The sequence below is a fragment of the Lissotriton helveticus genome, chromosome 8, assembly GCF_964261635.1.
Source record: "Lissotriton helveticus chromosome 8, aLisHel1.1, whole genome shotgun sequence".
NCBI classification, from domain to species: Eukaryota; Metazoa; Chordata; class Amphibia; order Caudata; family Salamandridae; genus Lissotriton; species Lissotriton helveticus.
Window position 1 is genome coordinate 167050026 of NC_136069.1, and position 144179 is coordinate 167194204.

At 45.8% G+C, this 144179-nt stretch overlaps 1 protein-coding gene and 1 long non-coding RNA gene across 2 annotated transcripts; one reads left to right on the forward strand and one right to left on the reverse strand.

The window, feature by feature from the left end:
* Positions 1 to 15206: 15206 nt before the first annotated feature.
* Positions 15207 to 100954, reverse strand: LOC144772472 (beta-1,3-galactosyltransferase 5-like). The gene is made up of 2 exons (XM_078656821.1): positions 100652 to 100954; positions 15207 to 20816 (listed from the first exon to the last, which is right to left on the reverse strand). The coding sequence occupies exon 2, from the start codon at positions 20814 to 20816 to the stop codon at positions 19860 to 19862; it is 957 nt and encodes a 318-aa protein (XP_078512947.1). The 5' UTR covers positions 100652 to 100954; the 3' UTR covers positions 15207 to 19859.
* Positions 32129 to 38577, forward strand: LOC144771528 (uncharacterized). Its single transcript, XR_013599328.1, has 4 exons — positions 32129 to 32302; positions 37294 to 37393; positions 37494 to 37590; positions 38174 to 38577. It is a non-coding gene; the product is annotated as an uncharacterized LOC144771528 (long non-coding RNA).
* Positions 100955 to 144179: the final 43225 nt, after the last annotated feature.

The window sequence follows — 144179 nt, forward strand, 5'->3', positions numbered from 1 at the left end:
TAGCGAGAGCTGCAAATGCTATTTTGCGTGTCAGTGGCTTGCAAAAAAGCATTTGTACAAGTGCCTGTCCCACACCACTTTTGCCAGGTGCGAGATCCGGACCCTTCGTTGCAATGGTATGCTAAGTAAGGACACCGTCTGAGATAGCCTTGCTCACCCCCTTAGTAGCTTGGCATGAGCAGCCAGGCTTATCTCCAAGGCACGAGTGTACAGTATGTGCAACCACAACCACAGCAGCAACCCAATGATGTCACCCAATCCTGGCTCTCCTTCCGGCGGTCTCAGTGGACACTGAGACCCACACTCAGCACTGTGGAGACTAACTTCGATTTCGGTGCACACCCTACCCAGGCACTCCTTACCAGCGCCTCTGGTTGCACCTCGACACATACTCAGCGCGTCCGAGACTCTCCTCTTCTCTGGTACACACGATGACCAAGCACTCTTCACCAACGCCTCGGCTTGCACCTCACCAAGTACCCTGCGCGTCCAAGTCTCACCTCTTCTCCTGGTGCACATGACGACCAGGCGCTCATCACCAATGCCTTGGCTTGCACCACGACACGTACTCTGTCCGTCCGAGTCTCCTCTCCTCTCCCGGTGCACACAACAATCAAGCGCTCTTCACCACCCTGCGCATCCGAAAACTCAGATTACTCCTGTGTGCCCACGATCACAAGGCACAACTTCCGAGGGTATGAAGCTACAAAAGCACGCGCACACCGCATTGCTTGGGACTTCTCTGGAAACTTTTATGTTCCTGTGTTTCCAAACAGGGAGCCAGCTCACCTCAGGCCCTTGGGGTTCAGGACACAGCACAGTCCTGTTCAAGAAGGAGGGGACACTACCTACTGCAATGTCCCTTCAGTCTCTTCCTTAGTAAAAGCTACAAACTGCAGGCCAGCCCCAGATCACGAAGCAAGGGTCAGTCCTATCCAGCAGTCTCTTCAGCAACTTCTTCCTTGGCAGAGGTTCTTCTGGACCACGAAAGAGGTCAAAGACTTTGCAGACTCAACCTGTCCATTGCACCATTCAAAACTACACCAAATTCTAGGGGTTTCAGTTCTATTAGTTATACCCTTCATGTCTTTGAAGTTCTTTGTGCTCAGGGGTCCCTGACCCCTGCCTAAATCAGTTCTGAGTGTCTCACTCCCAGTGTCACCTTTTTCCCTTTGATACTGGGGTCTGGATCTTTAATCACTCAGCAGGAGTTGGGTCAATTGGTCTATAGCACCAGCCCAGGCCTTTTCACCTCCCGGACTTCTCCTCCCCCTACTCTCCAGATGCAGGGCAGCCTGGTGCCATCTCAACCTCTCCCTGGGTCACGACGTCTCACAGCTCCTCTCACCTCCTAGATCCAGACAGTCAACTCACATTCAGCAGAGACACACAGAACTGCTTAAAGCACAAAATCCTGCAGTAGAAAGGCCAGTGCACCACATGGGATTGTAGATGGCATTGATCAATCAAAGAGCCCAGTGGGGCTGGGTGCCGTCCTCTTACAGCAAAATGCTGGCTTACGCCAGCCGGGCACTGATGGTGGTGGAAACCCGGTATGCCCAAATCAAAAGGGAGGCCCTCGCAATCAGGTGGGCATGTCAGCATTTTCATATCTATCTGTGTGGACACAAGTTTCACATGATCACTAATCACAAACTCCTAGTGCCATTGTTCAGTGGATCTGCAAGGAATGGACCACCACAAATTGAAAGACGGGCGGTACACCTGCAGCAATACAACTTTGACATTGCTTATTGGTCAGGAGTAAACAATCCAGACGATTATCTCTCACAACACCCTTTGACCGAGGATCCAAAGCTGCAGAAAGAAACTGATGAATGGATTGAAGATTTCATACAGCTCATCACTGAGAGTGCCTGTCCCCATGCACTGTCTATAGCAGAGCTGATGGAAACGACTCAAGAAGACAACTGCATTAGAAGGGGGAGAAAGGCTCTAAAGGCTTATCGGTGGAAGGATTTCTTGAAGGGGGTAAGCGAGGTCATTGATGAGAAGCACAAAGTCCGAACGAGTATTTGGAGATGCTGCGACGAACTAAGCAAGAGCTCGGAAGGACTCCATTCTTAGGGGGCATCACATTGCATTGCCAGAGTCTGTTGAGACGTACTGAACTGACTCATTAAGGACATCAGGGTCTAGCTAAGACCAAGGCACCACTATGCTCAAAAGTATGGTTTCCGGGCATGGATAGGACAGTGGAAGAAACCGTGCAGGGATGCCACTCCTGCGCAATCACGGGAGCCGAGTCAGCAGTAACCCCAATCATCACTGAGGAGCCTTGTGACAAGCCCTGGTCAAAGGTAAATATTGATTTTGCGAGCTTTCCAGATGGACGGTTAACACTGGTGATGATTGACAGCACCACCGAATTCCCAGCAGTGGAACTCATCCGATCCACTGCCTTTAAATATGTCAGGCCTTGGCGAAAGTACAGGGAGGAGGGTGGGGGGGCAGGAAGAGTAACCTGGCAACTGTTCATCTTGACGATATACTGGTATATTGATGTTGCTGACCACCACAGTGTTATCTTTTGGTATGATATTTGCTCATAGATCATTGTGACTTTGTACTATGAGCATTGTTCAGTAAATAAAAAAAGTATACAAAAAGGATAATAAATGTGTCAGGCCTGCTCTAGAAAAGATCTTTGCTATGTTGGGATTGCCGGATGAGGTGAAAACTGATATTGGGCCACCGTTTCAAGGACTTGAATTCAAGGAATATGTACATCATCTCAACATCTGACACAAAAAAAGTCACTCCCCCGTGACCCCAGACAAAGGGGGAAGTGGAAAGATTTAGGAGGACATTGAACAACGCATTGAGAATAGGTGTGGATCGAGGAGTGGATTTGGATGTGTGCCTGCAACACTTTCTGGGAGAGTATAGACAAACGCCCCATTCCACTACAGGATATGCTCCAAGTGAATTCATTATGAAGACACCGGTAAGGGACTTGGTGCCGGCAAGTTCAGAGTGGGTACCTGAGATTCTCAACAAGGAAGCAGTGCAGAGCAAGAGAAAGGCAAACAATTAGTGGGCGAACAAAAAAAGAAATTCCAAGGAGTAATATATGACTTGGAGACAAAGTAGTGATCAAAGACCAACATCCTGGTTGGAAATGCAGGACTCCTTTCGAAAGAGAAATATGGGAGGTAGTCGGACTTAAAGAAACCATGGTCACGGCCCGGAGAGGTGGACTGGTGGTATCGCGAAATGCTACATGGTTCAAGAAAGCAATGAGTGTGATGGAGTTATGTGGAATCTTGTGGCCGGATAAAACAATAGTGAATCAGAGCATGGAGAACAGAGAGTTCGAGATCAGCGGCGAAGAAGACAACAACTGTGAGTGGAGTCATGAGCCGGCGGCTGGTCAGGATGCGATGACGATTCTTGAGAAACTTTCATCCAAGAAGGAGGTTCCCGTACCTCAGTGTGGTCATTCCCACGGTCTGAGACAAAATCCAAGACTGAAACAAAGGCTGAGAGATGTTGTCTGCTGAGGGAGAAGCACTGAAAAAGAACATCCTACTTGCAGAGATATGCAAAACTGTGTGTTTCATTTCATGATGTTTTATTTTATATTTCTGTTTGATATTTTTAGTTTATTGTCGTAAAGGTTACGAGGGATGTAGTGAGCCAGCAGGCCACTACGATACTTTGTATTGACACCCACCCAAGGGGCCAGGCTCGGTCCCGAGGGGATAAATAAAGGCGCATGGATCGCTCGGGAGCCAGGCATGTAACTGCACTTGTGTGTGCTCCGCAGGCTGCTACAGCGATACAAGGTGAGGGACTTTGCCGGAGGTTCCTCACCTCTACAGTGGGGTCAGGAATGATTAATGTGGCGTGTTACCTGCATGGACAGGTACAAGGAGACTGCAGTGCTCTGCCGGGGAGGGAGAGAAGAGCTCACCGGAGGGGACCAGTAGGATGGGGGAGGGAAGAGGAGAGCAGGAGAGAAGATGCCATCAAATTTAAAACTCAAAGGTGGGAATTTGCTAATGGCTGCACAAGCGCTTGCATGTCACTTCTCAGTATCAAGCAGGGACCGTAGACGTTTACATTGGTTTGCTTTGCGCCACACACAACACCTTAGTAAATAGCCCACAAAGATTTGAGAGGGAGAAAATGCATCTATCACTGGCAAAATCACATCTCCGAGGTACAGTAAAGAAATGGAAGTGCTACAACTCAGGTGCCATCAAGCAGGAGCGAAAGCACAACATACAGAGCGAGGCCGACAAAGAAATATATAGGGAGAGACAGTATTACAGCTACAACTCCCAGGTAATGTAGAGTGAGAGAATCTTCATGCCTCCCAAGTAGGATAAGAAAGAGACAAAAAGAGAGAAATTATAGGATGTGCTGTCTCTGGGAGTGAGTGCCAGGATGCTTACTGCTCATCAAACACTTGCACACTGCCCTGCTTAAGCAGTAGCCCCACCCTGCCTTTGGTTTGATCTGACCACCTGAAACTTAAGTGCTTGTCACTGGATTGAGTGAATGTTTCCAAATATGAACTTACGACACATTCATGAAGCCCCGCTCCACTCATGGCATGAAGAGACAAGTCACTTGTCATGTGCCGCTAATATATAGCGAATAGGGTTATAGAAAGAGAGACAGTATAGTCTATCACTCCATATACAAGGGAGGTTTTGTACAGAGCAGATTCAGAACTAAAATACATCGCTGTGCTCTCAGATGTGACAACCTAGTGTAATGAGACACAGTGAATTAATTATTTTGACGAGGACGATACAATTAGGTCAAGCAGGGAATCAACAGATTTGAACCCAGATTTCTTGGTTAAACATTCTGGAAGTTTTGTTTTGCTCCATTCCAGCAATAGCTACATTTCAGGACCTAAATTACACACTGTGTTAAATAAATACATTGATTACATAATAAATCAATGACACAAAACATCTGTAGCAAATGGGTTCCCCCCCACTTAAGGTCACCAGACTATTACACAATTGACTGCCTGTTTTTTGGACTTTTACTGTGAGCGAGTCTCACTACCTGAATCTCACTTACAATACATTCAGTGTGCTAATAACCAGTGTCCACTGGGTTCAAGCTAGCCTGGCTGAAGAAGGATGACATACCGTGAAGCCGGTCCCAGGATCAATCAATCAATCAATCAGTGACACTTATAAAGTGCGCTACATACCCGTAGGGTCTCAAGGCGCTGGGGGGGGGGGGGGGGGGGTGCCGCTACTGCTCGAACAGCCAGGTCTTCAGCTTCTTCCTGAAGGAGAGGTGGTCTTGGGTCAGGCGCAGGTCGGTCGGGAGGGAGTTCCAGGTCTTGGCGGCCAGGTAGGAGAAGGACCTTCCTCCTGTAGTCGTTCTTCGGATGCGGGGGACGGCGGCGAGGGCGTGGTTGGCTGATCGGAGGTGGCGTTTGGGAGCGTAGAAGTTGACTCGGCTGTTGAGGTAGCTCGGGCCTTGGTCGTGTAGGGCTTTGTGTGCGTGGGTGAGGAGGCGGAAGGTGATTCTTTTGTTGACGGGGAGCCAGTGAAGGTCTCTCAGATGTCCGGAGATGTGGCTGGTTCGTGGGATGTCGAGGATGAGTCTGGCTGAGGCGTTCTGGATCCGCTGGAGTCTCTTCTGGAGCTTGGCGGTGGTACCGGCGTAGAGGGCGTTGCCGTAGTCCAGTCGGCTGGTGACGAGGGCCTGGGTGACGGTCTTCCTGGTCTCGGTGGGGATCCACCAGAAGATCTTCCGTAGCATGCGTAGGATGTTGAAGCACGCCGAGGAGACGTTGTTGACTTGCCTGGTCATGGAGAGGGAGGAGTCCAGGATGACGCCCAGGTTGCGTGCATGGTCTGTCGGTTTGGGTGCGGTGCCCAGGGCGGGAGGCCACCAGGAGTCGTCCCAGGCGGAGGGTGAGGAGCCCAGGATGAGGACCTCCGTCTTGTCCGAGTTCAGTTTCAGGCGGCTGGTCGTCATCCACTCGGCTACCTCTTTCATCCCTTCGTGCAGGTTGGCTCTGGCGGCGGCGGGGTCGTTGGTCAGGGAGAGGATCAGCTGGGTGTCGTCGGCGTAGGAGATTATGCTGAGGTTGTGTTTGCGTACGATGGCCGCGAGGGGGCTCATGTAGACGTTGAAGAGGGTGGGGCTCAGAGAGGATCCTTGGGGGACGCCGCAGATGACTTCGGTGGCCTCTGACTTGTACGGTGATATGTTTCCGGTCCAGGGAGGACCTGGCCTGGCAGTTCGGTCTGGACTGTTCCCATGGGGCATAGGGTCAAGACTGATTTGCATATGGCTGGGTCCAAACTGGGGTGGCATAGTGGGCAAAAGAACAATGGATTTAACCCAGATCTTTTGACTGGGAGATAGTGTTTGCATTGTCAGCATTCCATCCATCATATGTTTGCTGTAACACTTTTCGCCCTAAGTGGGATGGGTATGCCCAGACGTGGGTCCCTTGCTCACTGTGCCACTGGATTTAAGCTAGCCTGGCTGAAGAAGGGTGACATACCCTGAAACCGGTCCCAGGATGCTTGTTTCCGGTCCAGGGAGGACCTGGCCTGGCAGTTCGGTCTGGACTGTTCCCATGGGGCATAGGGTCAAGACTGATTTGCATATGGCTGGGTCCAAACTGGGGTGGCATAGTGGGCAAAAGAACAATGGATTTAACCCAGATCTTTTGACTGGGGGATAGTGTTTGAATTATCAGCATTCCGTCCATCATTTGTTTGCTGTAACACTTTTCGCCCTAAGTGGGATGGGTATGCCCGCTCACTTTGCCACTGGATTCAAGCTAGCCTGGCTGAAGAAGGGTGACATACCCTGAAACCAATTCCAGGATGCTTGTTTCCGGTCCGGGGAGGACCTGGCCTGGCAGTTCGGTCTGGACTGTTCCTATGGGGCATAGGGTCAAGACTGATTTGCATATGGCTGGGTCCAAACTGGGGTGGCATAGTGGGCAAAAGAACAATGGATTTAACCCAGATCTTTTGACTGGGAGATAGTGTTTGCATTGTCAGCATTCCATCCATCATATGTTTGCTGTAACACTTTTCGCCCTAAGTGGGATGGGTATGCCCAGACGTGGGTCCCTTGCTCACTGTGCCACTGGATTTAAGCTGCCTGGCTGAAGAAGGGTGACATACCCTGAAACCGGTCCCAGGATGCTTGTTTCCGGTCCAGGGAGGACCTGGCCTGGCAGTTCTGTCTGGACTGTTCCCATGGGGCATAGGGTCAAGACTGATTTGCATATGGCTGGGTCCAAACTGGGGTGGCATAGTGGGCAAAAGAACAATGGATTTAACCCAGATCTTTTGACTGGGGGATAGTGTTTGCATTATCAGCATTCCGTCCATCATTTGTTTGCTGTAACACTTTTCGCCCTAAGTGGGATGGGTATGCCCGCTCACTTTGCCACTGGATTCAAGCTAGCCTGGCTGAAGAAGGGTGACATACCCTGAAACCAATTCCAGGATGCTTGTTTCCGGTCCGGGGAGGACCTGGCCTGGCAGTTCGGTCTGGACTCTTCCTATGGGGCACAGGGTCAAGACTGATTTGCATATGGCTGGGTCCAAACTGGGGTGGCGTAGTGGGCAAAAGGACAATAGATTTAACCCAAATCTTTTGACTGGGGGAGAATGTTTACATTGTCAGCATTCCGTCCATCATTTGTTTGCAGTAACACTTTTCGCCCTAAGTGGGATGGGTATGCCCAGACGTGGGATCCTTGCTCACTGTGCCACTGGATTCAACCTAACCTGGCTGAAGAAGGGTGACATACCCTGAAACCGGTCCCAGGATGCTTGTTTCCTGTCCAGGGAGGACCTGGCCTAGCAGTTCGGGCTGGACTCTTCCCATGGGGCACAGGGTCAAGACTGATTTGCATATGGCTGGGTCCAAACTGGGGTGGCGTAGTGGGCAAAAGAACGGTAGATTAAACCCAGATCTTTAGACTGGGGGAGAATGTTTGCATTGTCAACATTCCATCATTTGTTTGTTGTAACACTTTTCGCTCAAACTGGGATGGGTATGCCCAGACGTGGGTCCCTTGCTCACTGTGCCACTGGATTCAAGCTAGCCTGGCTGAAGAAGGGTGAATACCCTGAAACCAGTCCCAGGATGCTCGTTTCCGGTCCAGGGAGGACCTGGCCTGGCAGTCCAGGCTGGACTGTTCTAATGGGGCACAGGGTCAAGACTGATATGCATATGGCTGGGTTTAAACTGGGGTGGCGTAGATGGGCAAAAGAACGATGGATTTATCCCAGATCTTTTGCCTGGGGGAGAATGTTTGCATTGTCAGCATTTCGTCCATCATTTGTTTGCTGTAACACTTTTTGCCCTAAGTGAGATGGGTGTGCTCAGACGTGGATCCCTTGCTCACTGTGCCACTGGATTCAACCTAACCTGGCTGAAGAAGGGTGACATACCCTGAAACCGGTCCCAGGATGCTTGTTTCCGGTCCAGGGAGGACCTGGCCTGGCAGTACGGTCTGAACTCTTCCCATGGGGCACAGGGTCAAGACTGATTTGCATATGCCTGGGTCCAAACTGGGGTGGCGTAGTGGGCAAAAGAACGATAGATTTAACCCAGATCTTTTGACTGGGGGAGAATGTTTGCATTGTCAACATTCCGTCCATCATTTGCTTGCTCTAACACTTTTCGCCCAAAGTGGGATGGGTATGCCCAGACGTGGGTCCCATGCTCACTGTGCCACTGGATTCAAGCTAGCCTGGCTGAAGAAGAGTGACATACCCTTAAACCGGTCCCAGGATGCTTGTTTCCGGTCCAGGGAGGACCTGGCCTGGCAGTTTGGGCTGGACTGTTCCCATGGGGCACAGGGTCAAGACTGACTTGCATATGGCTGGGTTTAAACTGGGGTGGCGTAGTGGGCAAAGGAACAATGGATTTATCCCAGATCTTTTGCCTGGGGGAGAATGTTTGCATTGTCAGCATTCCGTCCATCATTTGTTTGCTGTAACACTTTTCACCCTAAGTGGGATGGGTATGCCCAGACGTGGGTCCCTTGCTCACTGTGCCACTGGATTCAACCTAACCTGGCTGAAGAAGGGTGACATACCCTGAAACCGGTCCCAGGATGCTTGTTTCCGGTCCAGGGAGAACCTGGCCTGGCAGTGCGATCTGGACTGTTCCCATGGGGCACAGGGTCAAGACTGACTTGCATATGGCTGGGTTTAAACTGGGGTGGCGTAGTGGGCAAAGGAACAATGGATTTATCCCAGATCTTTTGCCTGGGGGAGAATGTTTGCATTGTCAGCATTCCGTCCATCATTTGTTTGCTGTAACACTTTTCACCCTAAGTGGGATGGGTATGCCGAGACGTGGGTCCCTAGATCGCTGTGCCACTGGATTCAAGCTAGCCTGGCTGAAGAAGGGTGACATACCCTGAAACCGTTCCCAGGATGCTTGTTTCCTGTCCAGGGAGGACCTGGCCTGGCAGTTCGGTTTGGACTGTTCCCATGGGTCACAGGGTCAAGATTGATTTGCATATGGCTGGGTCCACACTGGGGTGGCGTAGTGGGCAAAAGAACAATGGATTTAACCCAGATCTTTTGACCGGGGAGAATGTTTGCATTGTCAGCATTCTGTCCATCATTTGTTTGCTCTAACACCTTTTAAGATAAGGCTGCTGCTGCACAGCTAGGGTATAACTAGCAGGCTGGTTGAACCCGTGAGCACACATAGGTGCGCAAATGTGTAGACTGTATGTGTCAGACTACTGTCATGCCCAGCAAGGTATCTTCGCAAATGTAGCTTGGTGCAGAAGGCTCTCTTCAGGGATTGGTACTAACCTGGGGTAGGCCCTATGAGTGGCCATTCATAATGTAGGGCTGTAATGCTTACACTGTGTACACATTATAGGGAACATTTGCACTAAAGTACAGTTTTGGTCCACTTAGGCCTGCAAGGTCCAGCAAGGTATTTAAGGCCTTCTCACACAATAGGTCAATTAACAGTGCTTGACCCAGTTTCTGGGAAAGGAAGGGGTGGGGAGAAAATAAATCTGCATCTGTTAATTAGCTTGTCACGTTGCACCTGGAATGGGACAGCCCAGATCCTCTAGAACAAAGGATGAAGGCCAACCTTTGGAACCACCGCAGAAGGCGCTTACCTTTAATGTTTTGGTAGGAGGGATCAGGCAGCTGTCATCAATGGGCAAAGTTGAGGATCTCAAGGGAGCTCTTTCCACAGCCAATTTGAAGTTGTCATCTTGGTTTGTCCCAATATGCTATGTAGGAGGCCATAGGTGCCTGCCTCATTCAACTTTCCACCTACACTTAGACGGCGGTAGGCTGTCGGTGATTTCAGTTGCGGAAGAACTCTTACTGGGAGCCTACTTTGCACTTTACCTCTCTTACGTTTTTACTGTGTTTACTTTGCACTTTACTTTGCTCATGTTCGTTTCACCATTTTAAATAATTTTTATCCGATTTAAAAAAACGTTAAAACCTTTAAACAGTTGTTATTCCAGTCTTCTGCTGACCTTAAGATCCTTCCCCGCACTCCTAGCTTACTTCTCTTGTCCACCAATTGTGCGGAGGGAAGGGGGTTCTTTTTGTCACCTACCTCACTTCCTGTGACAATGCTTCTCTTTCGGTGGGGTCAGCGGTCCAGTGTTTTCCGGCTCAGCCTGTTTAGGAGCATACTGGGCCGGACGCGCAATGGACACACATAGCGGGCCCGCCGCTGGCAAGCCCGTCTGCGTCCATCCGTGCTTGGACTGAGTCTTACACCAGAAACCCTGGTTGTTTTGCAAGGGATGCTATTAATTACTTTGCCTACTCTAAAAATCGTGTTCTTGAGCTGCAGAGTCATGAAAAGTCCCAATGCCATACTGTACAATTGGAAGTTGACTCACTTGATCAGCTCTTTGCCTGCTCCACCTGTAATTTTCAGCTATCCCCGCTAAAATTAGCCATACCCTTGCCCACAAGTCCCCTCCCCCCCCCCGAACCCTCGCGAGAACTCCTTCTCTGGATATCTAATCAATTCTAGATCCTTGATCAAAAATAGACTTCTCTGACTTTGTCTCCTCCCAAAGACCAGACTGAGTTTTCATTACGGAGACCTGGGCTAAGAACTGTTGCAGCCCTGATTGGTAGATGCAATCCCACACAGATACGCCTTTTCATGATTTGATAGAATAGGCAAACTTATGGGTTCCTAGACCTGTTATATTGAGCCGTTAACAAACCCTACTGACTCCTATCAAGCAATATTTTTCTCACTAAAAATCCTCTTGACAGAAAGCCTTGCTGGAGTCCTAACTTATTTTCCTCCTTGGCCTAAATCTTCCTTCACCCAGGATTTTACAAATCGCTTAGAACCATACCTGGGTAAACAAAATTTGACGCTACTGGGAGATTTTAATTTTAATTAGGTAAATTCCTTATGTAAAGCTTGACAGACTTTTATAGAAACCCTGGTATGCTGTGTTCTATCACAATTGGTCAAATCTTCAACCATGAGGCAGGACATATACTGGACGGCATATTTTCTAATGATCCCGTCTTACGGTAAAGGAGCCTTTTCAACTTTCCTGGTCAGATAATTATTCCGTTCCTTTTCCCCTCGTGCTTCCACTATCACACAAAAATTTGAATAAGGGAAATAAAAAAGTACTTAAAAGTAACTAAAATCATATCAATAAGGAATATCTCCTCAGGGCCTTTAGCAACATTTACTGGACTAATCAAATTGATGCCAATTTGGTATTTACAGAGTATTCTAATTGGCTGGTGACAGCTATTGACTTTCTCGCCCCTCTTAAAGAACATTATGTAGGCAGAGAAAAGCCCCCTGGTTTTCAGAGAAGTTGAGGAAACTTAGACAAACATGTTGCCACCAAAAGAGGATCTGGCGGCGACAACTTGACCCGATCGAAAGAGATAATCACAAAAAGAAGCTAGCGGAATACAAAACAGCTATCAAAGAGGAAAAATCATTATTTTACTCGTGAAAGACAGAATCACTCAAATACCCTTGGGAACTATTTAATTTGATTAATTTTCTCTCTTCACCTCCTGTCTCACTATACAATGGCAGTTCGCAGGATTTCTGTGACAAGATGGCCAAATACTTCCACTCAAAAATCCTAGAAATCTATTCCTCCCTGGACAATCTTAAACCAGAGCTTTCTAACACAGCTCAAATAACTATCTCTGAATTGTATAACCCTCCTAAATTAGATGAGAGGGAAGCCACTATGTTTGCCTTTCTTCCCCTGTCCCATGAGCAAACGGATGATCTTTTAGGGGGAATTACATCCGGGTCCCCTTTGGAACCCTGCTCCCCCCCCCACCCCCGAAGATAATGAAATTAGGAAGGGAGATGATTGTCCCTCACCTAACATTCATGTTTAATCTGGCCATTTCATCGGGGCATTTTCAACTCAACTGGAAAACAGCGGTGGTTAAGCCTTTAGTAACGAAAATCAACCTGGACACTTCAGAACCTAAAAACTATTGGCCCATCTCGCTGCTACAGGTCCTTGCCAATATTCTGGAGATGCATTTAAATACCCAACTAAGTACCTACCTGGAGCAACATCATCTGCTTGATAGCTCCTCTCTGTTAATACTTTTGGACCTGTTTGCGGCCTTTGATACCATCTCGCCAACAAGGCTGATTATCCGTCTTCAAGAAATCGGGGTATCGGGCTCTTCTCTGGAGCTTTTGTCTTCATTCCTCACAGATAGGTCACAAAAAGTAAAGATGGACCAATTTTATTCTGATTCCACTCTCACTTTCTGTGGTGTTCCACAGGGTTCCTCATTGAGTCCAAATTTATTCAACATTTATGTCTCTCCGGCCAAGGTAATTAGATATTTTGGGCTGGAGGCTCTGTCCTATGCTGATGACACACAAATAATTGTGTCAATAACTAACAGCATTGAGGCATCCGCAGCACATTTTAAAAGCTGCATGCGGGCAGTGGTCGCCTGGATGGTAGAAAGCTACCTACGACTCCATGGGGACAAAACAGTGGTCCTGGTCTTTGGCAGTCAACAATCCATATGGTCTCACTCCTGGCAGCCCGAAATGCTCTGCCCATGCCTTTGCCCTGCTGTATCAGCAAAGAATGTTGGTGTTATAGTTGACAATTCCCTCTCTTTCGACCCCCAGATCAACAGAACTGCGTCTACCTCTTTCGGCGTTATCAGGATCCTGAGGAAGATTTTTCTGGGTCTTTCTCTCTCTTCACGAAAGCTGGCAGCTGTTCCCATGATTCTGTCCAGGTTGGACTATTATAACGATTTCTACCTGGACATGAACAAGGGATCCATCCATAGACTGCAACTTGCACAGAATGCAGTAGCAAGACTCGTGTCGGATCTTCCTAAATTCCACTCTGTCTCTGCAGCAATTCGCAAATTACATTGGCTTCCTCTAGAAAAGAGAATTCTGTGTAAGGCCCTATGTATTGTCCATAGGGCTGTTCATAATTATGGTCCTGAAGGAATCAAAAGACTTCCAACGGTATGTCCCAACCAAACAGCTGCGGTCTGCCAATAAAAACTGTCTGGTAGTCCCTAGGTCTAGGAGGGCTAGGTGGAGAGGGGGTGGGGGAGAGAGAGCCTTTGCCGTCGCAGCCTCTACACTCTGGAATACTCTCCCTCTAACGATCTCTTGTCAAGAGTCACATCTACCCTTTCGCAAGTCTTTAAAAACTTGGCTCTTTGCAGTTTAACATCTGAAAGCCTCTTCTCTTCCACTCATGATCGCCGGTTCTATATCTAGCGCCTTCACGCCTTTGGGCAAAGTTCAAGCTCTACAAGATGATCATTCATTCATTCACTAAAAACCCTTACATAAGGAAGGGACAGTTGGGAAGAGCATTTATCTGGGAGCAACAATGGTGAAACGATGTTCAGCTGGAAGGAGGAGTAACCTGATGCTGTGCAAAGACCGATTAAGGGCTTTGACTCAACCGGACCCCCAGCACTAGGATAAGTCTCTCCTGGGCCAATAGCCCTGGTCCCCTTATGGGAAATGGACATGCTGGGGGACCCTGGTTCCCCTAGGTCTTCTGTGGACTGGCCCTGGACACCAATGACACATTGATATCCTTCTAGAAGCTAGGAGTCTGGGACTTGGGGAGTGCAGCATTGAGGGTGCTCTACTGGCTGTATGAGGAGGGGCTGCACACAATGCCCCATCTGGTAGAACAAAAGCACCTGACAGACAACAGGTCTGGCGCAGGAAACAGGAAAATCCAGTTCCCAAGGAAAAGCACCCTGCAGAGACCAGAAGACCTCGAGAAAGCTAGGTCTGGACACCAAGAGAAAACAGGCCAAAGATGAGGACAATTAGCCTTATAGGGACAGAGATACACAGGTTCAAGTTTTACCCCGTTTATAGAAAACAAGCGCATGGCTCTCTGCTCAAGCTTCCAGGAAGTCTCACAGGGAAGTTCAAGCTCCAGGGTATCAACGCAAATCCACTGATTTGTTTTAAATGCGAAGGAGGCATGAGTGAGGTCCCCTCCATTGAGAGTTTTTTCTCCCCTGAGACCCAGGCAATTAGCAGTACCATAGGGACCCCATCCCCCATGACAAAGAAGGGAAGAGCGCAGGGCAGCACATTGCTCTTTCTTTTGCTCTCATAGAGGTAGGAGCCCTGGGAGCGATGCCTTTCCCACATCCCATGCCCATGTCTGGGCTAGCAGAAGTCCCACCCACTGAAGTAGGTGCGCCTGCCGGGAGTGGTACCGAGGAGCGGGCCAAGCAGCCTGGGAGTAAGTTCCTCGCATCACCCTTAAAAACAAAAAGGAAAACAATGCTTGCGGGCCCTGTGGGATCGACCATGGTACCCATAACAAAAGAGAAAACAGAGCACAAAAAAGTGCTTCGAAGGCCAACAGTACATTACACACTCGTTCATCAGTTATTCATGAAAATAGGCCCTGGAAGAGGCTAATTTGCACATAATGCAGCTTCTGTGGTGCATCAAATTGAGAAGTGGCACCAACGTCATTTATCAAAGCGTGTTGGGGGCTGCAGAAAGGCAGCAGCACAAGGGATTGATTCCCTGACCTCAGGAAAGGTTTACAATTATTTCAAACACTTACAGAACTGGAGCTTTTGTTCTTGGGTTCTGGGGTGCAGGGACCCCTTGTAGTTGGTTCTATAGTGCATTGTGCAGCCTGTAAAATGCAAAGAAAGACATCGACACTTGTTTTCCATTTAAAAATGCTTTATTGACAATACTGTTGATGAGCTCGCATAGTATACGCTTATAGAAAATGCTTTTAAGTAATGATATTGTTCCCATTAATTGCAACGGTGTTACACTGACAAACCATAACATGTAGTCATTGTTATTAATGTGGTTACACCCTGAAAAATCAAGTTGGCCTGCGTTATATATACTGACTCCCCACATATTGTGCTGTTGGATCTGGTATGGGTAGGGGTATTGTAATTATAGGGTTCAGGACCCACTAGGAGCAATGTGTGAAATGAGGGTGTCATCAGAGTACTTTCACCTACCCGAGTGTATATATTTGTAATTTAATGTGTAGTATTTAGATGTGTGTGTGTAATAAAAGTGATTTCTCATTTTTAAAAGAAAAGGCACTGACTGGACAATAATTTATAGAGTGCTGTTGTTGCTGCCAGCAAATTAGGATTATTAGCTCACACTGCCTCTCAAAAGTAGGCCTTGGGCTACTCTGCTTCGTACACCGAGAGTCAAGCGCTACAATGGGAGACTTGGTTCCCAGCAAAAATATAATTGCAGATTTATTACTAATGCAAGTTTAGCATTTAAAAAACTGCATTAGAGAGGGAAAGGGGTTATGTCTAGGATGCCAGCCTGGCTGGCTCTTTTTTGGTGAGCCAGTCCCCTTTGTCAAGTGCCAAGCCAGAACCTGACCTTCATCTTGAGTCTTGCTTGGGTGATGCCTTCTCATGCCACCTATGTCTATTTCACACCGACCCTGAGTTTCTACCTAAGGGTGACTAATGTCACCACTACATCTCTTCCCATATTACAGACCTATTTCTAGTTGTAGCTCCTTACAGCTTCTCCCTTTCCAGAGATGCTGTCTCCTACAATACACTGTGGCTCTGATTTCCTTGACTCCTTTATCCTGGCTCTCAAATGAAAAAATATAGTTTTAAGTTGATACGAAAAGGCAGAAAAATGGCAGGGTAGTTAGCAAAGATGAGTATAATTTGCACCTCCTAGTAGGTCTTCGGGGCAACCCGTAACACCAACTCCAGTGCAGACTAGGTACTCCCTTGTTACCATGAAAACATGGAGTATTGCTCTATTTTGTAAGCTAACTTTTAGGATAACTGTGATGCAGGTCATTAAAATGTTGCATTAGCAAAGTTAATCCGGATTTGACAAAGATTGACCCACATTCAAGGGAAATTATTTATTTGGAGTTGGTGTCATCCAAAGAACTAGGGACACTTCTGCCAACGTACAGTAGCAGCTTAATAACCTATTTGCTACCCCAATGCAATCATGCCACCTCTTTACCATTCCTCTGTGGTTTTCCTGCAAGAAGGGGGCATATTCAGTGTAGATGGGAGGCGAAAGCAGTGCAGACGTGAGTAGGATGTACAAGGTTCAACAATATATATATAAATCATTTACAAATAAAATGTTCAATATTCAAAGTAAAAATAGGTGAAATGTAACATTTCACACATAACCATTTCTAGAATAAATAAATTACCTTTTCAAAAAAATAGTAAAACAGTCCCATTTTAAGATTTAATGGCAATTATGTCGTGGATGGAAGTTGTTAGCAGCAGTAATTTAATGAATAATAAGGGAGATTGGATTGATTCATGTCCCCCAACATTTACTCTCCTCCCAATCTGCACCACGAAATACATAGACTATTTTATGAGACCCCTTTTACACTGCCCTTTCAGCACTGTGGCTTTTAGAAACATGTACATGGAAATTGGGATATAAAATGCACTATATGACCCCATTTTTTCAAAGCTGTCTTGAAGAACACCTCACCTTCCATCCCCAAAACACACCCGGAAAAAGGAAGGTACACTGGCTGTGCTTACTCACTGAAATGAGATTTTGAGAATTGACAATTCAAGCAATGGGCAGCACCAGTAAAGTAAGAGGGCAGTGCCAATGGGATAAGTGGCTGAATGCCTGCCAAGAAACCTTTTGGACACCTGCACTTATGACTTTTTTATAAACTAAACACTGGATAAGGTGTTGTCACCTCTGGAGTTATGCAGCTCTTAGAATGAGGGCCTTAGCCTTTTAAGTAAGATACATGGGGTTTATCATATCATGCTGAAATTAGCAACAAGACACTGCTTGAAGTTTTTCAAGAGGACAAGATCTTCTTTCATATAAGTTCTCATGGTTCTGAACCTCCAGTTTTTTTGTTGTAAGTTACCTCTCAAAGATATAACTAGGGCCCGGGAGGTTAGAGATTCGCCTGTAACTAATTAGAGCTTTCAGATGGATGGATGATATTACAACGCATGCTTTTACCACGCATGCCTTTACATCACAGTCTTTACAACGCATGCTGTTACAACGCATAGCGCTTAGGGGTGCTGGATAGTGAATAGTTTAATTTACTATTCCAACTCCAGTCCCCGTGGATAGTAGGGAAGGTGTTGGATAGTAAATTAAAACAATTCCCTATCCTAGAGCGCCCCCCAGTGTAATGCGCTGTAATGGTTTTCGTTGTAAAACCTGCGTTGTAAAAGCACTGCGTGGTAAAAGTTGCGTGGTAAAGGATGTTTCCCCTTTCAGATGAGCCATTGGTTTCTTCAGGACTGGAGTGACTGCAGCTGTCTTCAAGCATTCGGTTATTGACCTATTGGGAATTAATGATGGCTGCAATATCAGAGGAAAAAAGTTTGTGATTATTTCTTAGTATACAAAGCTTAGCAAGGCTCAACTAGAATGTTTGAGGCTTTGACTATGTCTGGCAGCTTCCTTACCTCTTCCGCTAGCAGTAACTTGGAGGAAGAAATATTTCAAAGAGATTGGGCAGCGGTGGAGACCTACTGGCTCGTTTATGTGGACTTTTTTGTAATTTGGTGAATGGTGAGAGGCAGACTTCGAATGCTTAAATTTTAGCGATATCTTGACCATTGCATTGGGACAGCATGTGGGAGTGGGGTTGTCTGACCTGGCAGAGGGAGCATAACATGCCACCGTTGCCATAGGAACGGGTCAGTCAGGGGGAGGGACAAGGGTTTTCCAGATTTTAAGATTTGGCCCAGTTTTCCTGTACCAGGGAATTTCAGGAGCTGGAACACAGGATCATTTGTAATCGGGTGTGCTCTGCCCCACAAGTAGTCAAAGCCTAGGAAAATTAGTCCCAGTAACGTACAGAGGTATGTGTAAGGTAGGTCAGAGCAAATAAGGTAAAGGAAAGAGGGGGATGGAGATTATGGTGTGGAGAGAAGTGAATGTTTTTGAGAGGTAGTCAAGTGATGTAAGGCAGAGGGAGCAAAGAAACTGCATTTCAGGTTATGGTGTGGAAAGCATTGTATGTGTTTTGAGAGTTAGTTAAGTATTGGAAGGCAGAAGGAGAAAAGTAACTGCATTTCAGATTATACCACAATGTACTTACAGGCTCTTTTAGCTCTACCGGAATGGTTCTTTGAAAGCATGCGGTAACTGGGAATAAATCACTCTATGCATTACCCTTAAATTAAAACTTTGCATTACTACAGGAGCACACTGTTAGTCATGAAGTACTCAGTTGTTATAGAACTTAGTCAAGGAAATAATTTACATGACCGTATGAAATTTCTCGTTATTTTGCCACAATTTGGAGCATTATTTTTGTGTAAGTCATAACTGTGAACTACTTGGGAACTTGTAAAATGTTGCTGAGTGTTAAACCCATTATTCGTAATTATTTTGATGCAGTATGCTTAGCATATCAGAACACAATGAATTTCTTGGATTTAAGTTTGATCTTAAAGGATTAATTGTGGTTGTCGCATTGCAGAATGCATCCACATAAATGCACACCTGGCACAAAGGATACATTTACAACAAAACAAAAAAATATCATCAGCATATAAACATCATTAACAAGATACCTAAGTGTTTATACTGGCTGTGGGATTTTCTTAGATTTAATGCAAAGGATAATTCAACTTCCAGCATCATCAATCATTCAGAATTGTTTAAAGTTAGTAAATGAAATGGACCATTTCTCAAGTTTATGCCTTCCTTGACTTCTTTTTTGTTTACTTTTAAAATGCACATTTGCAAATTACTGTCACACAATAGATGTTAAAATAAAACCCATGTTATGCATAACTTTAACCTGAATTACAATATTAGAATGTTGAGAGCTCCATTGAAGACAAAGTAGCTCTGGACTTGTAATAGCTAGTATAAGCCTTCTGCTTCAACATTCCAGTTTTTGTTTGTTTCTCCATTTTTAAATTAGAACATTCTACCTTTAGTGGGTGGAATCGTCTAATAGCCTTAGAGCCCTTCTGCCTCAGGCTATACCGGTCATTAAGACCCTCTCCCTCGTTATAGGCTCTTCCCTGCTGCTCTGTCCTATAACTCGGGTGCAGGGCCTTTAACAACCATTATAGTCCTCAACAGCAGGCATTAAGCCTAAATTACATTAATGAAGCTTACGATACCTTTAACATGGACCTCTCATGCATCCATTCATTTGTCTTGACCTAAAGAGAAGCTTAAATAGATTATTTCATGCACTGTAATGGGTATTGCAAGCTTTCCTTCAAGGATTTTAAATATAAGCATTAGAAATACAGTACTGTAAAGAAACTTGATTTACCACATATTTGAAATGTGTAATATAGTCTTATTTTTGGCTAACAGATGGTCCAATTTGAATGTCAGCACTTTTCTTCTGTGGTTCTGTTCAACGCATTCCAGTATATCAGCAACTCACTAGGTCGGATGTGGTGACAAGTTACAATTTTTCTAAATCTGCAAATCGAGAATTCAATCTTATCAGGGAAAAATGTCTCTTCACTGTGAAGAGGCTCAGGCTTTATGTTGAGCTGTTGAAGGCACATCCCTACAAAGACATCTTCCAGTTTAAAAAAAGGAACACTTTCCGAAATAGTCAAAACACTGTGGGCAACATCAGTAGAAAGAATGTACCCGGTGCCAGAGCAAAATGGTGGATATAGTTTGTCTGGATATTCCTCCTCGCTGATATACCACTTGCTAATCCTACTCCGTATTGGTAATTCATGAAGTTTCAGGTAACCAGTGAAAAATGTTGTAGTTCTGTTCTTTTTCACTAGCAATTCAGTCAGGTAAAAGACATTGACAAACATGTCTGTGTCAGTCTTCATCACAAACGTTGTTTGTGGGCAAAAGTGGTCCACCCACTCAAGACCCATCACAGTCTTTAATGTAAGATTGAAGTAGGTGTCAGTGAAATTCTTCTGGATGATATCTCTGTAGACCAAGCTTTCAGCAGCAATATCTGCCTCTGCTTTTCTTTCCCCTTCCGCCATTGTTCCAACAAGGAAAAATACTGCAATCCTTTTGTTTCCAATAGTCTGATCTTTTCCCCAAGTGCGACGGATTGCTGTTCGAGCTTTTACATCTTTGGGTCTTGCTGCCACAAGGATCACCAAGAATGGAGGCTTCTGTTGACACCTTGCATCTGGTAACAGCAGAAAAGTTCCATTATCAGCTCCAAAATTAAATATGAACATAGCTCTCCCATTGTTACAGGAAAAGCAAACTTTTACGAAGTTCAGTTGAACTGCAAACATTAAGAAGCCCAAACAGCAAAGCAGCAATATCACGATGAAGACCACCCTCCTTTTAGCCATCTGAAAACAACAAAAGAAAAAAGATAATAGAGACATATTATTTTTAACAAATTGAGGTTTTGAAGTAAGAGACAAAGAATTTTAGTCATGAAGACAATGCTATTCTAATGTTAATATTTGATTAAACACTGATATCAACATGAGCATCTTAGTGAACATTCACAGTATGCAAAGTAGAAAAATAAGGCAACAAGCACTGGCAATTCCAATAGGTCTGGCGTATGAATTAAAGTGCCTGTTGTGTCACTGATGGGTTTACCCGCTCAACAGGTCATCATACATGCACTGTATCACTCATCTTTTCACTCATGCATCCATTCAACATCTGCTGACTTATTCTTGCATACACCCTCTGACACAACCACAATAAAACACATACAAACCAAACAACATATGCAAGATAAGTAAAAGAATACAAGTGGAAAATGAAAATATGCTCCCATTTAAACACAGCAGGCATTTGCATAGAATAGCAGCAAGTGCCCGTCTTGCAGAGATATTTTAAATAGTATATTGTTGTTTTCAAGTTCTAGCTTGGCCACCGCATTTAGAACCAACATGCTGATCCTCTTGGAATGGTGACCCAATGCAACACTAGGGACAACAACATTCCATAAGGTGTCCTGGTGGGATGCCGAGCACTGCAGATGAAATTAGTGGCAATCAAGTGACCCATTAGCACTGCATGGAGAGTTATATTATACTCTTAAGAAACAGTCAAATAAACAGAAGAAAAGCAAAGAATAAAGGAGGACCTATAAAAGAAGAAAATTACAATCGAAAGGACTGGCCAACCAGCCCTGACACTGAACCGTAAGTGGCGGTAAGGGACGACGGTGGCAGTGTCTCCCGACCCCGCTTGACATCAGTAAGCACCCTCAGAGCGGAAGCTCGGCATGAGAATTGTTTTAACCTGTCACTTGTAACGCAACGCATTCACCTTGTGATTTTAAAATTGAAATACGAATTTTAAAAATTTACGCACTGTATGTTTGCCACAAAGTTTAAACTGAATTACTAATTTTAAACTAACCTCACATACCTACGATATTTCCCGGCGCTGCTAAGGGCCCCAATTGTATTGTTACGGTCTGAGCTCGGTATTCCAGCCTGCCCGCCCCGGTCCGACTCGGTAGCCAATACCGTAGAGCGGAGGGCGGGACAGGAAGAGCCAGACACTTTCTGCAAGTCGAGCGGTTAGCGCTCTAGATCATTTGACCACAGGGCTATTTAGGCAGCGAGGCGGTACGAGCACACTGCGGTAAGGGACGACGGTGGCAGTGTCTCCCGACCCCGCTTGACATCAGTAAGCACCCTCAGAGCGGAAGCTCGGCATGAGAATTGTTTTAACCTGTCACTTGTAACGCAACGCATTCACCTTGTGATTTTAAAATTGAAATACGAATTTTAAAAATGTACGCACTGTATGTTTGCCACAAAGTTTAAACTGAATTACTAATTTTAAACTAACCTCACATACCTACGATATTTCCCGGCGCTGCTAAGGGCCCCAATTGTATTGTTACGGTCTGAGCTCGGTATTCCAGCCTGCCCGCCCCGGTCCGACTCGGTAGCCAATACCTTAGAGCGGAGGGCGGGACAGGAAGAGCCAGACACTTTCTGCAAGTCGAGCGGTTAGCGCTCTAGATCATTTGACCACAGGGCTATTTAGCCCCCTCGTCGGTCAAACGCGCAGCGGTTGCGCGCAGCGGAGCGCCTCAGGACGCGCCTAAGACGAGCCAAAGACCAGCCCGTCTGCGCCCATCCGCGACTGGACGGGGCCAGGGGCAATGGCACCAAATCCGACCAATGCAGATTGCCGGTCCGTTTCTCGCATCTCATACTCCCCTCAGACTCTCTCGGCCCTACGCTGCACATTACCAGACTCATGCACCATGGGGTTTTACACCAGCTTGGAGGGGCCCTTCCCATGCCGGCACTGCAAATCCCAGTTCCATACGGCATTGGAGGACAAAATTAATGCATACCCTGCAGTTGAGTCACGATGTGTGATTATTAAGTCAAGCCACCTTGTTGAGAACAGCCCCACTATTGCTGAAAGGGTGGGTACTAATGCATCACCTAGGAATAAGAACCTCTTATGTAATATTCGGTCATTATCTAAACACTCCACCGAAGTATGGGATCTAATTTCATCAACAGAACCCGACCTATGTTTCCTGACGGAAACATGGCTGAAACCCCACTCGGTCCCGGCCATAACCCTAGGAATCCCAATAGGATACAAAATGGTCAGACTAGACCGCCCTATTAAAATAGGGGGCGGGATTGCAATAGTCCACAAACAAGAAATAAATATTTCCATCCTAGATGAACTATGCACCCCAGAACTGGAACTGCTAATCTTTAAAACTAGCACCTCACCCAAATGCAGTCAAAAAGGAGCAGTGGTCTATCACCCTCCGGGACCCTGTGCCAATTTTTCCACCACACTATTAGAAGCTCTAGCTCCCCACGTAAGTAAAGAAAGCAATTTTTTGCTCGTGGGAGATTTCAACATCCATAGCGAACTAAAAGAGTGTACCGAAGCACAAACCCTGCTGACAGATTTGTCTCTACTGGGCCTAAAACAAGCCAACAGTGGTCCTACACATCAGGCAGGACACACTCTGGGTCTAATCTTGTCCAATCTAGCAGAAATCAAATGTCTCCCTCCAACGCAAGTAAAATGGACAGATCATTTTATTATAGAATTTTATACCCCCTACCTTTGCACTCCCTCCTCAAGCGTTATAGCCTTGCCAAGCAAACGTAGACAATGGCATAAAATCACCCAAAATTCTTTTAAAAATAGATTTGTTGAACCTTCCCCTAGGCCCACAGAGGACATTGAGGAGGCCCTAACTAAATTTGAAGGTGCGCTGGTGACCGCTGTGAATGATATTGCCCCCCTTAAACTGTTCAAACCGCGTCCGGCACACAAACAAGAAGTCTGGTTTTCAGAACATTTAAGATCCCTAAAAAGAACGGCCAGGAAACTTGAGAAGAAATGGAGATCGTCCCACCAGAATGATGACAAAAGTCGCTTCTGGGAATCCCTCTCCATATACCACAAAGCCATTCGTAGGGCTCGCAAAACTCATATTGCATCCCAAATTGAAGCTGCGGGAAGTACTCCAAGGGTATTATACCAAATCTTACAATCTTTTGTCAAACCAGTGGCCTGCGAGAGCTCAGAGTGTGCATCTCAGCAACTGTGTGACGATATCTCACAGTTTTTTACTAAAAAAATAGATAACATCTATGAAAAAATCACTAGCGCAAACCTGTCCTTCGGTGGAAACAACTCTCCTCCACTAAGCAAGGAATATCCGATCTCCACCACACACCCCCTGGTCATATTTCCCGCTATCACTTTTGAGGAGGTAACATCTATCATATCCCAAATCAAGAGTGGTTGCCCAGATGACACCATCCCAGCAAGAATCATGCCTATGATTGCTTCCGAATTAGGGCCTGCGATTCAGACATTGGTGAATCTTTCCCTGAATACCGGTGTGGTCCCCAGAGGGTGGAAAAGGGCTCTGGTCAGACCAATTAGGAAAAATACAACAATCCCCTGGACAGATCTGTCCAATCTTAGGCCTATATCCCTGCTTCCATTCCTGGGAAAACTCCTTGAAAAACATGTGGATCACCATCTATCCATGTACATCGAACAAACAGGAGGACTGGATCATTCACAATCCGGCTTTAGGCCTAAACATAGTACGGAGTCGGCCCTGATATCAGTCATGGACGACCTGCACATGTATCAAGATAGGGGCCTTTCTGTCATCATGGTGCTGTTGGACCTGTCGGCGGCGTTTGATACGGTGTCACACAACATCTTGACTAGCCGAATGGAAAACATCGGTCTAAAAGACAAAGCCCTGACATGGCTAAGAAGCTTCCTATCCAACCGCACCCAAACTGTCACCATGGGTGCCTACCGCTCGGCGGAGGTGGAGATCTCCAAAGGGGTACCACAGGGCTCCTGTCTGAGCCCAACCCTTTTTAACGTCTATGTGGCACCCCTGGCTGGAATTATGCGAGCATATGGATTCGTCCCTGTATCCTACGCGGACGACACACAGCTCCTTTTCCCCTTTAAATCTATGACCACCAAGGTAAAGGATTCCTTCTCACAAGGCATGAGAGCTGTGGCACAGTGGATGTCATCTAACTGTTTGCAGTGTAACGTGAGCAAGACCGAAGTTATGCTGTTCGGGGAGGCTAAGATTCTCTGGACCCCAGATTGGTGGCCACATGATCTGGGTCCAGTCCCCGAACCCAAACAAATTGTAAAGAACTTAGGAATCCGATTAGATCAGGAACTCTCGTTAAAACAACACAGCAACTACGTCGTGGGATCATGCTTCCACGTAATCAGTATGCTACGGAAAATATTCCCTATTCTCCCAGATTCCGTCAGGAAAACGCTGGTGCAGGCTCTGGTTCTTAGCCGCATTGATTACTGTAACGGCCTGTTACTATCCGTAAATGAGGGAGTATTGGCAAAACTCCAAGTGGTGCAAAATACTGCTGCCCGCTTGGTCTTAAACGCCCCCCCCGGTCTGCATCTAAGCCTCTTTTAGACAGACTGCATTGGCTATCAGTCCGGCAGAGGACGAAGTTTAAGACCTGTTGTCTAATCCACAAAAGCTTAAACGGACTAGGTCCTGCATACCTGAAAAATAAATTTATAGCCTACACCCCTTCACGTTCCTTTAGGTCAAGCAACCAATCCCTATTAGTTGTGCCCCGCGCAAGGAAGGCAAGGCACGGAGGTAGAGCTCTTTCCGTGGCCGGCCCATCGCTATGGAATAAGCTCCCTCTAGATCTCAGACAGTGTTCAGAACACCTGATGTTCAGGAAGAAACTCAAAACCTTCCTATTCCAAAACTAGTTCCATCCGGTCCCCTCTCTAACTGTGTTTGCTATGTTTCTTGGGCGCAGAGATACTCCCTAGGGAGTTGATTCAAGCGCGGTATAAACTCGCACATAAATAAATAAATAAACCATACTCATTTTCAGATGGAAGTACATGTGATCAGAATATGCATCATTCACATGACAAGAGAGTCCATAATTAATGTGTACTGACCCATTACCCCAAGCAGCATAGTGGCCTCGATGGAAGTAAAGAATTCATGACACTCAAACAGTTCAATGGCACAGAAGACGGTTCAATGTGCATTTATATATGTGGGTGTTATGTAATGACTCTTTTTTAATTACAAAATCCTACCAGACTACTAAAATGAGATACAGACAGGAATTATTACAGCACATATGTTCTTCCCCTAGGTTGTGTCAGAGATGGTAACACCACAAGCCTTCCTTACAAAGATTATCTGTGACATTTAATGTAACAAAATACCAAACTGTAGGCTTTAATAAAGAGAAATAACAATCTACTGTTAAATGACTATTGACTTTAAAATATTTTTTTCACAATCAATATAATCGGGCCTACTGAGTTTATCATAACTTTTCATAGTAAACACATCAGCCCTATGGCATCAGAAATATTTTTTCCTAGTGTACCAATCAGGTCTCTCATTATCGATTGGCTTATCACCATAACTAATAAATGCCTCCTGTGCTGAGCTTAAGCTTTCCCATAAAGCAACCATCAGGCATATAACCACAAGATCATATAGTATAAATAATTACAGTTGGCAAAGCAAAATACTTGCTCTCCAAAGAGAGCCTAACAGGGATTATTGTAGTGCAAATCTTCTATAGTTAATGACGGAAGGGCAGGGGGTCTTTGCTGCTGCCAGGAAAAAACGAACATAGTAAAGTATCTTGTTATCTAAGACACCTTAACAACTTCACCTTGTCATGGGTGTGGCCCTGAAAGTTAAAGGTCTGGCAGCCATATTGCTGCTGATAGTTCAGGCAGCTGGATAAATAAAGTAATCCCAGCTGGGTGGAGGGGAAGCACTATTTTCTGTGAAAGCCCACAACCTCTGGCCAAACAAAACATATATCTCTTGCTATCATCATATGGTTGAGTCAAAGCTCCTCTCTGTAGTACTCTGGAATGCTCATTTTTAGGTTGACTTAATTACTTATGGCAACAGCTGTGATTTCAGGATAGACCTAAAAAGCATTAGAGTACTTTTCCAATGTAATCACAAGTTAAATTTAATACAAAAGATGTACATTTTAAAGTGATTCTAAATTTATATAGTTCACTTGAGAAAATGATACCTTAATTATGTTTGATCTTTACATAGTCACAGAAAAACATGTCATATTCAACAACGTAAATAAGTTATTTTAGTAAATAAATAATTTTACAAACGCAGAGAGGACTATGTCTGTTTACCTTTGGATGAAGAAATCAAGAATACAATTTAAACTAAAAATAAAGATAACATTTTTAGAAAGTTGGGGAAATAATTACTGAAATGACAGTTTCACAATAACATAACAGGAACTAGGGGATATTTTAAGCGGAAATTCATAGGCTTGCAATGATTTGGTGGTTTGCAGCTGACGATACAGCAAATTGTGGACCTGGGAATGGAATGCTTGAATTAAATCTCAGCCACTGGTAATTACTTAGGCGGCATCCCAGCCCGCGCTGTCACCGTGTTCAGTAACAAGCTTGTTACTGAACACGGTAACAACGCAGAGCGACGTGCTGACTGGGGGATACCGAAATATAAGATACCCTATTTAAGGATTTAAAAAAAGAAACATTTGAATCTGACTGAACAGTGCAGGTGCGTCGCAGAATTTGGAACCCCAATGTGGGTTGGAATTATCACCACATTTCAAGGATTACGCATTTGAAGAATTGGCCTTGAGGAAGTCACAGGAACAGATCTGTGGCTGTTTTGTGACTACTAGAAAGACAAGAACGAGGAAATAAAACAATGAATAACCGGATGAAATTGGTGATTATTTACCTGTATGACCATGATACTTTGAACTGTTTGCAACCATAATAGGGAAACCTTTGTATAAATCTGATGTGTGCTGGGGAGTGAAGCAATTTGTATATTGAGTGGAGACTCAACGTTTGTAGAGTTTAGTGGTTCTCTACACCTTTCAGCACCATCCCATATAGGTGCATAAACTAATCTACGTGCGCAATTTCCACCCAGAGGCGCCAGCAGCCTAGGATTAATACCACATTTCTAGTGTTTCTGCCAGACAGCAAACAGCACAGGGCAGTATTCCTCCTCAGCTTATCCAGCTCTTCTCCTTGGCAAAGATTCCTCTTGATTCCCAGAAATGATCTAAAGTTTTGGGGTCTGGGTCCCAATATTTATACTACAATATCCTTTGTTCTCTGGTGGCAGAGAAGCCCTGTGCTAGGTGAAAACCGTTTCTCTCCTCTCTGGTGCAGCTTACTAGCAGGAGGTGGAGACAGCATTGTCCTTGGCAGACGAAGCCCATTCAGGTGACAGGAAATCTGCCCACCCTACTCTAAATGCAGCCCAGGTCTATTCAGCCCAGCCCTGACTCATCAGGCTCTCTGGAGCCACTGCTCCTCTCCAGCCCCTGTCATCCAAAAGCCAAACATACAATACACAAACCTAGCAGAGCAACACTGGATGGCTAAGTAAGAAAAGAAACACTTTCTAAAAGTGGTATTTTCAAACTCAGAATGTAAAATTCACCTTCACTAAAAGATGCATTTTAATATTCTGAGTTCAGGCATATTAAACTTTATTTTCCTACCTTGCTCCCAGGGGTAGTTATGTTTATAAGATATTTAAAACAAACTCCACATTCAATCCTATGGGAGCAGGTAGCCTTGCAATAGTGAAAAACGAAATTGGCAGTAATTTACTATCAGGACATGCCACACACACCAGGGCATGTCTTACCTTTCACATGCACTGCCCCCTGCCCACAGGGGTACCTTAGTCCTACCTTAGGTTTGACTAACATGTAAGAAAAGGGAAGGTTAGCGTCTGGCAAGTGGGTGCACTTGCCAGGTCGACATGGCAGTACCCGACTGCACACAGGCTCTGCAATGGCAGGCCAGAGTTACATCTTACAGGCTGCTTTTGTGGGTGGCACAGTCAGTGCTGCAGCCCACTAGCAGCATTTGATTTACAGGCCCTGGGAACACACAGTGCACTGTACTAGGGACTGACTCGTAATTCAAATATGCCAATCAAGGAATCACCAATCCATAACAACAATTTACATAGGAAGAGCTTCCACTTTGGCACTGAACAGCAGTGGCAAAGTGCCCAAAGCATCTAGCCCAGCAAAACGGAGTCCAACACACCACAAAAACACAGGAGGAAAAGGCAAAAAATGCAAGGGAGACCCACGCCAATGGTGCCAGGTCTAACAAGGACCATTTCTTTTTTCATTTTTGCCCTTGCTATACAGCTCCAAGGAAGCGCTGGATAGTACCGGTGTGTAGGCTGTTGGGCACTATGCACTACTGGGAGGCTGGAAGTGTCTTGAGGTGGGACACTTCAGAGCATCTTACTTTTGCCATGTCAAGATACCTTCTCCGTGCCTGGAGGATAAATTCAGTCTAACATGGTGAGGCTGCCGGTTAATTACTCGAAATGCACAATGTTTCATTGCTTTTGGTCACTGTTGTCTGGGTTTAACATTCCACTGTTATTTGGTGCATTATTTATATGCTGCTTCCAGCTGTGTTAATCTTTTCTGTTTAACTTTGATGGTTATTAGCTTTTTATATTTATTTAGTGTTTACAATGTCGCTGCCATTTGCACCTACATTGACATTACAAACCTGGGGGCTTATTTACAAGCCTCTTGCCATATTAGTGCTCCACTTTTTAGGACGATCCAACGGCGCAGAATGCAGATTCATATCTACGAGGCCATACAGAGCCACTTTGCATGGAATTTTGTGGCCTCGTAGATATGGTATAAGGCAATGCAGCACAAGTCACTGCTTTGCCTTACACTGCATCAGAGGGCCGTTCCATGGGTGCTGCAGTAGGTTTTCCCACACGAGACCCATAGGTTTTGACGCATCCCAGACTTACAAGGATCAGTAAATCTGGGAATGCGTCAAAACTGTATGCCTTCCTAGGGGAGGCGAAACGAGGAAAAATATCTTTGTCTCCTCGCTTTTTCATCTTTTTATGTGTTCTGTATTGTGCAGCACATACAGAAGGAGGAAAAAGCCCACATGGATTGTTTTTGTGCAGGATGGTGTCCCTTCCCGCACAAACACAATCCTGCCAACTGCCTGTGTTGGCGCTAGGCACCAAATTGTGCGGCGGCGCTGGCTGAAAAGACAGGAATGCACAGTATCTTGTAAATATGGTGCATTCCTGCTCTTTCAAATTGATGTAGGGCAGCGACTTGCGGCACAGCCCTATTCCAATTCATTGTAAATGATGCCCCTGATATGATGTTCTGACTTAACAACTGTGAGTCATGCTGTATTGTTTTTACCAGAAGATACAGCAGTTTCTCATCAACTATTTTCTGCGAGAAGTGCTTCCTGGTTTCTTAAATTTTATGCAAATTTTAAAGTTTGAGTCATCAAGTGAAATGTGATGTGAATTCAATTACGACATTGTTTGTATTTTATTTCATATTCTGTCAAACTTTTATGGATTACGGCCAAAATAAAGTATTTATAAAGAGACCACACTGTATGGTAGCATCACTCTCAGAGCTACAAACAAACACAAGCATTGGCGTAGCCAATAGGTCTTGCCTTTGGGACCTTATAAGTATTTAATTATGCAGCACAATATCCTTGGTGCAACATCAACTGTTGCATGGCTAAACACTTATAATGTCCCAAAGGCGAGACCTATTGGCTATGCCAATACTTGTTAATTCTGTGATTGTGGCCACTTTTCTTTTGGTGCCGGGCCCACTTTCCAATCCAGTCTGACTCTGAGGACAGATTTCCATTAACTTCTTTACTGAACTTTTGTTTTAAAATTCGTTACTGTGAAAATAACATCTTGCCAGTGAAACTTGGACAAGCTTGTCATGGCCTACAGTGACAGTCATGCCATGCACGAAGTGGGTGCTTTTCTGGTCTAATGATTTTCTCCTCAGTGTGAAACCAGAGGCCCAAGTTATAATCCCGGTTCCCTCACTTGATTAACTGTGTTATCCTCTGAAGAGCACATAATCTTCCCAAGCGTTTCTTCCGACCCATGCTGAAATGAGTCAGGGGCGGCCTTAGGCATGTGCAAGCTGTGCACCTGCACAGGGCCGCCAAACCCCAGGGGCCGCCACGCCAATATATATCCTTAATATAATAATCCTTTGAGGATGGATACATATTTGCATGGCGGCCCCTGGCAGGGATTTGGCGGCCTCCGGCTCTGTTCCACCTTCCTGAGCTCCGGGGGGCTCCGCCCCGCCTGGACCTCCTCTTCCGGGGCCCTCTACCTACGCTCCCTGCCCAGGGCCGCCATGAGCCTAGAGCCGCCCCTGAATGAGTTTTTTAATGTGGCAAATACACTATGTAAACAGTTTAACTTATACTTATAAGGGCTGCCTAATAGATGTGTACTAATCTGTCTAGGAGCCTACTGTTTATGTGATGGAAGAAAACGAGTGTGCCCTCATAGTTAAGAGTTAGAAACCCATCTGTCATAATGTTGACGCCTATCGTGAGTAGAACATCCCCATAAATTACAGTAAATTCCCCTTTCCTCAAATCCTAGACTTGCACTCTGTCTTGTGAGAATAGTACGTAAAATTAGCTAGTACAAGTATAAGAAACTGCTGCAGAGGACGTTGTCCTTTTAGTGACTGTTTTGTATTAAAAAAAATACCTTCCCATGTCAATGTCTTTGCTTCACTGGGGCGCCTTACTGAAATCAAGTGCAGGCGGGTGCTTGGGGAGAACCCATCAGGGAGTGCTCAGTGGACAGGAATTTAGCTAATCTCGTCTAAATTATCGTGCATGGAGGGGAGGTTTTCCTTGGCTGCTCCTATTCTGGCCGTTTTCAGGAAACCCGCCATACCTTGCCCAGGCCACGCAGGAAATACGTTTTTGTTTTGTTTTCGGCGAGTGGAAGTTAGGGCGAGGGGTAGGGGAGCTGCAGGGCGTGTTTAAATTGGATAGGAGTAACCCCACTTTCCTGTAAACAGCTTGGTCAGACCAGGGCGCAGCATTCCATTCTCTAGCTTTAATTCAGCCTTACGGTTGAGCACCGGCTGCCCATGTTTACAAGTGTCGGGGAGTGTTGAGACAGGGAATGCTGTCTCCCATAACTTCTGCGAAATGGCTTCAACCTTCGGGCAGCTGGGAGCTGGACTTGCTGCCAGCCGCGTGAGTCGGTCGCTGCGTGTTGTTACGCGCTCTCTGTGGAGGTTTGAACATTCGCGTGTTGCTGATGGCTCAAAGGACAAGCAGGGCCCGACAGGTGGCTCGTCAGCGAGCTGGAGGTCAACAAACCAATCGCCCCCTGCCACGTGGCTTCTGGCAAAAATACCAACATTGAAGGCGGAAAGAACGGTCGGATTGGCTCAAAGCGGGCAGGCTGGTGGTAAGGATGAGTCAGGCAAGGTTATGTCGAGGAACCTCCTCCTTTGTGGCGGACACAGCTGGCGTTAGACCGGTGTGGCTTGCCCCTGCGAGAAGACCCCAACCCCTACAGTTTTCACTGCAGTTTTCATCAGGGACTATTAATTTGCTTTCCTGTATTTTTCACACACCCCCTATTTGTCTGAAAAATAGAATATTTGGGGGGTGACGGGTGATGCGTGTACCGCTAGAAGCAGAAAGGGAGTAGAGAGGTGTGGATACTCCTGGAGCTCACTTTCCGTTTGTAGACACCAGTGCTAATGCCAGAGGCACTTCAAAGATATATTTATATGCACTGTAATTGCTGTGAGACTTTGTACAAACTTTACCTCCCGGCTACTAGCCCCCTCGCTTTGCATGCCCTGAACTCCTGGTGTTAAGCCCCAGGATAGAAGCGAAAGGCATTTAGAGTAGTGTGGGTGAAAGCAGTGTGGCCCAGAGTCGTGGGTCCTTCCTCAGTAGGCGCATTAGGCCGGTGTGGCTTGCTCCTCTGGGAGGATCTACATGCCGTGATCGAATGGGTGGACTAATGTTATCACTAATGTTGGTGTTAACGCTAATACTGATGCTGATGCTGCTGTTAATTCGCATTTTGTGGAAGCTGATGTTATGGGTGTGCGGGGGACTACCGGAATCTCAGAAGGATCCTGTATGGTGCTCCGGGGCCATAAATAGCTATCCCTCCCATTTGACGTTTCCAGGTCCTTTTCTTCCAGTGTCAATAATGGCAATTATTCAGTAGAGCTCCTTCAAATAATTCCTATTTGACATCTCATCTTTCTGTGGCCCGATTTTCTAACGCAGTCAACCTCCAAATGAAGAGGCAAAAGTATAGGATTCTTAAGTATGCCTAGAAAGGTTATTATCTTCTATCCTAAAGCTGCTAGAAGAATTTGTTGGTGGCACTGACTGTTTTGGAAACAGTGACTAAAATACTAAAGGAGATGATAAGAAGTAACAAACATTTGCAATGCAATAGGTCTCGTATTTTTGAAACTTTGACATATTGGTATTGTAAATAACAATGCCTTTTATTATTGCTGTTTTTTTAAACAAAACTATGTGGCATTGTCATTTACAATGCCCATAGCTCAAAATCTCGCAATTGCGAGACATATTCCTTTCAAATGCTTGTTTAGGTTTCTAATTAACCAATTGGGGGCACTTTTATTTTGGTGCCCCCAGCCCGACCGTGATGACATACACTCGCTGATGCGCTTACCATATCAGGAAACAAGCATTGGCATATCCAATAGGTCTCGCTTTTGGGACCTTATAAGTATTTAGTTATGCAGCAGAATATCCTTGGTGGAACAACAACAACTCTTGCATGGCTAAACACTTATAAGGTCCCAAATGCGAGACTTATTAGCTATGTTAATGCTTGTTTGTCATCTTTGCGTGTCTAAACTTCGTCTTCAGGTTACAGGGATTCAAGCCCAAAAGTATATTTGCTTTGAAGCAAGTGAATCATATGTTCCAGTGAAATGAATAGAAACGGTTTCTATATCTGTTCCGAGTACACCTGTCTGCACACGTACTGTAATATTGAAAGGACACGCACCAGTTATGTTTTTATATTCAAATTTTGAATTACATTTTTAGATGGCGGTCTTTTTGTGTCATGCTTAAAGCATCCTTGTCAAGTACAGATGTACTGTCGATGCTAATGCTTGTTATTAAACAGTGCTATTTCAACGACCACCATCTTAGAAACATCCTTAGTTAGAAAGCTGGAGCGCGTGTGTGTACGGGAGGTGAGGGGTGTGGACGAAATATACTAACGTCGCCTCTGCAATTTAGGGGTTAACATTTATTCGCGATGTCTCTGAGAGAAGGGAAGAGCAATTCAACGTCATTAAACGAGAGATCAGCGAGTCATGAGCCAGGCACTTAAGTATAGAAATGAAATATATAGTTGTGGCAGAGTTAGACTATACCTCGGGCACTGAAGCAATTCTATGAGAGAGAGAGAGAAACAAGTGTGCATATTCGTGCATGATGTAACATGGGCACCACGCAGGCAGCCAATAGGCGTAGAAACTATTCGCCATGCCTCACACTGCGCCTACCAGTTTTAACTGGCATAGGTTCCGCTCTGGCACACCTCAGGACCATCACAGGCCTTTCTGTGATACTGGGAACCATAGATGTGGCTCCTGTCATGCCTGTGATGCGGCCTTGGTCACAGATTCTCTCTGCTATAATAGCATCAATGTGAAATTGAGACTTCTCACAAATTGCAGAAGTAGTAACATAGTCTATATACTCTTCTGCCCGTGTGGGTTGGCATATGTGGGTGAGACGGGACGCGAATTCCGCTTGAGATTCAGCGAACACAAGTCCGCTATTAGGACTAAAAAGGTCTCTGCGTCACTGGTACAACACTTTATGGACACGCAACATCTGGAAATAGAACTTAAGTTTTGTATAATAGAGAAAATCCAGAACAAAATGGGACAAACTGCTGAGACTACACGTAAAAAACATGAGACCTTTTGTATCTTCCATTTGGACTGTATCCGGAAAGGGTTAAACGATGATATAGCATGGTATGTCACCAAAACCTAATAAATGTATGGGGAACGTTTGGGATTCATAATCCATATACTATACAACATGAGGGGAATAGGATCAGTTTGTGCTCTCAATAATAAGATTGTAGAACTATGAAGACTCAACTTTCTGTTCCTTCATCTAACTTCTTGATTTGGTAGTATATTATCTTGGTGCATATATAGAAATAATATATCAATCAGGTATCAAAAGATATTTTTCAAATATCAGTAGATGACAATGTGGATCGGGTTTTTGGTCTTCCTACCCTTTGGTAAAGCGGCATAGTCTTTTGTCTATGTCTATTGCAGTATATGTTATGTTATGTTATGTTAAGTGTATTTTTGAGCTCACAGCTGCCCCAGCGAAGGGGCGTCCTGGCGCTATGTCTGAAAAGGAACATAACAAACAAGCGGAAGTCAAAAGGAAGCTAATAAGGCAGGGGGAAAAGATAGGTTTTCATGACTTTCCTAAAAGCAAAGAGATTTTCCAAAGAACGAATGTGGACAGGAAGTGCATTCCACAATTTGGCGGCCAACACCATGAAAGATCGACCGCCCACTCTGCATTTATGGAATCGGGGAACAAGTGCCAGACTTTGGCCAGCAGAGCGCAGGCTGCGCGAAGGAGTATAAGGAGTCAAGAGATGCTGGAAGATAGCGGGAGTGTCAGATTTCATAATTTTAAAAGCAAAGCATAAGGCCTTAAATTCGATGCGTCTGATGACTGGCAACCAGTGTAGTTTAACAATTGTGCTGCGGGCTGAGCAGACACGCGGGAGGCCTACCAGGGCTCTAGCTGCCGCATTCTGGACCCGTTGGAATCGCAGGACTTCCGCCTGGTTAGCGCCCAGAAGCAATGCGCTGGCGTAGTCGAGTCTGGATAGTACACTCGCTTGAACCACCATTTGGCGAGTGGAGGCATCGAAAAATTTGAGGATAGGCCTCAAACCACGTAAGATGCCGAAGCACATAGATGACACCTTCTTGGTGTGGCACGAGAAGGTAAGTTTGGAATCTAGCCAAACGCCAAGGTTCTTTAGTTCCGACACAGGTGTTGGGGGAGATCCCAGCTCTTTAGGCCACCAATTTGCACCCCACAGCTCAGGCTGTTTTCCCAAGACCATCACCTCGGTTTTGAGGGCGTTGAGCTGTAAACAGTTGGCCGTTAGCCAGCTGGCAACTGCCCTCAAACCATCCGCAAAGTTGGATGCCCGTTGGTCGGACTCTCCGTTAAGGACCACCGCCAACTGGGTATCATCGGCGTAAGATACCATTGTGAGACCCCAACTCTTAGCAACCTCCGCTAATGGTTGAACGTAAAGGTTGAAGAGAGTGGGGCTCAACGCCGATCCCTGCGGGACTCCTTGGGTAACTAATAGGGACTGGATAAGAAAGTGGTTTTGCGATAAAAGGAGTACGAGTAGGATATATTTAGATTTATTTAGAGTAAGTTAACTGTGACTGATCAAAATATATAGCCTGGGAAATTGTTATAACTACGCGTCTATTTTCTTGGAAAACAGGGTGCTGAGATACACATGCCCTAACAGTCTAATCCCCACTGAAACTTCAGTCCATACATCAAGATTTATTTATTTGTAGTGCTATCTATCTTGACGGCTGCCTTTGTCTTCCCTTCTTCAATAACTATGGTGCCCTTTAATTGCGCTCTTTTGTGAATAGACATGAGCCATTCAGAAATCCAACATGGCGCTTCCCGACTTTGGGAGTAGTGAAGTCCTCTTTCTATACTCTCACAGAACCGCCGCCACTATAACTACGTGATGCGGCTAAGCAGCTGTCCCTTGTTACATTGGACTATTTATAAACCTGAATAGAACACCTCTTCCCTATTTGCGGTGTTATCGGGCGGCCGGCACAGAGGAACCTGAAAATTTGACTTAGGTAAGAGGGTATTACGTGGGAGATGGGTTGTACCTGGCAAAACTTGTACTCAGCTAGATGAGTCGAGGGGGGAGTCCCTACTGTGTGACCCGATTTTGTTGAGGGTTGTATTTGTGGATACGAGCATTGGGAACTTGTAAGGCTGTAGCGGGAGGTGGCATAGATGGTTGGTTTCACAGAATGGTAGTAGCCGTCCGGTATGTAGGTATCTTAACCGTGCCTTTTGTTTAAAACATGGTATTTGAGACATGTATCCATAAAGTGTGTTTAGGCTCCAGAATACCTGGCATGCAAACTCGGTAGTAATCCTTGAACATATTTAATCTTTGAAAGAGGGTCACCCGATTTGACTACAGTGTCCATTCGTGGTAGAGAAGTCTTATTTTATTTAACTAATAGACAGATTAGCCTACTGAGGAACCAGTACCACTTAAATATAGCATAAGTCAGCATATACCCTTTTCTAAATATTTCTCTTGGTTTCTTTTAGGACAAAAATATAAGAGGCATCCGTATTCCACAAATACATGTACCGATGAACTTGAAGTATTACAAAAAAATTACTGAATAAGGTCATCCTATGTTTTTAGGTCAGTATTTAACATGACGTACCTTATATATATTTTTGTACACTTCCGGCTTTATAGGTCGGCCTAACTATAGTAAGGACTTTGTTTGGTTATTTCGCAGGACAATTATTTGTATGCCTGCCTGCAATTACACCCATGAGATGATCTTAATATTTGAGTATAATGAAAATTGTATGCGACAACAACTAAAACTATTGGTAAGAACCATATAGCTATCTCAGATAGAATCATCATGTGAGGATCTCATTAATACTTGCTTGTCTAATAGCTCCAGGTATACTGAGACACTTCTAACTGGTGATCCGGCTGGACTCCAGTTTTGGAATTTCATATGAATCCTTTAAAATCTGGATCTTTGTATAAGCAATTTAATTGTAAGTTGAATTGTATATGTTGAGGGCATACACATTTTTTTTCTCTTCTCTTTTCTTGCTTTTTCTTAACTAGAATTTTCTCCTCTTTTTCTAAAGGTAAAATCCCTCTATTGCACAAATGATGCTCTCACCTGTAATGCAATGGTGGTGGCTATCTTTCTATTCTCGACTGGCACTATGACTTGTACCTATAAACGGGCAATGCATATGGAACATGTATGCAGTTTGCTCTACATGATTAGTATACATTTTAGCAATAAGCAGATCTCTGTTCACCTGTTGGTGACATGTGTATGTTCGTATTGGGTCCAATCATATCAGAATTATGGAAGGATAAGAAGTTCTTTTATTTAAGAATGATGTGGTTTTGTATAGATACAACAGTGTCCTCTCTATGTATTTATAGATTCCCTGGTCATTGCAAGTTTGGAGCAGTTATCTGGACAGGTCCTGAGGAAGGTGGTCTCAACATCTCAACCCCACCGAAACGCGTGTCGACCTTGCGTGGAACCCCGTGCTGTGTACTGTGGTTCTAGTTGTGGCAGGGTTTTTCCTGGCCACACATTATACTCAACTGTGTACAGATATTAAATGTTTGTTGTTGGTGTGAAAGTGGATGAATCTGAATGATTGCAGTATGGTTGTATCTAACAAGGGATATTGTATGTGATTTTTTCTAAAAAAAATAATTTTTGTTATGTCTTTTTATGTATAAAAAAAACATTTTTTTGATCTGAAGTCTTATCAATGAGGATGGATTTATAACCATGTAAAATTAAGAAATGCTTATGTATAATATGTCTTTATAAAGAATCGTCTAAAAAGAAAGAATAAAATATATGTTTTAAAAAAAGAGAAGAAAGTTTTGATAAAATAAAAATAACAATGAGATGATTACATGTGTCACTGTTGTACTTTGATGTTTGTTCAAGTCAATATGAACAATGTTTAAATGATAATGAGATATAGGCTATGAGGGAAATATCTAGTATTGTACAGACTTTAACTCCTCTCTTTTCCCTGGCCTAAAGTATTGTTAGAGGGGGTCCCCCTTTCTTTGTTATAACACCTCAGGACTGATACATCACCTGCCAATCCGGGCAGAGGAAGTTGGGCAAGAGTACAACTATGTGTGACTGATGTCCTCTTACTGCACATAGCTCAGCACAAATCCAGACGGAAATATTAAACTAGGGTCAGGCGAGTGGTTGTGTCTGGTGTTTTAAACGGCAAACTAAAGGGATTCAAGTTGACTGCAAACTATAGTTAAAGAGTAATGGAAAGTCAGGTGAAAAGTCGCAACGTAAGCCGGATAGGGGGTTGTGTGTAACATGGGATAAATGTGATGGGAGGGGGTTGAGTAAAAAATTAAAAAAAAACGAGTGGTGATGCGAGTGGTGCGCATGCGCGTCACCGAAAGTGCTACCTTGCCAGAGACCAGCTTGCTATTAGGCGCATGGGTGCGCGCTCTTGTGCGCGTGATAGTAAGCTGGTCGCCGGGAAAGTAGTACTTTTCAAAGCAGCTACTAAATGTCTCTGCCAGACCAGCGCATGCGCTGGATCAGGCCGAGACCTAAAAATTAAAAGGAAGCAGATCCCATTGACCAAGTAGAAATAGAAGGGGGTCTCTGGATGGACTATAAGGGGTCTGCTCATGTAGATGTTGGTTGTCAATTCGATTTTAATACACAGGCTGGTAACTCACAATGTAAGAAGCTAGTTACAAAACCTATTTCAGAGAGTTTTCCTGAACCTACATTTGAATCTGTAAATTGTATTTCAGACAGTACTCCTACTACTACTCCTACTTCTTGATGGATTCCCGCCCTTCCTCTACCAGTTTGGGGGGAGCTGTGAAAAAATGTTGATAGCTGGATTTCACAAGCAGTAGAATAAGTAGCTCTGTCAGGTTCAGCGAAGCAGGTTAGGATCTCTCCATCCAAACCCTGGTTTTCAAGGGAGTTTAATGAGCGAAAGAGACATTGCGAAAATTTAGAACGGAATTGGAGAGTGGCCTACTGCCCTCTGGCCAAAGTAGCACTTAGAAAGGCCCAGAAAGGTTACTACGCTGCCATAAACCTAGCTAAAAGTCAGCATTATGCAGAGCGCATAGCCCAATCCCGAAACTACGCAAAGGAGATTTACTCCATTGTTCAGTTTTGTGACTCCAAGGGCAGAGGATATTTCATTTCCTCCGTCACCCATTTGGTGTGAGAAGCTCTCGAGTTTTTTGATTGCTGAAATTCAGCTGATACAAGCCAGTTCTGATTTTTCGAACTCTGACCATGAACTGCCTATCGTGCATAATGGGATCAGCCTTAGTCACGTTGTTCCTAGTTCCTCCTTTTCCCTGTCCGAATTCTCTGCTGTTGCTTACCAAGATACACTGACTATTTTGGAATCATTGAAATCAGGCTCTCCAACTGACCCTTGTCAGGCCCGGTTACTGGCAGCTGTGGCAGATGTTATTAATCCAGAAGTGAATGCCCTTATCAATCTGTCCATCCAATCTGCCACAGTTCCGCTCGAATGGAAGCAAGCTAAACTTCTCCCCTTGCTAAAAAAGCCTTACCTTGATCCAGCCAATCCTGCCAACTACCGCCCCATTTCCCTCCTTCCAGCTGTAGCTAAGGTATGTGAAAAGGCGGTCTTGAAGCAGTTGGCCAATTTTGTAGAAACTTCTGGAGCTCTACATCCTGCTCAGTCAGGGTTTCGAGCTACCTATAGTACTGAGACGGCGCTTGTGGAAATATCTGAACACATCAACGAGAGTGCTTAGACGGTGGCGGGAGAGAAGCTCTGATTTTATTGGACCTCTCCACCGCCTTCAATACGGTGCCACACTCTCTGCTATTAGCCAGCCTGGTAAAAATTGGTGTCATCGGCCTAGCGTGGGACTGGATCAAATAATTTTTGGAAGACCGATCACAAAAGTGTAGTTACCTCCTTTTTCATCAACCGCTCACAAGGTGACCACCGGAGTTCCTCAGGGTTCTACCCCGAGTCCCCTGCTTTTCAACTTATATGTCAATCCTTTGGTATAGCTGGAAGCCAAGGTCATCGCTTATGTTTATGAAACCCAGCTGCTCTTTACATGGAAGGACTCTGATACCTTGCCAATGAAAGCAAAAAACTGTCTAACAGCCGTATTTAAATGGCTTGCAACTGCTCAGTTAAAGTGCAATGAGGACAAGTCTGAATTCGTCTTGTATGGATCCTTTCCCCCACAGTTTAGGGAAGCCCTGTTTTAGAGAAAATATAGAGGCCATAAAGGCGCCACCTAGTGTGGAGGCCTTTATTCAATCTTCGCAAGCATGTCGTCAAGGTATTGATCCAGAAAGAGGTTATGCAAATTTACCGGATGAGAAACAACAGTGGAGTCAATGGTGCCGTATAATTCCTCCATTGAACCCAACGGCTTTTGAAACCGGCTATGCTAACACTCTAGTTGAGACTTTTGTAGCAGCACCAATGATAGATCGAAGGGTGCCATTCAATCATATTCCATCCATACTGACTCCAATGGCTGTTTCTTTCCTTGATCCTGGTAAAATAGGAGGTCCTTCAAAGCCAGTAGAGGTAGACCTTCCTGGCGCAATATGGATACTAATACGTTGGATTTTACTCTCCTGTTTGATGGAGATTTCATATAAAACAGGGCCTCCCTGCTTAGATGTTTTTCGGAGATCGCAAATCTGAAGCTTATTCAAGGTAGTGATATAAATCTAGTTTCTCTTTTACCCTCTAAAGCTGGTTTTAAATCAAGGATACGTTTTTATTCTAATATACCTGTAAATTTTATATTAGGATTCAGGGCTCGAAAAATCCACTCGCCTGCTTGCATTTGGGAGGCAGATTATTTTAAGACAAGCTATTTTTAGGTCCTACTCACCCTTTCTGGTGCGTAGGAAGACATACTGACTTTTGACCTCAGTCTCTGAAAGCAGAGCAAATTTGACAACATATTAAGATTTAAATGCATCATTATTGATAACAAAGTGAATAAGCAATACAAATGCCTTTAAATCTTGTTAACTTGTCACATTTACTCAGCTTTCAGAGACAGAGGTTTAGTGCACTAGAGTTAGGTCAAGTAGATTTTTTAAGATACTAGACCTGCAGGTCTAGGAACAATTTTTTAGATTTTTCGAGCCCTGAGAATGTCTGAAAGTTTACAAAGTAGGGGGATTGATGTCATCTCAATTTTAGAAGAGGATGGATACAGTGCTGTGGTTAAAGGGTCTTCGCCATCCCAATCTCTGTGTATCAGTGGGGGGTCACTGACTGATGCAAAGGGAATAAAAATCTATTTAGATAAATATGGTAGACAAGTGTCAATCAAAGAATGCCACACTTTTTGCTTACAGGGAAACTATAAAGATGAGAATCTCAAATGGAATTGGCTACTTGTATATTATCAAGTGTTTCTCACAACCACCGCCAATGTCAGGACTCATGGGTCTTATAGAGGCTACATTAGATAAGTTGTCCGGCTGGTTAGGAAAAGAATTAGAACGTTTTAATACTCTTATGCAGAAATTAGCTGAGACTGTACAAAAAGTGAACCCAAAGGAAAGTTCAAAAGAGGTTCCCCGTCCCCTTCTTCAATTAAATCGTGAAATAAGCACTTGAGTCAAGGAACAATATTTGAATTACATCCATGAAAGACATTCTAAAGTGTTGCTATTAAAAAGGAGGAGGAACTGGATGAAGGTCTGGTTAAGAAAGGAGGAGGAAGACAGCTTCCGGATAAAACTTCGGAAAGCAGTTTTAAATGTCCAGAGGACTTTTTGGACTCCTGTTGCGGCGGGTTGGAGAGCCAGAGGTAGATAAATTCCTGTCGCTACTGAAGAACTCAAATGGGTCAGTTGTATTCACGGACTCTAAGCAGCAAATGAGGGTGCTACCAAGTATCTTAACTCTGCTCTATATGGACCGCCACCTGAAACATAAACAGAACTTATAATCAGGGGAATGAGTACATCAGCTGCTATGGGCCCGATGAAATATAACCAAAATAGTCCTCTTTGGAGTAAAATCCTATGCCCAATTTTTTTTATGTTATGAAAGAAAAATGGTTCCCCCTTCTTAACCCCTTCGCCGCGGGGCTAATTCCCCCACGACGCGGGGGGGGGGAAAGGGGAGCCGCGCGCGGCACTGTGGTGCTTGTGACGAGCTCGCCTCGTCACACTGCGCGGTGGCGCTGTGCTCATGACGAGCTGAGCTCGTAATGACCACGCCCGTTTTCATGGAACGCTCAGCACAGCAGGGGAATTATCCCCGCGTGGGCGTTCCACTGTGCCTCATGACGAGCTGAGCTCGTCATGAGAAGGTGTTAAAAGGGTAGATCATAGTTCCACTATTTAAGAAAGGAGATCATGACCTACCAGAAAACTATCGTCAAATTGCACTTCTTGACGCAGTGGATATAGTGTTTGTTAAATGCCTCTTGACCCAGATTAGTGAATGGGCAGAAGTCCATAAAATCGTACCTATGAAGCAAACTGGGTTCAGGGCAAAGCATGGAACGATTGATAATATGACTGCCCTTCAGGTAATAAATCAAAATATGTTAAACTTAGAGGGGGAAAGGTACACACAAATTTATTGACTTCTCCACCGCATTTGATAAAGTAGATCATCCTTTGCTGTGGAGTAAGGATCCCTTCTTTGTTGCCAAAATGTATGTGGCACAGACGAACGAGGCATCACAAGTATCCACGGCAAACTTCTTTATTTGTGCATGTAGGTACATTGGCGAGCCACCAGCAGCTCCTATTCCTTCAGTTGCCACCAACCGTCCTCAACCAAACCACTCCTCAAGCATGGAACACACAAACCTGTGTTCAGTGCTCGACATCTCACATGGCTCACAGAGGTGGAATACTACAGTAAGCTTTTAAACGTGGCCATGCTGGGCACGCTTTTAGAGTTAGTTTGTGCCCTCCATACTGATACTTGGTGTAGAGTTTTATTGGGTAGGCACAGAGGTTTATCACAAGCTATCCCCACTGCAAAGAACTAAAAAGAAGGATGCTTGTTTGCCCCCCCTGCTCTTCTCCCTATATATTTAATTCCTCCCTGATTACCTGGCCTGATGTGAGGGCACTGCCCCAGCAATTGGGGGAAAGCTGATTGAGTGTCTACATAATAATTTTTGACCTAACCCCTAAGGGTTAGATCTTCCAAACATTTGCTGAAGCTCACCACCTAAACGATCAATGGTCTCTAGTTGGTCAAAAATTGGAATTTGCAAAATTGTATACTTTTTTGGGGAAGATAGTGTGCAGAAATGTAAGCGATAAAACCCATATGGAAAATAATACATCTAAAGCCACTTTTTAGGCAAAATGCCTGGGCTCCTTTTATAAGGCCACAGGGAGAAGACATTTTACACTTTAATTGGAGGTCTTTTATGCTAAGATTCCAGCCTCCTTGTTGGTGCAGAACTGTTTGACGTATTGAAATGGGGCTTTCTAAACACAGCGGAAGGTGGAATTCTTAGAAGCCTGGCCTCAGTCATACCGGCATTTGCTGTTACCACCCTTGGCTAGAATTTGGATTGAGAAGTACCTGGGCACAGGGACTCGCATGGGTAGTGTGTTGACCCGTGCGTTTGGCCAAGAGGTACCATGGTCCACTCAGGATCTGGTTGCTAAAAGAAAATGTAAAATGTCTAAGTGAAAAGTCTTTATTTTAAAGAATTTTTACGATTGCAATAGATTTGTTGAAATTAGACCAGTCTTCGATTTTTACTTTGACGCCGTATCCATTAAAAGCTACTTTGAAGCAGGCCACTTGGTCTTTAAGTTTCTGTAGGGATAGGGAAGCTTGCATTTTAATGAAGGGTTACCATATGGCTATTGATCTGTTTGCTAAAAGAAATTTTAAAAGGTCTAAATGAAAAGTCCTTATTTTAAAAATGTTTACGATTGCAAGAGATTTGTTGAAATTAGACCAGTCTTTGATTTTTACTTTGACGCTGTATCAATTAAAAGCTACTTTGAAGCAGGCAACTTGGTCTTTAAGTTTCCGTAGGGATAGGGAAGCTTGCATTTTATTGAAAGGTAACCATAGGGCTATTGATTCCTGTTTGATAAATAAAGTCAAGGTTTATATTTCATGGAATCTGCCACATGGAGTGCACCGTTTTTTGGTTACTGTTGAGGCAGGGCATGCTCCCTCTACATTGCCTTCTGGCTAAATGGTACGGTTATTCAGCGATCTGTAACGTGTGCAACAATCGTCCTCACGATACTAATCATGTATTATTTATCTGTCTCGCTTTGTTAATATGTCGCCGGAAATGGCTGGGACCAATATGTTTACAGCTATCTATCTTCTCTGCCTCAGCAGTATTACAATCACTTTACGATAATTCCTCCTAATTAAATATTTTGTCATAGAATTTTTTACTTTTTAAAATTATATTAAGGTGCATCAGTTCTGCAGGGTGTAGAGGTTGACATTTTTCTGGGTGGGCGATTTTTATCTTTTATGAATTCTTTGATTGGATTTTTATGGTATATAAATAATTTTTTTCTATATATATATTTTTAATCCTTACACTTACGGCACGAATGTCACTTGATATTTTGCTTTGTATAATATGCTAGTGTTTTTTAGAATAAAAGTTTTATGAACCTTGGATTTTGTTTAAGATTCTCTGATCTCATGATGGGGCGGAATATTTTATTTTGTGTATTTAATTGTAAATTAGAATTCCTTCTTATTCACATGTATGTGATTTGTTTTTAATGTGGATCTCTTTGGATAAATAAAATAAACTTGAAACTAGATGTAATCTAGCCGTAGACATTTAAATCTTATACTCAAACTCGCAAGCATAGCGACAAAAGCTGTTGCCCATAAAACCGATAAGTAGGATTTTTTCCTTTTTGATTGAATTCTATTGGAAAAATGAATAATACAATACGTGGGGTGCACTCCTTGCTGAGGTCCCTTTTGTTGTTTACGTACAAGTTTGATTACATTTACATGCTTGTGTTTTTTACCTTAAGAAATACAAATATCCTGATCCGACCCGTTACAATAACAAATATTTATTTTTATGAAATAAAAATAAAATTTGCGCAGTCAAACAAAGCTAAACCACAGTTAACTCTTAACTGCTTTTCAGTGTTGAAAAATATGCCTAAGTGAACATTCTTAAAATGCTCACAGTTCTTTTAGAGTGCTAATATGAGTTTGGACGTATCGCCGTTTGCGATAGTGTTGGGACTTAGCCCTTTCTCCCTTTCACTTACCCTCCCCTGCGCGTGGCGTTCCCCTGCGCCCTACTGGCTAGTTGTATGTTGGAATGTTGACAGCTGTGCATTCTATGACAGTTGACAGTGACAGTTGTTGCTTTCCCTGCCAGGCTGCACATGAATATGGTGTGTTGTATTTTATGCCATTAAAATACTTAATCTACTGCCAGTCCCCTGACTCATACTTTACAATTTGGCGACGAGGACGACTGACAGGGGGGAGAAGAGCTTGAAATAACTGCGGACTCAGGTTCACCATGCACTATTGTTAACCGAGAGGTGTGGGGAAAAAAAATTTGTGGTGTATTAGGAAGGAAAATGGAAAGGCTGGATATTACTTTAAAAACTTTCACTGGAGAACCTATCGAGCTGGTTGGTTTCAGGGAATTGAATTTCATATTTAAGGAAAGAGAAATGAACAGCAAATTGTATGTGGCAGCGACTGGTCCATCGGTACTAGGATGGAAAGACCAAGAGAAGCTTGGCATTACCCTTAACCCCAACAGCTCTGAGCCGGTCTTGATTGTGCAACAGAACTCTCTACTTGACTGCGATCTTCTGGGCAGATTTCCAAGTGTGTTTAACGGGAAGATTGGGAAGCTTAAGGGCTTTCAACACAAAATAAAGATAAAAGAGGACGCCATCCCCTGCTTACATAAAGTAAGGCACATACCTATTACACTGAAGGAGGAAGTTAGGGATAAGATTAACAAATTATTGGAGCCCGACATAATCGAGCCAACGGAATCGGCTGAGTGGGTCGCACCCTTGGTGGTCGCTAGGAGACCTAACGGCAAACTGAGATTGTGCATGGACCTGCGTGATCTAAATAAAAATATAGTGACCAATACCCACTACCTAGAATCGGGGAAATGTTGTCACTCACCAAGGGTATGAGTTTGTTTTCAACTATTGATCTAGCTGTAGCATACCATCAGGTACCATTACATCCAGAAAGTAGACACCTTACAACGTTCATCTCACCGTTTGGGTGTTTCAGGTTCAAAAGGGTACCCTTTGGTATAGCGTCGGCTGCAGCGTTATTTCAAAGACTTATGCAAGAAATCTTCAAAGGAGTCAGGAACATACTCATCTTCCAGGATGACATTTTGGTGATGGGTAAAGATCAGGACGACCATGATGGCAGACTCATACAGGTACTTAAAAAGTTGGAAAAATGTGGTATGACAGCTGAATACAAGAAATGCAAATTTGGGAAAAACAGCGTAACGTACTTGGGGCATGAGATAACTCAAGAAGGAATAAAACTAAAAAAAGAACTCATAAAGGCAATTAAAGACGCACCGGTGCCTGTGAACAAGGAGGAACTAAGAGCATTCTTAGGTTTAGTAGAGTACTACTCTAAATTTGTAAGTGAATTTTCAGCAAAAACATTCCATATAAGATCACTACTGAAGAACAAGAATACATTTGAATGGTCTCATGAGTGTGAGGAGAGTTTCAAAAAACGAAAAAAAGAAATTTGCGAAGCACCACCTGTGCAAGGATTCGATGGTGAACTGGAATGCGTGATCACCACTGATGCTAGTGGAAAAGGAATAGGGACTTCACTCTCTCAAATAGAAAAGTCTGAAAAGGAGGTGACTATCGAGTTTGCTTCCCGTTCTTTAACAGAAACGGAGGAAAGATACTCTGTAATTGAACGGGAAGCACTGGCGTGTGTGTGGGGAATGGAACATTTCCGTCAGTACATCTGGGGCAAGAAAATCATTCTGAGATGTGACCACAAACCCCTAACCAAGGTGTTAACGGTGAAAGGATTGTACAACGCGTCACCTAGGTTGGCACGCTTATCCATAAGACTTCTGGATTATAATTACGAGGTACAGTACTTGCCGGGTGTCAAAAACGTGGTGGCGGACTTTCTCAGCAGATTGCCACTACGGAACGTAGAGAACCAGGTACAAGATGAAGAATTGAGCGTAGCAAGCATCAGCGAAGAATTCCCTACCATTTGGAAAGATGAGTGGACTCAGGGTTATTTTAAGGACACAACCTTACAAAAAGTACGGGAACTCATTGTTAAAGGTTAGCCAAGGAAGAAATGTCAGGAAGTTGAGTTAAGAATGTTTTGGCAATCAAGGAATGAACTTTCCGTAGAGGACGAACTCATCCTTAGACAAGGAAAAGTCATACCACCCAAGACGCTAAGAGAGAGAGTAATTAAAATATGCCATGAAGGACATTTAGGTGTGAACAAAACAAAACAATGGATTAAAAGTTGGTATTGGTGGCCAGGCTGCGACATAGAAATAGAGAGAGCTCTAAGAGACTGTATAGATTGTGAAAATGCTGACAAGACAGAAACAACCCTCAGACCACCGCTGCAACCATTGACTTGCCCAAACATGCCATGGGAAAGTATTGGGGTTGATATAACTGGACCCATAAAATGGCAGGATGAGCAAGTGTACATACTGGTGTCGGTGGGTCACCTGTCAAAATGGCCAGAATTAAAAGTATGCAGGAGGGTGGATACAAGTCATCTTTTGACATTCATGGACGATGTGTTCACTAGGGAAGGAATCCCTAAGACAATTGTTAGTGATAATGGCAGCAATTCACTTCAGACGCTTTTAAAAAGTTCATAGATAGGAATGGCATCACCCAGAAGACAACCTCAGTCTATCATCCGGCAGGAAATGGAGCCGTGGAAAGATTTAATAGGGTGATAAAAGGAACACTCCAATTGGCTAACAACAGCGGAAAGTGTTGGAGAAGGGAGATAAAGAAAATGATTTGGGGGTACAGAATTACTCCTGGAGAAAAAACGTTGGTGAGCCCTTTCGAAATTATGAGAGGAAGAACCCCCATTTCTAAAGACAATATCGGATGGCTCAAGTCAGCGAGAGTGACCGAATGGTCTGTGGAAACTATCAGGAAGAGAATCAAAGAGGCACAGGCCGCATACAAAGAGAAGTACGACAAAGGGAAAAATTGCAAAGAGGTGAACATCAAAGCTGGCGACAAAGTGAGGATAAAAAAAAGTGGACATGTCATTAAGGGTGAAAATAGATTTTCAGCACCATTGTATGTGGTTGAAGTTTATTGTAACTCGGCATTACTCAGTGATGGAAGAATATGGCATGCCTCTAGAATGGCTGTGTGTCACGGACAAGGAGTAAAGGAACGGAAAGGAAAAGAACAAGAGGACGTGTAGGAAAGACGCAACTTAAAATGGTTGGAAAATGAAGAAGACGAGTCTGATCTGGAGGATAACAACATGGGTACACCCACGGAGGACCAAGAGACCAGAAGGGGTCTGGACAGTGAGCTCATTGAATCCATTGGTGCGGACATGAATCTTAGCTCAGATGAGTCAGTCGTGTCCCAAGGCAACTGGGAGACCAGTACTACGGAAACCGAACTAGAGACATCGGAGAGCGGGGTGGTGGATTGTAATCCCAGTTCTAAGGAGACTGGTAACTCTGTGTGCGCTGAAGGTACAGCCCAGGTAGACACTGGGAGTATGCCCAGGAGTGACGTTGGAGAAGCAAGTGCTAGCACAAGTAGCTATGGTCGCATTCTGAAGAAACCCAGCAAGTATAAAGACTTTGTGATTGACTCTCTTTAAGTCATTACAGTTTTGGTTGTTGAAATGATGTAACCTTTTGTTCCTTAGGGAAAGAGATGTGTTGGGACTTAGCCCTTTCTCCCTTTCACTTACCCTCCCCTGCGCGTGCCGTTCCCCTGCGCGCTATTGGATAGTTGTATGTTGGAATGTTGACAGCTGTGCATTCTATGACAGTTGACAGTGACAGTTGTTGCTTTCCCTGCCAGGCTGCACATGAATATGGTGTGTTGTCTTTTATGCCATTAAAATACTTAATCTACTGTCAGTCCCCTGACTCATACTTTACAGATAGATCCCCAGAATTGGGATAGTTCCCCATCCCTGATGTCCTCCCCTAAAGTTACTCATCACTGCACTAAGTATGCAACAGCACAATGCAGAGGTGCTCCAGGCACATGTGAGTCAGGAATTCGAGTTCATTCAGGGCAATGGGCTGCTGCACAACGTGGTGCTCAGGGACCCCAACCCCCTCCGATCCCATACACTGCAAAATGGCACATAAGGGAAACAGCACCATCCTCAGCTTGAATGTTCGAGGGATACACACAGCCCGCAAACGGTATGCACTAAATGCCTATATAAAGCGGCAGAATGTGCAGTTCGCGCTGCTGCAAGAAACGCACCTAATACCAACAGAATTGGAGAAGCTGCGCAGGCGCTGGCGTGGGGTTTTCTGACCCACTACTTATTCCGCCTTCGCAAGGGGGTCTCTCATTTGGTTGCACCCCGGGGTCCAATTTAAGGAGCAGTAGATGTGGAAGACAGGTACGTGCTCCTCCACAGGCTATTAGATGGCCAGCCCGTGGTATTGAGAAGCATCTGTGTGCGGAATACAGATCAGGGCAAATTTTGGGACACGCTTTCAAGCCCTTTGAGCGCATACACCCAGGCCCCATAGATTCTGGGCGGCGATTTTAACTGTGTACAGGACATCGCCTTAGACAGCTCCTACCCTCCGCATCCCGCCTCTCCTATAATAGTGCAGGCAGCGCGCTTCTCGAGTTGGATGGCACACTGGGGCTTGACTGATGGTTGGCAATCCAAACTTCTGAGCCTACGACTATTCATTGCACTCAATTCCCCATAATCTCAAGGTGCACCTGGACTGTTTCCGATGCTCTTCGTCTATCCTCCCCAAACTACAGGAGACTGAATACCTGGGCAGAGTCCTGTCCGATCATGATGCCCATACGATCACACTAGCGTGGCACATGCCTAAGCCCCCAGCACCCACTTGCCGTCTGACCACAGATTGCCTATAACATTCAGTTTTTAGACGAAGATAGACGACAGACATACGAAACTACTTTACCGAAAATGAGCACACTGCGTCCACACGAGAAGCGGAATGGAACACTTTTAAAGTGGTACTTAGGGGCATATGCATATAACATTTCACTGGGGTCCGCAAAATCCTTGAACGCAGCATAGTTACGAAGGAGCGTGAGCTAGCCCAGGATAGAGGGGAGGCCACGATGGGTCAAATAACTGATGCCAAAACGGCATACGCAGAGACGTTGGCGGACCTCCACAGATATAATTTTACGGCGCACACGACAAGGCAGCACAAGGAGGGCAACAGAGCTGGTGCGCTGTTAGCCCGGCTGGTAAAACAAAACACCACCCTGCCTGCGATTACAGTGATTCACAATGCGGCCGGCACCTTGGTATTCTCACAAGCATCCGTCTAGGACGTCTTCCAGCAGCACTACACACATCTATATGCGTCCCCTGATGCAGCGGACCCAGAGGCCCTGCACCGCTTGCTCCAAGTGCTCCCAATATCCAGACTAGCACTGCCTGATCGGTGCGAGCATGACAAAAGATTGCGGTGTCGGACATTAAACAGGCGTTGCAGGCTCTGTCTACCAGCAAGGCGCTTGGCCTGGACGGCTTCCCCCTAGAGTTTTATCGTACATTCTCCACACACCCTGTGCCGCAAATAGTAAACGTATACAAGTCAGCTTTAGAGGAGGGAGATCCCCCACAGTCCATTACCGAATCTCCTTTCCTGAGCCGGACAGGGACCCCCATCTTGTGGGCTCATATAGGCCGATAGCCCTCTTGCCAGCAGACTATAAAATCTTTGGGAAAATACTGGCAGAAAGATATACTGTGCTCTTCCCCACCCTGATACACCCAGATCAATGTGGGTTTGTGCCAAATAGAAATACCTCCTATAACATAGGTCTTCAAACAGTGGGGGGCGCCTCCCTGGGGGGGGGGGGGGTCTTGGAGGGGTTCCCGAAGGGGGGGGGGGGGAGCGCAAAGGCCTCTGCAAGCAAATGAAGACGCTTGGAAGTGCAGTGATGTTTATTTGCTGCATTTCCAGGTTGTCTTCATGTACTCCGAAGCCCTCATAGTGCCTGGGGCCTGAGGTCAGTGAGGGTGCTACAGGGGTCTCGGCTGGGCAGTGTCTGGAGTCTTATTAAGACTCCAGCATGCCCAAGTTTTTCACAGGTCTTTAAAGACCATTTGCATACCTTTGGAAACTGGTTACAGAGGCTTGTTTTTTTGTCTTTTTCCAGTACCTCCTGGGCCCGGACTCTGCCTATTCCTTACATTTGTATTTTAAATGTACTGCTGTTGTGTGAAAATGCATTTCATGAAAAGGAATATAAAAAAGGGTTGCCAATAGAAAAAATGCCAGCCATGTATGTTTAAAGAGCCTGCAAAGACCTTGCTTTGACACTAAATAGGGTCTTAAATAAAAAGTATGAATTCAATTGTAATTTGACTTTCTGCCTGTTCCCTTTAGTTTTAGTCATGAAACATTCAGGCAGCCCTAGAGCACATTTAAAAGTGCTTTATATTTGCTTTTCAAAGTACGCACAGATAAGTGCTGAAAATAGGGCTTTAGGTGACTATTTATTTTTGTACCGTCTGCAACATCAAAATAATGAGCTGGCAAACCAAATCATCAGACTGGAAGTTTGTTGCAGGATCAGCACATTATTTATTTCCTTCACCCTCGATTCCCCGATTAATTCCATAATAGCAATAGTTTAACTTATATCTGAAACCCTACGCCCTGTCAATAACATGCTGATTAACTTCAAGTGTCTGGGAATTCGCCCTGCATTCAGACAACTCACTCCCCATTCTCACCCTTCACTTTCACGCTCACCCTGCTCTCACAGCGCATAGTTATGGTTTTCCCGCATTTGCCACATAATCCATCGTCTGCTGCATAATTTACAGTTTAAAAAATGCAGCAACACCTGTTACCTCACAGTGGAAGGCCCTTTCTAAAGGTTAACTGGTCACCTTTCTGTTGCTTATTGCTATATGTGGGTGTTAATGTGGTACTTATGAAGGGCAATAAAGGCCAGGACAATGTTAACAAGTGTAAAAATAGTGCAGTCATGCTATCCCAAAATATGCAGCATAATTCACCTTTGCTTGATGCACAATTTAGTCAACCATGCTGCATAATTTGGCCTTCTCCTGCCGCATAAATCCAATGGCCCTGTTTAAAGTACTATGAGGTCCCAGTCTGTGGCAGAAAGCACTGTGAATATGTAAGTCATTAATTTAAAACAGTATTTACATACTCTAAGCTAGGCTGCTGCAAAAAGCTGCAGTGATTGAGATAAAACAAGTTCCTACAAAACATACTTTTTAGTAATAAGTAATCAAACAGTAGCTAATGCCGACATTTTTGTAAATGTCTCCAATATTCCAGATCCTAGCTGATAACTCCTTTACATTACATCTTAAAAAGAATAGACCTTTGCCACCATAAAGCTTTAAGCAGATCCACTGGGATTATTCAGCAGAAGAGGACAACATTATGCGGCAAGAAAAGGTAAATTATGGGGCACAATGCACCACATTTTGTGCTTAGTATTACTTCATCATTTTGTAATTTTAACTCACGGTAACGCTGTCAGGGGAAATATTTCACCTCATTAGTACCAGTATAGCACCCAAATACAGCAGTAAGCAACTACAAGATTAACATCCAATCTTTGCACTGATCCGGAACACTTTGTCACGCTTTAAGTAACTTTTGTTCGGGGGGGGGGGGCTAGAGGGCGCACTGCGGGATGGCTGCCTGCTGAGACAGCTCCGCCGGACGGACTTCTGTCCCGCAAGGTTTTACCCCTAAATCAGATGGCACTAACTTACAGATTGGCAGCAACAACAACCGGAATGTGACAGTTTGCAGCGGAACGCCTCTGCGACCAGTTTGCGTGCAAATCTGAGGGAAAATTGACCTCCATGCTCTCTAAGCGTGGCGAATGGAGCTTGGTAAGGTGGCGGCTGCCGTGCTACTGGATAGCCGGGGGCACGATGAGCGTTGGCGCGGAGCGAAAACACTTCGGCGAAGAACCGGGACCAGAATCGTTGTTGTCTACGTCTGGAGAGTGGAGCGGGACCAGCTTCGATCGTCTGCTATTGCCGAGTATATTACGGTTCATTGCGGCGGGAAGGTAGGAACCGTGATAACATGGCGGCCCTCTGTGAACTATTATGATTGGATTTATTTAGAAAGAAGGAAAAGAGCACCGGGTTATGTGCATGTATTTACATGGCACTAATGAACGCTAAAAATAATAAGGTCAATGCCTGGATAGATTTTTTATGAAATGATTTTTCTTTTATTTTATTTTATTTATAGACTTTTATAGGATATTTGAAGCAATTGATAAATAACTATCTATTTTTTACATGTGTATAATACAAATAAGTGCTTTACAATTCAAAACATAAACCATAAGATAAATTGTTCCAAATAATACAGAATTAATTCCCCTTCTACAATTCAAAACATAAACCATAAGATAAATTGTTCCAAATAATACAGAATTAATTCCCCTTCAACGCGTTTCGGCGGTTAGCCTTCCTCAGGAATTCTGTATGTGTAAGTTTATACTGGTGCATGTTGTGAAGATTGATCACGTTGTGAAGATTGATCACGTTGTGGAGATTGATCATGTGCTGGTGAATTATCACTGGTTATGCTTCTTCTGTGAACAACACAAGGGGCAAAGAGTCCAATCCTTGACAAAATGTGACGGTATGTACAAGTAGCGGATTTGTAACTCATTTAATTGAGTGGACAATCGCAGAAGGGTAAAGCCAACATCAGATCTTCTTCTATTCTTAGAAGGTATTGAAACCACTTTCGTTTATTTGTTTGGCGGGTAACTTGTGTAGCAGCAAATGCGACCACGGTGCAGCAAGGTATATTATGATTGGATCCCATGGCCAGGTAAGAGGTGCCGTGGGTCCCTGCATGCGACTTTCCGCCCCCATCTGCTAAGCTGAGGCCACTACTAAATGCGCGGAGAGATCCCTGGCATCGCTGCGCCCCCCCGCGCGCCTTCACGAGGACGGGACATGCAATGCGGGCAGTAGCCACGTTGTCTATCCCTTCGCGGCCCGAACTAGCGCTGTTTATGTAAGGATGAACTGGTTGTGGCCACCTAAACGCCAAGAGAGCTGTGGATGTCACGTTGCTAAAAAATTGACATTTTCTTTTTGTGATCAGCAGGAGTGTTATGAGTGACACTGCAAAGCGGCTATTTTGTGTACACCGAGACAGGAATTTGGCGCAATGAGGGTGAATACCTGCATCATACTGGCCTGATCCAGTGGATTAAGGTATCAGTGCTGCGACTGCGCCATGCTGCATCATTAACTCCGGATTGCTGTACTGTGCTCCTGGGGTGCGTCTGGTGGTGGGTGAAGGTGCATCCTCCATGGTGGGGCCTCCCACTATACTGTACTAGACAACGACACTGAATTAACCTTGCGTTTGGCGATTGGCGGCCCCTCTGACGCATAGGTTCAAGGAACGACGCTCTTTACCATCTAGAGCACTCGCCCTCCACCTGGCTAACCCTACGCCAACGGCCTCGGCTCCTCCTTGTGTGCAACAGACCACGACTACTACGGTGGTATCATCCTGATAGGATGTGGAATTTCTGCTGCGCTGCCCCTGAGTGCGACTTAGACGACTCCAATCAGCGCTGTGGTAAACCATCCATTTGCTGGTGCTGCTCCGTCCTAGTAGCCTGCAGGGGCTCAAGGGTGGCTACCCCAACATCCATGATGGGAAAACCAGACAAGCAACAACCAAACCTTACTTTTGAATCGCGATGGACAGTGCGGGGACCTGCGGCGCACTCAGACACGGAGACGGACGCTACCACAGACAGCGGCAGGGAATCCATCCTCAAGGCAATACAGACCAGTTTGCAGGACATAAATGTGAAGCTGGAGGATGTATGACATTACAACGCATGCTTTTACCACGCATGCCTTTACAACGCAGTTTTTACAATGCATGCCTTTACAACGCATAGTGCTTAGGGGTGCTGGATACTGAATAGTTTAATTTACTATTCCAACTCCAGTCCCCGTGGATAGTAGGGAAGGTGTTGGATAGTAAATTAAATCTATTCCCTATCCTAGAGCGCCCCCCAGCGCTATGCGTTGTAATGACATGCGTTGTAATAGTTGCATCGTAAAGGCACTGCGTGGTAAAAGTTGTGTTGTAAAGGATGTCTCCCGAAGCTGGACCTTCTTACTCATCGTGTGGACAGCATGGCGGCGAAACTGGACAAACAGGGTGAGCGCCTGGACGCGGCCGAAACTCGTATCTCAGCAGTGGAGAACGAGGCGCAAGCTACAACTGCTAAATGTGGCGGGATGGAAAAAGTGTTGGAGGTGATTAAAAACAAGGCGGAGGATTTGGAGGCAAGATCGTGCCGGAACAATGTCAGGATCGCAGGTGTCCCTGAGTCGACCAACACGGGTCGCATGGAGAGGTACGTAGAAGAGATGTGTCGGGCGATCTTTGGAGTGGAACACCTATCCTCGATCTTCATAATAGAACGGGCACACAGGTCTTAGGCGCCTCGTCCACCGCCGGGTGCCCCCCCCCAGGCCCATAGTGGCTCTCATACTGAATTATAGGGATAGAGACAGCATATTGCGGATGGCAAGGGAGAAAAAACAGGTGTCATATCAAGGCAATCAGTTGGAGTTCTACCCAGATTATACGGTTGCTGTACAACAGGCCCGCAAGGAATTTGCCAGTGTCAAGATGAAACTGAGAGAGCTGAAAGTGGAGTACGCCATGCTATATCCTGCACGTTTGAAGGTAACCTGGGAGGGGCACCCGACAATCCTCCCAACGCCGAAGGCAGCCCAAGATTTCATCAAGAAGTTTGTCAACAAACGCAAAGAACAGAAACGTGCTGACCAGCAGCGAGATTCGGACTGAGGTGCTGGCAAAGCCAGAAATGTCACAAACCCATACTATGGTTATCTCTGTTATTATTTAATTTATGACGCAAACACTTGAACTGGCTGACTCAGGTACTACAAACTTGTTGGGGGCTGAGTTGTCACCGAGTGGTAAGTGTAAATCTTGAACAAGAGGTATGCTACCTGGGCATCCTGGTGCTGCATCCTAGGCCCACAGATGGATGTTCAGTGGTGGGGTGCACCGGCGGCAATAAGCTGGGACACATAGCCGCAAAACTGCTGTACTGATGAGTAGATCTCATGCATATCCCAGACACTCACTGTGAGGTGTGAAAATGTCTATCATTGGTGCCGGGGCCACTGCCGCTGCTGGATCCCTCTTCTGAGGCATCCGGGGTGTTAACCTCGGGCCTAATACATGTGATATTTTCGTTCGCTCCCAGCCCTGGTGAACAGGTATTATATGGTGGTTATTGGCAATCCTGGTTCCCCGATATGTATCTTGTTCTGTATGGAGGGTACGTGTAGGACATGAGAGCGTCAGGGGCAACTACTGGCTCAGCGTTTCCATCACTTGCACTTTTGGGAGGGCTGAGCATAATGTTCCTTTGTAATTTCTAGTTGTGGAGGAGTTCGTCTATTCTCTATAGGATCTGGAACTCAGATAAATGGTGCCTGCATTGCAAGTACAGAGGAATGTACTTCCAGATTAAACTCTATATTAGCTAACAGGCAGCATGCTGGGTACACTTAAGCGTAGATGATGCACTAGATGATCACCAGTTCGTTTTTTTTTTTGCAATTATATTCACTGTCCAGATCCTTCCTAAAGGGTTTTCTACCCACAGATTGGATAGACAGTGTAAGAAAGGTGGTGGAATTGCAATCATCGCACACGATGTATTCACGATGAGAACCAACATGATTACACTATCCTCCTGTGAAGCCCTACAATTCTCCATTAAGTTGTCTCCATCTTATACTTTTAAAGGGATTCTCCTCTATCGACCACCGGGGTCTAGGACTGAATTCATCTCGGACTTTAGGTCCATTTTGGAAGTGTCTGCCCTTGACAGCTCTCTTACTATCCTAGGTGACTTTAACTTTCATTTTGATAAACCTGAAGATTCAGATACTGCTGCTTTCCTAGCTGATATGTCCACCTTTGGTCTCCAACGTCTGGTGAAGTCACCCACTCACCCATACACTGGATGGCATCTTCACTAATTTAGTGGGCTTACAAGTTACTCAAATCCTTCCCCTTACCTGGTCAGATCATCATGCCATCTTGGCATCACTGGCTATTCACGACTCCGGTGCCTCTTTGTCACGCCCTAATCCTCGTCAGCCGTATCTGGCATGGGGTGACATTGATAGCTCCAGTTTGGAAACACTCTTGACAAATTCTATGCCTCTCCTATCTACTGACCCTAACACCGCTACCACACAATTCTATGAGTGGGTGGGCTTTGCGACCACCGACTTGGTCCAGGTCAAACAACGATCTCGCAACAGATCTGCCCCGTCGGCCCCGTCGGCCCCTTGGTATTCGGAGGCATTACGTATTCAGAAACAACAGTGTAGGAATAAAGAGAGGCATTGGCGAAAAGATTACTCAGAAGAAGCCAAAACCAAGTATAAAGAAACGGTGGCTAAATATAAAACTCTATTTAGTGAGGCTAAGAAAAAGTATTACTGTGAGAGAATTGAATTAGTAAAAAATTCTAACAAAGCATTGTATGAAACCACCAAGCAGCTAGCAGGACATTCGCCCAACTTGACACCTCCCCCTTCCCAATCGCTTTGTGACGCTCTAGCCAATTTCTTTTTTAGTAAAGTTGAAGACATTTACCAGGTCTTCGCTAACAATACTAATACCTTTACTAAACCACCTGCCTCCTGTACCGGCCCCATTTTTCCGCAGTTTGTAGATGTCTACAGTTCTCAGATCCGGAACATCATATCTTCCATCAAATCGGGCTCTGCATTAGACCCATGCCCCCTAAAAGTCTTGCTCCCGGTTATTGAAGTGGTTCTCCCGGCTATCACTGCAATTTGTAATTCTATGTTTAGTACAGGCATATACCCAGATGTCCTAAAAAAAACCCTCATTAAACCGCTGCTCAAGAAACCAAATCTCGACATGGAAGAATTTAAAAGTTACCGTCCTATCGCTAGCCTCCCAGCCTTGGCGAAAATTGCCGAAAAAGCTCTGCATCTTCAACTATCAGCCTTTATCGAGGAACATAACCTACTTGATGAATCTCAGTTTGGCTTTCGCCAATACTGCGGAACGGAGACGGCCTTGGTTAAAGCTGCGTGTTGGACCCGGCCCGTGGCGTGGTTCGCCTCTGTCCCTCCACACCCTGTGAGCGTAGGCCTGTGCCCCGAGTCCCCTGCGCAGCCTCCCCGTTAGTGTAGCCTGCACCCCGAGCCTGGTCGTCCTACTCCAGTTAAACCTAGATCCCCCTAGAACCTCAACCAGGCCTGCCTTTCCCGCTCCACGCCCGGCTCCGAGCGCCTAACCTTGCATGCCCCACAAGGCCCGGACGCCATCTTCCCTTCCCGACATCCCTGTCTCCCTGGGCCGAGCGTGACCCCGGCCCCAGCGAAACCCAGACTCCAAAGGCGCGCCCGTCCCGGCTTGGGGGTAAAGGGCTCCCCGAGTGAGATAAGCCAGGGAGTTTCGATGGCACCTCCGGCCTCCCCTGAGGGGCTGGTTTCTGTCACACCTTTGGCCCTCCCCTGTGGGCCAGTTTCGATCACCCCTCTGGCCTCCCCGAGTGCTGGCTCCAGACCCGCTGGGCGTCTGGGAATTCCCGGACCCATCTTTCAAAGGGATCAAAGAGCCAACTGCCGGACCTCACCAATGACCAGCCCCCCGGGCAGGAGACCTCTGCCTGCGAGGGTCCGGAGATCAAAGAGCCAAAGGACTATAACTGGGCCCGCCCGACAACTAGCGGGCAGTTGTATCTTGGACCTGAAGCCCTGCTGATCTGATCGCGGCTGACCCTAAGAAGACTCATCCTGAACCTCTGAGCCCTGCTGACGCTGTCGCGGCTCAAGCTGAACTTGTAACCATCAGAGCCCTGCTGACGCTGTCGCGGCTCAAGCTGAACCTGCAACCATCGGAGCCCTGCTGACGCTGTCGCGGCTCAAGCTGGACTTGCAACCATCGGAGCCCTGCTGACGCTGTCGCGGCTCGACCTCTAAGACCATCGGAGCCCTGCTGACGCTGTCGCGGCTCAAGCTGAACCTGCAACCATCGGAGCCCTGCTGACGCTGTCGCGGCTCAAGCTGAACTTGCAACCATCGGAGCCCTGCTAACGCTGTCGCGGCTCGACCTCTAAGACCACCCGAGCCCGGCTGACGCTGTCGCAGCTCCTCACGAACCTCTCCAGATCGAGCCCTGCTGACCTCGTCGCGGCTCGAGGAGTACTCTGGTCCGGCTGGACCATCGAGACCACCATCACGACCGAGCCGACTCGACGGAGGTGAGGCAGCCAGTACGACCATCATCCCGTACCCCCCGGCTCGAGGATTGAGAGCTGTGCGTAGGGTACGCCGCGTACTGACCCAGAGACTAAAAGACTGTCCCGCTTCCCCCTTCCCGAATCCTCCAAGACTTTGTGGTCCCTTGACCACTGTGTATACAAGAGTGCTTCCTTCGTTATGTGCTATATTAAGAACTTGTTACTAGAATCCAACGGTGTGGTGTCTGTTCGTAGTGTGGTGTGAGCTCAGTGGGTACGATCCTAGACCCGAAGTCCTCCCCGGTGGGGACCTCCCAATCAAGACTCAGCAAGTTCTGTGGGAGAGGTGGATCTTGGGGTGACCGGGTGAGCACAACCTGGCCCTCGAAGATCGCCCTTCCAACATTGGTGGCAGCGTCGCGATAAGAACCTACGTCTAGGGATCGTACAGCACTGACACACTACCCGAACAAAGAGCAACCATGAGCCTCACGAGCGACAAGACCACCTTCCAGATGGAGCTGCTGGGAGACTATTCGCACCGTGAGCTCAAGCAATTCTGCAAAGATCTCCGTATCCCGTCAACGGGATTAAACACCAAAGAGGACTTTCAACAAGCTCTAACAGCCTGGGTGGAGACCGGAGCCCAACCTCCAGCACCGACAGAAGCCGATGGAGGGGGAGCACCACTGATCGAAACCCACGCCCCAGAGCAAGAAAGAGCAGAGTCCCCGACGCGGACTCACAGCACGGAGAGAGGTCTATCTCGAGAAGAGATGACCGACCGAGAACGCAACCGAAGCCACGAGCTAGAACTAGCCCGTTTAAAGATGGAGGTAGAACTCAAGCTGGCCGAGAAAAAGCTAGCCATCGAGCAGCTACGGCTGCAAGGAGAACTGGAGGAGAAGAAACTCCAACGAGAACATGACGGAAAGAAGCTCCAGCTGGAGCACGAGCGCAGCGTATTGGAAATAGAACTCAAGGCCCGGAACGAAGGCAACAAAACAGCAGCGACCCGAGAGTCTGTTCCCCCAGTGGAACCCAAGGTCCACATCCCCAAGGATGTGGTCAAAGAATATTATAAAAACGATGACATCCAGCAATGGTTCAAGGCCTACGAGGTAGCTATGACCTCCCACCGAGTTCCGCAGAAAGATTGGGGAGCCGGGCTGTGGGGTCGATTCCTGAGTGAGGGGAGAGACACCCTACTCGACCTACCGTCGGCCGAACAGACCTCCTACAGCCAAATGTACCGCCAACGCTTCCGAGAATGCAAGAAGATCCCCGGCACCACATGGGTAGAATATGTCAATTTCTACAGCCGGGCCCTGGAAGGGTGGATCAAGGGCAGCAAGGTGTCCACCTTCGAGGGGCTCATCGACCTCATTGCGTATGAACATTTGTCCCTGAATTGCTTTGTGGAACTCCGACAGCACCTCCTGGACAGCAAGTTGGCTGACCCCCGGAAGCTGGCCGTCGAGGCCGATCGCTGGGTGAGCACCAGAGTCCCCCAGGGGCCCGGGGGAGAGTCTGGCCGAAATGAACAGGGATCGTCCCGCCAGAGGGGAGGGGGGAATCAGAATAGACAGAGGGGTTCCCAGGTAGGGTCCCCGCGTAGTCCCCCCAGAAACCAGCCCGGCACCTCGCCTCCCACAGCGCGCGCAGGGTTTCCCCCAGCTAAGCCAGGGCCCCGAGTCAGCCAAGCCTGCTACCATTGCCAGAAACCCGGGCACTATGCCAATGACCCCCGCTGCCCCTTGTTCCAGAAGTCTGCCGCTGCAGGGCTCCCAGTGCGCCACATTACCTCAGTAGCTCTAGAAGAGGAGGGGGAGGAAGAGTTCGAGGGAGCAGACCCCGCAGCTATGATGTTAGTCTCCCTGGGTGATAGGGAGATGGTCCCCGGAGCTCCCCTACCCGACAACACAGAGAAATACCGACAGCAGGTGACTGTCAATGGCCATCACATAGGGGCGCTCCGAGACACTGGGGCCAGTATCACCGCCGTCAAACGGCACCTAGTCACCGAAGCCCAGATTGTTCCCCACATCTCCTGCAGGGTGATCGCAGCTGATAACTCCGTCCGCACCTGCCGGATAGCTCAAGTCCCGTTCGAATGGGGGGGCGTCTCTGGGGAGTTACGAGTGGCAGTCCGCTCCGACATGCCTGTGGACTGCCTGCTCGGCAACGATCTAGAGAGCTCCCCATGGCAGCGGGTTGAGAAAAGGACCCACTTAGAGATGGTGGGCCTACCCGAGTGGGCCTGTGTGAGTACCCGGTCGATGACCGCCCGAAGGACCACCCCCGAAGGGACGACCTTAGAGGCGGCACCGGCGAACCCCGAGGACCCGAGGTCCCTGAATCCTTTGAGACCCCTGAGCTGTTCCCCAGGGAGAGCTTCCCCCCCGACGCAGGTCCCCTCTGCCCTGGTGTCGAACCGACCCCGAGCTTGGACGACCTTCCTGAGCTGGCCCAATGGCGCCAGGAAGGGGGACCGTCCCGAGAAGAATTCTGCCTAGAGCAGACAGCCTGTCCATCCTTGGTGGGGCCGCGGCAGCAGGCCGCCGCCCAGGCCGCCGGTGACCAGTCTGGCTCCCACTTTGTCTATTGGGAGAACGGCCTCTTATACAGCGAGCAAAAGTCCGCCGAACTAGGGTCCGGCCGAGTGCTGGTGGTCCCCCTACGCTTCCGCGGCTTTCTCCTGAACCTGGCCCATGACGTGCCCATGGCGGGACACTTGGGACAAGACAAAACGTACCAGCGCCTGGTCACCCACTTCTACTGGCCGGGCATGCGCTCCGATGTGGAGGCCCACTGTAAGTCCTGCACCACTTGTCAGACCAGCGGAAAGAGCGGAGGGAAGCGCAAGGCTCCTCTCCAACCCTTCCCCGTGGTCAGTACCCCCTTTGAGAGGGTGGGAATCGACATTGTGGGCCCCCTCGACCCCCGGACCTCCTTGGGGCACCGCTTTATCCTTGTCTTGGTGGACCATGCCACCCGATACCCCAAAGCCATTCCCCTCCGAACGGTGACCGCCCCCGTAGTGGGGCGGGCCCTCATGGCCATCTTCTCCCGGGTGGGATTCCCTCGAGAAGTCGTCAGCGACCGAGGGACCAACTTCATCTCGAAATACATGAAGTCCCTTTGGCAACAATGTGGAGTGACGTACAAGTTCACCACCCCATATCACCCCCAGGGTAACGGTCTGGTGGAACGCTTCAACCGGACCCTCAAAGGAATGATCATGGGACTCGAAGAGCCCCTGAGGCGTAAGTGGGACGTCCTCCTTCCCTGTCTCCTCTTCGCATACCGCGAAGTCCCTCAGAAGTCCCTGGGGTTCAGCCCCTTCGAGCTGCTCTACGGGCACCCCGTCCGGGGACCCCTCACCCTGGTCAAGGAAGGGTGGGAGACGGCGGCCCCAGAGCCCCCTCCCGATGTGTTTCGATACATTTTGGCCCTCCGGAACCAGACGAGGAAGTTCCGAGAGCTGGCCGAGGCAAACCTCGAGGCCAGCCAAGAAGAAATGAAACGGTGGTATGACCAAAATGCCACTCTGGTCGAGTTTCAGCCCGGACAGCGGGTCTGGGTGATGGCCCCCGTGGAGCCCTGTGCCCTGCAAGACAAGTGGACAGGGCCCTTCAAGGTGGTAGAACGCAAGAGTCAGGTGACTTATCTCATCGACGTGGAGTCCCCCCGGAACCCCTTGCGGGTCCTTCACGTAAACCGCCTCAAACCCCACTTCGCCCGATCCGAGTTGAGCTTACTCCTCGCCACGGACGATGGGGAAGAAGAAGAAACTGAGCCTCTGCCCGATCTCCTGTCCACAAAAGAAAAAGATGGCTCCGTAGAGGGGGTGAGTCTCTCCTCCTCCCTCTCTCCCGAGCAGCGCGAGGACTGTCGCCAGTTACTGGGACAATTCTCGGACCTTTTCTCCCTCACCCCCGGCGTCACCAACTGGTGCGTCCACGACGTGGACACCGGGGACAGCCCACCGGTACGGCACAGAGCCTACCGCGTCCCTGACCGAGTCCGGGCCTGCATCAAGGCCGAGGTATCGAAGATGTTAGCTCTCGGGGTGGTCGAAGCCTCTGACAGCCCATGGGCTAGCCCCGTGGTCCTGGTTCCGAAGGCAGCCGCCCCCGGTGCTGTTCCCGAGCTGAGGTTCTGCGATGACTACCGCGGGCTCAACGCAGTCACCAGAACCGATGCTCATCCCATCCCCCGAGCCGACGAGCTTATCGATCGCCTCGGGGCTGCTTGTTTCCTCAGCACATTCGACCTGACCAGTGGGTACTGGCAGATCGCCCTCACCGAGGGAGCAAAGGAAAGATCCGCTTTCTCCACCCCGGATGGTCACTACCATTTCCGGGTGATGCCCTTCGGAATGAAGAACGCCCCCGCCACCTTCCAGCGACTGGTGAACCAGGTCCTGGCGGGGTTGGAAGAGTTCAGCGCTGCGTATCTGGACGATATCGCAGTCTACAGTTCCCACTGGCCTGAGCACCTCCAGCACCTCTGGGCGGTGCTGACCGCCCTGAGTAGGGCGGGTCTCACCATTAAGGCAAGCAAGTGCCAGATCGGACAAGGGTCCGTAATCTACCTCGGGCACCTGGTCGAAAGCGGCCTCGTAGCCCCCCTCCAGCCCAAGATCGATGCCATCGTGGCCTGGGAGGCCCCCACGACCCAGACGGAAGTGTGGCCGTTTCTAGGGCTCACGGGGTACTACCGCCGGTTCATCAAGAGTTACGGCAGCATCGTAGCCCCCCTCACGGAGTTAACCTCCAAAAACCAGCCGAAGAAAGTCAGCTGGACCTCCGCCTGCCAAGAGGCGTTCGAAACGTTGAAAGACGCCATGTGCACCGCCCCCATCCTACAGGCCCCCGACTACTCACGAGAGTTTGTAGTCCAGACGGACGCGTCCGAGCATGGCATCGGAGCTGTCCTGTCCCAGGTGAACGAGAACGGCCTAGACCAACCAGTGGCATTCATTAGACGGAGGCTACTCCCTCGAGAACAAAGGTGGAGCACCATCGAGCGGGAGGCCTTTGCGGTGGTTTGGGCCCTGAAGAAGCTGAGGCCCTACCTGTTCGGTACTCACTTCCGGGTCCAGACCGATCACCGACCTCTCCGGTGGCTAATGCAGATGAGAGGGGAGAACCCCAAATTGCTGCGCTGGTCCATCTCCCTCCAGGGGATGGACTTCACTGTTGAACACCGGCCTGGCTCTGACCACGCCAACGCAGACGGCCTGTCCATATTCTTCCGCCTCAGCGAAGAGAACCCCCAAGAGGATGGGTAGTTCTCCCCGCCTTCAGCTGGGGGGGACGCGTGTTGGACCCGGCCCCGTGGCGTGGTTCGCCTCTGTCCCTCCACACCCTGTGAGCGTAGGCCTGTGCCCCGAGTCCCCTGCGCAGCCTCCCCGTTAGTGTAGCCTGCACCCCGAGCCTGGTCGTCCTACTCCAGTTAAACCTAGATCCCCCTAGAACCTCGACCAGACCTGCCTTTCCCGCTCCACGCCCGGCTCCGAGCGCCTAACCTTGCATGCCCCACAAGGCCCGGACGCCATCTTCCCTTCCCGACATCCCTGTCTCCCTGGGCCGAGCGTGACCCCGGCCCCAGCGAAACCCAGACTCCAAAGGCGCGCCCGTCCCGGCTGGGGGGTAAGGGGCTCCCCGAGTGAGATAAGCCAGGGAGTTTCGATGGCACCTCCGGCCTCCCCTGAGGGGCTGGTTTCTGTCACACCTTTGGCCCTCCCCTGTGGGCCAGTTTCGATCACCCCTCTGGCCTCCCCGAGTGCTGGCTCCAGACCCGCTGGGCGTCTGGGAATTCCCGGACCCATCTTTCAAAGGGATCAAAGAGCCAACCGCCGGACCTCACCAATGACCAGCCCCCCGGGCAGGAGACCTCTGCCTGCGAGTGTCCGGAGATCAAAGAGCCAAAGGACTATAACTGGGCCCGCCCGACAACTAGCGGGCAGTTGTATCTTGGACCTGAAGCCCTGCTGATCTGATCGCGGCTGACCCTAAGAAGACTCATCCTGAACCTCTGAGCCCTGCTGACGCTGTCGCGGCTCAAGCTGAACTTGTAACCATCAGAGCCCTGCTGACGCTGTCGCGGCTCAAGCTGAACTTGTAACCATCAGAGCCCTGCTGACGCTGTCGCGGCTCAAGCTGAACCTGCAACCATCGGAGCCCTGCTGACGCTGTCGCGGCTCAAGCTGAACTTGCAACCATCGGAGCCCTGCTGACGCTGTCGCGGCTCGACCTCTAAGACCATCGGAGCCCTGCTGACGCTGTCGCGGCTCAAGCTGAACCTGCAACCATCGGAGCCCTGCTGACGCTGTCGCGGCTCAAGCTGAACTTGCAACCATCGGAGCCCTGCTAACGCTGTCGCGGCTCGACCTCTAAGACCACCCGAGCCCGGCTGACGCTGTCGCGGCTCCTCACGAACCTCTCCAGATCGAGCCCTGCTGACCTCGTCGCGTCTCGAGGAGTAGTCTGGTCCGGCTGGACCATCGAGACCACCATCACAACCGAGCCGACTCGACGGAGGTGAGGCAGCCAGTACGACCATCATCCCGTACCCCCCGGCTCGAGGATTGAGAGCTGTGCGTAGGGTACGCCGCGTACTGACCCAGAGACTAAAAGACTGTCCCGCTTCCCCCTTCCCGAATCCTCCAAGACTTTGTGGTCCCTTGACCACTGTGTATACAAGAGTGCTTCCTTCGTTATGTGCTATATAAAGAACTTGTTACTAGAATCCAACGGTGTGGTGTCTGTTCGTAGTGTGGTGTGAGCTCAGTGGGTACGATCCTAGACCCGAAGTCCTCCCCGGTGGGGACCTCCCAATCAAGACTCGGCAAGTTCTGTGGGAGAGGTGGATCTTGGGGTGACCGGGTGAGCACAACCTGGCCCTCGGAGATCGCCCCTTCCAACACTGCGGATGATATCAGATCCATCCGTGATGCTGGAGGAACAGCAGTCTTGATACTGCTTGATTTATCGGCGGCTTTCGACACGGTCGATCATACCATCTTGATCGACCGTGTCGAAAGCATGGGAATCCAACAAAATGCCAAGAAACTCCTAGCATCCTTTCTTACGGATAGGACCCAGGTGGTCACTATTGGATCTTTCCACTCATCCTCCTTGTCACTGCCATGTGGAGTCCCTCAAGGCTCATCCCTTAGTCCGACACTATTTAACATTTATGTGTCGGACCTTGCCAACGTCATTCGTGCACATGGGATGAGCCTTACCTCCTATGCAGATGACACCCAGCTGGTCCTCGCCGTCAGGAACGATGGCCATAAAATAGCAAATGACTTCAATCTGGGTATGCTGGCAATAGGGAACTGGATGGCCGCCAATTGTCTGAAATTAAATTCCGACAAGTCGGAAGTAGTAATTTTCGGACATTTGACCCCGGAATGGTCCTCCCTTTGGTGGCCGTTATCACTGGGTCCTCCGCCTGAACCAGTCAGTAAGGTGAGGAATCTGGGAGTCATGTTCGACGACCGTCTTACTTTCCTCCCTCACGCCAATCAGATCACTTCCTCTGCCTTTCATAAATTACGACTGATCAAAAAAATTCTGCCATTTCTTCCTGAGACAGCTGGCAAAACCTTGGTTAGTTCCTTGGTATTGTCTACATTAGATTACTTCAACGCACTCTTTTTAAATGCCCAAGAAAGAGTACTAAACAAAATGCAAATTATCCAAAACGCAGCCGCTAGGCTTCTAGGAAGAATTTCCAAACACTAATCTGCGTCAGAAACTAGCAGAAATTTACACTGGCTCCCAATTAGAAACAGAATTAAATTCAAAACCCTCTGTATAGTGTACAAGGCTCTGCACAACTTGGGACCAACCTTTTTCACTCAAAATCTTATCCCCTACTGTCCACCCAGAACACTACGCTCCTCTAGTTTACATGAACTTGTGGTACCCCGTACCAAAATCTGTTTTATGGGGAGACAGAAGATTTCTTGTGTCAGCGCCCAAACTATGGAACACCCTGCCGCACTCGATTAAAACAAGCCTTTCACTTTGGTCTTTCCGTAAACAACTTAAGACCTGGCTTTTTAATCTGTAAACTCAGTCTCCCCTTCTTTGGTTAAACACTGCAGATATCTTAGCGCCGAGATGCCCTTGGGCCTTCGTTCGCGCTCTATAAAAGCTGTTAATAAATAAATAAATAAGTAAATGTGGGTGGAGGAGGGTTTACAAATTACGGCCTCTCTGTTCTGTTTAGAAAATATATGTAAACAGTACTATGATATGCTGCTCCATGCGACACTTGCATCGTTGTCAATACTATTCCAATCTGTTTGTTTGGCTTTAGTCTGTATTCATAATTATGGTCTATCCACGTCCATTAATTTGGATGGTGTTGTGTACCCTGGGCAGACCTCCACACGGGAGTTCCCCATGAAGTTGATGTTTGGAGGGGGTTTAAATTTTGGGATATGGCTTCGGCATGATTGGGATGCTGAGTGGGAGGGGGAGGTCAAGTTGGGGGATGGATAGGTTTGGCGGATCAGACCACTTTAGATGCATTGCTGAGATCCAAAATGTGGGATTTTTTTGTAGTGCGATACTTGTATTGCAACACCACAGATATTGCATGGGGGGGGGGGACACTACACACACGTCTTTTCCTTGCTGTTATTCAATCACATATGACTGGTAAGACTGCCGCTGAGCCAAGTTGGTTACACCTAAATTTGCTTACCTGGAATATTCGTGGGTTCACCAAGCCCAGAAAACTTAGGCAAGTGTTTGCGTGTTTTGATAGTTGGCATGTCAACATCGCGTTACTACAAGAGACGCACAACGCTCCACACACAAACAGTCATTTAGGTCGTAAGTGGGCTGAATCGGTTCATCACTCCACGTATTCCTCATACTCTAGAGGGGTCACGCTCTTGGTGAGAAAGGGCACGCATTTTAAAGTTGAGCATACAGCAGTGGACAATCAAGGTAGATATAACATACTTGCAGGTACACTTCATGGGTAGCAGATAGCGATTATCAATTTATTTATTTATTTATTTATGCGTTTTTATATAGCGCGGACTTTACCCGAAGGTGTCAGAGAGCTTCACAATAGGAACAGAACTGATACATGAGAACCTTACAAGTACACAAAATACACAAGCAAACGTTACATTAAATGAAGCAAAAATGACAATTGTGAGCCAACAAAATACAAGAGGTAGCAAACGGTGCATTACAAAAGTGACAATCGTGAACCAACAAAATACAAGAGGTAGCAAACGGTGCATTACAGGAGGAAAAAGTGACGTGTGCAGGTTACAAAAGCGTACAAAGTAAACATAGAGGTATAATACTGCAATATATGGAGGACACTCAAGCACAAGAACAAACGTTACGTAGGCAATGGTGGCACTTGTGCAGGTATCGAAAACAAACAAATGTAAGAGGTAGAAAACAGTGTGTTACAAGAGAAAGTTACGGGTGCATGTTACACACGAGTACCAAACACAGGTAGAAAGATAATACTGCAATCAATGGCAGACTCTCAAACCACAAGAACACACTGGGAAGATACTTCCATAGACATGTAAAGTAGATTTTTCTATAATGGAAGGGCTTCCTTCAGATAAGAGGGGGCATGGATTACATTTGGAAGTGTCTTTGAAGGAGGAGAACTTTGAGGTTTGAGGCCTGGGAGGAGGCGGTGGCGGCGGAAGGGAGTTCCAGATTCTCACCGCGTTGCCTGAAAAGGATTGTGCCATCGTTCTTTCCTTCTTGAAAGTGGGAGGTTCAAGCAGAAGATTTTCCGCATTACGTGATGGTCTAGAGCCTCCAGAGAGTTTCAGTTTATTCGCCAGGTAGCGAGGAGAGGAGAAGTGCAATGCTTTGTGGGTGATACAAGCAGTCTTGTAGATAGCTCTAGCCTCGATTGGAAGCCAGCGGAGGGTGGATAACATCGGTGTGATGTGGTCGCTTCTTTTGGCCCCATAAATGAAACGAGCTGCTGAATGAAAAACAGATTTAAGGGGGGACCAAGTGGGATTTGGGGAGGCCAGTAAGAAGAGAATTGCAGTAGTCAAGTCTGGAGAGGACCAGCGATTGCACCAGGGTTATAAGGTCCTGCTCCGGGAAGAAGCGACGGATTCCCCAAAGAAGGCGCAGATGGTATCGAGCAGACTTTGCAATGGAATTGATGTGGGGGATTAGATTGAGTTTTTTGTCGAGAATGACACCCAGGGATTTTGCGCTGTCGGCAATGATGGTTTTAGTGTTAAGTAGATTCAACTGATCCATCCATGATTGCACCGGGGGAAGAGAGATTGAAGAGGAGAAGAGGAGGAATTCGTTTTTGGAGGGATTCAGAATCAGTTGATGAGTTAAAATCCAGTTATGAATGGTGTCGAGAGTAGAGCTTAGGACAGAAAGATCGTGAGTGGAGGCAACCTTGAGGTAGATTTGAGTGTCGTCAGCATAGAGATGATAGTGGATCCCGGATTTACTTAGGAGATTTCCTAGTGGTTCTAAATAGAGATTGAAGAATGTGGGTGCAAGTATAGAGCCTTGAGGAACACGCCTGACTTCTACCACGAGGTTTGGCAGCAATTGCACGGAGAGTTGGATAGAACGTTGATTTGGGGACTTCAATCACGTCCTGAATGAACATCTAGACTGCTCAGGTAACACCACAGAACCACACCGAAGGGCACGGGCTAAGGTACTAGATGTCATGACAGAAATGCAACTACACGATATATGGCGGGTGCATAATCCGGGATCTATGGCGGCAACACACACATCAGCAGCACATGGTAGTTGGCCCCGTATTGATTACTGGCTTGGATCCAAAGTAGCACTGCTTTGGACCTCAGATGTGAAGCATTTGCCTAAAACACTATCTGATCATAACCCCATTTTACTGTCCCTTACAATACCATCATATACGCCGCCCCCTTATAGCTGGCGGTTTAATGCTAAAGCACTTACTGATTCGGTATATACAGATACTATTGCCACGGCTATTAAGGAATATTTTCGATTGAATGTACCCTCCACTGCGGACCCGTGCCTTCTATGGGAGGCTTTCAAAGCCACCTTGAGAGGGGTATGTATAAGCACGAATGTTGGTATTTTGAAATTTCAGAGCCATCTGAAACAAGGTTCAGAGCTAGACTTAAAACTCATCTATTTCCCAAAAATTAATTCTGTTCGCCTGACTCTTGGTCCTTCTTGATGGTTTGCATTTGCAGTCAGCGCGGGGACACACAGTTTTGTGCAGCCAGGCGCTTAATAAATGCTGATTATTATTATTATTGAGAGATATACGTAGGCAACTTGCGTGTTGTGAGGTCAGGTTGTAGGCGCTTGAAAGTGATTACGTGCTCACACAAAACTCGTCACTACTGGGGGAAAGTAGGCAGGTGTTTTCTGAGTATCATTCCTTTGCTGAGGATGAACTTAAATATCTGTTCAGTTGTCCTGCCGCCAGGGCCTTTGGTGAAGGAGGAAGACCGGGCAGAGTATTAGCATAAAAAATTTGTGAAGGCCATAGCTCCCAAACAGTGTTGCAGATACGGGGGAGAATGGCTGCCTGAAAACGGACGCAAATAGCATCTTACAAGGTTTTGTAAAAACATATAGTGCGCTGTATGAATCACAGCCGGTAGCGTCATCAACAGAGGTTTTGGACTATTTAGCAGATTGCATGACTATCGGACGTGCAGCGGGCCTACCTGTCGATGCCAATCACGGTAGAAGAGGTCACAGACGTTATTAAATCATTACCAAACGGTAAAGCCCCGGGCCCCGACGGGTTCACCTGTGAATTTTATAAAACTTTTGTTGACCTGCTAGCTCCTCATTTGGTTGAGATGTACGGGGATGCCTTTGATAAGTTGATACTCCCACCATCACTCAGAGAAGCCGTTCTGATTGCCCTCCTAAAGCCCGCAAAGGACCCTAAAGCCTGTGACTCTTACAGGCCACTCTCGTTACTCAGCGTAGACTCTAAGATCTTAGCCAAGCTGCTTGCTACAAGGTTGCAGCCCCTCATACCCAACTTGGTCCTCCCGGACCAGTCCGGTTTTATACCATCTAGGGCTACTACGCACAACACCCGGACGTTATTCGCACTCTCCCACTATTTGATACCAAGTACAAAGGCAGTGGCGGTCATGTTAGATGCCGACAAGGCTTTTGATTCTATCGAATAGTCCTATCTACTGATGGTGCTACGGAGGATGGGTTTCCCCCCTATGTATATTCAGTGGGTTCAGTTATTGTATACGCAACCTGTAGCTAGGATCCGGGTGAATGGTTACGTCTCTGACCCGATACCTTTATCGCGGGGGACGAGGCAGGGATGCCCCTTATCCCCCTTGTTATTCGCGTTGGCACTTGAGCCGCTAGCATGCAAAGTTCGGCAGAGCCATCGCTCTTCAGCCTTGCAGTTCCCCAGTAGGCCCTTACATATTTCCTTATATGCGGGAGATATGTTACTCTATGTTCGCGACCCTGAGCAGAAGTTGGCCCCACTGTTACGCGAATATATCAAATTTGGGAGACAGTCTGGGCTCCAAATGAATTGGGCGAAGCCTTCTATTATCCCATTGACTGATACCACACTCCCACACCCCATAGAATGGCAAACTGACCATATAAAATACCTAGGTATCTGGTACCACCGAGATCCCGAGATCGTCATTAGAACCAGCTATGGTAGAGTGATCTCCTCATTAGATGACAAAATAAGTCGCTGGATGCAACTGCCTTTATCGCTAGCAGACCGAATAGCAATTGTGAAGATGGTCATTCTTCCAAAACTCCTCTACCTTTTTAATAATATCCCGATCCCCCTCACAAAGGAAGTTTTCCGCCGTTTGTCCTCATTGGTGCTCAAATTGATATGGGCAGGTGAACAGGCTCGTATAGAGTTGCAAACTTTAACACTACCGTTCTCTAGAGGCGGTTTATGCGTGCCTGATCTCCTGCTATATTATCTTTGTGCCCAGGCACAGTACGCCACCTATTGGTATCATCCGATTCCATATTTGACGCACACTGCCATAGAAGAAGGGGATGCGCTGCCAATACCTTTGACTGCTATTGTAACGCATCATAGACCACCGCTACATGCTAAAGATATTAATACCATTGATGCCACAAATGCGGCGTAGCATAAACTAGGTAGTCTAGCAAGTAAGTTACCCCTTTTTGCCCCAGCCTTACCACTACATCACCATCCTGAACTTTCTGTTACGGGTGAGGAAGTCGGTATGCGCTTGTTAAAACAAGTAGGGATAGATACCATGGGAGATCTATATCATAATGGGATATTCAAAACAACACAAGGGTTATCATACATTAAAAATCAAACATTATTGTTTCGCTTCACTTATCACAGACTTCAAGGGGCGGTTAAGAAGTTATACTCCAGCTACCCGGCTGAACCACCACAGTTGAACACATTGCAGCTAATGTTATCCTCCCCAAATACCACGCATTTAGTTTCACAACTATATAACATGGAGCAAGGTGAAATAGCTCATAACACAAACAAGGCGCTGGCGAGATGGAATGAGGCAATGGATATTCCCCTTACCGAGGTGGAGTGGCAGACTGCTTGTTCCCTCACTCAAATGTTAACGCCAAATGGCAATTTAAGGATATTACATTTCGAATATTTGCATCAAACTTATTATACTCCTGCGAGACTTTATAGATATGGCCTTCTTCAGGAAGCGGGTTGTAAACGATGTGGTGCTGACATGGCAGACTTTATACACCTTGCCTGGAACTGCCCAAAAGTATGTGAATATTGGGCGAAGGTGACCTCGCTGTTGGGGGAGATGGTGGAGGTTGAAATTGATTGTTCTGTCCGCACTTGTTTGTTGGGGCTCTTAAGTAATGTGCGTGCTATTAAGCGCAAGTTCTGCATGGTGGCTCTATTACTTGCCAAAAGGAGGGTTTCCTTATGTTGGGAGAGTAAGAACGCACCTCAAATCAAGCAATGGCTTCTTGACATGTCCTACTGTCAAGATACATTAAAAACCTATGAAGAAGAACTGCCTGTTCGTTCTCGGCCCAGAGACTATTGGAAATACTTAACAGCATATTTACTTGCGAATCCAGCTATTTAAATGTATTATCTGATTGTGTCCTTTCCCTACTTCATGTAACGGGTGGTAATTTACAGTATCTCTGTTATTGTGTACCTATTCTACCTGGATGATGAATGTAGTAGTGTAATGGTCCATACTGTTAATTGATATTGATATATTTGCTTTTTGAAATGTCAATAAAAAGATTTAAAAAAAATTTTAAAAAGTAACTTTCGTTCCATTTCAGCTAGTTTTTGATGTTGAAATCTGCAGATTATGTAGCAAATGCAGTAAACTGATAATTATGTGGAAAACGCTGCTGCTGCAGAAACTCATAATTCCATGGTTTCTTTTTTAACTTTCTGCACTACCACCACACACTTCGATTTCAGGCAGAAGCATCTCCAAGTCACTATTAACCAATATGGGGCATTTTTTTTAGGGTTCACGCCCTGCGTTGCACTGGGCAGCAATGCTCGCAGCGCAATCCCTTTAGTAGGTGAAAAAACTGAGTTTGTAAGCTGCCCTAGGAATCGCACACGCTCGTGCGTGTGCTTTTCCTTTTGTGGGTAGCTATTGGCCTTTGCGTGCGTCTTTTAATGAAAGACTGCACGCAATAGGCCACAGGCGGGCCCATTGCTCGGCCCATGGCCTATTGGTGTCTATTACGCGCTTGGTGCGCGTAATAGACACCAATAGGCCATGTAGACACGTGTGTCGAAGTGGCGCGCACACCACTCGCGGGCGTCTTTGTTTTTGAAGCGATCGTGAAAGTGAAAGCGTTAGCTTTCTCTGCCGTTTGGTTCTTCCTTTTCGTTAAACAGGCAGGCAGGGAGATTCTCCTCCGACACAATCAAATAACTATGTGACACTCCTCGATAGGACGGGTGAAAGCGGCTACGTTGTTGGAAACTCTTAAGGTTTGGCACCACAGGAAAGAATTCCTCGCCCAGTTTTTCTTTGTCTCCAAAGAAGGGGATTTCTTGTTTTTTTGTAACCGTCTTAAGAATATGCTTGCAACATATAGGACAAAAAATCCTGCCCAGTCGTAGTGCTTGCCGTATTGCATTCACTGTGACAGGCGTGTTACTTTAAAAAAAATGTTACTACGCTCTCCCTATTATACTCACATTGACAAGCGGTTTGTAAAATATTTTTTTCAACCCATTATTGCCGTTTGGGTTAACTGAAGCCGATTATTTAATGGCTTTGGGTTTTTAGCGATTCCTTCAACTAACATTTACGCTCTAGGCTATTCTACACCAGACTAGCCTTCCAGACATAGCCCAGTCCACTTCCTGTTTGCGGCCGTTTATTCAAAACATATCCAACAAGTTGCCGGTAATTTTTCTGCATCGGATTGTTTTGCGACCCAAACCCTTGCTCATGCAGTATCTTCTTTCCCAGCTGATCAGACAAAGTAAGTTCGAGCAGTAATTTGGTGATTTGCAGTTTCGGTCTGCCTTATGGTTGCTGTGATACTGTTATCGTTTCTTTACCCCCAAGCTGTCACATTCAGGTCTGTTTATACTGTCTGTCTGCCACCCGGTCACATTTGCTGTTTTTCTGCGGGGCCAACACCAACCCAGGGATGACTTAACCTCCCTGCAGCATGTACGTAAGCTTCCGTTTTGCCATTGTTATGCACTTGGGCTTCTGCTAATTTGTACAGCAGATCTAAACAGCTTTTCCATCTTTTGTACAGGGCGCATTCTTTATTTAGTATTACTCATAGAGATTTGCCAATTGTTGCATCCTCACTAGCAACCGGTAAGTGACAAATAAGTTTCCTTCCTGTGTGATGTCTGAGACTAATTCCCCTTTAACATATTTAGCCGCACTCTGTCAATTGGCTTTTGTAAGCACAGGGGTTCCAACCTGTCTTGATTTGACACTAGCTTGAAAAAACACTCTCTATTTTTACTTTATGCTGACTGTTTTGATTTATCCATATGGCCAGTTGTCTGTTTCCTGCATTTTTCCACTTCATGGGCCTTGGATGATGGTGTATGGGTATATGCTAAAGTATGTTTTATCAATAAACACAAAAGCGAAGCCAGACTGCCCCAAAAAACATAACTAATAAAAATTGTCATTTGCAATGCCCATAGCTCCAACTTTCACTAATGTGATTCCAATTGCATTGCAAATGTACTTTTGTTACTATTGCGGCACACCACGCTTTAGCTTTAAACATCTTAAGCTAAAGCGTGCCACCATTGCTACAAAAGTAAATAAATAGATTTTTAAAAGCATTTGCAATGCAATAGGTCTCGCATTTCTGAAAGTTTGAGCTATTGGCGTTGCAAATCATAATGTTTGTTATTTTTGGTTGTTGTTAAAAAATGTCCCTGCAATAGCCTAAGTAATCAAATAAAATCCACGAAGCAAGAACAAGGTGCAGTACCACAGGCTGTTACTAGGTGTCCCTGTGGACCGCTATTAGCCCTCTAAGGTACTAAACCCTTACTTACGCTACTGCTGGGATATTTTTTAACAAAAACATAATCTAACATGCCTTATTATTTGCCACACCAATAGGTCAAACTTTCAGTAATGCAATACATATTGCAATACAAATGCTTGTTGTGAAAGCTGAGTTCATGGGGTGACAGGTAAAAGGTCAGCAGGGTTGCATTCAGAAGCAGAGCCCTAATCCTCTCGATCCTTGGAGCCTCACAGTAATGGCCTAGGAGACAGAGTAAAGGAGCAAGATTCATAGATAATGTCAAAGAGAAGGCCCAGAATAGGGAGCACTGTATGGGGACTCATTTTTATGTTTACAAATGGCCAGAGAATGCTTCTTCAGAGAGTTACCCCAAAGAAGGGGACAATATAAGTGTTTTTGGTTTTTTTAAAGGGACATTCATCAGTGAAGCTGGTACTGCTGCCAAGTGTGTAAGTGGCCCCTTCTGGTTATTATAAAGGAGCAGATGCAGCAGGACTGGGGTCCAGGAATTTGGGGGGCCCACTGCATCACAATTATGACTGTCCACCTTTAAAACAAGCAGTGAAAGGCCAATAGCAGGCCGCAAATGGAAACTCATATGCACAAGCGTGAGGAATTTGCAGGTCCATTTTTAAACCCCCTTCAAAAGGGCTCTTCGCGAGCCCTAAAACGGGTCATCAGAGCTTATTGTCCTTTCAAGCATTAGGACAGAGGTGATGATCCATCATGGTGGGGAAGAGGTAAAAGAGGCAGAGGAGATAGCCTGCTACTCAGGACTGCAGTTATCATTATTGCAGCAGGTGTAGTTGCAAGGGGGTCAAAGAGTGGGAGGGGTTCAGAACACCCCAATTATGGGGAGCAGTTTGTTTGTGATATCTGTTTTTGTTTGATGCATTTGCTGTTTTAAAAGTCTCATATTTGGTGCAGTTCATAAGCTATAGAAAAAGTATTCCTGAAAAAATATCATAAGCCCTGCTTCCTGCATGCAGCCATGTCCCTCCCGCTCCCCCAATCCTTGCCATAATGTTTTGGAGGGGGCCAGACCTCAAAACATTTTGCTTAGGGGGTGGGGGGGTGGGCCCAGAGTAAAAAAGTTTGAAGACCTCTGTCCTATAACATTAGACGCCTGTTTCATGTCCAGGACCAGGTGAGTGGATATTTCCCGCGGGCGGCGTGCCTAGTCCTGGACCTGGAAAAGGCTTTTGATACCCTGAGTTGGCCATACCTCTTTGGGGTCCTGCAGCGGATGGGAGTAGGCCCACTCTTACTGGCATATACCAAGCTCATAGACACTGATCCGTCCTCCAGGGTAAAGATGGGGCCATACATGTCATCTTCGTTCCCAATCCTCAGGGGCAATAGGCAGGGCTGGAGCCACTCGCGATCCGCCTTCGCAGCGAGGGAGAGACATGGGGCATACCTGTCGCGGGTACAGTCCACGCAGTGTCACTGTATGCAGACGATGTGTTTGTTTATGTTCGCAACATCACATTAGACCTCACTCCTATTCTGGACACCCTGCAAGACTTTGAGAGGGTGGCAGGGCTTAAGGTCAATTGGACTAAGTCCACAATATACCCACTCTCGAGGGGCCTCCATCCTCAGCACCTTCTAATAGGTGGCCTACAGATACCATGGAGCATGGATGCAGTCCGCTACCTGGGCGTTAGGCTCTATCACTCGCCTCAGGACGTATACGAAGGGAATTATCGAAGGGCGCTGGCTGGGGCTAGGTCTTCGGTGAACTTCTGGAAGGAACTGCCACTGGCTCCCATAGGGAAAATTGCAGTGGCCAAGATGATCCTGGTGCCACGGTTACTATACATGTTTGCCAATTTACCGGCGGTCCATCCTCGCTCCTTCTTCAGAGAGCTGGACGCCCTCCTAGTGTCCTTGATCTGGGGATCCGGTAGGAGACGAATAGCCCTAGCCAAATTACAGCTGCCCATGGATCAAGGGGGCTTGGGAGCACCCTCCTTCAAGGCGTATTTCCTGGCAGTCCAGTTACAATGGATATCACGCTGGACAGCTGAAAACGCGATGACGGAAACACATACCATTACGAGACAGATCTCAGCCCCCAGCATACACCACATTTTGATGCCTGTCGCTGAGTCCATTCAAGACTGCCCTCTCCAGATGACAGTGGCGCGTACAAGCCTGAAACGCATACACATAATGAGTTGCACCATTCCCATGTATTCCCCCATGCAACCACTGGTAGGCTTCCCTAGAGGCAGTTCACACTACACAGAGCGTGTGACGCACATATGGACGGACCACGCAATTACTGAAGCGGGCGCACTATTTGTGAATGGGCAATTGCAAACCGGAACTAGTCGCTGACACTGGCTTTCCCAATGGACGAGTTATCACACATAGACAACTACTGGTCGATTGCTGTGGTATGTGGCATGCTATTGACTCAGAGCCGCCCACACATCCAGTACTACATACAATCTTGCAGATGGGTCTGGGACGTCACTTAGTGACAAATGGGAGGAGGAATTTCAGAGGCCCCTTCATGACAAAGAATGGGAACGAGCCTTGGAATTCCCGAAAAAGGTGTCCCAAAATTACCGGTTCAAAAACATGCAATATCATGTTTTACACCGCGCATACCTCACCCCTGAAAGCCTCCAACGCTATTACCCTGACACACGCTTTACATGCCCTAGATGTCCGGAACCGGGCGTGTCCTTTATCCACATGTTTTGGGGTTGACCAGTGCTCCACTCATCTCATACTAGGCTACGATTCATGCCACCTTACTAGCGGTCACAGGGCTTACAGATCTTAATACGTGGGAGGCCTGAGTGCTAGGCATCACCAGGCGCCGCAAGCAACAAAAAGTAGAGACATGCTTTGCTGCCCTGGCGATCCTGCTTGTCAAAAGATGCATAGCCATGCACTGGGGAGCCCCGGAAGGGCCACCAATTGAGGTATGGAGAGCCGCTTTAAGTAAGTGGGGGGCCGCAGAGGAGGAGTTGCTTCGCTCTGAAGAGCTGCAGGGTATGCATAAGCATTCCATCTCCATGATCTGGGCGACATTGCTCCATGCATCCAAGCACCATGCAGCGGAAGACCCGCATGAACAGGCCACCCCGCCACCAGCCAGTGCTGCATCACGCGAGAGCACACCACATGCCGCCCCTTCGCAGCGACCCCTGATCGAGGATAGCTCATAACCTGAAAGTGACCAGTATCTTACACAACACGCCCCAGGCCCTGCACTACCAGAGTTAAAACTGGCACCAGATTCTTGGCCTTCCAGCCATTTCCCATGCAGTGAATCCCAGTTCTAGTTAACCTTATTGTTGAGTTATGTTCCATACAGTCTTTAGGCACAACTCGTGGTGGTCTATATCACCAACTCAACAGGTCAACACAAAAGGGACAAAGCAGCATACAGTTTGTGACTTACAGTCGATTGAAGCTCAATAGCAAACCAATTCCAGAAACAGAGCCTTTAAACTGGTCTAATGTTTGTCCATTCTTACTGTTATAAAATCTATGATGTGCGCAGTATGCAGAATCTGTATTGAAAGTTTCTCACTAAACTGTTAAGCTGTACGAATCCTGCATAATGATAAAGTGCCAATAAAAAGAGTTTAAAAAAAAGTAAGGGTGATGTGGTTTTCAACTGAAGCAACATCCACGTGCTATTAGTAAGAGATTACAAAAGACAGGATTGACACCCTCCAGCTCAGTCTCTCTAGCAGATGGGCTTGTGGTTTTTATAGTTCGAACTTTTAAAACGCTACTGGTTTCCCGAGTCTGGAAGAAGAAGATATGATCTATGCTTCATGCAGTAGCTTATCTTTGTGACTGCAGGCCATTTCCTGACCTTTCAACAAACTGGGTGACCTGATAAGTTCAGCTAAACTCATTGTCCCTTGTAACATGGTATTTTCTAACCTATTTCTCGTGCAGAGGACTGGGCCTGTATTTCTACTGATGCCGAAAGCTGCTTTTAACTTGAAACTTCTGCATGGAAGTTGCAGGCCTTACCTCTGTGTGTGTTTGTACAAAATGTATCCTATTTTTCCCTATATCACTACAGAACTGCCACTTTTTCGCCATGATGCCAGCGTTGGTGCTAGGCTGCCGAAACAGCGCCAGCGCAGGAATAAAGGACAGGAATGCACTGTATTGCATTAATACTGGTGCAGTCCTGCCCTTTCACTTTGGCGAAGGTCAGCATAACAAGACTTGCTGCACTGCTCTATGCCAAAATCCCATAAATGAGACCTTCACTTGCTCACTTTGAGCTATAATGTAATTCTGTTTTGAAGGATTTTCCTTCTGAGTGAAGAATGGCTCTAGATGCATCTGACTTTTTGTGCCGATACAAGAGGATGGCTGCTGAAGCTGACTGGTAAGGGTCTGCTTCAGCTATGAATGGATTTTATTCATTGGGTGAGCCAAACTATGTGCAGGTGTAAAAACAGTTCTTCAATGTCTGGCAAGCCTTGTCTGCATCTTTAAACCATCGGAAAGCAAGGCTCTTATAAAGTAAAGGGATTACTGTGAATCAAGTGTGAGAACACTCCTTGATAATGCCTTTAGAAATTGGTTGAACCTGGAAACTGTACACCGTTGGCCTTCTGGGAATCGGACAGTCTCTAATTGCCCGAATCTTTATGTCTACTATTTAGACATCATTTACTTGATTTCTGGTCGTTTTGAAACATGACTACCTGTGTGTACGCCCACACAGCAGGGTGGGGTGAAAGCAGCACTGTGTTGTGTGTATGCACAATTTTGGAGTAGAATGTGTAGGAGAGCAATGTTTGGAAATCTAAGCCTACACATTATTCTTAGTTTTTATTCAGAAAGGATGTCATCGTGCTGCAGAACCAATGCTCGCATTTGATGATTTCTGAACAGGTGTACATTTAAGGGGAGGTGTTCTTCTGCAGCAGTCACGGTAAAATTGATGTGCAAGCGTGTACTTTGTAGATTCTTAGTTTATAGTCGCAACTTGTTTTTTACTTGTGATTTTAGCAAACACAGTTTTCATTTTGCTCGTAATCACAATCTTTATTTAATTATATACATTCTTTATTGTTTAATACAAATCATTACAATGAGAAGAGCGATGCCATCTGTAGCACACAATTCATTATTCATTTAAAATTAAAATATGTCAATTAGCCAGGGCAATTAGAAATTCCATAGCCGCTAAATATTATGCAAGTGAAAGCAAAAAAAGCTTCATTATTTACATACCATACTAGTACATTAATACCACATATGCACATCTTTATCACAGCGGGTCACTAAGCTTAATAAAAGTAACATATAATGATTAAAAAGCACCATAGACAATTCAAAAACTGTAAACATTGTGTATCATTGTGCACATTAACAATAACGTGCTTTAGTGCTTATTCATGATCTGTAATGTCTAATCTCTCAGTAACCGAAAAAGTGACCTGTATAGTACCATAATATATATTTCACCATAAAAAAATTCAATAAAACTATAAACATTATATACCATTGATCAAATGAACAATGAAGTGCCTCATTGCTTACACATACTCGCTAAGGGCCCGATTCACAGAACTAACTTAAGACAAAATCCTAAACTTACTACCATTTTGGTATTCACAGAAGGCACTTACTCATTTTGGCATTCACAGAAGGCATTTACTCATTTTGGTATTCACAGAAGGAACTTATTCGTCAATGAGTAAGTGCCTTCTGTGAATACCAAAATAAGTAAGTTACTCAAAATGAGTAAGTTACTCATTTTGGTATTCACAGAAGGCACTTACTCATCAACGAGTAAGTGCCTTCTGTGAATACCAAAATGAGTAAGTTACTTTTTTTTTTTATCTTTATTCGGTTTTCCATTATTTTTGAAATACCATAAAAGTTCATAAAATACATCAATTTCATATTCATATAAAAAAGCCATATTTAAAAACGTTTAAAAAAAATCACATTTTTGAGTTTCAAATATTAAAAACTATTTTTGCCAATGTTCATTTAGGCGTAAAACAATCTGAGCCACTTATCATAGGTTGGTACGATGTCTGATGCAAAATTTAAGAAAGTGCACTATGGACTTTGTCATAAGTTCAGTTTCCAAGAACTGTAAAGCCAGATAGGCTTTGCGACACTGACGCAACCTCAGGACCTTCAAGAGTGGTACTATCCACCGCCCGCGTGGTGAAACATAAAATTTACAGAAAAAAAGTACATGTATAGTTGATTGCAAAGAAATAGAATCACAGGGGCAGGGGGAGAGATTTGTGGACCAATCATTTTGGGAAGGGAAGGGAAGGAAATCATACGATGAAACACACTGAACCTAAAACGGGTCAGAAAAAATGTACCATATTGATTTAAATTATACTGCAGGTATGGTTGGATAGTAGGAACAAGTTGTATTAGCAAACATTGCTGTACAGAAGGTTTTCCTATTTCGTTTAACAAACGCATTTGGGACAAGTGCGACAAACATACTGTTTTTAGTTCTTTTTTTGAGAGGTCCAATACTGATGAAGGGTCATCAAAGAATCTTGCAAATCCAATGTCAGTAAGGAATGATTTGACTTAGACCAGCCACCTGATCTTCCCCATATTATCAAGTTTCATGCAGTCTTGGACAATTGTTCTCGTGAGGTGACATTGTTCCGTTGCCCAAATCCTTCGCCACAGCATGACTGGTTGGATTTTAATGATGTCCGAAATGTAATCCAAACCAAGTTCAAGATGACAACCATATGTTGTGGTACTTTTTGGGACTGCCAACAAAAACCTTAGAAATGAGTTTTCAATTTTTTGGAGCTGGTCTAGGTTCGCCCCGCCCCAGACCCCTGCTCCATAAATTGCAATACTAAGACATTTTGCATTATATATTTTGAGCATTTCAGTCGGGGGTCTCTTGCCCAACCGGATTGCAAAAGCCTTCAGTGCACCAACGGCCCTTAAAAAAGCCAATTTACGGGAATTAACGGCTTCCCTCCATTTAAAAGCCTCATCAAATAAAATCCCTAGATAGGGATAGGTTTCCGTTCTTTCTAGGGGGGATTTGTCCACATAAATTGTCTTGGGTTTTTTGCGCTTTATGCCAGCATGCATCACATATGTCTTTTTTATATTTACTCTGAGATTCAAGCTGGCCATAAACGAGCAATACTTGTTCAAAACCCGCTGGAGCTGGACTGGGGTTCTGGCAAGGATCACCGCGTCGTCGGCGTATAGTAAGGCTGGTATCTGCTGACGACCGGCTGTTGGAAGATCTTCTGCACCCTCTTTTGCTTACAGTCTCTAGATAGTTATTTTCCGATATTTTCAACAATGTCACTATAACTGGCCAAAATCTCAATTGAAGTTGTAGAGGGATCTAGGCATCTTTCCATCGCGCTTCTACTTGATTTTACTATTTTGGTGATTATGGCTTCCTGATCTAATTTGGCCCATTTTAGTGTAAGACCGTTTACCCTATCCAATGTTAATGTCTGTTGATGTAGCAAGCTTAACTGGGCCATATCTCCTCTATTCTGTGATTTAGATTCCTGGAGTGTCATGCTAATGGGGGGATGGTCACTGAGTACATTGTTAAGTACTTCAAAGGTCTTGATACTTGCCGCTTTGTTGGTGGACACTAGAACATAGTCTATCAGGCTTTTAAGGCCCCTGCCGTGAAAGGTTGGCATAAATTCGGTTCCAGGAGTTTTTAATTTATTGGCGAACCCCATATCCAGATCGACCATCATCGTCTGCATGTTATTACCCTCAGGTGTATGTGTGAAATGGATTAGACAATTTCCATCTTCATCAATGATCCCGCAGTTAGGGGTATCGCTCTTGTCACATAAGTGCAGGTTAAAATCTCCTCCCCAAACTACTGTGTGGGATTCTTTTGCATATTTTGTTGCAAGATCGTGTACCAGATGGGAAATCTCGCTTAGGACCATGTTTAACTCAGATGGAATCAAGTTATTATAAAAATTGATGATCGTATAGACCACTTGGCTGCTTCTACGAAAAATAATAAGTTGGTATCTCTGGTCTAGCTTTAACGGGATTATTTCGCAACAGGGCCAGAGGTTTGAGACATATGTTACTAGCCCTCCCTTGCTCCTACCTGCATTAGATCTTATAGCTGCGGAAAAGTATGTTTTGTAACCCAGGAGATGAATAGGGTCGTTAAGCCAAGTTTCCTGGAGGCAGATTAGATTACTTAAATTTGCCAAATAAAGGAAACTATTTTCCGAGTGTTTGGAGGCTAATCCCGCCACATTCCAAAATAGTAACCTTAATTGAGAGTTGGAGCTGGTGGCAGTTGAGTATGTTACTTAAAATGAGTACCTTACTCAAAATGAGTAAGTTACTCATTTTGGTATTCACAGAAGGCACTTACTGATGAGTAAGTGCCTTCTGTGAATATCAAAATGGTAGTAAGTTTAGGATTTTGTCTTAAGGTAGTTCTGTAAATCGGGCCTAAAACTCCACATCAATTTATACAAATTTTAAATCTGAATTCAGCATGTTATCAGCTAGAACAATAAATTTGGTAAATTGACCAGTCAAACAGGTTGATCTTCCAGATAGGCAAAGAATTGTGGCTTGGTTGAATGTTCTCACTCCATGTTCTATAAACAATGGTTTCAGTAGTAGGAGTAGGCGAGGGCAGGCACGTGCTATATGCGATAAAGATTATTTAGAGCAGATATACTCACAAACATTTTTCGAGGTGCAGCAAAGTATGATCTGTGGTGAGCCCGTGGGCCGCATAGAGGGGCCTTGTGGATGGTAAAATATTGCAAGATACATATTATATTATTTCCCTTTATTTTAGTTAGCTTGTAAATGAAAGTTTCCCATTTATTTAACATATTTCTGAATGTTAGTGCTCTCTGAAGTAAATAGCAGCCCAGTGCTGCTGTTAACCCGTGGGCCGCATGTGAAGGTCAGGAGGGCCGCAGCCAGCCCCCGGCCCGTACTTGGAGTATCACTGTTTTAGAGAAACCACAAAGTCTGAAACAATTTGCTGACCGTTGTTGTATCCCTCTACGAGTGCCGGCCTCAGTTGGATATCTAGCTGAGTCTTAACTTAAGAAATAAGTCACTTTTTATAAGGTTATAGATGAGCCCACAGATAGGGTTAGAGCAAAAGTTTCTCAAACGTGTTAACAATAGACCAGGTGTGCTTTCTGCTGCTAAAGCCTCTTTATCCTGCATAAAAGACAATAGATTTGTTGATCTGTTTAAGAGGTGCCTAATTGAGGCTTTACTTAAATCCAATTTTCCAAAAGGCTGAAGATTGAAAGTATGTAGGCTCTCTGCTAAATAAGATTTCCAAACATATGTATAATCATATTTTTTTAAGTTCTTGCCAACACTAATTGGCAAGGGACAGATAAAAACAAGGAATATATACGTTTTAATTATAAATATATTCAACAGGTAAAATTAAAATTGTCATCTATAGAAGGCATTAACAAGAACCTGTTCAAAAGTGCAACCAAATTCAAGTACAGCTATTCTTGGGAGATCAGCACAGGTGAATCTATGTGCAACAACTGTGCTCAGTTGAATACCGGTTGTAAATGGTCTACTGGAATTTCCTTCTAGGTTATCTAGGGCCTGATTTAGAGTTAAGTGGGTGGGTTACTCGTCACAAACGTAACGGATATCCTACAAGTTCCACTGGATATAATCCACTTGTAATACGGTAGATGAGATCTATGCCACTAGAGAGGGGCTATCCACATTTTTGTGATGGAATGACCCATCTGCCGAACTCTAAATCAGACCCCTAGTCTCTAAGCATCTGATTTCGATTTCGGCAGAAAGTGTACTTCATCACAAATGATAGATATGTGTCATTGAGTATAATGCACTTGCAATTCGGTGGATGGGACATCTGTCACACTTGCATCAGAGTAACTAGTGCACCGATCTCTAAATCAAGCCCTAAGTCTGCTGAGACATAGATTTTGTAAACTAGGTTTATTTAGCATACTTTATAGCGCTCCTAGGATGTAGTTGTACTTTGTCGTAGGTAGATTTTGAAACTAGATTTATTTAGCAAACTTTATAGCACTCCTACGATGTACTTGTATTTTGTCATAGGGAGATTTTGAAACTAGATGTATTTAGTGTGCTTGATAGCGCTCCTAGGATGTCGTTGTATTTTGTCAAAGGTAGATTTTGAAACTAGATTTATTTAACGTGCTTTATAGCGCTCCTAGGGTGTAGTTGTATTTTGTCATAGGTAGATTCTGAAACTAGATTTATTTAGTAAGCTTTATAGCACTCCTAGGATGTAGTTGTTTTTTTTAGGTCGAGCCTGTCCCATTCCGCAGGAATGGATAGGATCGAATTCATGTCGGCAAAATCCTCTTCAAACTAAGGGGTTTCAGCCCGGCGTTTTCTTGCAGTTCACGTGAACATGCACGAGCATTCACGGCCAGGGCTTCTCCTCCCCTAGCAGCACTCCTCCCACACCAGCAACTCCCCCCTCCCACACCAGCACCTCCCCTCTCTCTCCCCGCAAACACAGCCTTGCCGTAGCAGCACTCCTCCCACACCAGCACCTCCCCCCTCCCACACCAGCACCTCCCCTCTCTCTCCCCGCAAACACAGCCTTCCTTTCATTTCTCCTCCCCCTCCCCAGCCAGCTTCCCCCAGGCCGTGTTCCCTCACCTCAGATATGCTATTGCATATCGTTTGCTACCTCTTGTATTTTGTTGCTCTTGATACTTGCACAACTGTCACTATTGTCTCATGTAACGTAACGTTTGCTTTTGTAATATGCTCACTTGTAATTTTGGCTTCATGTATCTAAAAACGCCTCCCTCGCGCTCCTTTCTCCCTCTCTCCCGCTGCCTAGTCCTCCCACCCCCTCCCTTTCCAGCGCGCGCTCCACTCGCATCTGCCTGCTGCTCCCCCGCCCACCCCCCCCACTCCCCCAACCAGCAATGCCGAGAAGCTTGTTTCCTCTAAGAACATATCGTTTGCTACCTCCAGGCCGTGTTCCCTCAGATATGCTATTGCATATCGTTTGCTACCTCTTGTATTTTGTTGCTCTTGATACTTGCACAACTGTCACTATTGTCTCATGTAACGTAACGTTTGCTTTTGTAACATGCTCACTTGTAATTTTGGCTTCATGTATCTAAAAACGCCTCCCTCGCGCTCCTTTCTCCCTCTCTCCCGCTGCCTAGTCCTCCCACCCCCTCCCTCTCCAGCGCGCGCTCCACTCGCATCTGCCTGCTGCTCCCCCGCCCACCCCCCCCCACTCCCCCAACCAGCAATTCACACACAGCAACGCCACTCACACACGCAACGCAACTCATCCACGCAACCTACTCATCGACGCAACCCCACTCATCGACGCAACGCCACTCACACACGCAACGCCACTCACACACACAATGCCACTCAAACATGCAACGCCACTCACACACGCAACGCCACTCACACACGCAACACCACTCACACACGCAACGCCACTCACACACGCAACGCCACTCACACGCAACGCCACTCACACGCAACGCCACTCACACACGCAACGCCACTCACACACGCAACACCACTCACACACGCAACGCCACTCACACACGCAACGCCACTCACACACGCAACGCCACTCACACACGCAACGCCACTCACACACGCAACGCCACTCACACACGCAACTCATCCATGCAACCCCACTCATCCACGCAACCCCACTCATCGACGCAACGCCACTCACACACACAACGCCACTCACACACGCAACACCACTCACACACGCAACGCCACTCACACACGCAACGCCACTCACACATGCAACGCCACTCACACATGCAACGCCACTCACACACGCAACGCCACTCACACACGCAACGCCACTCACCCACGCAACGCCACTCACCCACGCAACGCCACTCACCCACGCAATGCCACTCACCCATGCAACGCCACTCACACACGCAACGCCACTCACACACGCAACGCCACTCACACACGCAATGCCACTCACACACGCAACGCCACTCACACACGCAACGCCACTCACACACGCAATGCCACTCACACACGCAACGCCACTCACACACGCAATGCCACTCATACACGCAACGCCACTCACACACGCAACGCCACTCACACACGCAACTCATCCACGCAACCCCACTCATCCACGCAACCCCACTCATCCACGCAACGCCACTCACACACGCAACGCCACTCACACATGCAACGCCACTCACACACGCAACGCCACTCACACACGCAACGCCACTCACACACGCAACGCCACTCACACATGCAATGCCACTCACACACGCAACGCCACTCACACACAACGCCACTCACACACAACGCCACTCACACACGCAACGCCACTCACACACGCAACGCCACTCACACACGCAACGCTACTCACACACGCAACGCCACTCACACACGCAACGCCACTCACACACGCAATGCCACTCACCCACGCAACCCCACTCACCCACGCAACGCCACTCACCCACGCAACGCCACTCACACACGCAACGCCACTCACACACGCAACGCCACTCACACACGCAACGTCACTCACACACGCAACTCATCCACGCAACCCCACTCATCGACGCAACCCCACTCATTGACGCAACGCCACTCACACACGCAACGCCACTCACACACGCAACGGCACTCACACACACAACGCCACTCACACACGTAACGCCACTCACACACGCAACGCCACTCACACATGCAACGCCACTCACACACGCAACGCCACTCACACACGCAACGCCAATCACACACGCAACGCCACTCACACACGCAACGCCACTCACACACGCAACGCCACTCACACACGCAACGCCACTCACACACGCAATGCCACTCACACACGCAACGCCACTCACACACGCAACGCCACTCACACGCAACGCCACTCACACACGCAACGCCACTCACACACGCAACGCCACTCACACACGCAACACCACTCACACACGCAACACCACTCACACACGCAACGCCACTCACACACGCAACGCCACTCACACACGCAACGCCACTCACCCACGCAACCCCACTCACCCACGCAACCCCACTCACCCACGCAACGCCACTCACCCACGCAACGCCACTCACACACGCAACGCCACTCACACACGCAACGCCACTCACACACGCAACACCACTCACACACGCAACGCCACTCACACACGCAACGCCACTCATCATATTGTGCTGCAAAACTAAATACTTATAAGGTCCCACAAGCGAGACCTATTGGCAATGCCAATGCTTGTTGTCATAGGGTACATTTTGTAACTAGATTTATTTAGTGTGCTTCATAGGGCTCCTAGGATGTAGTTGTATTTTGTCATAGGTAGATTTGTAAACTAGAATTATTTAGTAAGATTGCATTTTGCAATAGGTAGATTTGTAAAGTAGATTTATTTAGGATGTAGTTGTATTTTGTCATAGGGAGATTTTGTAAACTAGATTTATTTAGCATGCTTTATAGCGCTCCTAGGATGTAGTTGTATTTTGCCATAGGGAGATGTTGTAAACTAGATTTATTTAGCATCCGTTATAGCGCTCCTAGGATGTAGTTGTATTTTGTCATAGGGAGATTTTGTAAACTAGATATAGTTTGCATGCTTTATAGCGCTCCTAGGATGTAGTTGTATCTTGTCATAGGTAGATTTTGAAACTAGATTTATTTAGCGTGCTTTATAGCGCTCCTAGGATGTAGTTGTATTTTGTCATAGGGAGATTTGAAAACTAGATTTATTTAGCATACTTTATAGCGCTCCTAGGATGTAGTTGTATTTTGTCATAGATAGATTTTGAAACTAGATTTATTTAACGTGCTTTATAGCGCTCCTAGGATGTAGTTGTATTTTGTCATAGCTAGATTTTGAAACTAGATGTATTTAACGTGCTTTATAGCGCTCCTAGGATGTAGTTGTATTTTGTCATAGCTAGATTTTGAAACTAGATATATTTAGCATACTTTATAGCGCTCCTAGAATGTAGTTGTATTTTGTCAGTTACATTTTGTAACTAGATTTATTTAGTGTGCTTTATAGCGCTCCTAGGATGTAGTTGTATTTTGTCATAGGTAGATTTATTTTGAAACTAGATTTATTTAGTGTGCTTTATAGCGCTCCTAGGATGTAGTTGTATTTTGTCATAGGTAGATTTTGAAACTAGATTTATTTAACGTGCTTTATAGCACTCCTAGGATGTAGTAGTATTTTGTCATAGGTAGATTTTGGAAACTAGATTTATTTAGTTTGCTTTATAGCGCTCCTAGGATGTAGTTGTATTTTGTCATAGGTAGATTTAGAAACTAGATTTATTTAACGTGCTTTATAGCACTCCTAGGATGTAGTAGTATTTTGTCATAGGTAGATTTTGGAAACTAGATTTATTTAGTGTGCTTTATAGCGCTCCTAGGATGTAGTTGTATTTTGTCATAGGTAGATTTAGAAACTAGATTTATTTAACGTGCTTTATAGCACTCCTAGGATGTAGTAGTATTTTGTCATAGGTAGATTTTGGAAACTAGATTTATTTAGCATACTTTATTGCGCTCCTAGGATGTAGTTGTATTTTGTCATAGGTAGATTTGTAAACTAGATTAATTTAGCATGCTTTATAGCGCTCCTAGGATGTAGTTGTATTTTGTCATAGGGAGATTTTGAAACTAGATTTATTTAGCAGGCTTTATAGCGCTCCTAAGATGTAGTTGTATTGTGTCATAGGTAGATTGTGAAACGAGATTCATTTAGCGTGCTTTATAGCGCTCCTAGGATGTAGTTGTCATTTGTCATAGTTAGATTTGGAAACTAGATTTATTTAACGTGCTTTATAGCGCTCCTAGGATGTAGTTGTATTTTGTCATAGGTAGATTTTGGAAACTAGATTTATTTAGCAAACTTTATTGCGCTCCTAGGATGTAGTTGTATGGTGTCATAGGTAGATTGTGAAACGAGATTCATTTAGCGTGCTTTATAGCGCTCCTAGGATGTAGTTGTCATTTGTCATAGTTAGATTTGGAAACTAGATTTATTTAACGTGCTTTATAGCGCTCCTAGGATGTAGTTGTATTTTGTCATAGGTAGATTTTGGAAACTAGATTTATTTAGCATACTTTATTGCGCTCCTAGGATGTAGTTGTATTTTGTCATAGGTGGATTTGTAAACTAGATTTATTTAGGATGTAGTTGTATTTTGTCATAGGGAGATTTTGAAACGAGATTCATTTAGCGTGCTTTATAGCGCTCCTAGGATGTAGTTGTATTTTGTCATAGGTAGATTTTGAAACTAGATTTATTTAGCATGCTTTATAGCGCTCCTAGGATGTAGTTGTATTTTGTCATAGGGAGATTTGGAAACTAGATTTATTTAACGTGCTTTATAGCGCTCCTAGGATGTAGTTGTATTTTGTCATCGGTAGATTTTGGAAACTAGATTTATTTAGCATACTTTATAGCGCTCCTAAGGATGTAGTTGTATTTTGTCATAGGTAGATTTTGAAACTAGATGTATTTAACGTGCTTTATAGCACTCCTAGGATATAGTAGTATTTTGTCATAGGTAGGTTTTGAAACTAGATTTATTTAACGTGCTTTATAGCACTCCTAGGATGTAGTAGTATTTTGTCATAGGTAGATTTTGGAAACTAGATTTATTTAGTATGCTTTATAGCGCTCCTATGATGTAGTTGTATTTTGTCATAGGGAGATTTTGTAAACTAGATATATTTTGCATGCTTTATAGCGCTCCTAGGATGTAGTTGTATCTTGTCATAGGTAGATTTTGAAACTAGATTTATTTAGCAGGCTTTATAGCGCTCCTAGGATGTAGTTGTATTTTGTCATAGGTAGATTTTGAAACTAGATTCATTTAGCATGCTTTATAGCGCTCCTAGGATGTAGTTGTATTTTGTCATAGGAAGATTTGGAAACTAGATTTATTTAACGTGTTTTATTGCCCTCCTATAATGTAGTTGTTTTTTGTCATAGGTAGATTTTGGAAACTAGATTTATTTAGCATACTTTATAGTACTCCTAGGATGTAGTTGTATTTTGTCATAGGTAGATTCTGGAAACTAGATTTATTTAGCATACTTTATAGCGCTCCTAGGATGTAGTTGTATTTTGTCATAGGTAGATTTTGGAAACTAGATCTATTTAGCAAGCTTTATAGCGCTCCTAGGATGTAGTTGTATTTTCTCATAGGTAGATTTTGAAACTAGATTTATTTAGCAAGCTTTATTGCACTGCTAGGATGTAGTTGTATTTTGCTATAAGTACATTTTGTAACTAGATGTATTTAGTGTGCTTTATAGCGGTCCTAGGATGTAGTTGTATTTTGTCATCGGTAGATTTGTAAACTAGATTTATTTAGGATGTAGTTGTATTTTGTCATAGGGAGATTTTGTTAACTATATTTATTTAGCATGCTTTATAGTGCTCCTAGGATGTAGTTGTATTTTGCCATAGGGGGATTTTGTAAACTAGATTTATTTAGCATGCTTTATAGCACTCCTAGGCTGTAGTTGTATTTTGTAATACGTAGATTTTGAAACTAGATTTTTTTAGTGTGCTTTATAGCGCTCCTAGGATCTAGTTGTATATTGTCATAGGTAGATTTTGAAACTAGATTTATTTAACGTGCTTTATAGCACCCCTAGGATGTAGTAGTATTTTGTCATAGGTAGATTTTGGAAACTAGATTTATTTAGCAAGCTTTATAGCGCTCCTAGAATGTAGTTGTGTTTTGTCATAGGTAGATTTTGTAAACTAGATTAATTTTGTATTATTTGGTCATAGGTGTGTAGAAAGCTGTACATTTTTGTCAGGTTCGGAGAAAGGGATTATAAAACAAAAAGAATGCAGCATATGCTTTATCAATACGCATAAACTACTACTATCGCACGTTTATGTCAAGGAACTTTGAAAATAAAAACTGGGTAATTTCCATTGTCCTACCACAGCACTTGCTTCTGCTCTCTAGTCTCCTGTTTACTGCATATTTCTCTCTCCTCTACCCATGAGGCTGGTTCTGCCCGTGCTCTCTCGCCCCTTTTCCAGTTCCATGACAACCTACATCTGTTGAAAGCTGCTCCCCCAGGCAGCCCCTCGCCCCCCAGACTCTCGCAGCACACAGAGCGTGGAGGGAGAGAGAGAGAGGCCAGAAGGCAATGGAGAGTGATTTGACAGACAAGCCAAAAACTGGGAAAAAAGAGAAATACGGTAGAGACAATATATTACGGAGAAAGAATCAGCTGAACAGTGGTGAAGAGGGATCAAAGATACTTCAGTGGGTACGGAAAATATAGGTACTAAAGTAAGACATAGGTGAATTATACATATTGAAGAGACGGGAGAGGGAAGGGAAAGAGGGCACATTTGAGAGGAGAGGTTATGATGAAAGACAGAGGGACAATGAGAAAGATAAAGAAGGAGAAAGGAAGTGTGTGACTATGTAAGAGTGTGAGAGAAAAGGACAAGTTAAAACAGAACAAGTAGAGAGTGGGTGATGGAAAGTGAATGCAGGAAAATTGTGGCCTACTCACTCCATTGAAGGAGTATTTGTTACAGTGATCATTTGAGATGGGAAATATGGTGTTTTGTAGCTCCTTGACTTGTAGAACACCAACTATGCTGATAGAGGTTGGACTAAGAGAAGGCCAGAAGCACACCTTTTCTGTGCCTGTTGCTTAATTTGCACTGGTGGTGATGGTGGGTTCCACCAACCTTACTTTTTAGTCCCTTGACATTTTATAATCATCAAACGTTGACTCAAAACGTAAGAAAGAAAGGCAGAAAAGGGATTAACATAGGATAACAGTGACAAAGAAGAATGATAAATAACCCTCACAAGTGACATAAAGAAACCGCAAGTACAGGGAGATGAAAGAAATAACTTTGAAGTGGAGTCAAGATTATGTTAATGTCTCTGTATTTGGCAACACTGGCATTTGGCAATGTTTGCAACAGACTCCAAATAAAAACGTTGCACCACTGCACTTAGATTTTTTTCTCTCTCTTTTTTTTTTTACAAATCAAACACTGCCTGTAAAACACGGGTGTCAATTCACCATAAATGTCTGGACTAGTGGAAGTGACATTACATACCCTTTGACCCTGATGACATCACAAGATGTGACATCAGATGACTGTTGACTCTGGTGGTTACAAAGGAAAAGTTGTCACATTACCCTCAGGCCCAATTACATCATAGGAAGTGCCCCCTCACCTATAGTGTAAGGTTCATCAAAATAGAACAATACAATTGAAGCAAGTAAAAAAAAAAACATTACTATCTGGGGAATGGTTATGATAACCAATGGTACAGCTATTAAATGTCATGGCCACATTTCTAAATAAAATATAACATAAAAATACTCTATTGTGCACCTGTTTTGCGAGGCCTGTGCCGATTGTAAAGGCAGTTCTGCATATAGTTGTACCCAACCATAAATTCATACAATTTTTGCAAGTCTGATATTCTTTATTCTTTTGGTGTGAGTTTTAATGTAGTTCCTTAGTGTGAAAATATTCAAATATTTCCCTGATGTCCTTTGAATTTTTACTGGTTTTCTATGTTACAGTGCAACTTAATTATTTATTTGCGGTTTTAGATCATACAGATGTAAACCTTTGAACAAGGATATGTGAAAGCGCCTCTGAGCTCACTTTTAAAATTAAACCCTTTTTAGGTCTCGCGCCTGCGACGCATATGGCGAAGCCATATGCATCGCGCAGGCGCGATACTATAGCTGTGGAGTCTGCTTCCCAGGAGACAGAGACTGGCGCGCGCACGCTCTGGAAAGCGATCGGAGCCGGCCGCGCGCGCGCGTTCCCAATCTCCTGTCTCTCTGGTTCTCACTCCTGCTGGACGTCCCACAAACCCTCCCTCGCTCCCGCCGCTTTTTTTTTCTTTTGCGGTGCTTTCGAAAAGCACTGTAGTACGTACATTGATCTGACGTTTCTGTGGCATGGGCAGCGAGGGACACCACTGAGGGATGCTTTCTGAAGTGACCGGTCTCTGTCCAGACTCAGAGACCATAGCAGTGGCGGCTCTGCACTCTGTCCTCAGCCCAGGTCGCCCACTAGAGGGCAGAGAGGAAGCCCAGAGTAGGGCGGGCCCACAGCGATCCGAGCGGGCGGGGGCCGGGAGCGAGCCCCGCTCCGATGCAAGACTCGGCGCTGGCACCCTCGGAGGCACCCCCATGAAGGGTCAGTCCGCCAGGAGACGGCACGGCGCGCGCCGGGCCCCCGCCAGCCCTGCCACAGCCTGAGCCATGCGGTGCCAGCCCAGCCGCCCTTGATCATGGAGATTGAAAACATTGTGGCTAACACGGTGCTGCTGAAAGCCCGAGAAGGTGAGCGGGGCAGGAGGCGGCTCCACCTCGGGTCCGCGGAGGTCTCTCCGGGTCCGCGCACCCAGGGTGGGAGCGGGGTGCCTGGGAGGGACACGGGGGTGCGAGGGCTTCTTTCCTCCTGCAGAGAGGCTAGTTTCACCATATGTTCACCTTCACTCGCAGAAACCCCCCCCCCCCCCCCCACACACACACACACTCGCTCGCTCTACCTAGCCTCCCCCTAAACACAGCTTTTTCTTTTCCTTTGGTGCTGTTCATTTTTTGCTATTGGCCTCTCACTCTCTTTACAACGGGCACATATGTGACAATCACTCAGGGTGGTTTCAGAGAGGCACGGAGGCAAATAATGGATGGGCATGAAATTTGAACACCTTTATGTTCCACTGACTCTGAGAGAAACTAGAACTGCTCTCAGACTCCGCTCCAGAGCTTGAAACACTCACAACCTGAAGACGCACATGTGGAGACAACACATTTCACAGTCTGCACCCAACAAGAGTCATTTGTATAACGAAAACGAAACTGCAGAAATGCAACATCTTGAAAAGAGCAAACACTCTGTGGAATGAAGGCTGAATGGCTACTTGAAACTGCATCTCTGAACGTTTGCTCATTGTGGCATGACATTAGACAAACAGCACTGTATGTATCTACTAACTATTAACCTCTGATCTTGGGTTCCAGTGTAGCGTGTAGCATCAACTTACAGCTCTCAATGAATATAACTAGATTAATGGTCTATCAGTCAACTGCAGCGATACATAGTGTATATCTTTTGTGAAGAGATCACAGAAATTCTAAGGGAAGTTCGAGAAGAATACAGTGGAAACAGGAAATTCATACTTTTGTCTGGGATTTTGTTTGGATAAAAATGCAACTTCAGTACAACGCCTAAAATGAAACAAAGGCTATCACTGTAGCAAGAGACTTAACAAGCATTTTCAATGCAATAGGTCTCGCATTTACGCGAGTTTAAGCTATTGGCATTGTAAATGACAATGCTTTTATTTATGTTTTAAAAAACAAAACATAAATAAAAGGAATTATGATTTACAATGCCAATAGCTCAAACTCACGAAATGCGAGACCTGTTGCATTGCAAATGCTTGTTTGTTTTGCTTTACACTCTGTAATCTTCTAACATAATTGAGACAAATAAGGAATAGACAAGGCAACCTTTCTTACTCTGATTCCTTGTCCCTCTAATGCTAGGGGTTGCACGGGCAGTGGCAGGGGTCGCAAAAGGCTGCGACCCCTGTGGCAATCCCCTAAAGGATGTCCATGCCTGTAACTGTTCTTAGTGCAGTGGAAGCTTGCACTGTTCTGCCCAAGCCGCAATTGCGTTGTGCGTTAGTGAAGCTTTATTAAGCTTTCACTCTACAAAAGCCAGACAAATTGCACAGTGAATGCTTCTTGCAAAGCACAATGTAAACGCAAGAATGCACGATAGCAAAATAAGTGAACAGCGTCCAGTTTGGGTTTTACATATGAACCAAACAATTTTCAAAACGGACTGAACAATTTTTCAACTTTGTTCAATTATAAAACTTAAGTGTCAAGCGAATCGAAGTCACCTGTCACTTGACTTTCTAGCAATCCTGGCTTTTTAGCAAACATCATCTGCATGTTTAGACTTTTGAGCCCAGGGGGACTTATTATGAGTCTGCCGGTATTGTGTGCCTGGGGATACCGCGTGCGCCATTTCCAAGTGACCACGTGATGCCGCACTAGGGATTACTGAGTTCTGGAACAGTCTGGTGTTTCCAGGTCTGTTCCTGCAGCTGGTAAACTCCCACGTAGGTTCAGCCGGGGGTTCCAGGCCTAGGAAGAGCCCAGCCACCCCCTGGCCCGCATCAGCACCCTGGACGCTCTCCCCATCTCGCCTAGAGTCGACCCAGCACTTTAAAGTCATGACCAATACCCTGCATTTCTCACCCCTAACAGAGCAGGGCCGGAGCAGAAAAGGCCTCGGCATCAAATAACCACGCACAAAAGGTCTGTATCCTCGAATCAATATGGGTATTCCCAGTAGTCGAAGTGTATTTAAAAAAGTATTGGAACTGTGATGCTCTGCACAATCAGGATATGGTAAGTGAGCGTGCAGGCGTGGTCAAAGGTGTGGCTAAAAAAAAAAATTCTGTAACTTTTTTCGGCCTTTCGGTAACTACATATAAAATACAGCACAGTGAAATGAAAGTTAAGTTAATCTGTGGGAAATGCACTATGGGACAGTACGAAACCTCTACTAGTTAATGCACTGCACCAAAGAGCTACAGAACTGAATTCTGGCTGGTGCAGTGGAGAATAGTGACTTGTGTATGATTAGCGCTACGCAGTGGTGGCTCCTGCGCTCAGGCAGGGTAGCATCATCGCACCACTGCTTATAGCCGTGGAAATGAAGGAAAAATTAAATGATAATAACTGGATGTTATTATCATTTTATTTGTTCCTGCGACTTTGCGGTCAGGCTCCTCTGCTCTCAGAGCAGGGGAAGGAGTGGTGGCACTCCGTAAAGTGCGTATGACTGTTTGACCGGCCCTCTCGAGCTGGCCAAACAGTCATGAGCACTTTGCATGTTCTCTATGCAGGTTGCATTACAGCCTACATGGAGAACATGCCCAGTCCTCCATTCCCCATCTGAGCACTGTGGTTCACAAATGCTACAAATCTTCTAAGGTTAAAGCATCTGCTTTACACAACTAAGTAGTAAAAAGCAAGCGTCCAAGCATACTGTTGGAAGATGTCTGCCTTTTCCATGGGAAGAGTTCTTATCTTGACAGTGAATGGGGCTTAAACAGTCTGAACAGCTTTAGTAAAAGTATTTCAAATGTGTGCAGCCAGGGGAAGTTAACGAAATAAGAGTTCCACACAAAATTGAATGAACACAGTAATTTGGTGACGGGAACTGATAAAAGTCCCCTTTTATGACATATTAACAAGTGATTCCACAAGCTCAGTGTCAAGCGATGTGCAGGCGTAACCTAAAAAAAGTATTTAAATATAAGTTGTATGTGTGCTTGCAGGTGAGGATCAGAGACGTATAAAGGCATGGGCAAAGTGGGCTTTGGCCCAGGGTCCAAGTCTTTCAGGGGGCCCTCTTATAGATCAAGCTCTGTTCTGCCCTGTTGACCTTGAATAATTCTTAAACAGATTGTTTTAAATACAGTTTTCTTTTAATGCATTTTTAATGTGAGTGATGAGTGAGTCTAATACAGACATATTGCAGAGAAATGTGTTTGTTTCACTGCAGCATCCATAAAAAAAGTTTCTTTTAGGTGACAACAGGACCTCACATATGCGAAAAGGGAGGGTGTCAGAGAGATTATTTGCAGCAACGTTAGTGAGCTGCTGCTATATTACAATATTGAAAACACACCTCACTATTATTCCTGAATATTAGATATAAACACATTTAGAGTTTGAAGTGGTGCGCCTGCGCACTGTCAGCGACATGGCCAAAGAGGACATGAAAGAGCTGAAAATAAATCATAAATTCAAAGATGTTCCGGATAGGAACCCCAAAAATACAAGGCCCCCAAAATCCTTATGATATCCCTGGTGAGTGTGTTTATCCCTGGTGAGTGTGTTTATGTGAGAGTGTGTGTGTTAGTGTGATTGTGTGTGTATAAGGTAAAAGGGCATGTGATATCACTTCCGCTATCCCCAACAGGTGGTAGGGTTCAGCTTGCCCTGAAGTTGCCCACGCAGTCCCTGTTCTGTGTGGGGGCCACCTACACCACCCTTTACTATATGTAGCTTTACTGCGTGTGTATTAGACTTGCGCGGTCACTGTCCTTGTAATAACTGCTTACATCTTCCACGAAGTCACCCCCAATGCGTGGTCACTGGAACACAACAGAGTGGAGGGTCACCCCGCATGAGGTGCCTGGGTCTGCTCCTGAAAGCATAGGCACGTGGGATTTGGAAAGGTCACACAGAGGCAGGCGGTAAATAAGAAATAATGTTTTTTCCCTATTTCCGTGTCACGGTAGCGCCTAACACTCACTACACGTGCACCCCTTTCCTTCCAGCCCACCCTGCGCCCGTGTTTCAGCAGTGGCCGAGGGTGGCTGGTGTAGGGAACATACATTAAAAATTCAATTTTTAAACCCAGTAGCTTGCCTGTTAATTAGATTGCTTTCTTGAAACAACTGCCAACTACCCCTGCTTTGTAAAAACATAAAAAAGCACCTCCAACAGTTTTCAGTCACCCCTCTGTAATAAAAAAACTGTCCAGGAAAAACTGTGACGCCTGGTCACCCAAGGCTGGTGGTATGTTGCCGGGCAGACCGTCGTCCACCATGTTTACACAGCTTCCACCACCCACCCCCTCCCTCCGGCCGCTGCCAGGAATGAAGGTCGAATCCTTATCACTGCAACGGGAGCAAATAAACACGGATGCCCAAGCCGCTTACCCTTTGACGTCAAGCCGGGCATGCCCAGCAGCAGCAGGGGCACGGGGCCGCAGCTGGCCCTGGAGGGTCCCCCCCGGCGCGGCAGCCAGGGCCCTGCCCGTCTTCCGCCCTCATCCCCCGGTGCCTCCGTCGCCCCAGAGGTGCGCTCCGGCCGGCTGCAGACACAAGAGGCGCCTTGTCGGATCAGCGGTCCGGGAAAACTGCGGCGAGGAACGAGGGAGGGAGGGAGGTCGAAGGCGTCCCCACCCCCTCAGAAGGGGATGTGCAGAAATAACGGGCTTTGAGCAGAATGAGGCACAGCGCCGATGAACAAGGTGCCCACTGTCAGGGGAGGCCACGCCCCTCCCTGGCGCGACACCTACCAGCCTCAGGGGGCACTTCCACCAAGAGGCAGGTGGGAATCGGGCGAGAGTGACAGGGCGCGGCCTCTGTTCTCACTCACCCATCATCATGGGCACACTTATCACTTTACACACAGATCTGCATATTTATTCATTTATATAAAGTTTTATATAGCGCGACCATTTATTTATTTATTTGTTTATTTATGTATTCATTCATTTTTTTATGCGTTATTATATAGGGCGGACTTTACCCGAGGGTGTCAGAGCGCTTCACAATAGGAACAGTAATGATACATGAGGAGAAAATTACAAATGAACAAATTACAAAAGCAAACGTTAAGTTGCATGAGGCAAAAGTGACAATTGTGAGCAAACAAAATACAAGAGGTAGCAAACGGTGCATTACAGGAGGAAAACGTGACACGTGTGCAAGTTACAAAAGCGAACAAAGTACCAGTAGAGGTATAATACTGCAATAAATGGCAGACACACAAACACAAGAACAAACGTTACATAGGCAATGGTGGTACTTGTGCAAGTATCTAAAGCAAACAAAATGTAAAAGGTAGCAAACAGTGTGTTACAAGAGAAAAGTGACGTGTGCATGTTACAAAAGAGTACCAAATACAAGTAGAAGGATAATACTGCAATAAATGGCAGAAACTCCGACCACAAGAACACACTGGGAAGGCACTTCCATAGTCATGGAGAATAGAATTTTCTATAATGACCCAAAGAGGATATTAGAGTGCTTTACAAGATTAAGAAGGAAGAAACAGTAAAACAGATAACAAAATCTAGATATATAATTAACAGCTCACTGCTAGACTGCCTACCTCGGAGCGACCGACGCCAACGACTCCTTCGCCGCAGCCGAACATCTCCACTTCCAGATTCACACCGACCCTAAGACGACCCTCAGAGGCACCCTCGTCTACAGACCCCCGGGACCACGCACACAATTCAGCGAAGACATCACAGACTTCATCAGCCCGCACGCCCTCCCCTCCACTGACTACATCCTCCTCGGGGACCTCAACTTCCACCTGGAGAACAACAAGGACTGCAACACCACCGCCCTGCTGGAAAACCTCGCCAACCTCGGACTCAAGCAACTGGTCAACACCCCCACCTACTACGCCGGCCACACGCTTGATCCCGTCTTCTCTCCCAGCAAGTACATCACCTTCAGCCACGCCACCGGACTCCACTGGACCGACCACAGCTGCGTCAACTTCAGCTTCAAAAGATCCACGACTCACCACCACCCGCAACAGGTACCTCACAGGAATTGGAGCAAGATCACCGCAGACCAGCTCACCACCTCCCTCAGCCAGAGCCCACCCGCCAACACAACGGACCCCAACGAAGCAGCCCGCAACTTCACACAGTGGCTGACCGCCTGCGCCGACGACCTCGCGCCACTAAAGAACCCTCCCAGCAGACCCAGAAGCAAGAAGGCATCCTGGTTCACCGACGACCTCAAGGACTCCAAGAAGACCTGCCGCACCCTCGAGAAAGCCTGGCTCCTCGACCGGACCACCGACAACATGACCGCCCTCAAACACGCTACCCGCAAGCACCACCAGCTCATCCGCACCACCAAGAAGAAATCCCTGAAGAAACGACTGGACAACAACGCCCACGACAGCAAAGAGCTCTTCACTATCGTCAAGGAGTTCTCCAACCCCAGCACCGGCACCAACGACATCACTCCGTCACAATACCTCTGCGACTCCCTCGCCTCGTTCTTCCACCGCAAGATCGCCGACATCCACAACAGCTTCGGCACCCCACCCACGCACCCAACCGTCGAACCAATGCCCCCCACCGCCACCCTTCGCACCTGGACCACGGTGACCACCGAAGACACAGCCCGCACGATGAACACCATCCACTCCGGATCACCGACCGACCCCTGCCCACACCACGTCTTCAACAAGGCCGACTCCACCATTGCACCCCAACTCCGGAACATCATCCACGCCTCCTTCAACACCGCCACCTTCCCGGAGAGCTGGAAGCACGCCGAGATCAGCGCCCTCCTGAAGAAACCTACAGCGGACCCCACCGATCTCAAAAACTTCCGCCCCATCTCGCTCCTCCCTTTTCCTGCTAAAGTCATCGAGAAAATCGTCAACAGACAGCTGACCGCCTTCCTCGAGACGAACGGATCCCTCGACCCCTCGCAGTCCGGCTTCAGAGCCAACCACAGCACCGAGACCGCCCTCATCGCAGCCACCGATGACATCCGGACCCTGCTCGACAAGGGGGAAACAGTGGCCCTCATCCTCCTGGACCTCTCCGCTGCGTTCGACACGGTCTGCCACTGCACCCTAGTCCAGCGCCTCAGCAACATCGGTATCCAAGAGAAGGCACTGGAGTGGATCATCTCGTTCCTCGCCGGAAGAACACAAAGAGTCCGCCTCCCCCCGTTTCGCTCCGAGGCCACCGAAGTCATCTGCGGCGTTCCACAAGGATCTTCACTCAGCCCCACCCTCTTCAACATCTACATGAAACCTCTCGCAGCCATCGCACGCCAGCACAACCTCAACATCATCTCTTACGCCGAGGACACCCAGCTGATCCTCTCCCTCACCAGAGACACCGACACCGCCAGAACCTGCCTACACGAAGGGATGAAAGATGTCACCGAGTGGATGAAGGACAGCCGCCTGAAACTGAACTCGGACAAGACGGAAGTCCTCATCCTGGGATCTTCGCCCTCCGCCTGGGACGACTCCTGGTGGCCCCCAGCCCTGGGCACCGCACCCAAGCCAACCGACCACGCACGCAACCTGGGCTTCATCCTGGACCCCTCCCTCTCGATGACCAGACAAGTCAACGCCGTCTCCTCATCGTGCTTCAACACCCTGCGTATGCTTCGCAAGATCTTCCGCTGGATCCCGACCGAGACCAGGAAGACTGTCACCCAGGCACTCGTCACCAGCCGACTGGACTACGGAAACGCCCTCTACGCCGGAACCACAGCCAAGCTACAGAAAAGACTCCAGCGCATTCAGAACGCCTCCACCCTACTCATCCTGGATGACCCCTGACGCAGCCACATCTCCAGCCACCTGAGGAACCTGCACTGGCTCCCCGTCGACAAGAGGATCACGTTCCGGCTCCTCACCCATGCGCACAAGTCTCTCCACGACCTGGGCCCCAAGTACCTCAACGACCGCCTGACCTTCTACACGCCCACCCGCCAGCTACGGTCCACCAGCCTCGCCCTCGCAGCCGTACCACGCATCCGAAGAGCCACCGCCGGAGGAAGATCCTTTTCTTACCTGGCTGCCAAGACTTGGAACTCCCTCCCCATCCACCTTCGGCTGACCCAGGACCATCTCGCCTTCAGGAAACAACTCAAGACCTGGCTGTTCGAGCAGTAGCATACCCCTCCCCCCAAGCGCCTTGAGACCCTCCCGGGTGAGTAGTGCGCTATACAAATGGCATGATTGATTGATTGATTGGGAAACCAAGGTTCAAGCCTCGGGTCGACTCCACATCCTGTGATTCTGGGCAAATTACTTAATCTCCCCGTGTCTACCAAAAAAAAAAAAAAATTAATGAATGTGTCCTTGTGTAACGTAACTGGGGCTCATTTAAAGCGCTCCAATACCTTCGGTTCGAGTTGGTGCTATATAAATCTGCAAAAAAAAACATTGTCCGTGGAATACAGCTCCTGTGCGCTTTCAGCTATTGTATTACAGACTTTCAGCCTCAGAGTATAGCGACCAAAGCCCAGGGGTTGGCTCCATGTCATATGGGATCAATCCAGTCCCTCCGGCCGTTGCAACCAAATTTATTTATTTAAAACACTTATAAAGCGCAACTGTCACCTGGCAGGTATCCTGGCGCTGAGAGCTTACTCCTGAGCTAGAGGCAGTGGGACTGTTATAGGGGGATAGACGTGGCGGGGGGAGACTCGGGGAAAAGCCACGTTTTTATTCGTTTCCTGAAAGGCAGGAGCTGTGGAATTTGGCGAATGTCGGCGGGCAGACTATTCCAAAGCTTAGCAGCAGCTACTCTGTTATGTTATGTTATGTTATGTTATACTTGGTTTTGTATAGCGCACGGCTACTCAAAGAGTGTCCCGGCGCTTTAGTTTGCACACCTATCTAATAACATAACAACATAAAAAACAAAGAAAAGAATCCAGACAAAGGGGAAGAAGAAACCCGAAGAAGCAGCTAAGAAGTAAAAAGCCAAGTTTTGAGCCCCTTTCTGAAGGCCAGCAGGTTTGGAATACTGCGCAGGGTCACTGGCAGCGCATTCCAGAGCTGAGGAGCCAGCAATCTAAAAGAGCGGCCTCCAATACGCGCCCTTTTGACCCGAGGAACTACGGCGAGGAACAAAGATCCTGACCTCAGGGGCCTGGCTGGATGGTAAAAGGCCAACCTTTTTTGAAGGTATTTTGCTCCGGAGGCATGCAGAGCTTTATGCGCCAGAGTCAAGGTCTTAAAGATAATCCGCTTCCGAACGGGAAGCCAGTGAAGCGCCTGCAGGAGGCCCGAGGCTCTGGCACGGCGAGGTAGTCCAAAGATAGCCCGTGCTGCCGAGTTCTGGACCACCTGCAGCCGCTGAAGCAGATATTCTGGCAGGCCGAGATAAAGAATGTTCGAATAGTCAATTCTCGAGCCAATTATCGCCTGCACTGTGATCTTCCTATGCTCCTCCGATAGTAAAGGGAGGAACTTGCGCAACATCCGGAGCAGGCCAAAACAAGTGCCAGTGAGGCCGATTATCTGGGAGCGTAATGTCAGGCCGTTGTCAATTTTAATCCCTAGGTTTTTAGCCACCTGGGACGAACTTACTGGTGGAAACATGTTCTCAGGCCACCACACCTTCCAGTCCGGATCTAAACTGCACCCGAAGAAGAGGACCTCGGATTTATCCGAGTTGCACTTGAGGCCGTTGTGTTGGAACCACTGAAAAACAGCCTCAAGGCAACCCCGGATCTTCCCTCCATCAAAGTCCGCACCACTCTCACAGGTGAAGAGGAGCTGGGTGTCATCCGCGTAGGAAACGATCTGAGCCCCGAAAGACTCCGCCAGAGCCGCCAGAGGGGTCATAAAGATGTTAAATAGAGTCGGGCTCAAAACTGAGCCCTGGGGGACTCCGACACCCAATGGCGACATCTCGGCGGAGCAAGCAGAGGCCCAGACCATTTGTCAGCGGTCTGTCAAGAATGAACGAAACCAATTGAGCACTGTCCCCCTCAGACCGATCTCAAAAAGTCTTACGAGGAGACCCTCGTGGGGGACGGTGTCAAAGGCCGCCGACAGATCTAACATCACCAGCATCGCCCTACCACCTGGATCCAGCACCTCCTTAATAGCCTCTGAAACTTCCAGGAGTGCTGTTTCAGTGCTGAGATTAGAGCGGAATCCAGACTGAGTGGGGTGCAGTAGATCATGGGACTCCAGATAATCGGTAAGCACCTTATGCAAGAAAGATCTTCCCCCGCTCCTAACCTTCTTGAATCTGGGTACCGTCACTAGGCAGGCTGTAGCGGATCGTAGAGTTCTGGTGGGGATATACCAGGAGAACAGTTGTTGTAGGGGTCTTGGGCCTGATTCGTGCAATGCCTTGAAGACCAAGCAGAGAGCCTTGAAGGCTATTTGTTGCTTCAAGGGAAGCCAGTGAAGCTCGGCTAGAGCGGCTGTGGCCGAGGATCTCCTGGTCCAACCAAGGGCCAATTTGGCTGCTGCCGACTGGACTCGTTGGAGTCTGTCCAATAGTGTCGCTGGAGACTCAAGCAGGAGAGCATTGCAATAGTCAAGGCGACTAAGAATAGTACACCTGACTATCAATGCTCGGGCCTGGGCGGGGAGTAATGGCAAGATTTTATGCAGTGAGCGCATAAGGGCCGAGCAGGTAGCGACTGTTTTGGTTACCTGCGTTTCCATGCTAAGGTTGTTATTTAGCATGACACCCAGATTGCGGACACTGGTAACCGGATGCGGTTGATCTGTGTTTTCCGGGGGCCAGAATTCCACCGGCAGAGGGCGAGGGATTCGGCTCCCGGGACAAAACAAAACCTCGGTTTTGGAGGAATTGAATTGGAGGGAATTACGGTGCAACCAGCTTGCAGTGTCTCTTAGGCAGCTGTGAAAAGCTTCCATGGGGATTGAGTTTTCCCCCTCCCATGAAAGGATGAGCTGGGTGTCATCCGCATAGTTTACTGTTTGCATTTTGTGGGTTTTAATTAGAGTAACCAATGGTTTTAAGTAAACATTGAAGAGGATCGGACTGATAGAAGAACCCTGGGGTACACCGTGAGGGACTGGGGAGAAAGCAGATTGAAAAGGGGGAAGGGATACAGCTTGTTTCCTATCTCTGAGGTACGAGTGGAACCAGAGCAGGGCAGTGCCATCAACCCCAGCGTCCCTCAACCTCTCCAGCAGAATCACGTGGTTAACAGTATCGAATGCGGCAGACAGGTCCAGCAGGATCAAGGCCACTGCTTGGCCCCTGTCTGCCCGCACACGAAGTTCTTCCATGGCTGTAAGCACTGCTGTTTCGGTGCCATGGGCTGGACGAAATCCAAATTGGAAGTCGTCCAGGACGTGATTCTGCTCAAGATGTGTCGACAGACAGGAGCTGACCCAGCGTTCTACCACTTTCGCTGGAAAGGGTAGAAGCGAGATAGGTCGAAAGTTGGAAAGACACTCCGGGTTCAAAGATGGTTTTTTCAATAACGGGGTAATAAGTGCTTGCTTCCAGGGGGTGGGAACGAGTCCACAACAAAGAGATTGATTACAAATCCTCCGGAGGGTGTGAAAAAGCTCCGTTCCACATGCTTTCCAAGTTTTAGGGGGCAGAGGGTCCAGAGGGGAGCCAGAGGTGATGCCAAGTGCCAGTCTCTCGAATTCAGCCTCAGGGATAGGGGGAAAGGCCCGTAGACCTTCTTTAGGAGGGCAGACTGAACTCGGAGGAGCCCAGTTGGTGGTGTCGACTCCGGGGGAATTTAGAATATTTTGCGAAGGGGGTGTTGCCAGATTGTTAATGATGGTCTCGATTTTATCCGTGAAGAACTGTGCAAGATTATCACAAAGGGTCTGCGAGGGGGGGATGGTTTTCTTGGCACAATCCGGGTGTATGAGATTGTCGAGGATCTGGAATATACTTTTCGAACTGTTAGCTGCGTTGACTATAGTGGAGCAGTAATAGGACGATTTGCTCTCTGTGATGGCAGATTTGTACTCACGGAGCTTGTTTTTCCAGATGATTTTATTATTGTCACAGTATCCCTGTCTCCACTTCCTCTCAGCCTGTTTACAGGCTGATTTGAGAGTTTTCAAGGAGTCATTATACCAAGGGGCAGGTGCTCTGCCTCTAGGTTTACAATGTTTTAATGGGGCAATAGAGTCCGTAATGGATGCTACCCTCGTGCTGAAAGCTCTGTAGTTATTTTCAACCGAGTTGGTTGGGGAGAAGATATCTTCCACATTGAAGACATAGGTAGTAGAGCTTCGTTTTTCTAGAGCTTTCCAGTCTCTGTATGTAAATTCAGGTAGAGCGCTTTTGTTCAGCTTTCTTGTTTTAGTGCTGGTAATATAAAATTTAATGAGAGAAGGATCCGTCCAGCTCATGGGCAGAACGTCATTTATGTGTGTTAAACCAGGACTCGAAAAAATAAGGTCGAGTCGATTGCCTGCAATATGTGTAGGATGCTGAACCAATTGGTGAAGTCCCACGCTGTCACAGGACAGCAGGAGGTTGTCCAGACCCGTGTCTAAGCTACCGTTTGGCCAGAGATTGAAGTCCCCTAAAATGATTAGTTTGTTATGGGAGGTTGCCATATTCGTGAAGGTGGTGAAGGTTTGCATTCTTGGACTTGTAGTTGTATGTACTCAAACATTTTAAGCAGGGGTTTAAAAATCTCAGCATGCCTACTTCACTTGTATATAAAGCCTGGGTCGTTTCTTCCATTGATGCAACAGGTGCAGTGGCATCAGGGCCCTGAGGCCTGAGGGGCCTGTTCAACCCTGATTATTGCTATCTTTTACAATTCAAGCAGCAGCTTAAGGGCTCATTTCCTCCCTTGCACTAGGGCCGATGACATACTGGCTACACCATTTTGATAAAGCACGCCCGGCACATAGAGAACGGTATTTGAGTATCACTAAAAAACAAAAACACATTGCATGTCCCCAAGGGCACTTTTTAGTTCATGCTTGGGCAGCGCATGCACTGCTCTACGAGGCATGCTGTATTTGAGTATGGACTTGATGGCCCACCCACTCTCTGCCCATATTTTTTATTGGCTTGTGTCATTGTCCTTTGTAAATGCTGGCTTCTGATTCGTTAATAGGCTTGTTAGTCCCTCCTTAGTACTGCCTTGTCTTCATTTGTAACCTCCCATGAGGACTGGCCCTTTTACTTCGGTTGTTACACAGTATGTCTTATTTAGTCTGTAAGCACTATTTTCTTAAATTAGTTTTTAATTCTGCAGACACAACATGCTTTCCTGAAACATTCAGCGCGCTATGCGCGCATTCACTTTCCAAGCAGCCCAGAACAATGTTGGCTGCTTCTTTAAATGCAATAGCAGTGCTTAATTTGAGCAGGTGCTTTGAAGTGCTCAGCACCTGCACTTCTTTCACAGGGCCGGGGCTACAATTTCTGACCCTGAAGGTGGTGGTCTCAATATTAATTGTTCAAATTCAGAATAAAAAGAATAACATACATTGCATGTTGACTGGCTGGCAAATGTTCATAGACAGGCCAGCATACGCCTGTCCAGGCAGGCATGATTGTGTATCACCACGTTAGTGATGATGTCAGCCGATCACAAATCCAAGAAGTCATCGACAAATTATGTCTTGCATTCTATTCCCTGAGTCTGCTGCACCCTGCCACTGCCTGAGCCTAAGCCTCCCATTGGATAATTGTAGCTGGATGCTGGCTCAAGACGGAGTTGAGGCAAGGAAGCTGCGAGAGCGCATTTGGAACTTGGGAGTGAGGGCTCTTGAGGAAGAATAAACGAAAGTAAGTGTGGACTTTCCACTTGATGTCTAGCCAGAGTAGCATATCCTGCAGCCCTGCATTGCTGCTATCCTCAATGTGCTCGATGCGGCTGTGGCCCAACACAACTTTTGTGCACCATGGCGTCACCTGTAGAATCTGTGCGCTGCACCCCAGCATGGTAATTGCTGAGCGTGCGTGTGTCCAGTCGGCACCACAGCCATACTTACCGGCATTGGCAGCATTACGGCTGGGGACAATCAGGGTCACAGCAAGCTGAGCAGTGGATGCCAATGCCGTCACCATCCCTGGACCTATTAATTACAGGCAGCACTAGTAGTGACATCACCTGCTGTGCTCGAGCAGCTACCTGTTCTGCAAATAACCCAGTTATACTGCACTGATTAATATATGCAATATATGCAAAAAAAGCATTTTCATGTGGTGTACATTTTGTTTTTGCATTTGGTGTAGGTAATAAAGTAAAGCACATGTCATCTTCCTCTTCTTTAGGAAAAACAACAGGAAAACGCAGAGTTCAAAATAGCAAGGACATGTACAGGCTGACGACAGGGGTCACAGGCAGCAGCAGTGTTATAGATGAGAGAGAGCAGGAGTAAAGAGTAGAAAGAAACAACAGGAGAGGAGAGAGATAAGACGGAGCTAAGAAGAAGAAAAGGAGAGCAAATCAGATACAAAGAGAAAGCAGCCATGATGTGAAGACAAGAGCATTAAGAAGATAGAATGAAAGGATGTAGAGAATAGGACAGAGGAAAAAAAGCAGACAAATGATAAAACGGAGACACAGCTAATCACTGCTAGAAGAGTGATTGTAAAGAGCCAAGATCGAGGGGAGAGAGAGCAGAGCATGGATAGAAGTGAAGAGGAAAAAGGGCAGGGGTAGAATGAATAGAGGATAAATCAGAAATGCAGGGAATAAGGTAACACACCAGGTGTGACAAAGATGATAGAAAACAATTAGAGAGGATAGACTCTTGGAGCAAAGGTTAGAAGATAGAGAATGAGGCAGTGAGAGTGTTGAAAGTGGGACTCACTGGAGGAAGAAGTGAGCTGTGGCCTCCTTGGCAACATTTTTAGCACCTGCTCTTCTTTTTTTTACAAATTAAGCACTGTGCAATAGGTCTCTCATTTACAAGCGTTTGAGCTATTGACATTGTAAATGACGATGCCTTTTATTTCTATGTTAACCCCTTTGGCGCTTATGACGAGCTCAGCTCGTCATGAGGCACAGTGGAGCTGTGCTCATGACGAGCTGAGCTCGCCATAACAGCCGCGGAACGCCCACGCGGGGATAATTCCCCTCCTGTGCTGGGCATTTCATTGAGTGGGCGGAGTCGTAACGAGCTCAGCTCGTCATGAGCACAGCTCCACTGTGCAGCATGATGAGCTGAGCTTGTCATGAGCACCGCGGCGCTGCGCGCGGGCCCCTCTCCCCGCACCGTGGGGGAATTAGCCCCGCGTGTTAAATATCAACACAGATACATTTGAAGGCATGGTCATTTATAATGCCAATAGCTTAAACTCTCACAAATGCAAGACCTACTGCTTTGCAAATGCTTGTTGATAGAGCTTCTGGGCTTGGTCTGTAGTCGCACATGCCTGAACAGATGTTTTTGTGCTGCGCTCACTTTACTATTGAAAAGAGCAACTTTACAGAAAAAAGCTACCTCGTGCAAAACAATGCATTGATACGCTGATGGGTGGAGATTTATGTACTGCGGGGGGGATTGTAAGTGGCGAGGAAGATTATAATAATGTGACTTGTTATTTCCACACCACTTGTGGCAGCATGTGCTGAAGACCACTGCAACTCGTGTAATGTCCAGTGGTTGTGCCACTAGATATCAAAACGGGAAAAAAGGAAACACTGTGGGTCTAGTTCCAGGACTTTTTCAACTCCTGGCGCTGGTTTTCTGTAAAATCACCTTTTTGGGTGACTTGTTGAAGCCATTTGAAGTTAAAGAGAAGTAATTTATTGCGTCAGAAAAACATCAAGGAGGCGTTTTGGACTTACGGTAATGCCACTAAGTGTAGCCACTATAAACCGTATAATCATATACGTACCACTGCAGAATCTCTTATTTTTATATCCCCTGTCACATGCACAGTACAAAACAGTACACATCATTAGCAATCACAGTGAACACACTTCAAACAAAGCAGAAATAAGCCATAGAGGTGGATGTCACTGCTCAAAGCATCACAGTCTGCAAGATGCATACCACATTATCTTACAAAATAACTTATCGAGAGAGAACTCTGAACACAGCCAAAACACACAACGGACAGGTTATCAAGGCACAAGGCATCCCCTGCTTCCTGCAGCTAATTATCACAAATATGATGAGCAATGGGCATAGGTACTGATCAAGAAGATGCGCATAAGCAATCGATTGCAGCCCCCTGATTTTACCCATCAGAAATGTACAGGGCTGGATTACGTATACCTAGGAGACCTACTGTCCCATGCACTTTTCTCACTGCACATCTCCACAAACCGAATCATGCTTTGGTCTGTGAAGGAAACCGCTTCATCATTTTGGAAAGTCATTCCCAGGCAGAAAACCGTTTTTAGGTCGAGCTAGAATACGCATGCGAAGCATGTGTCTAGCTTGACAACTATAGTCATCCGTCTTCTGGGAATCTGAGACAAGGGCCGGGCACGAGCGTCGACTTCACCTCGTGGGCGCGCACGCCCACGCCCGGCCGGCGCAGTGCACATCCCCAGCCTCAGATTCCCTGAGGTGCGCAAATACACACATGCACACACACACACACACACGCAGGCAGGCACACACACGGCAGGCACACACACGGCAGGCACACACACGGCAGGCTCACACACGCAGCTCCTTCCCCCCCCACTCACCGGGCTCTTTTCTTGCTTCCTCGCACCATTATGCCTTTCCTGCTGTCTCCCGAGACCCGCGTCACTCGCGCTCCGGATGAGCTACGTGCCTACGTCACTGCTAGCCTGCTACAGAGGCGGGGAATCTGCTGGAACTTCGCAGGCTCCTGCCTATCAAAGTAGATTGCTTGTGCAGGCAGAGCATTAAGCCAACTCATTCAGAAATAGTCGGTTTATATTTCTGTACTTCCCGTCCTCAAGCAAATAGCCACAATGTACCAGTGGGATTGCTGGTTCTGCAGGCCGACTACGCTCGTGAATGTCAGATGAGAAGATATGCGTGAATGGATGAGACGATATGCGTGAACCTGCCTTGATTCGTTCGTGATTGACATTATGAAACACGTGGAAGGAACCTACTTTGAATACAACATGGACTCACCCCTACGTAGAACAAATACGTCAGAGTTTAAGCTAATGTGATCTCATTATTATTATTTTGCTGTTTTATTAGCGCGAACTCGACCGGAAGGTATTAAAGCGCTTTACATGGTCACAAGTTGCATTACAGACGGACACGTACATTTTTTTTAAGGTACGGAGAGTTAAATGATGGGCTCAGAATTATAGGGTGTTTGAGCTTCTCGCCAGGCTCAAACCTGGTTCCCCAGCTTCATAGGCTGCAACACGAGCCGTTAAGCCACATCCTCTCCCTTTTAGGCACAAGTGCTGGGATTCACCCGGTACGTGCCACACGTCTCTAGAAACACACTGCAATTGTATGTTAGACTTGTAATACAGTTGTGGGTTGCAATTTTATATTTTTATTGTACTGCAGTTGCAGCTAGATACTGCTTCCTACCCTTGCATATTTATCAATGAGCAGCATCTACTCCACAGGACTGCCATGGATGGAAGAGTTCATCTCTTTCAGGTGGTAAACGAGCATTGTGGGAGTAGGAGAAAGTGTGTGAAGAGACGTGGTCATGTGTGCAGACACATTCCATTTGTGAAATAGTACATGCTCATTGACTGAGACATTTAAAGCGAATCCCAGAGGTGAAGAGTGCTACTTTTGAAGATGCAGTTTGGATCAAAATATAGTATATGCTTTGGAGTCCACCCGGATTGGTAGATAAGGAACCTGTATGAATGGGCATTACGCAACAAGCGATGTTATATTGTCTGAGGATTCCCAGCAGAAATGGGGAGCAATCCAAGAAAATGGGAATTGTATATCCAGAAATTACATATAAGGTTATTGCCCGTGCATCAGTCATATTTTCATTCAAACCCACTTGAGCTACCAAATCTATATAAATAACTGATGATACAGAATTCTATAACTATTCATAACTAGAATACCTATTTGTGGATAGTGCCACACTTGTTTTCAGTTTCTAAGCACTGCAAATAATACGGTATTTGATTTTGCAATGTGACCACTAGCCCATAGTCTTACTTTCCTGCACCACACAGTTTTTTCAGTGCCCAACAATGTTTGTGATTTGCAAACCTCAGAAATGGCAGATGTCGCCAAAATGATCAACCAATCACATTCTGAGCACTGAATCAAATTTCATTTCATGAACCAAATTCACAAGACTTCTATACATTTTGTTTTGACATTCTCTCAAAAATTGATTTATGTTAAATCAACCAAAAGAACTTCTGTGGCATAAGCTCCATTTTCATGACAAGCTTGGTGTAGTTTTGGGAATTCCTATAATTCTTCCATTGTAGTCAACATGCAGAAATGTTTTCATTGTCCAACCTACCTGGACAAATACAATTTCTGGGAGGTAGGTGCAGATTTAATATACACGGAAAAGATGTTTGAAGACTGAAGATGGCTGACTGTCGAGCAAACTCTCTAACTCTCGTGACTCTTGGCACACCCGCTGCCAGGGCTCCATTACACTGGGGACAAGGAGTTGAAAAAGGTAAAAACTAGGCAAAATGGCTTCTTCCACCATGCACCCAGGACATCAGTACCACTCAAACTCTGCTACAATTCAAGGAAAAAGTCAGAAGACACACCTCTTTAAAGAACAGTACCTCAACAATGCAGTAAAAGTCCTTATTCTTTATCTGAACTCAACTACTCATCCATTCACTGAGTGTATTGTTGCATTTGCGCCTGTACAGCTCTCTGCTATCTTTTGACTAGCCTCAGCCTATTCAAACACCAGATGAATTCATACACGAAGTTCTATCAAGCCACATCTTCTGAATATCTTTCCTCACCCCTATAACCCAAAAATATAATCTGTCTGTTAGTTCACAGGAAAATCCCCATGCCAATTCAATATTATTGGAGGGTAACTGTCCACAGCTTTAGGCTTAAGCCATGCTTTTTGCCCATTAGATTTGGTGGTGTTGTGTGCCAAGCAGGGCTTTAAGTGGGATGAAAAAACTGGGGGTCCCTCAAAGAGGCGTGGCTAATGTAACTAAGGGTGTGGCCTAAAACACCCAAGCTAAAAATCTGTGCTTAGCATAGTGTGCCTCCCGACTTGTATTTTGCTGTTCCTGTCATTGCATCCAGATATATCATACAACAAGTAACATCATACCTACAACAAGTCAGGACTATTGGCTTTGTCAATGGTTGTTGGTTGCATTAGATAAATAAGCAGCAACTATGGCTTGAATACAATATTGAAAAAGCTTCCACTTAAAGCCCTGGTGATGCCACGGCAATGTTGCTGCTCCTGAGTTTCAAAAAAATCCAGAGAGAAAATGACTCTCTTAAGATTTCCCTTCTCCTCAACTATCACCTGGCATGACGTCATGCGATAACTTCTCCACTAGTTTAGGTTGAGCCTGGGCAACGCATACGGGGCTCTGCAAGGCATGCTGTATTCACGTATGGACTTGAAGCTCCACCCATCTTTTCAATTGGCTCCTGTTACTGTCTTTTCTAAATGGTTGCTTTGATTCATGAATAGGCTTAGTGTTCCCTCCTTAGTACATCCTTGTCTGCATTTGTAACCTCCCATGAGGTCTGGACTTTTTACTTGTGTTGTTACACGGTCTGTTTTTTCTACAGTCTGTGCGCATTATGTTCTTTAATATCTTTATTCTAGCTGCTGTCGCAGGGGCGACAGGCTGTCCCTAACCACCCGGTTTTCCTGTCAGTGCGGCGCATCATCATGGACGCTGCGCTTTATTTTGAAAAAGACTCCATCCCCGCTTCACGGCTAGTCACAGCGCTATATTATTTTGTAAGGCTTTTACATTAGTTGCTTTCTCTACCAGAAGCCTTTCTTTACTTTTGCACAGCGCAGCACTTCTGCACGCAATATGCTGCTTAACAAATGCTTTTTTTTGTAAAAGCACCACCATACTGTACGGCCGCCATTAAATTGAAAGCACGGCATAGGGCACTTTTACAAACAAGCTTTTGCAATGCAATAAGTGTCGCATATGCGAGAGTTTAAGCTATTGGCATTGTAAATGACAAGGCCATTTATGTATCTGTTTTAAAAAACAACACATAAATAAAAGGCATTGTCATTTACAATGCCAATAGCTCAAACTCACGCAAATGCGAGACCTATTGCATTGCAAATGCTTGTTTCTTCTGCGATTAATGCGTGAAAGCGGTGGCCACCGGATCTCATTTCTTGGGTACCTGGATTTATTTTTCATCATCAGATTTGGGATACGGGGCAACAAAGAAAAAGGCAGAAAAAGGAGAAAGGAGTAAGAGAAAGATAGAAAAAATGACAAAGGGAGATAACGGGATAGGAAAGTACCTGCAAGAGTGAAATAAACGTAAGAAGTGTAGGGTAGTTCAAGAAAGAGGCATAATGAGGAATCAAAACTAGGCAGTCTAGGCATATGATAATCAGGGCCGGACTGGGAACCAAAACCGTCCCAGGCAAAGTGCTCGACCGGATCCCCGGGGGGGGAGGGGGGTTGGGGGTGCGGCCGAGCTGTTTGCTACGGCCGGTTTTGGACGATTTTGTTACAGCAGCTGATATTGCAGCTATGCAAAAACGGCCATGTAACAAAATCAGCCCCAGGGGCCCAAAACCGTCCCCTAACCCTGGCAGCCCACCCGGGAAATGCCTGGTGCCCGCTACGTCCAGTCCAGCCCTGATTATAATCACCTTGTGACCTATACTAATTGAGCATCAGACCTAATCAGAACATCAAAAGCACCCTCATCACCGCTGCTGGCAACATCTGGACGATCTTAGATACAGGTGATACCGCAGCCAGCATGCTTCTTGATGTCTCTGTGGCTTTTAACATCGTCTTCCACCCAATCCACATCCAGTGCTTCCACAAGTTAAGAATTCACTCAACAGCCCTTCAATGGATCAGTTCATTCTTCATTGGACGCACACAGAAAGTTGGCCTACCACCTATACTTCTGAACCTGCCTATGTTTTAGTGGGGTCCCCTAGGGATCTTCACTCAGTCACACACTCTTCAATAGCTACATGGCCCTACTCGCCAACACCTTTCGAACTCTCAGAATCAACATACTCTCATATGCCGACGGCACACAACTCACCCTCACCCTCTCTAAGGAAGACAGCAAATCCCAAGCAAAGTCTGTTGAATGCATGTCAAAAGTCGCCCTTGGATGAAATCAAACTGCCTCTAACTCAACTCGGACAAGACGGAGGTAGCTCTCTTCAGGAAGACTCAAATCTCTGTGTTCAGCCTGGTGGCCAACTGAACTCGGACCCTCACTCACCCTTTCCAGCCAAGCCAGACCCCAGGGAATCCTAGCCGATAGCAAACTATCGATAGCCAAACAAGTTAACACGCTCACCTCTTCCCTCTTCCACACCCTCAAGACTCTAAGGAAAATTTCCAAAGGATTCTTCTGGAAACCAACCAAGCAATCACATAAGCACTCATCACCAGCAAGCTGGACTGTGGGAACACAGTATGCACTCAAATCTCTGCCCAACTTACCAAGTGGATCCAGAGGAGTGCAGCCATGCTATCACTCAACCTCCCTCTACTCACCCACATCTCCACCCACCTCAGAGACCTACACTGGCTCCCCAACCTCCTGTTCATCACTGTCCATATACATGCCAACAATGTAGAAGAGGAAAGTGGGAGATTAAAAAAAATAATAATTGGGGAATGTGTTTTCCTCATTGACTTCTGTTGAAGCAGAGGCAATTGCAGTCGTAAGACAGCCAATTTAAAGCCATTATTGGCTTCAAAGTCAGGAGTCTCGCACCTGAATCTGGTCTATTCACATGTATGACTGTCCCACGCGTCTGTAGAGCTAAATGCATTGGCCGCACCTTTTCGTACCTGGCTCCTAAAGTCTGGAACAAACTCACCTCCACATTACGACCACCAGCTTAATGTCTGCATTCATGAAGAAGCTAAAAACTTGGTTATACACAGCAATGGGGTACCGTCCCGGGTAAGATGCATGCTATAAAACTACCCATAACAAAGCATAACATAACAGTCTTAGTTTCCAGGGACCTCAGAATTCTGCATTGTCAGCAGTGGACTTCTAAGAAAAACTTAGGACTCCTGCGCTCATGTTAAAAAAAATTAACCACGGGTTTGCTAAGTAAGTGACAATGAACAATCACAATAACTAACTGAAGATCTAGGACACTAAGGAAAACCATCATTTCAGTTTGAAACCCAGTTAAAATATACACTGTGGTATAATCATTACTATGCTGTGATACAAAACCAAGCGATAAGGTCGGTGGGCCCGAATCACAGAACTAACTTAAGACAAAATCCTAAACTTACTACCATTTTCGTATTCACAGAAGTCACTTAATCAGTTTGGTATTCACAGAAGTTAGGAGTCCTAAGTTTAGGACTCCTAAATGCCTTCTGTGAATACCGAAAGTCTTAAAGTTAGGATTTTTCTCAGTTTAGGAGTCCTAAAGTTAGTAGGTGAAAATCAAGAAAGACAAAAAAGTGATGGATCGAAAACATGGGGTGACCTCAGCCATTGTTCATTTTTCTGAGGTACATTCCAGTCCATTGTTATTAAACTCACTGTGTGATACATGAGCAGCCACAGCCATGTTTCAGTCTTAGTCCAGCTAGCATGATGGCTCAGTGAGTTAATCATTCACAACTGGCATTCCGTGCTGTGCAGGTCATGAGATCCATTTACTGCAAACCTGATTCAGCTTCTCATCATTCAAAGATCGGTAAAATGAGTACCATTGCATTGACTAATGGTAGCAGCTGTTGTATCAGGTGCTTAGAAAAGTAACAAGTGCAGTATGAAAAACAACATCTCAACATATACGCATAGGGTCACATTTACTAATAGTTCATGCAGGGCAGCAAGGGAGTTACAGTACAAGGGTGACTGCGTTACAGGCAGGATTATTTGTGCACAACAGCAATCTTTATAAATCTATTTCCCTTTTTCTATGCATGCTGCACAATGCAGCGCGCATAGCAAGAGGAAGTAATAAGGAGAAATATATTTTTACTCCTGAGGCCTGCTTCAGGGAGGCAAAGCATTAGAACACATTCCATAGTTTACCAGATTAAGTAAATCTGGAAATGTGCCAAAATTCATGATAAACGCGTGGGAATGCTGCACCTGTGGAACGCCTCCATAACACAAAGCCATACAAATCTGATTTGTGTGGCTTTGTAAATCACAAATAACATTCTGTGTCATGGCTGTGCCAAAGAAGTCAATTATCCACAACACAAAATGTTATGAAATCTGCCCCCAAGCTTTTGCAACCCCCACAGAGCTGATGATTTTTGTGAACCAGAAAACAGATTCTGTCCTGTGTGGACTTGTCGAGGAACAAGTTAACATTGCTTTTCCTCCACAGTGAAGTGGAATTTGAGGCCTACAGAACAAGAAGCAAAGGATCCAGATGAGGGAGTAACAATAGCATTTAAAATATCCAATTTAATTCACGACTCTATTTTTTATTCACGACTCTATTTTCTTTTTGATTAATGTTTATGGTCCTACGTCAGAGGATCCTGTTTTTTGGGCCACTGTTACATCTGAAGTTTTAAAGTTGGGAAATGTACCATTGATTTTTGGTGGTGATTTCAATGTTTTTGTTGATCCCTTGTTGGATAGATTGTCTACATCTCGATTTCGGCCGTCCAAGACTTTTCATGCCTTTAAGACTTTTCTTCAAACCACCAAGTTAGCTGACATTTGGCGATTGCACTATCCATCTGGTAAAGAATTTTCTTTTTCTCCAATCTTCATAATTCCCATTCCAGAATAGACTATTTTTTCCTTTCCCCTTCCCTTATTCAATTTGCAAATGACCCTTCCATTGGTGCCATCGACATTTCAGATCACGCTATGATTTCTTTTGTTTTAAATGTATCATCTTCATTTACTAAACAGTCGAGATGGCGTATGAATTCCGACATTGTCCTTAACGACACTCATAAACCCAAACTACTTCAGGCTATTCAAGATTATTTTTCATTCAATCCGGAAGGTTCTACCTCCATTACCATTCGATGGGATGCTTTTAAAGCCTATATTAGGGGTACCACTATTTCTATCATGGCTCATGAAAATAAGAAATTTAATTCACATGTTAAATCTTTAGAGAAACAGATAGCTCATTTTGAGTGTTTATTTATTACGTCTAGTGATCCCCAATATAAAGTTAAACTACAAAAGCTGAGGTATGAATTTAATGCTATTCTCAGTACTAGAGCTGGGATACAACTCTCTAAATCCATTGCTAAATTTCGTTTTAACATCAATAGGTCTGGTACACTTCTGGCTAATTATCTACATATTAAACGAGACAAAACTCAGATTACCTCCATTAAATGTCCTCAAGGTAAAATTGCTTTTTCCCATAATGAGATTGTTAATGAGTTTTTGAATTTTTATTCCACTTTATATAATAAGCCAGATTATTGTGATGATTCTATAATTGATTCCTTTTTACAACATTCTGATTTACCTCATATTTCTTACTCTGATAAAATTAAGTTAGATTTACCCATTACTAATGAGGAAATTCTCTCAGCCATTAAATCACTTCCAAAGAAAAAATCCCCTGGTCCTGATGGTATCCCTGCCGAATTTTATAAAGAGTTTCAACATTATCTTTTACCTTTTTTGAGCCAGATTTTTTCTCATTTTTCTTCATCGGGTACCATTTCAGGTTCTTTTTCTGAAGCCTTAATTGTTGTACTTCCCAAACCTGATAAAGACCCTACCCTTGTTGCTAATTATCGTCCCATTTCCTTGATTAATCAAGATTGTAAACTATATGCTAAAATCATCGCTTCCAGGTTAGCACCTATCCTTCATTCAATTATCCACCCTGACCAATCTGGTTTTATGAAAAATCGATATTCTGCTAATAATACGAGAACATTATTACATATTATTGAGCAAAGCTCCACTATCCTTAGCCCTGCTGGTGTTATGGCATTAGATGCTGAAAAAGCTTTTGATAAACTCCATTGGCAATTTTTATTTAAAACTTTGTTATCTTTTAATTTTGGCCCTTCCTTTATCCGTATGATTTCTGCTTTGTACTATGCTCCCACAGCTCGACTATTTATCAATGGCCAGATTTCTAACCAATTTTCTCTTTTCAGAGGAACTCGTCAGGGTTGTCCCCTCTCCCCTCTTTTGTTTTTACTTGGTATAGAACCATTTCTTAATTACATTCGTAAATGCGACAACATTCAAGGAATTACTATCAATGATATTACTGTTAAAACTTTAGCGTATGCTGATGATGTATTATTATTTATTACTAATCCTGTTTCCTCTGTTCCTTTTTTGCTTGATATTATTTCTCAGTATTCTATTGTGTCAGGTTATAAGTTAAATGTTAGTAAAACTGAATTTTTTCCACTCAATATGTTATGTACTCCTGATATGCTACCCTCACCAGATATCATTTGGCAAAAGAAAAAATTGAAATACCTTGGAATATTATTTTCCTCATCCCTTCATGCTACCTTGAAATTAAATTGTGAATTCATTCTTGAGTATGTTAAGCAAAAAACTTCCAAATGGTCTTCCCTTCATCTTTCCTGGTGGGGGGAGAATAGAATCTATTAAAATGACTATTGCCCCTAAAATATTTTATTCTCTTGCAATGATCCCAACTCAATTTCCACTCAAATTTTATAAAGATATTGACAAACTTTTATCGAAATTTTTATGGAATAATAAGCCTCCCCGTATTGCTTATAAAAAATTAAAAATTCCCAAATGTCATGTTGGTTTTGCCCTACCTGATTTCTTTTTGTATCATAAGGCGTTTATCCTTAAACAGAGTTCGTTATGGTTTAATAGCTCTCCTATGCTTACTCCCCCTATCTGGTTTCATATTGAGACTTCCCTTGTAAAACCTTTGCCTTTAATGTGCTTGTTAACCATGTCTCCCGTATCTAAAATCGTACATTCTTCTTCCATAATTAAATCATCGAGATTAATTTGTAATGATTTGGACTCCAATTTTGAATCCCCTTTACTTTCCATGGTACATTTGTCCTTATGGCATAGTGCCTTAATAAAATTAAATAGGAATATTTCCTTTTGGTCTTCCTGGATTGATAAAGGTATTTTTTATCTTGGAGATGTTTTCTTGGATGATGCGTTTATTCCATTTATTCAACTCCAATCTAAATTTAATCTGCCTTTATCTGATCTGTCAAAATATCAATTTCTCTGTAATTCTATTTTAGATTCTTTCCCAAATGGCATTCCTTCTAAAATGACAGCTGATTTTTTGCAATATGTTAATACTGTTTCTTTGTCCTCTAAAGCGGTGTCTATATTTTATAAGAAATTCACCGTATCCTTAGGTTCCAATGTTGATACAATTTCTACTTTTTGGAATAATGAGTTATCTTTATCTCTGCCAAACGATTCCTGGTTATTAATATGGTCTCATTCTATTTCAGGATGTTTACCAGTGTCAATTTATCAAACTAATGCTTATATTTTATTTAATTCTTTATGGACACCATTGCGTTTATTTAAAGCTCACTTATTGCCATCTAATATATGTTGGCATTGCAAATTGCATCCTGGTTCCTTACGTCATATGTTATTTGATTGTCCGACTATCTTGATATTTTGGTCTGAAGTATGGAATGTAATACAGAAAATTTTGCCTATATCTGATTTACTCTCTTATAATTTAGTTATATGTAAATCTGTTGCTTTGAGTGTACCCCTTGATGATAATGAAGCGAAATTATTTAACTTTTTGGTATCGGCTGCGTTAAAATCCATCACTTTTTGTTGGAAGGATGCTACTTCCCTTTCAGTTCATGCTTGGTGGTCCTGGATTATCTTTACAAGAAGAGGTGCTCAATTGTCATTACAAGGTGTTCATCATAATTCTTCAACTTTTCAATCTTTCTGGTCTCCTATAGATTCATTTGTACAGTTATAACTATTGCTGTTTTATTGCTAATATCGTATTGGTAACTCTTATTATCTAGTATTTATGCTATGAAATGTATATTTCCCTTTCCCTTCTCCCTCCCCCTCCTTCCCCCTCTTATGTTTTCCTTTGAATGCCTATTTTTTTCCTGCGATGTATTTTATTGATGATTGTATTTTTATGATTATTCTTTTTCGCTTCTTTGTATTTTAATGAATTCCTTCTTCATTTTTTTGTATGTATTTCTGTATTTCTCCACTGTTATAAAATTCAATAAAATTTTACTGAACTCAAAAAAACAAAATATCCAATTTAGAAAAACAAATGTAATGGCGCCGGCAAGCTAAAAACAATATGGAGCCCACCCGAACATTTTCCATTAGTCCAGAATAATTTAAGCAACTCCAGACATTCTAGACTGCTTGTTGGTAATGATTGTTAGGGACAGAGATCTGGCAAAAAAAGACAGTAGTTCCCATTGTAGATGACCCCTTTAATACACTAAAACTGTGCTCCATCATCTGCAGTGGGGAGCTTAAGAATATAGGCAACATGAACAAAATAATCAGTGGGTCTGGATGGGGACGGAACTTGGGGTGTGCAGAGTTTGAAGTGTTTTGGTTTGTGACAGGGAGCATGTCACGAGTTAATCGTTCAGTTGTTCTTAAGGATGTCTTTTTCAACAGAGGGCCCTGGTAGCATCCTTCACACATTTTTTCTTTGCAAAGAGACACTTTGAAAAGAATGTAAACAGTAATCTACCCGTTTGCACAGAGATCCCTGCAGTATGTGTATTAACTCACTGATCTATGACACTAACTCTGAAACCTGGCATCTGCTGGCGGAGTACTAATCTTTGCAATAGGTGTATTCATTAACTGAGATTTCAAGCGGTTTATTGACATTTAGCTTTCTGACTGGGATTATAAGCAACCTGACATCGCTGTGCTGTAGGCATAGTTAGCCCAATGATCCATCTCACTAGTGCCAGAACCATTAACATCCAGGCACCTGGCCTATGGGATTCAGGTCTTTGGAACCGGAACCGAAGTATCTGCAGATTAAACAGAGTTCGGTTCTATGCTCATTAACTCAATAAGATAACTCACTCTTAAACTTAACCTAAGGAACCTGTTTAATATCTTGTGTTTCTTTTTATCCGTCTTTTAATTCATTGCATTCACTCTTTTTCTTATGGCCTAAATTATTTCCTTTACACATTCTTGTCATGTTTTGCTTTTTCTGTAGAATCTTTTCTTCTTCAATCTTATTTGTTTTTACTTTTCCTATTTTTTGTATAGCATTACCCATTTGCTTTGCATTTTCTACCTCCTTTCATCTTATTCGTTTGACGAAAATGTTGCATTTGACATTACTATTACAGAGTGCCTTTATTGTAGAATTAGAGAATTTACGCATCTCATGTATGTTTTACACTACCTGATTAGAGTCTTAATGAATTTAGAACCAGTATCATATACTACTAGATGATGTACATACTGTGGAAATACAATTAAACTTTTGTAAACGTGTGCTATAACATACGGGCAACATTAAGGGGCCTATAAACGATGGAGGTTGGAAAGCCCCTCAACCACCCCCTTCGTTGGTTTCAATTCCGAGCAGCTGATTATGTATCAGCCGGTCAGAAATTAAACCAGCCGGTCATTCCAGCTGGCTTCCGACGGGCTCAAGGAGCCCGTTAGCCAGTTGGAATTGGCTCGTAATCCCACAGGGCGGGCCTTTCTGCACTTGGAATTATGATGCACGGTTTCCAGCATGGTTTCCATGCTGATCTGACCGACATGGAAACCATGTCAAAAAGAGTGTTTGGGGGGCCCCAGCAGGGTCCCCATGTGTGTGCGGACTCCGATTGGGGGCCGAGGAGGCACCTATGGTGCCCCCCTGTTGATCCCTGCACCCCGTGGCAGGCACCTTGCGGTGCAGGGATGAACAACACCTCCCATTTCCCTAAGGGAGCATGTATTATGGCAGTTTTACGGCCGTAATGCATACTCCCACAGGGAAATGTCGGGTCGCATCCTAATGAGGCGGGCGGGACTGCCGACCAGAGGTCGGTCCTGTCCGTCCAACATCATAACCGCCCCTTTAATGACTTGAAAACTAGATCCCAACTATCCTTATATATGCAGAACATGATTTTACCTAAAACAATAAGGTTTATGTAATGTGTGCATTAATATTACACGTATATGCATTTAAAATGTAGTTCTTAGTCATACTTACGTTTGATTAAATTGAAGTGTACTGTATGCCACATATATGAAGTTAATACAGTTTACTAGAAACATTCATTCATTTGTGTTTTAATGTGTACACACATATTCAAAGTGCACCATTGGCGAGCGGTTGCGCACAACAAGGGGGGGGCGTTGGGTAGGGGGGATGTGTACATTGTTATCCACACTCGGACCCTCCTCACGAGGGGGCCTTTAATTGGTGTTCCTTATATCAAACTGTTATTGACGCTATTGCTGATATGTTGATTATGGCAGTAGACTCTGGAAGTCAGAGCTTTGCATAATATGTATGCTCAGTAAATAAAATCTGTTTAAAAAAAAAAAAAGTGCACCATTGAATTAATACTTAAACTTGCCCTGATAATTTAGGCTTATATCTCACCATTCAGCATTTAATAAAATACTGTTTTCCATTTTCTACTGATGTGACATTTCTTGCAGGTATCCACATGCATTTTTAGTTTAGAATATATACATTATTGTACAAGAGACAGACGGAAAGTGCCTGAGAAGAAGACCTTGACGGAACCAGAGCGCCAACTGAAAGATCCAATTTAGCAAATGTTGCAATCCATGTGTGTGCATGAAAGAAATGTAGTCTCCATGTCCAGTGTGGGATCACTCTACAGTGTTTCAATCTGCAATCTGAGAACTGATGAGAACAATGAATCCCTGATGATGAGGCGCACACGCGGTGTTACCCAGAACTTTGTGAGATATAATTTTGTGTTCACCATATCGGACTTCAGTTTTTCCTTCAGATTCCCTTTGGTTCCCTACTGCACCGTTCTGACTTCAGCATTTGCTTTGCTGAACCCTTCTGCGGGTTCTATGCACATCTCTCTTACAGATTCCTCCCAGACACCTTCCCTAATACTCCCTACTTGAATGGACTTCGAAAGGTTTAGTCCCTGATGCTTTTCTTTGATTTCTTCCTAAGTGTGGTTTAGGCTAACATTGTTCTCCGACCCACAGAAGACTCTTGACTGAGCTTCTGAGATGCTAATACTTTACTGCCTAATTTTTCCTTGCTTTGTCCTGGTTTTCTTCATTGAAATTACCTGATTTGGATCCTCTAGGTTATCAGACCACCCTCTCAACTTAGAATGGATTTGGGTGATTCACATTACTAATGTATAGACGAGAGAGCCTTAGACCGTTTTCTGAACATCAGATATTGTTGCTCCTTTTCTGTATCACCATCACTGTATTGCTTGTCTGTTTGACATTAATCTGCATCAATTTCTTTAGCAGGCTGGGACTTCCTGTTGTTATTCTGTATCTTTACCGCATGGATTTGTGAGTTGTGTAATTGAACTTGATTATTAACTTGTAATAAACCTTCTTAAACCTGGCTGCGGATTCCTGGTCCTCATTGTGTAGCCAAATGGGTTGCACTGTTATTTGAAATTGGATTGAATGTGAATACTAACTCCCATCACCTCTCAGTTGGGTCAAAAAATGTAATCGGAGGACCAAAGGGTAAGCAAGTGGCCCCAGAAAACCCTGGCTCACACCTCACTCTGGGCCCGATTCACAGAACTAACTTAAGACAAAATCCTAAACTTACTACCATTTTGGTATTCACAGAAGGCACTTACTCATTTTGGTATTCACAGAAGGCACTTACTCATTTCGGTATTTACAGAAGTTAGGAGTCCTAACTTTAGGACTCCTAAATGCCTTCTGTGAATACCGAAAGTCTTAAAATTCGAATTTTTCTCAGTATAGGAGTAGTAAAGTTAGGACTCCTAACTTTAGGACTCCTAAATGCCTTCTGCGAATACCGAAAGTCTTAAAATTAGGATTTTTATCAGTTTAGTAGTAGTAAAGTTAGGACTCCTAACTTTAGGACTCCTAAATGCCTTCTGTGAATACCTAAAGTTAACTTTACTACTCCTAAACTGAGAAAAATCCTAATTTTAGGACTGTCGGTATTCACAGAAGACATTTAGGAGTCCTAAAGTTAGGACTCCTAACTTCTGTGAATATCGAAATGAGTAAGTGTCTTCTGTGAATACCAAAATGGTAGTAAGTTTAGGATTTTGTCTTAAGTTAGTTCTGTGAATCGAGCCCAGACTGTTGTCAATGTTGCCAGTGTGTATTTCATTGTGCCCCGATTATGGGCTCAATTAGTACTTTTGTGCGCCTTCAGAGCTCAACACTGACATAATTTTCTATCCCTGGATCCAAGACCCGGAGCACCTACTCCTCCCTACCTAGAAGTTTTCGTATCAATTTCGTGTCTGTTTCGCCCATTATATCCCCCAGGCCCGACCACTACAGAGACTTGTGCTTCTCTTTCCTGTGCAGGGTCAATCTTGAGCTCTGATTCTGACACAGAGCTTCCCTGCCACAAATCCTCCCTTTTGCTTGCCTACTCGGCCTATACCCTGGCCCCTAGAGACTCTTTCAGGGTGTCTTTGTTGTCAGTATCGGCTCCACTCACAAGTTAACCCCTTTATGTCCTAGTTTTTCTTCAGAATTGCCATGGTGTTATCTATGATTTTTTTCATCCAGCTTTTTAGAAAGTCAAGCCTATAACTACAAATTACTGCAACTGTTGTGGCCGTTGGAGTTTTTTGTGCTGAACTACACTCTTATCTCGCCCTTTTATAAAGTTTTTGGCAGTTGTGAGTGCCCAATATACCTAAGGGCATTGTGTAAAAGGGACAGCAGACACTTCCAGATTTGGTGCCTCCTGTTCCTGTTGATCTTATTGGCAAATATGTTGCCAACTTACTTTTTTGGCCCTTATGAGTCAGCTTTGGATGAGGTAATATAGAACTACACACTTAAATTTGTGGTAGAATCTCTGAGCCACCGAGCACACTAGCTTAAGGCTCACAAATCCTCTCTTCTGCACGCTCCAGGGACTATTGCCCCTGCTCCATCACCTGTCCCTCCTCTAAACCGCATATTTCCCCTCCTGAAAGGCAAAATGCCTCAACTGAAGGTGGACTCCTTAGAAAAACTAAAAGACTTCTGTAATGCATTTGCCGGAATTCCTCACGGCGAGATGGGGGTGGCTATGTCCAACAACGCTTCTTTGATCAGGAGTACTTAGGTGATGAGGGAGATTCTGACATCTCGGGAAAGGAGGTGGACAGATCTTGGCAGCTGCCAGCCAAACGCAAAAGATTGCTCAACCCTGAGGCGGCAAGGGTTCCTCTCACGGTACAACCTTTCCATCACTGTTGAGTGACACATTTGATCCCTAGGACATTATTCATTTGCGATGTCTGACTAAACTCCAACTTCTAAGACAGCCACATACACCCAGTCACGACTAAGGGAGCCCTTCCCCAAGGAAGTGTGCAATAGTCTCATAACAAAATGTCCCAGACCAGCTCTAAAGGGCCTGGTAGACAATACCCTGGATTTAGAACCAAAGCTTTTAAACTTTCTTTAGAAATTTATCAACGTTCATAGACATATATTGGAGACCATATATTGGGATTTACCTGTCAGGTCCCTTAACAAAAATCCTTGATTTGGGGTTTACTATTTTTCTGGGCAATGCTATTGCCTTCTGGGAAGCGTGCAATTTACACAGAGCAGCACTGATCCATTATTCTGCACCTAGATCCAAAACTCGGTGAAGTGGCTACTAATGAAGCAGGACAATCAGCTGGAGGGCTCTTGTTCAAAGACCCTTTCATTAAAGAAGTAATGACATTTGTTAATACGTTTACCTCCCTTGACAAAGCTCAAGTGGCTCTTAGAAATGTCTTCCAACCTCACCTTCTTGGCACAACTGGCAGACTTCTCCTCCGGACTTTCCTCGAATCAGCTCCCTTCAGAAAGAACTCCAGAGGGAGAGGTTACTAGATGACTTCCAGGAAGAGACCCTTTCTTTTCCCCCTAAGCACAAGACTTCAAAAGCTACCTGCATTGCCAATGCCCAGAGGAGTGTCTTCATCTATATCCCTTTTTCTACTTTTTTCTCTTCTATAACAGGGGGGCAGGTTAGGTCAACTTGCATAGAACTGGGTTTAAATCACAGGTCTGCAGTCGGTAAAGGGTTTTTGATTCGAATTTCATGCAACACCTCATCAAATAATTGTTTTGATTTTCCAATATTTATTTTATAGACTAAGAGGTTCAATTACTCCTTCAAAAAGGAGAATCAGGACATGCCATCTCCATCCTAAAGGCTTCTAGAGAAACATCATCCTCGTAGAGAAGAAAGATGGGGGCTTTTAGATCATGATCAACCTCAAATAATTCAACTTTTGGATTCCATACACAAACATTTAAAAATGGAGGGCATCCACTCCTCAGGAATCTCCTAAAAGAAAGAGACTTCATGGTCCTTCTCGATTTCAAAGAAACCTGATTGCTGTGATTTTTCCTCCTCACAAACAATATGTCCAAATCCAATGTAGATCATGTTACAAATTCTCCTCTATGCCTTTCAGGCTCTCCTTGGCTCCTTGGGCTTTCACCAATGTGATGAAACCAGTCATTCAGCACTGGAGATTCCAAAGGATTCCAATTATATATTGAGATAATATTTTCTTCCTGTCCCAAGATCTGGGGTTCTCAAAAAATATTTGGGAATGACCATCTTATAGTTACAGATGTTAGGGTTAGTGAACAACCAGAACAAGCCAGACCTGACACTTTCAACTGACTTGACCTTTTTGGGGTCTGCCATTGATTCAATCCCAGTTACACTTTCTCCACCAACTCAGAAGATCAGGTCCATAAAAAAGGAGATCTGCAAGACTCTTGCAAAGGATAGAGTAATCCTTCACTGGGTTGCCAGGTTGATTGGAAGGTTATCAGCATTACCCCAAGTTATCTTCACAGGCTCCAGCATTATAGTCTTCAACAATGACTGAAGAAACTCCACTGCAGAAGGTCTCTCTTGTTTATATAAGATTGCTTTGTCTTTAGAAGTACACCAGTAGATTCAAGAATGGCACGATCACATGGCAGCCTGGAACAGAAGGGCAATATTTGGTCTTGCTCCGGACAAGATCCAGTAAGACGCCAGCTGATTCAGGTGGGGAGTGAGGTATGAAGAATTATCCATAGGTCAGATTGTCTCAAGAAGTCCTGATCCCTCACATCAATTGCTTGGAACTTCTCAACGGTTCCTTCACAACCTGATACTTAACTTCTCACCAGGTTTTGCACTCTGCTCAAAATAAACAATATCCCAGCACTCCAATATATCATTCAACTAGGAGGCAAGAAATCACAGACATTGGCAGAGATTGACAGGGACCTTTGACATTACGGTCTGTGAGAAAATATCCCTTTTGCATTTTTACCCCCAACACACTTTTTGTTAGATTTTAGGGCGCCTCCATCTGGTGCCCAGTGTATGAGCTCTGACCCCTAAAAACATGTAGAACTGGATAACCCCTGATTGGTATATTTAACTTACCTATAAGTCCCTTGTATATGGTACTCTGTGTATCCAGGGCCTGCAAGTTTATAGTCACTAGTGGCCTGCAGCACATATTGGGGAATTTCTAAAGTGACAAGCAAAAAGATAACTCTTGGCCTGCCACAGCAGCTTAGCTGGGCATTATTTAAACTGCAATTTTAACTTGTCAAAATCTCCCTTTTGACAGGCCTAAACATTTCTTGTTAACGTCTATGGTAGGCAATAAGGGCCTATAGGGCATGGTGTATGATGTTATAAAGCTGGACATGGAATGTTATATTTTATCTGTCCTGGCTGTGAAAAATCTCCAAAGTCATTTTTTTTTAATAATTCTTTTTATTTCAGGCATCGAAGAGAAAGACACAATACAGATGAATCACATTATAATCTGCAATACAATAGAAAGATGGGAGGAAGCGAGATGTAGGGAAAAAAAAAAATAAGACACAAAGTAAATGTACATTGGGAACATTACGGGGAAGAAGGAACATCATACACTAACTCTGCAGGTGGAGTACAAATCTTCCCCCTGTTCTGATTCCATTGAGTCCAGATTGTGGCCCACTTTTTAGGACGCCCTCTCGCCATAAAGACAGTTTTTTCTCGAAACATACTCCAGTCTAGATCCCTCTCCCAGCTCTCGATAGTGGGAGGAAGCTCAGAACCCCACTTTTGGGCGATGTTTCTTTTTGCAATCATGTAGCTCATTGTAATCCACTTTATTTGCACAATAATAAAATCAGTGGGCTCCCATAGATTAAGGAGGCACCTCCGTGCCTCCGGCATCAGTAATACACCAGTCACCTCCTGGATAATATTATGGATCCTACCCCAATATTCAGTCATATGTTGGCACTCCCAGCAAATATGTAAAAAGGTTCCTAACATTCCACACTTTCGTCTACATAGTCTATCCCCCAACAGCCCCATCCGTACCAGGCGAGGGCCAGTGACATACACCCTATGTAGTATTTTTAACTGTACAAGTCTCAATCTTGCCGGAATTGCTACTACCTTAGGGGAGGAAACAGCTATTTGCCAGTCGTCATCATCTAGTTCTATTCCGTCTCTTGTCCATTTAACCCTAAGTTCCCCAAGCAAATTAGCCCTATTATTGATAAGTTTCTTATAAATCAGGGAGATTGTTTTATCAGGGAGATGGCCATCAAGAATCCTATCCTCCAGAGGCGAGGCCTCCGGCAGCACTTCGCCCGCAGGCAGGGCAGCCAACAAAGCAGGTCGGACTTGCATATAGCAGAAACACTCAGAGTCCGAAAGCTCAAACTCCACCTGCATTTCCCTGAATGGTTTTATCCGCCCCTTACCCCACACGTCTCCTATAGTTGATATACCTATCAGTTCCCACTCATCAAATCCCTTAGTGTTCCGTAGCTTGCCCAATCTTTCCGTTGCAAAAAGTGGGGTGGCTAGCGTCAGTTTGTCCTTCCATCCCAATGAGCTCAAGGCATCATGCCAGATTTTAACTGCATACCTTGTTGGTCCCGTGAGGTTGAATTCTCAACAATTTAGAGTACAGTGCCCTGCTATAGCCATTTCCCAGTAGGAGCCATTTATCCATGGCATACCCAGGATCCTTGCTGGGTCCATATATTCCATGATTAATAGCCACCAACTGAGAGGCCCAGTAATAGCGCTTAATATCTGGGAGGGCGATACCTCCATCATACCAATGGAGCGTAAGTTTAGCCAGGGCGACACGGGGTCTTACCTCCCAGAGCAAATTACGTTGCATCACCTCAATTTCGCGAAAAAATAACCGGTGGGCACTGCATCCAGTGTATTCTGAAGAGCATACAAAAAACGCGGTAAAGACATCATCTTGAATAATGCCGCCTGGCCCAACAAAGAAATCGGAAGCCTCCGCCAATGAGCGGAGTCACTTTTAAGCCTACTCAGAGGAGGTAAAAGATTTGCAGCATACCTAGCCGTCAGGTCCAAGGAGATAAAAATACCGAGATATTTAAATCCATTCGTAGTAATCTGGATGAGACAGTTCCGCAGAGGGACCGGGGTCTCTCCACTAAGGACATATAATAACGACTTCCCCCAATTAATAGAAAGTCCTGAGTTTTTCCCAAAGGAAGCCAGGACATCACAAACCACCATAAGGGATTTTCGAGGGGAAGTCAAATAGAGCAGAATGTAATCCGCGTATAGTGAAATCCGATCCTCCCACTCTGGGGGCCACCGAATTCCTCTAATAGAAGGGTCCCAGCGGATCCATGCCGCCAGGGGTTCCAGAGCCAGGGAAAAAAGTAGAGGAGATAGAGGGCAACTCTGCCGCGTGCCCCGTGCCAACTGGAAGGGCGCCGATACTCGTCCATTAACCACTACCTGGGCGAGCGGTTCAATATATATTAAGCGCACCCAACCGATAAACTCTGGTTCAAAACAAATTTAGCTAGGACCGCCCACAAATAGGACCACTCAATTGTATCAAAGGCCATGGTAGCATCAAGGGAGGCGACAACAGCTTGCTTTAGTAAAGTAAGAGCTCTAGCTATAACGCCATGTAATCTCCTTAGATTCAGAGCTGTATTTCTGTGGGGGATAAACCCTGATTGGTCCGGGTGAATCAATTCACTGATCACCATTACCAGTCTATTTGAAAGGACCTTAGCCAATATTTTAGGCTCCGCATTTAATAACGAGATAGGTCTATAAGAGGCACATCTATTTTTAGGCTTACCCTCCTTATGGATAACTACCACCGATGCCACTCTCTGTTCTCTGGGCAAGCATCCTCCCTCCCGGGCCTCAACAAACATACCTTTTAAATAATGAGCCAATCTGTCCGGTCTGAGTTTCTATAATTCAATTGGGAGTCCATTAGGCCCCAAAGCTTTGCCTGAGTTCAGCGATCGGACAGCCAGAGCTATTTCGTCAACCGTTAAGGGACTTTCCAAAAATTCAAAGTCCTCCTTATTTAAACAAGGAAGGCGTATATCCCGAAGTAAATGATGCAAGTCCTCCTCTGGCCGATCCAAAACCGAGGTGTAAATCGTTTCAAAATGTTGTGCAAAGCTATCCACAACACTCTGCGGGTCCGTGAGCACCTCTCCGTTATCCGTGAGTAGCTCCGGGACCACGCGCCCAGCCCGTTCCTTTTTATCAAGCCATGCAAGTAATTTCCCTTCCTTATCCCCAAGCTCGTATAGTCTTCCCTTCTGTTCCCTATCAAGAGCTCTGGCTCTGTCAGTGACCAACGAGTTGTATTCATGCTGTTTTAGGCTCAAAACATGTAGGCGGGTCGGTGTCACCTTCTCTCCCAACTCCTCCTCCAATCTATGAATCTCGGATTCTACCTCGACTATTTCTTTGTTCTTTTCCTTTTTAGTTCCAGCTATCAGCGCCAGAGCATGTCCCCTAACCACCGTTTCAAAAGCTTCCCAAAGTGACACCATAGAGGCAACCTATCCTTCGTTCTCTACAAAATAATTCTCTATAGCCTTCACAAGGTTTCCACGGGTCTTGGGATTTTGGAAATACCATGGGTTGATAGGGGCAATTTTACCCGCCGAACTGGGTGAGATTCGGAACCTAAGCCAGAGCGATTCGGAACCTAAGCCAGAGCGGAGAGTGGTCAGAGATGCCCCTAGCCAAATTAATGTCTCACAAATATAGGACACCTGACCCGCTGGAACAAGACTATTGTGCGCCCCCGAGTGGAAGGTGTACTGCCTATCATCTGGGTGAAATATTCTCCAACCATCAACCAACCCCATCGCGTCCATAAATTCAGGCAGTCATCTCTGGGCAGGTCTTACATCCCGTGGAGGATATCTATCCATTAATCCAGAGACTACAGCGTTGAAGTCACCACCTATAATCAGAAATCCTCCCGGCAGCTCTATCAGCAGCTTCCCCAAATCAAAAAAAGTCGTGGATTGCAGACCCGGGGGGACATAGACCGAGAGGAGGGTCAGTACCTGCCCTTTCCATCTACCTGAGACCCCGACGTATCGTCCCCTATCATCTGCCCACGTAGAATCTATCACTAGGGGAAGTGTCTTCCGAATCAGGATACCCGTCCCCCTAGATCCAGACGTAAACCCCACATGGGCAATCAACTTATATCCCATTATGTGCATAGCCATACATGAATTACCGACTAAATGCGTTTCCTGAAGGAGGACAACATCGGGTACATGGCGCCTCAAGTATTGAAGGACTACAGTGCATTTAATCTTGTCCCCCAGAGCTTTACATTCCAACTTATAACCTTAAGTTCGCTACCCCCCATCATCATAGGAAAGAGCAAAGTGTTCATCTGGTGTCAGTTACATATAAATCAAAATCAACACATTGATGGTAAAAACAATACAAAACTTAACTAAAATATAACCAAAGACTAATGATGTGCCATACAAAACTGCAAGATACTCTTCAACCCGTCTTCCCCCACCCCCTACCCTGCACCCCTGCATTTCGCTTACGCGCATTCCCAACTAGCAGTGTGCCTGTCACCCCTAACTATCAAAAACTAATCTACAACTAAATAGAGGTAGAAAACCGAGGTAGGGCCTATACTCGCCCACCCCCTCCCTCCGCTCCCAACTCTGACCCCTCCGCTCTGCTTTCAAAGCAACATACTCAACACTCATTTAAACAACGCGAGTCAATGAAGAATTATTTACGCCACCTCTTAGCTCCCCCCTCCCCAGTCGCACCACATCACTGTGAAGGCATAATACTTTCATAATACATTATTCTTGATCTCCCATCTCTCTCCGGTCCTGGCCTTTTCTTTCAGATGCTATCACACTATCTAACCAATCTGTCGCCACCTCTGGATTGTCGAAAAACCAAGTCTTTCCGTTAAGTTCAACTCACGGAGAGGAAACTCTGCCGTTGTCTCTGCACCAGCTGGGTAAAGTCTGGAAAAAGGAAAGGGTCACATTCTCATACTGCAATGGGGAAGTAGTACGTGCGGCCTGCAAAATCACATCTCTATCACGGAAATTCAGAACTCGTGCAATCATAGGGCAAGGGGTGCCCCCGGCTTCGGTCTCCCTCCTGGGACTCTGTGTGCACGCTCCACTGTAAACAGGTTACTGAGACCTTTGGGATTGAGATGTTTGAGAACAAGAGTTTCAACAAACAGATCCGGTGTTTGGCCCTCTGATTTCTGAGGGATTCCAAGAATACGGATGTTATTGCGTCTGACCCTCCCTTCATATTCGTCCAGCTTACGATCCATAAGAACTCTCGATTTCTTGAGGTCCTGCACCTCTGTTGCAACTGGCTTACGTCATCCATTAGACCGTTTGTTTTGAGTTCAAGTGATTTGACTTTCTCATTAGTCTTTGAGAGGTCCGCGCGAATTAACCCCATCTCAATGGTGACGGTGTCTAATTTAGCGCCAAGAGCTTCCATCTTCTGGCCCAGGGACGCCTGTACACCATTGATAGCTGCCATAAGATTCGTTAATGTAGGCTCAGCCGGAACCGTCAATACCTCTTCCCTCATTAATGGCGTTCTTTTACCTCCCCCGGGGACCCCTTAGGGATAGTATAGCGGTCAAGTTTATTAGCTTGGATTGTTTTGGACCCCTTAGAGGAGCGTGACTAGGGCTTATCTGCATCCAGTCGTGCAGCCATGGTGCCACCTATCAAGGGATCCAGTAAGAATGAAAATGCAACCAATACAAGGTCTTCTACCACTTAGTTTCTTTACCAGCAACTGATATCAACACTCAGGGCCGTCTTTACCTTTCATCCGTGAGGTCAGTTCAGTTCTTACAGGCCGGACCCCTTCCACAAAGTGAAATGAGGTGCTGCACCGCAGGACAAAGAGAGGGAACCGGGCTCTCCGGTCTACAATCCTCCCGTCTTCCACCGCTCAATATAGACCAAGCACGCCATCCAGTGCCCAACATTCCCCCAGAGCAACATCTCCGTACATAGTCCCTCAACAGTGCGCGGGCCAGCAGAGCAATCACCGCAAGTCCTGCTCACAGTTCAATCGCAGTTAATTCACCGCATTTAAAGCATCAAAAATTGCACAGATGATAGCAGACGACTGACCAGTATTCCCGAGGCATCTTGCCCTCATCCCAGATCACCCCAGGCAGACGCACCATATATCTGGATCGACGGCCGCACCCAATGAGTCCGCTGCACATTAGCAAGTTCATCAGCCTCCAGATCTCACAGTAGCTTTCGGCCCTTATGTCCCTCGGGGTCCAGGGTCATATCGCACTTCCCACCGTCTCCCGATCACAGCCCTCTCGAGCCTCCGCAGCACCGCAAGATCGCTCATCACCATGGAGCCATCGAGGCAGTTGTAATTCAGCACCTGGGGAAGGGGAGGGGGAACCTCCACCGCTTATATTCCACGTCTCTCCAGCCCCTCCGTCCACCCGGCCAGGCAGCAGACTCAGCAGGCGATTAAACAAGGCGCAGCAGTCCCCGCCGTGCATCAGGCAAGGGGGTCTACCCAACCGGGCTCCTCCACCACTCGCCAGACAGTCCCAGCCGATGCAGAAAAACAGAGCCCCGCAAAGCACTTCCACATATTCTGAGATGGGCAGCAGCTCCACGCTAACAAAATATCACGCCATATACAGGCATCCGCGAGGCGGGGAGGCATCAGTTGCAGCGGGTACGCCAACAAGCTTATTCAGACGTCGGGTCGGGACTACACTTCTCACGACCCCGTTGTTGTTGACTTAGAAGCCGGCCTCAAGCGCCACGCGAGGCCCCGGCTTCCAGTCCCGACCAGGCCCCGATCTTCCGGGCAAGTTATCACCAATTTCCAGACCCGTAGATGGGTCGGGGAAAGGGGCACAGGCGTCGCTTATAATGCTTGAGCAGACGGTAACAATTTAGAACAGGATATGTCCCAGGATATTAAGTTTAGGAGCGAAGATCGGAGGAGCTGAGCTTTCACGCGACCATCTTGGTCGCCAGCTTGGCTCCTCCCCCAAAGTAATTTTTTAATGCTGAATGGCTGGCTCTCCCATCGACTAACATTGGGTTACACTATAATCCTTATAAGTGTTACCTTCAGTTTGGCCCTAACTGGAAAAATAACTCAACCACTTATTTTAATAGTTAAATCATATCCACTTTAATGCCAAAGTTAGATTTGATATAACTGTGAAGGATAATATAACCTTAGAAAGTCACCTTGTTCCTGTCTAAAGCCTCTAGTAGCCTTTCTGCGTTAATCTGCACCTGTCATTTGGCAGCCTGGTTGCCCCCTGCTAGGAGTTGTGAATGGCTCTTAGGAAAGTGAACAAAGGTCCTTGCGATGGAGGAGGTGTGGCCTCCGCCTAGCAGGGTAGCCTGGGAGATGTGCCCACCACCTGCCCAAGCCTCAGAGGGGCAATCCCTGCCACAGCAGATGCTGTTCACACCTAGGCCTGCCCTTTTCATTATTCTGGTAGTGAGGCTGGCACCAATCCCAGTAGGAGGAAAACATGTTTCAGAATCGGTTTGCAGGGGGCGTTTCTCAATTCTCTAGACAGACCTCAGAGCTCTGCCAAGGGATAGAAATGTTCTGCCGTTCTGGATTTTTGCAAAGCAGTGTACTGTGGGATTGTTTGGAGCAAAACACACAGGAAATTATGTAAAAGTGGGTATGGCTGCCCCATGGAACTTTCCCCCTATTGGCCAGGGAGTACCCTCCACCCACAAGCTAGTTCCAGGCATAAATTTGGCACCCCTGGATACCTTCTTCAGAACGCCTTTGGACCTGTGGAAGACAGAAGAACTACACCTGCTGCTAAACATGTGGAGAGAGACCCCATGAGCTGGACACTCTCAGTTAGCTCACCTCGTGTTAAGCTACAGCGACACAAACGCTGCAAGAAGGGTGTGTGGCCAGGGAGGACACCTGAGCTGATGCATCTCCCATGAGCTCTGAGACCCAAACCCCACCACCCCAAATACAGGCATTTTATTACCCCCACGATGCCCCACTGAGCCCCCCACATGGTGTGAACATGGCTAGGCGCCAGCTGTGGTGGATGTCAAGGTATTGGTGCCCTCTCAGCCACAAAAGTTTGAGGCGAGTGGCGGGCCCTGAGTAGACTGCTCCAAAGATGGCATCCAAGGCTGTGCTCAGCTAAAAAAAAATGACCCACGCCTCGAGGACTGGACTCTCTGTGTCATCCCACTAATACAGGAGCTCAACCTCCATAATTCTAGTGGAGATCCCAAGGAGATGATAATCAGCTGACGCAAGGTGACAACCAAATGGATTGCCGAGCACCACGATGCCCAGGGAGTGCCCATGGGGGTCTGCCGTGGACTGCGGGAGCTGCTGGGTGATGGTGGAAGTACAGGCTGCACTGCAGGGCCACACCAGAGTGTGAGTGAAGCCGAGGTGTGGAGCTGGGGGCATATGGAACAACACACTTCCCGGGGAGTGCACCTGTGGGGGCCCGGTGGAGACTACGAACCAGATACCCAGACATCACACTGGACATGCACGAGGGTGATCGCTCTCGCGGAGGTCTGGTGCTCAGTCACAGCTCTTAGAACCTGGCTCTTCTGGTGGCTCTGTCCACATCTGCACTTTCCCTGAGGAGGCCTTGTGGTGGCCAGGCTGGAGCTGCATGCTAGTGGTGAACAGTGTCTCCTCATTAAAGGAGCCTCCCCTGGGTGCCCCCGTCAAGCAATACTGCCAGGTAATTGTGGCCCAGAGCTTCAAGGGAGACATATCGATCACCTGGGCATCTGGCATCCTAAGACAGCAGGGTGTCTGGCAATTGCGGCCCCCCACTTGTGTATACACCCTGATTCGTAGGGTTGATATTGGATGCTCCCCTACTTCATGCTCCTGCCCAAGGAGGCACATATATCCTACATGGGAAGACACAATGAGGACGCCACTGCCAACCCCCTTGTTGCACCGGTGGTGGCCAATGGATCCAAATCATCTAAGACCTCATCCATCAAGAATATGTTGCAGAGGGGGAAGCAGCTTCACCTTCCTCGAACAGAGGACTCCCCCAATGCCCATTCACCTGCCTCAGAAGAAGATATCCACACACTCCTTATGGAATTTGGAAAGATTTTCACAAAGCAATATCAGACTTGGAGCGTTCCCTCCACAAAACAGATTTGAGTCTGGCTCAAGTAGAGACCGACCTGGCTGTCACTATACATAATAAGGACACCCATAATACTGCAGGGCGGTGCTGAAGAGCCAATAGCAACCTTGCAGGACAAACTCAATGACCTCAAAACAGGTCACAATGTAATAATATTCGAATTCATGGAATATCACCAATATTGGCAGCCAGCTGAGCTCCAGTCCCATATTCAGGCACTGTTCGGTCATCTCCTGGATCTCCTGGACGATGCTCCAATACTTCTGGATCGCACTCACAGGAACTTCTCACCAATCCAACAACAAGGAAATCTGCTTCCTGATGTTCTGCCCCAAGTACACTACTTTCACATCAAGGAGCAAATCTTGATGGCTGCCCAGCGGCAGGACTCACTGGTATTTCCGGGTGACACTATACTTTTGTTTCAAGATTTTTCTGCCCAAAGGCTTACATGCGGATAGGAACTATGAAAAATTACGACGTACTTGCAAGAAGAAAAAATCCCTTATCTCTGGGGCTTCCCCTTCAGACTGCTGTTTACTACTTGGACCGACTTGGTTCCTTTATCTGACCCATGCTCCATCACGGTCAGCATTAATTTGAGTCTAGGTACCAGTTAAGAGCAACCAGATGACCGTGGTTGGCGCTTAATGCTTTTTGTCATTATGTGAATTCGATCCTTTAGAAATTCATATCTCATGATTTTTGTTGTTTTGGTCTCTATATTTTTATTAAGTTTCACAAAATTTTGATAAGCTGGTGTGTGATTTTTATTGTGTAATGTTTTCTACTTTTTAACTGTTTTGGTACTGATAAATGCTTTACACATTTCTCCTAAGTTAAGCCTGTCTGCTCAGGGCACAGATACCACAGGTTGAATTCAACTTTAAATTTTCAAGACCTGGGGGCTTGGCTTGGTCAGCCAACATGGCAAACGCGGCTTGAGTGAGCTCCGCGTGTCCACGCCATTAATCCTACTGAATTCTGCCTAAATCCGCCTTCAGTGCAGCACATCGGGCATCAGAGGGACCGCTAATCAGCCCGGGACACCATGTGTGGAGCTGCGGAGTGGAGAGCTGATCGCTGGCAGTGCAGCGACATCGAGGCTCCCCGAGACATGGCACAGGTTGGAACTGGCGCTGCAGGCCTGCTATCCTGTCCCTGGTGAGGGCTGCTGAGAACTGCACGGGGGCCGGGTGGGGGGGTCCAAGGTGAGAAGTGCGGCTGGTGTCGGGGGGCCGGGCATGGGTGGCTGGCGGTGCTCGCTCCACGGTCCTCCTTGCAGGCTTGTTGCAGTGGTTGCTGCCCTGTCCCCAGCTATGTCCCCAGTCGCGGGAGGTCCTCCCGGCCTGAGTCGGCCTTTGGCTTGGGGGTCGGGCCCGCCAGGGTCAGAGTGCTGGCCAGTGGGAGGGTGGCACCGCTGAGCCTCCGGGGGTGGGGGGGTGTGGTGCTGTAGGCCAGTCCTGCTGGGCCTCCTCTCCATTTCCCATGCACCGGGCCAGAGTTTCTGGAAATCAACGTCGGCTCTGCCCTGCCCAAAGAAACCCTTTGGGAAGCCTTAAAACCTACAATCCGGGGGTGGACATTAGTTATTGCGAATGAAAACTGATGAGGCCCACCATACATCTCTGGAGACACAAAACATACATAATCCCAGTCCCTACCTCCTTACACAACAGCAGCTACAACAGCAGCTCAAAAACAACATCTCATGGACGAGGCAAACGAAATCTGGCTAGCATCACAACACCAAATATACCAGTGGGGGGGCCAAATCAAGCAGAATGTTACATAGCCAGGAAACCTCCGGTGTCAGTGCGCTTTACAAGTGTCACCTAACATAACATAACATAACAGACTGTGCCAAGCTGAGCGGTCTCTGGCCACAGTTCCAACTATCCAAGGAACGGATGGTGTTGTCGCAGGATTTGCACGTTACTTCTCCACACTATATACTCAGAAGGAACAGCTCTCATATGCCCTTTTTGCTGAGTTCCTCCAGGATACCCCCCCCCAGACTAACAGATCAGATGAGAGACCAACTTGATGCTCCCATTACAGTTGATGACTTAATGGCGGCATTGGCTGCGATGCGTCCGGGGTGGATCTCCGATCACATATGTCCACACAGGGCCCACATTTGTTGGAGGCAATGCAAGACGCCCTTGAACGGCACATACTACCCCGGGACTGGCAGCAGGCCAAGATTGAGCTTGTCCTAAAGTCCAGCCCTCCACCCAAAGACCCATCCTCATACCGTTCTATCTCCTGAATTAATTTCAAGCCTAAACTATTAGATAAAGTACTAGCTGATCGCCTGCGGACCTGTATACAGGATTTGATCCACCTAGACCAATCTGGCTTTATGCCACACTGAGCCACCCGCCACAACATTCACCAGGTTCATAATGCCATGGCATTGACTACAGAGTTGGGACGCCCCGTGGCCATACTTCTTGCTGATATTCACAAGGCATTTGATTCTCTCAGTTGGGAATATCTCTTCCAGCTTTTGGAAGCGGTTAATTTTGGCCCGCGCTTCATGGCATATATTCGCCTACTCTATAGGGACCCAATTCCCACAGTGTGAATCACTGGTCCCCGCTCGGCCCCTTTTCCCATCAGTCGCGGCACAAGGCAGGGCTGCCACCTGTCCCCACTCTTATTCGCCCTAGCGGTGGAGCCCCTGGCAGTAAGGGTTCGCCGGGATCCAGTGATTCGGGGCTTTGAATGGCCACGGTCCCAACCTGACCACATTGGACTATATGCAGACGATGTCCTGATTTTCATGGCAGACTCATGGATCTCAGGACCACGCATCCTACAGATCCTCCGAGTCTTCAGCCAGACCACGGGGCTTCATACCAACCCCTCTAAGTCTGTGCTGTTTCCAGTATGTGGTCATCAGGGTAGAGGCCCAGTTAACACATGCGACACAGGGATTCCAGTAATTGGGCTTTATGTCTCCTTGTCCAAAGATCTCATGGACGCGCAACATTAACCCACTGCTTGCCGGCCTCCGAGATGAGACAACAATATGGTCATGTCTACCCCTCTCGCTGGAAGGGCACTCAGCGCCCCAGAGTGCTTTATCGATTACAAAATTTCCCGTACCACATACCGCGATCATGCTTCACGCAAATAAATGCCGTACATAATAAATTCCTGTGGGGTGGGTGGGTGGTTTGGGTGGTGGCGCTACAGACCTGCATGCAATCTACTTATTGTGGCGGCATTGCGGCGGCAGACGTGTATTCATACTATGCGGCCTCTCATTTGTTGGCAATGGATGCCTTCATATAGGACTGTTAAGGGATGAATTTAGCCTTCCCTCCATTTTCCATGATTGACTTGCCAAATCAGGAACCAGAAGACAGAGTTGGTGCTGATCACGCCTGTGTGGAGAACACAATCTTTGTTCCCCATTCTGTGACGCCATCAGGCTAACTCCCATGATCATTCCACTTTTTCCCACTATACTACTTGATCCAATGAGTCAACCGCACCCACAGATGTTACTTTATCAGGATAAGTTGGTCACATGGAGACTTTCCAGAGACTCAGGTAAGGGCCAGGACTTTTGGAACAAGGTTTTAGCTTGATTGATAAAGTCTGGTCTGATTCAGAACACAGATGATACCATTCCTTTTGCAACTGCTTGTGCATAGAACTGGATCTGGTTCCAGTGGCAGCAGATGTCACCTTTGTAGTGAATTTGCTTGCTTTCCTTTTGGATGAAGGTCTCTCTTACAGAACAGTGAACTCCTATCATTCTGCGTTTCAGCGGGTCACATTTCAGTAGCAGATCACGCAGTAGGCAAACATGCTTTGGTCTCTAAATTACTTAGAGGGGTTTGTTTTTCTTCTCACCTTCAGTCTAGTTTTTTTCTGTACAGGAGCATGCCTGAAAGACATAAAGCGCATGGCGGACTTGTCTTGGGGCTTACTTTTAAGGAGTTCTATTTTAAGCCAGTAAGTAATCCTTTTTTTTTTATTTGGAGGGTTGGAATTGCGATTCAATTAAAAGATCTTTATTTCGGTAAAATTCCATAAAAGAGACAAACATTTAAAAACATCAAAAACTTCAATTTAAAATTTGAAAATAGGCAGGTCCATACATAATTAAAAACAAATATGGTTACAACTGAAATAATCAACTACCTATTAAAATTCCACCAAAATTAAATACTCATGTTATAAACATTAACGTTAC

Coding starts and splice junctions, on each gene's coding strand:
- LOC144772472 (XM_078656821.1), bottom strand. CDS start 20,816: ATGGCTAAAAGGAGGGTGGTCTTCATCGTGATATTGCTGCTTTGCTGT.